The sequence below is a fragment of the Epinephelus moara genome, chromosome 8 (assembly GCF_006386435.1).
Source record: "Epinephelus moara isolate mb chromosome 8, YSFRI_EMoa_1.0, whole genome shotgun sequence".
NCBI lineage: Eukaryota > Metazoa > Chordata > Actinopteri > Perciformes > Serranidae > Epinephelus > Epinephelus moara.
The window spans coordinates 24,625,579-24,769,757 of record NC_065513.1 but is presented as its reverse complement, the minus strand read 5'-3'; the positions used below and the strand labels follow the sequence as shown (position 1 = coordinate 24,769,757).

At 41.2% G+C, this 144,179-nt stretch overlaps 3 protein-coding genes across 8 annotated transcripts in view; all 3 read left to right on the top strand.

The window, feature by feature from the left end:
- Window positions 1-4,322: 4,322 nt before the first annotated feature.
- LOC126394032 (melanopsin-A-like) lies at window positions 4,323-20,457 on the top strand. Of its 3 annotated transcripts, XM_050050573.1 has the most exons (10): window positions 4,323-4,728; window positions 4,845-5,320; window positions 7,197-7,330; window positions 8,034-8,237; window positions 10,838-11,009; window positions 11,180-11,341; window positions 13,928-14,035; window positions 14,198-14,360; window positions 16,057-16,203; window positions 16,295-20,457. In XM_050050573.1, the coding sequence occupies exons 2-10, from the start codon at window positions 5,154-5,156 to the stop codon at window positions 16,691-16,693; spliced, it is 1,656 nt and encodes a 551-aa protein (XP_049906530.1). In that variant the 5' UTR covers window positions 4,323-4,728; window positions 4,845-5,153; the 3' UTR covers window positions 16,694-20,457. The 3 variants fall into 3 exon arrangements, with proteins under 3 accessions (XP_049906530.1, XP_049906529.1, XP_049906531.1); XM_050050572.1 differs by having other exon boundaries at window positions 4,323-5,320; XM_050050574.1 differs by lacking the exon at window positions 8,034-8,237 and having other exon boundaries at window positions 4,323-5,320.
- Window positions 20,458-35,524: 15,067 nt separating this feature from the next.
- Window positions 35,525-118,471, top strand: pdlim5a (PDZ and LIM domain 5a). Of its 4 annotated transcripts, XM_050050560.1 has the most exons (21): window positions 35,525-35,637; window positions 36,118-36,377; window positions 57,034-57,185; window positions 84,152-84,194; window positions 85,560-85,984; window positions 91,286-91,306; window positions 91,880-92,052; window positions 92,284-92,320; window positions 97,345-97,407; window positions 97,731-98,408; window positions 98,509-98,655; window positions 98,763-98,837; window positions 98,993-99,118; window positions 99,331-99,489; window positions 104,439-104,516; window positions 107,735-107,817; window positions 111,769-111,964; window positions 113,295-113,475; window positions 115,816-115,936; window positions 116,191-116,306; window positions 116,593-118,471. In XM_050050560.1, the coding sequence occupies exons 2-21, from the start codon at window positions 36,279-36,281 to the stop codon at window positions 116,680-116,682; spliced, it is 3,063 nt and encodes a 1,020-aa protein (XP_049906517.1). In that variant the 5' UTR covers window positions 35,525-35,637; window positions 36,118-36,278; the 3' UTR covers window positions 116,683-118,471. The 4 variants fall into 4 exon arrangements, with proteins under 4 accessions (XP_049906517.1, XP_049906521.1, XP_049906518.1 ...); XM_050050564.1 differs by lacking the exons at window positions 85,560-85,984; window positions 97,345-97,407; window positions 97,731-98,408; ... (3 more) ...; window positions 99,331-99,489; window positions 104,439-104,516 and adding an exon at window positions 90,064-90,089; XM_050050561.1 differs by lacking the exons at window positions 97,345-97,407; window positions 97,731-98,408; window positions 98,509-98,655; ... (2 more) ...; window positions 99,331-99,489; window positions 104,439-104,516.
- Window positions 118,472-122,400: 3,929 nt separating this feature from the next.
- Window positions 122,401-144,179, top strand: part of bmpr1ba (bone morphogenetic protein receptor, type IBa) — a 103,037-nt gene continuing 81,258 nt past the window's right edge. Inside the window, exon 1 of the mRNA XM_050050575.1 lies at window positions 122,401-122,507. The gene's annotated coding sequence lies outside the window, so the exon portion shown is untranslated. The remainder of the gene's footprint in view (window positions 122,508-144,179) is intronic.

The following is a 144,179-nucleotide window of genomic DNA, read 5'->3' as shown; positions in this document are numbered from 1 at the left end:
CACTCCGAAGTCATTGAAGTCTTGTGGCGTCACACGCGGACGAAAAAAGACGTCCTTTAACATCGGCATGATACGCAGCCAGTCGCTGTTACAGTTTAATGGCGCTCAGCAACATCAGGGGGAAATGTGATGGGACATTAAAGAAAGTTAAGGTAGTGAAAGTCCGAGTAGGGTGGACAGGAGGGGTGGTGGATGGGTGAGAGTGGTGTTGTTCATGTCCCGTAAGATTATAAAGCAAACCCTGCTCTAAACCCAACCACATGCATCAGTTGTTAGAGGAAAAAAAACATCAATTTGCACTGTTGTACTGACGTAGTGCATTTATTTCGAAAGAGACTGTGTTCAAACGCTAAATTTCCTGTGAAAACAGAAGTGTATTTTGAAAGAAGACAATGTATGAAACAGGCAGAACTTGACAATGCTTCCCAGAATGTCAACAACCATCTATATGGTCGTATCCGGACATGGAATTTTGTGACCAAATGTCGATTTGTGACGAAGTCGGAGTGAGAATGTGTTGACTTAGTTGTAGGTTTAGATTAGTTTATGTAAAGTAAGCCAAATCCTCCTGTAATTTTAAAGGAAAATTAGACTTGTGCTAGAATACAAGGACGTTACATTTAATACTGTAGTACTGCTTTTAACTCATTCAGCTGTATCACATAGTATGTTACATTACCATAATTCAAATGTTAATTAATGTAAATTTCCTCTTTAAATTTTAATGCAAAGCATTTTTCTACCACAACCTGCTTACATCTGAGAGAGCTGTCGTCTTGTCCAGAGCAGAAGAGTTGGATGAGAAGGATGACTTGCCTCTTTCATCTTTCTCTAATCCCTCTCTAATTCATGCTTGTTGCACAGACTATATTAACATGACAAGTGGCCTCACAGTCACAGTCAGTGTTGGGCACATCAGCATCAAATTTGTCCTAATTTTATAAAATTAAAAGGTTACTTCCTTCATTAAAATGTGCATCTCCACTTCTGTATTATGTAGAGTTTTGTTTTAACCAAAAAAACATTTGTTTATTAGCTCACGCTGCATCTTTTCAGCTTTATAAGATTATATAATAGAGCATACTTGGTCTCTTTTTATCAGAAATGTTTGCAGATGGCTAAGGTCATACTGGGGGAATTACTTACAAAGTAAATCTTGCTCTTAATGTAGCACAAAATGTTCTGTTGTATTTTTCCTCCCTGTGCTGACATAAACATAAAGACAACAACCGTGATTAGGTCATCAAGGCCGCCGGAGCCCTACATCATGTAATCCCTGAAAACATCTGCCCGTGCATGCTGTGTCATATACTGGACAAATACATATACACAAGTACACATGTGTGCGTATGTGGACAGACATGCGTGCAGGCACACACACGCACACATGTGACACGCACATACATGCAAAGTATCATGTAAGTTCTTATTCCAGGCAGATCAAACACTGATCCACATGCATGCACAGTGCGCAGATTAAGGCTATCCCTTGCTGCAGGGGCTTAGTTGGCATCTCTGTCTAAGCTCTGCATTCTTCACCTCCCTCTGTTCCCTTCATCTCCTTTACAACATGTACAAGCACCATAAAAAGCAATGACCAGCAGATGATGCATGCTTCCGACCCATATCCTGTCAGCAGTCATGGGAATATCATTCAGAACAAGGCTTTACAATGCCCTCATTTGCTCTCTCGAAATGGATCATGATGTGCTTTATTTACTACGAGTTGGCGGTTTCACAGATTTCAGTTGTTAAAGTGTTAATTGTTTTGCTTCGAAATTCTTCACCTTATGTCCGTATATGTGAGTACATTTTAAATAGTCCTCATTAGGGCTGGCATGATATCAGATTTTCACTACACAAATATTGTGGCCAAAAGAGTTCAATAACGATAACCATATTATCATGATATACATAAAAATTTTGAGAAAAATGCAAATAATATTAACGCTTTCCGTCAAATTCATTTTTAAATTTTTTTTTTGCACATTTCGTCACTTTTACATTTTTTCTTTAAAGGAGTCTCAAATGATGCTTGCTTGTTCACAGGAAATGCAACATTGCCTGCATACAGTCGTTTTCAAAATAAACTTACAACATCGGTAAATCACTTGGCTTTAAGGTTTATTTCCTTTGGTTTAGGCAACAAATGCCCCTGGTCAGGTTTAGGAAAAAACATCATGGTTTGGCCTAAAATAAGTATGATACAATACAATACGATACAATACGGTACGATACGATACACTTTACTGTCCTCATAGGAAAATTTGTCTTGGACTCACGAGCTGAGTATTGCTTCCTTACAAAATCAGTACGAAAAAAGCCCTGGAAAAAAAAAGACATACAAAACACATACTACACATAACAGTATTGCACATCAGCCAATCACGTATTGCACATAACACCAGCACACAACAGAGCACCATTATCAAAACACAAACAAAACACAACACAACCCCTAAGCATCAAGTGACATTATTTAAAATGTTGATTGAGATTGGCACAAATGAATTTTTAAAACTTTTTTATTTTTAATATAACACCAAAGACTTTGGGTTTTACATTAGAAACAAACAATGAGCTCCTGGGTGAAAGTCTATTGTTTGTTTGACCCATCTACCTCGCTTTCCCCTACCATACCCATACGCACTTTCTAGCTCTTTACACTACGGTACTTACCAGTAGCATCAGAAATAGCTGCCGCCTGGTGTGTATCATCCTGCTGTAAAGAGTGCCTCTGTGCGTGGGTGTCTGACGCAGAGATTACTGAAAAAGTGGCAGTATTTGACCAATAAGCTCTAGCAAAAGTTCATTTAGGAAGACAATACTTTTCATGCTCGGGCTGTCAGTTTCTATCTCACCCTGCCATTCACTCCTTGCTTACATGCTCACTCATTATCTCCAGGTGTCATTGTCTGGGTCTGTTGATTGAGTCATCAGCTGATTCACCATCAACCAATAGCACAGTGACACACCTTCCCTGTCAGCCTATCATCTTACTGCTCCTCATTTTAAGTGTGGTTCATCAGTCTCATACCCCTCATCAGCCATCAGCCTCAGGGTCAGCAGCCACCACCACCACCAGTGTGGTTCATCATCCTCATACGCCTCATCAGCCATCAGCCTCAGAGTCAGCAGCCACCACCACCACCACCACCAGTGTGGTTCATCAGCCTCATACACCTCATCAGCCATCAGCCTCAGAGTCAGCAGCCACCACCACCACCACCACCAGTGTGGTTCTTCAGCCTCATACACCTCATCAGCCATCATCCTCAGAGTCAGCAGCTACCACCACCACCACCACCACCACCACCAATGTGGTTCATCAGTCTCATACACCTCATCAGCCATCATCCTCAGAGTCAGCAGCCACCATCACCACCAGTGTCTGGAATCAATGGGGGAATTTATCTTGCTGCTGCTCAGATGTCCCTCGATCCCAAAATATCTCCCTCTGATGTCCAAGCAATAAAGACTTCTGATGATGATTTGTACACTCATATTCTGTATTAATTATTACCTTTACTTAATTCTGCTGTCTCTCCTGGTTGAAGTCCAGTTGTTTCCTGAGAGTGAACTATTCTCAGATATCACTAATAATCTTGATTTGTCAGAATTATACTGTTATCCTATTAACAGATTTCTATGAAGCATTTGAATGTATAGAATGCTCATTTGCAATAACTTCACAACAGTATTTTGGCCTTGGGGTTTATATTTTAGTGATATTTAAGATGTTCTCAAAGCTGGCCCTCCTGCAGATGAATAACCTTTATCTACAGCTGAAGGGAAGGCATGAAATGTTGGAGAAGTGTGTATGTGTGTTCTGAATCATGACGTGTGTCTGTGCGAGTCAGAGCTGTGGTGAGTCGGCTGTATACGTTGAGAGTGGGAAGACCAATTAGTTTGGTTTTGACGAGTGATCTTAAAAAGTCTGTGCGTGTCAGTGACTGGGCACAATGAGGGCAGAGCGTGCACAGTTTGGACAAGGCAACATGCATGAGCGCTCGCATGCATGCAAGAGGTTTCACAGACCGGTCAGCTCGTGAATTGACCGCTGTAATGAGTTGCAGGCTGGCTGGGTTCAATGGACATGAAAGGTGACGCACATACATGATCGTGTGCATGTCCAGCTTACAAAGTCTAGAATGGCTGTTAATGCTGGTAGTATTAGTGAACATTATGTCCGTTATGTAAGAATGTGGGAGTTTAAGGGTAAGAGCTCAGGGCTGGGCCGTATTACATGAAGGGTGAGCAGGGGAGAGACAGAGAGATCAGAGAGAGAGAGAGAGAGAGAGAGAGGGGAGGAAGTCAGTGTGTTTGAGGAAAAGAGAGAGACAGTGTGACAAGAGGGCAGGGCTGTGAGAGACACACACATAGAGAGAGAGAGATGAGAGGTTAGGAGTCGCTAGTTGGCAAGATAATCAGAGACAGGCCACTGATTCAGGGCTTGTTGCACACAGCTGGTGTGACGGCTGAAGAGGCTGTAGGCTAACACTGATTGGACGGACAGTGACAATGTGCAACGAGTGGGGGACTTAATATACTGGATGTACATTATCAACTCCATAACCCAAATATCACACTGGAGATATGAAGTGGAGGACAAGTTGTTGAACTGCAGCAGAGTGGAATATCAGCATGGATGTTGCTTCTGAGGGACATTTGGAGATAACTAATGACTGAGCGGCTGTGGACTGTGGATGTAGCATCTAATACTACTGGGTGAACAGTAATTTTTTCACATTCTACATTTGTCTACAGATGTTTTCTGAATGACATAACATTTTGCATCATAAGAAACACTTCATTTTGTATGGATCGCTCCTTTTTTCTTTCAGCTTTTGCTCCAGAAGTGAAGATATGGACATCTCACATCTTCATAAAGTGAACCTCCTCCCTTATATTTAGCACATAGTACTAAATGGATGGTTTATGACAAGAAGAACAAGAGCTCCAGTCAGTAAAGTGAATTTTGATCCATCTAGACCCCAGTGTAGCATGATCTAAAGAACATAACACAAATCTCCCCTGCATCTCTTGTGCAAATGATACTACTATGGAGGCAAGACTGAAGCAAAGCAAAGTTTACAGACTGGTAAACCCAGTGCATCCTGCAAGGCTGGCAGTCCTGATGAGGTGTTTGAACCATGTGGTCCACTGAGAGCATGGAGCCAGAGAAAGCACACACCCAGAGCAGCTTCTTCAGCAAGGTGGATGTGCCTGACCATGCTCACTACATCGTCGCCTTATTCGTCTTTGTCATCGGGACGCTGGGCATCACTGGCAATGCGCTAGTTATGTTCGCCTTCTATAGGTGGGTCTGTGTGAGTGGTTTATTGTTGTTTCTTTACGTTGAGTCACAGTGTCTGTCTGTTCTTTTCAGTGGATATAATCCGAGCATTCCCTGAGGGGATACTGTAATCACTCAGAGATGTTATATTCTCACAGAGCTGGAGACAGACAGAAAGACTGAGTTGTGTGGATGTGTAAGGGGACGCCTGTGGCTGTTTTAAATGCATTCATGTGTCTGATTTAGGAGGCAACAACCTTTCAATCAAAGTGGAGAGGCTTTTTGCTGTCTTTAATTCACTGCAGAGTGAGGGTCAGTATCTGTCACGTCTTTATATCCCCAGAGGATCAAAGGGGTTTTCAAAAAGCTGGTGATTATCAGTTAAATAATCTTTGCATCTTAGTGCCCTGCATGAAACATCATCTTAGTTGCATGGCAACAAAGTAGAAAGGTGTGGTGTTCATCGCTGGAGTAAATCTGTCCTGTATCATTGAGAAATGTACTGTACTGAAAAAGTGTCACATTCTGTCTTGAATATTGTGAAACTATAACAGCATTTTTGATGAAAATATGTTTCTGCATTGCAGCTAGAAGGTCATAAATGATATAAGATCACAACTTAGGCTTTTTGCTGTGCTTTTACACAAATGTAATTATTTTCAAGCAGTGTAAAAATTGATTTTATATTGTTGTACTTTTTGAATTAGTAAAATATGCCTTTTTTATTTTTTTTATTTTTTTTTACTGTCAAATTCACACAACAATCAGATGTGAAGTTCACACAGTTCATTTATATTCACATGAATGCCATTCTGCAATATGAGTGACTCTTAAATGTAAACTTGTACTTTGAGAAGTCAAAGAGGCATCATTTTTTTATTGTGTAATTTGGACCACCACTGACCTGTTGTTGTGCCACTGACGTTAAGAAACTGGGTCAGAGACAGACACAGTTTTGTGTATGTGTGTGCGTGTGTGTGCGCGTGCTGGGGATTGTCAGGAGCTTTTATATTCCATCTGTCCATCACTGAAGATAGATTAGATGGGTTCCATTGTGTTGTGCTGATAATTTGTGTTTACTGAATCAGAAATGCACATGATGTTATGGGTTCCAAGAAAATTCACACACACACACACACACACACACACACACACACACACACACACACACAGCGAGAGAGAGAGATCAATGTCTTTCAAGTGAGATGCCACCCGATATGATGATTTTCCAGGAATGAAGCGAAACATACAGATCCACCAGCAGTGATATAAAAACAGGCAAGCACTACAACACACATACAAATGCTCAAAAGCAGACACAAACATGTTAACTGGATGACCTCACACACCAAACCTGATTGTTTGGCGTTCAATTAGAGAACAGCCACTTTTAATTCGACGGACACAGAAACAGAGTTTAATCAATTAAGAGCTGTGGAGGCAGACAGCAGGTCAATACGCTGCTTAATCAAGCTGTCCCGAATGCAGTTTCACACAGAGTTGATCAGTTAAACAAATTATTACTGATTCATGCTGACAATTAAACCGTTCTTGAGTTATGCAGTCAAAGATACTGACAGATACAGCAGAAGTGTAACCAAAGTCATACCCTTTTTCCCTTAAAAGACATGACTGACAGACATTTGGTAAACCACACAGCCAAAGGAGAAGCTAACAGATGCCTGAGTAATTCCGTTAGCTCTTTAACATCTCAATCAAAATCTCTAGAACATTATGTATAGGCTGTACACCTAGTCATACAGTGACTAAGAGGAAGTCAGAAGCTCAGATTTTGACTAAAAGAAAATAAAGGGCAAAAAAAGTGTATATTTTTCACACTGATCACAAAACTTCCCTTATTTTTCTTCCTCTGTGTGTGTGTGTGTGTGTGTGTGTGTAGTAACAAGAAGCTCCGTAACCTGCCTAACTACTTCATCATGAACCTGGCGGTCAGTGACTTCCTCATGGCTTTCACACAGTCCCCCATCTTCTTCATCAACTGTCTCTACAAGGAATGGGTGTTTGGAGAAATGGGTAACATTCTTCTTTGTTTTCTAATAGAGCCTGAATCTTTACATCAAAACCACATGAGATAAAACCAACCCAGTCTCACTCCAAAGTCGTCGAAATCCAACGCTTTGGCAGTGACTTGTGGCGTCAGACACTGACGAAAAAAGCCATCCTTTAACGTCTGCATGATATTTTGCCGGTTGCTGTTATGATTTAACAGTGCTGGGTGGCATCAGGGGGAAATGCAGTGGGACAAGAACGAAGGTTAAGGCAGTGAAAGTCCAAGTAGGGTGGGTGGCAGGGGTGGTGGATGGGTCCAACAAACATTAAACTTCACCCATGAGAGCGATGTAAGATTCTAAAGCCAAACCCTGTTCTTTTTCCCTAAACCCAACCACGTGCGTTAGTTGCTGGAGGAAAAAAAACGTCAATTTGCATTGTTGTACCGACGTAGTGCATTCATTTTGAAAGCGTCTGTATGTAAATAGTAAATTTCCTGTGGAAACGGAAGTGTATTTTGAAAGAAGACAATGCATGTAACAGACATAACTTGATGCGGCGTACCAGAGCATCAACAACCAGTGCACCCGTGGTACCTTCCACGTGGTATCTGGACATGGAAAGTCCACGACCAACCGTTGGTATGTGACGAGATCGGATGTGTTGGATAAAACAGGATTCTGCTCTTGTTGTGGTTGTCATTCATATGTGTGTTCCTTCTCTTTAGGCTGTAAGATGTACGCATTTTGTGGTGCCTTGTTTGGCATCACTTCCATGATCAACCTACTGGCCATCTCTATCGACCGTTACATGGTTATCACCAAGCCTCTGCAGGCCATGCACTGGGGCTCCAAGCGAAGAACCGCCCTGGCCATCGTCATGGTCTGGCTTTACTCTTTGGCTTGGAGTCTGGCTCCTCTTGTTGGCTGGAGTGAGTTTCCTCTACCTGGATGTGTTTTCTTATCATGCTGTACATGTACATGTACATGTACATGTGAGAGTCTAAGACAAACAAGCCAATGACCTGTGCTGTAAAAAAACCCCTGATGTTCGGATAAATGTAACTGATCTCCGTTTACATACACATCAAAGCAAGAAGTCAATCCAGTCGGCAGAAAAAAATGTTCTTATTGTATGTTTTTGCAAACCAGAGATACATTACATCTGTACATTATTTTGTACGTTGAAACTTTGTTTCTCTACTTCATGGCACATTTAAAAACAACCACAGCTGACCAAAGTACTGTACAAATTTTAAGAATGACACACAAATACATATCAATATAACAATATAACACACACAAATATAAAACAGAATAACTCGTAACGTAAAAAAAGATTATAAAATACTAAAATATTTAAACCACTATAAACAACCAAAGGCCATTGACAACATGTAGGTTTTAAGATTTGTCTTGAAAGTGTCAATAGAGGGTGGACATTTGATTTAGAGTGGAAGGTTATTCCAGAGCTTTGGAGCAGCTACCGCAAAGGCACGATCTCCCTTACCCACCAGCCTCCATCACGGGACAGTTAAAAGGCATTGTTCTGAGAATCGAAGAGGTTGAGAGTTGGAGTAGGGGCAGAGAGGTTAAGCAATATACTGGGCGGCAAGCCCATGTTAAGAGGTTGAGAGTTGGAGTAGGGGCAGAGAGGTTAAGCAATATACTGGGCGGCAAGCCCATGTATGGCTTTAAAAACAAATAAAAGAACCTTAAAATCAATCCAGTATTTGACAGGTAGCCAGTGCAGGTATGCTAGCGCTGGTGTAATGCTGTCTCTTTTTCTGGCACCAGTGAGGAGTCTCACTGCAGTATTCTGCACCAGCTGCAGGTGAGACAAAGATGACTGGCTGACACCCAGGTACAGAGAGTTGCATTCGCCAAGCCTTTAGAAGCAGTGGTTACAGTCATGTCATTGTGAGAGATGATGGACTTTGGAAGATGGAGTTTTGTAATGTTTCGTAGTTGAAAATAACATGGTGTGGTGTGATGGTGTGGTTAGGTTTAGTCACAAAGTCACTTGGTTATGGTTAGGAAAAGATCACATTTTGGCGTGAAACATCTACGTTTGGTAGCACAAAAGCAACTGGGAAACAGCGGCCAAGAACACTCAGGTTCTGTGGCTCAAAGGCTGCAGGAAACTCTCCAATGTGTTGGTGGAAAAAAAGTCAGGTAATGTGCCACAAATGCTACTAAGAAATGCTGTGATGTGCAGTTCAATGCCACAAATACCCGTGGAAAAACACTCAAAGGATTAACAACCAGTGTTGTAGGTTTCAAATAGTGGTCTGCACTTTGACAGGCATCTCACTTAGGTATTATGCCATCCACCACCCCCACCACATCCTGCTGCAAAAATCAGCTTATTGTTAAGACCCCGGTCTAGGGGCACGTAGACATAACATGCTGTGACTCCCCACTCTTCCCACTCCCAAAGAATGCCAGCTACGGGCTATTTTAGACAACAAAGTCAGCAGTTTATTTGACTCCTGAGTTGAGTGGTGCCCAAAACAACAAACAAAAGTATATTCATGGACCCTAAACTTACCTAACGAAAACAAACGTGAAACAAAAGCAAGTTTCTAATGTAAACTTCAACAATACAAAACAAGAGATAAGAACATGGCAGTGCCAAACAAAAAGGGTTTCTTACTCCTACTATTACCCTTTGTCCATTGTCACTAGAAAGCTCAACATTTCCTTATTTGGTGCTTCAAAATAAAAGTTTATACATACCAAAATAAGGGGGGGGGGATTTTATTGTGAAGAATCTATAGGAAATGAAATGTGGTGTTACTGAATTAGCAGAATTAGGAAATGAAATGTGGTGTTACTGAATTAGCAGAATTTTCTTAGCAGCTTCTCTTCAATTAAGACAAGTCTAATAATATGGCAGGGGGGGGGGGNAACAAGAGATAAGAACATGGCAGTGCCAAACAAAAAGGGTTTCTTACTCCTACTATTACCCTTTGTCCATTGTCACTAGAAAGCTCAACATTTCCTTATTTGGTGCTTCAAAATAAAAGTTTATACATACCAAAATAAGGGGGGGGGATTTTATTGTGAAGAATCTATAGGAAATGAAATGTGGTGTTACTGAATTAGCAGAACTTTCTTAGCAGCTTCTCTTCAATTAAGACAAGTCTAATAATATGGCAGGGGGGGGGAGTGAGAGCACAAGCAGCCACAGTGAGATGTTGATGAAGAACTGCAGACAACAGGCTCTTACTGCACCTCTGCAAACAGCTCACCTCCAACAGGTAAACCTATTTTACCTGCCCTGCTGTAGAAAAACTCATGCAGCAAAAATAACAGGGGACTTCAGCTGTGGATCAGCCCGCTACTTTTAAACGTCATCACTCAAGACAAGATTTCTATAAAATGTGCAAATGTAGCCTGTTCATGGTTTGCGTAGACGTGCAACGTGAATATTTCCTTTTGGCGACTGGGCTGCTTATGTCAAACAAAATGCAGAACCATTGATGTTTCACCCGATATTTTACTTCCTGATGTTCTCTCACCATTTTAGGCTCCTATATCCCGGAGGGCCTGATGACATCTTGCACATGGGATTACGTCACGTACACATTGGCCAATAGGAGCTACACTATGATGCTGTGCTGTTTTGTTTTCTTCATTCCACTGGGAATCATCTTTTACTGCTATCTCTTTATGTTTCTGGCCATACGCAAGACTGGCAGGTACTCTAACTCTTACATATGTGTATGTAGTATGTGTATGTTAAGCCCCAAACTGCTGTCACACTGTATGAATAGTATATCTGAAGAAGTGAATATTCAGACTCTTAAAGAATTCGCTTTGGGGTCCAGCTCTCTCTTTAACTACCTCCTCCATGCTGCTCCACCTACAGGGAGGTCGAGCGTCTGGGCACTCAGGTGAGGAAATCCACCCTGATCCAGCAGAAGTCTCTGAGGAGCGAGTGGAAGTTGGCGAAGATCGCATTTGTCGTCATTGTGGTTTATGTCCTCTCCTGGTCACCGTATGCCTGTGTCACACTGATTTCCTGGGCAGGGTAAGACTTCTTTCATTGATTAAAATGTTTTCACTGTAATGGTTTTTAGTGTGTTTCTATTCTGTGTCTTTTGCATGTACCTTTATCAACAACTCTGCTATGTTGATCAGTGCTCTGTGAAGACTCCAACCAGTCACTTTTCAATATACATATAATGGCCCATTGTCAGTGAAGTAATGGTTAGGACGGTGTAATCAGTGTGTGCTCAGTGTATGTACAAGGGACATTGTTAGACACATGATGAAAAATTAATGAATATGACAAAATCCCAAAGTATTTACAGTCCATGCAACTAACTAGTAAACACACAACACACAGACACCGTGGCTGAGGGGGAGACACATTTCACTTGACTGTTGGAGTGTTGTGTGATATTTAAAAAATGAAATATTGATATCATGTTAATACACTTCTAATAATATCATGTAAATAATCTGGTGCCCCTTAAATCCTCTTAAATCTCGTTCTTTCCATAGCTTCCATGGCTAGTAAACAAAGTAAAACATGAATTTAAAACTTTTTTTTTTTCAAAAATGTCTTCAAAAATTGCAATAATATTGTTATCGTGAAATTCTCTCAGACAAGATACCCGTGTGGTGAAAATCTGATATAATGCCTTCCCTATTTTGAGGTAACACTGTCCATTGCTTCTCACGCCATTTGAGCACACACTCTCTGTACCTGCTGAAAGAGTTTTCAGTGATACCAGAGATATTCTTTATGTGCAGTGTAGCGTGCTCCTCATGTTAACATGCTAAACATGTTGCTCAATAAATTTTAAATGGAAAAGCTGTGGTGGAGGAGGTACAACAGCAGCACTTGTAGTTGGGTTTACAACCTCCATGATGTGGTTTAAACAGAAGAAGGTTTCTGCTGTCCTGCATGCACTAAACCAGTGGTTCCAAACTGGTGCAGCCACAGGGTCCAGATTTCTCCTTAGTCATTAGTCCAAAGTCCACAAAATTCAATACATTCAGCCTCACGCTTGTGTTTGGCCATGTCATTGAGCTAGTTTACTGTCTCTGTCAAGTAGCTGTTGGTTAGTCTCTCACTCTACAGCGGGAAACGGCACTTCAGATTAAAAGCTCTGTGCTGGAAATTCACTGTACTTCAAAAATTAAGACTGTTTTTAGCAAATTTGACAAGTTCCCGAGTCACTTGCGGTCCATTCAGAATGCACCTGTGACTCACTTTTGGACCGTGACCCACCAATTGGGAACCACTGCACTAAATACATGTCTATAGAGAATCCATTCAAAGTTTTAAATTAATTTCCATTTTTCCACTAGAGTCCTGAAAATGCTCTCTTTGCCTAGATCTTAAAGTGTGAATTACTGTGTATATCTTAAGAAACATACACACTGGGCATTAGTTTATTTTATGATAGATGACGTGCAGTAATGCATTGTCAGTGAGCAGCAAACTGTTGCATTAGAGCTGACAGATTTTTTGCAAAAAGTATGGGAACAGTGTCTTTCTCTTCTGTCTTTCCATTGCTTCTTGATCTTATCATATTCTATGTGCCTGCTTCTTTAAAGGTTCTGTAGGTGGCCATTACGAACATTAATATGGCAGTAAGCAACTATTTGCTATGTAAAGATATAGTGGAGTAATGGTGTCCCAAGTAGAAATGAAGGCACACTACCCCTGCGTGTGTTGTAAAGTGTGTTAAGTTGGTCCGTCCATACATGCATTAATATGCGTGTATATCCCACTGGCTAGCTCATTGCTGCGACTTTGCACTGCACTTACAAAGCAGTTACTTCTGATATTGGGGTGGCATCGTCGTCATGGAGGTGCAACGCCCACACCCCGGTTCCCCTATGGGTTACTCACTGTTAGCTCTGACAGCACTGTTGCCATGTGTTAAGCACTGTTTATAGAGTTAGCACAATTAGCTTCTAGCCACTAGCTCACCCACCTCCATGTTGACAACTGTGTCCAGAGAAATCATTTGCTTTTAATTTTGCATAGAGCCCCTTTTTTAAGAATTAAATGAGGTTCAGCTTGAAACATTGAGGAAACCCACGTGCAGCAGACATGTCGTATTAACGTCCAATAACCGCCATGGTCCACTCTGACTTGGAGTATGGACGGCGTGCTGGTTATTTGGATAAAAATCTCCCCAAAATGGCGTAGAATATGTCATTACATAATGTTGTGTCAGCCAAAGGCCAAGTATGAGTGACATACAACAGACGGTGAGGTTGCTCATATGTCCTTATCTAACCTATCACAACATTCACCAAACCACATGTCTCTCCTGGGACATACAGAAGGATGAGGTGTAGTTATGTAACTCTAAAATCACATCTTTTCCTTGCTCATTCACAGAGGAAAGTTATCCTCACACACACACAAACACACACAGACACACACGATCAGATGGACTGAACCACCACTCTGTGGCAGCTGGTACTTTTTAGTTAATCCCTGATCCAATATGCCCCTTCATTATGTTACAAAATATTGAAAGATAAAGGGAACTTTGGGTTGCGGTGGGCATGTGGTGTTGTCACGCTACCAACAAAGGACTACAAGATAAACATATTTTGTTCAAACTGCTGTTGTTCTTTGTTTATTCAGGCATGCAAACATCCTGTCACCATACTCCAAGGCTGTCCCTGCAATCATAGCAAAAGCCTCCACCATCTACAACCCTTTCATCTATGCTATCATACACAACAAATACAGGTAAATGATGAATCAGTGTCATTGTGTTTCTGTCTTACCTTCACTCTCTTTATCATCCCATATTATATCTTGTATTGGAAGTCACAGTTCATATCTGATTTTACAAGACTTCAAAATAAAGTGAGGGTATCCATGTTTTCCTGTTGTTGTGTGTTTTATCAGGATGACTCTGGCAGAGAAGTTTCCCTGCTTGTGGTTTCTGTCTCCCACTCCTCGGAAGGAGTGCATCTCCTCCTCCATCAGCGAGTCCTCGTACAGGGACTCCATCATTAGCAGACAGTCCACAGCATCAAGGACTCACTTCATTTCAGCTTCCTCTGACATGGTAATCTTTTCTTTAAAACCTGTATTTTGTTGTCCTATAAGATGGCTTTTATTGACTATCAATGAGTTAATCATAAGAATTCTGATGTCACTGGCGTTATTTCGTGGAGCCAGGACACAGGGGACATGTCCACCCTCAATACTTAACATGTGCATTCATGGGGCGCCCCGTAGCTCAGTAGGTAGAGTGGGCATCCCATATACAAAGGCGATGTCCTTGCCGCAGCCTCCCTGGATTCAATTCCAGCCTGTGGCCCTTCACTGCATGTCATCATCTGTCTCTCTTCTCCCTCCACACTCACCCTGTCTCATCAATTTAAGGCAAAAAGCCCAAAAATATATACCCTTATAAAAAACAAACCAAAAAAAAGAACATGTGCTTTTGTTATTTAATATATTCTGACAAAAATAGATACATTTCCACTTTAAATTAATGCAGAAAAGGCACAAATTGGTGTAAAAAAAAATACACCAGAATGCAGGAAAATCAGTGTTTCATGCTCAAAATTTTATGGGATAGGACCTCATACCATTGCATATGTGCAAAAACATTTTCCTCCAGAAATATGCTTGGCACAGGTGGCCTAATATATTGCAAAGAGCGACTGCATGAGCAAAATATTTTTAAAGGAATTGATGTTTTAATAAAAAACACTGGACATTTTCTGAGTGTTCAAAACAGCTGATTTAGGTCCTGTTTATACGACAACAATTTCAACTGAGAACAGTAAACTTAAATTGCGTTTTGGCTAATCGTTTACATGACAGCAGTGTTTTGGGTGCCTGAAAACACAACGTTCATTTTTTTGGAAACAGCACCATCGCTGTTGTCATGTAAACTTGCAATATGCAGTCCCTCTGAAAACAGAGACTTTTCGCACATCTGCATTACGCTTCCAGTCACTAGGCATGCGCAAAAAAGTCAACCATCCCAACAACAACAATGGCGGACTCCGGAGCTCTGTTTGTGCTGCTCACCCTACTGAATTTATCAACGCTTCTCCAGCAAAGTGTTTTAAGATTTACTGTATCAACTCCACCTCGTCGTCCGTCCAGACAAACGTTTGTGCGGTTGCCATTTTGTTTGTTTATACATCACCGCTCTGTAGAAGGAAGTGCATGTGCACAGGCGTGTGTTGTTTCATTGCAAAGTCACACCGCCAACTACTGGCCTGGCATGTATACTGCAGCATTTTTGGTCATTTTTGCGTATCAATGTCACGTTGTCGTCTGAATGCAGAACTTATTTCAACACGAAAATGAGAAACAATTCCGTTTTCAGCGGATCATTTTTATGTAAACATGGCCTTACTGTTTGGGACAGAATCAGAAAAGAAGTTTTTCATAACAGGCTAAAAGCTAAATACAATCCAAGATAAAGCCCAGAATCTTCACTTGCTTTTATTATTCATGAGATCATCTACAACTGAAACCTTGTTGCATGGTATAATTATTTTAACATCTTCTATGAGCCGTGTCCAGTGCCATTACAAGACGTACAGTAAATGTGAACCTTACCGAGCTTGACCATCACCATATTATGTAAAGGTTATCATTCTGTTGCTTTAGTTTCTTGAGTTTCGCTCTCAGAGAAACTTGTTCATGTTTAACCTTTTACCTGAAATTAAACTACGTGTTGAGGTAAGGTCATCTTATTATTTTAGCTCAGCACACATCAATTCTGTTCTTTCTTAAAGGTATTAAGGGATGTAGAGATGGAGCCTTTGGGAAGGAAGTCAGGTGCTTCCTTCAGAAGCCTGCCATCATACAGACAGTCTTCGAGAGGCAGGTCCTATAAGAAACAATTAGAGTGGAGGACCACCAAGACTCAGCTAGCAGAGAAGGTGAGGAAACACAATACAAGAAAAGTATGACATCAAATCAGATATGTTTGGAGTTATTAAGGAAACTGTTTGTTTTTTTTCACATTGCCAGCACCCGTCCACCATGAATGAATCATTGAACAACCGTGACCATGAACTGGTTTCCACCTCCCTCACAGTCGCCACTCTCCCCCTACTGGTCCTCACCAGGAAGCGCAGCCAGAGTCTGACCAATGAGATTTCAGATGCACGGGAGAAGAAAGGCAGCATCAGCGACTGCCACAAGAGCGACTCTTTTGACTCTCTGAATTTTGGAAAAATCAAGTGCACTGACCCCAGGTCGCCTCAGGGTGTCCCTCGCATTATCGTCATCAGCCCCACGTCTGAGAGCAGCCTCATCAAGCATGACAGCGTCTGCTTAGAAGACAGTGTCGAGGCGATGGAGAACAATGTTTTTGTCAGCCTGAACTTCTCATCTGAAGTCTTTGAGGCGGTGGAGCTTCTCTCTTGACCAACTGCTCGCTGAACAATAATAACCCTCGTATTTTTTTTCCACTGAAGCTATATTATTAACTATATTTGTCACCACAGACCACACAATGCTCTTCTCTCCAGGCTGTGGACAAAATAATCATCCACTGAACTGAACCATTTACAATCTGTTTCTGCTTGTTGACTCATCCTGTAGATCCATGCCACTCTGTTGCTTAGATAACTGGAGTGCAGAAGAAACGTTGGTATGTAAAATGAAACAGCATGACCTGGTTGTGGTATGCAGTGTGCAGTATTTGTCAGATTTTGGCAGGGGCAGGTGCACCCTGAGGAGCAGCATGGACTGCAGCATATTTTTGTTAGATCCCTCAAAAATGACAGTGTAACAACGTATTCTCATGATTTGGGGGCCAAGCTTGACATGCTGGATCCTTAGTTTAGCTACTCAAGCCAAAGATTTTGAAACTGTGATGTGAAGTTTTGAACTGAAATGTTTATATTGTAATTCATTTAGGCACTTCATGGATTTTCTGCAGGAGACTTGAAGAGAAGACATTTGCATCTGAAACCAGACCAGTTCAAAGAAAGAACAATGGTTTATTATCCACCTTAATGGGGAAAAATGTGACCCAAAAAAAGCAAGATTTCTGCTCATTCTTAGTCCTAAAACAACTGTAAGCAAGGACAGCCATTGTAGGTTGCGAGGATGTTTTTATAAAGTATATATATTCAGTTCTCGTCTCGTGGTAGCAGCCTAGTTCCTCTGGACAGTGTGGGCCTCTCCAGCTTTTTATTAGCAGTGAGACAGCGGTGTAATGAAAGCGTGGGGCTGTTCATACTGGTCAGGAGGCTGAGGCGGAGTTAAATGTGTCTCATAAAACAATGAACTTTTAAAATTTTCTTTGTGGTGACTTTATTATGTCTCATGTATTGTGTGGACACTGTGATTTGTTCCACTGTTCCCCTGGACTATTCCTACTCATATAAACAAAAACAAACTTTATTGTACTGCTTTTGTTGCTTGTGAATGCTGCAGTGTTGTTTCCAGTGATCAGAGTGAGTGTGATTTAAATGTATTCAGTTTATATTCAGTACACGCATGACCAAAGATGTTTGGTGAAAACTGTGTTCATTTTATTATTATTATTTTTGGATGGTTAATTTATGGCGCTTTCTGAATTACTCCAGTCGATGAATGTTGTCTCCTCTTGCTCTTAAAGTGGAGATGAAACACTGAACAGTATAACTGTGGTTTGTTTGATTTTTATTTAAGGGAAGATATGACACTAAAATGAACTTGACATCCACCTAGATTTTCCAGAAAAGTAGATAGTATTTCACTTTTTCACCAGCAAGGCATTTTTCAACAAGCCATAATTGGTGATGTCACGAGAATGGTTGTTTAATGGGAGCACATGATTTCTGCGGGCTGTTTTCATTATTGCTGTGACCTGACGTGCCTGATTTCACAGCAGCTTTTCTTATAAAATTGCAAGGCATGTTTTTGAAATTTTTTTTTTTTTTTTTAATTGCAAAAATTGTTTTGCTGCTGTCTCACATTCAGAGCATATTGTTATGAGCATTCAGTGTTTCCCACAGAATTAGAATCTGTTTATAATAGTTTGGGGGGTTTGGGATGTTGTTGCCGCTGTTCGACGCTGCTGTTCAACACAGTGCTGAAGGACTTTGCCCACGAAAGGCTCTCCTCCTGCACTCTCTGCATTGTTAGCACAAGTTGGCGCAGCACACTGTGATCTCATTACTACTCGTCATATTTTCCTGCTTGGGCCAAGACTCTGCAGCAGCTAACAGCTGACACTGAGCTGTTAGCAGCAACTCAACCAACCAACCGCAAAACAGCTGTCAACCTCTTAATAACCATTTGGTAACGTTAGCTGTGTGATGCTAACAGTTAGCCCTGCCACTGTGTGACTGTGACTTAAGTCACAAAGCTCTGGTCTCGCAGTAGTAGCAAAATGATATTTTACCGCTTTTAAATAGTCAAATTTGCGGTAAAGTTGCGGTGACTGCGAAATTGCAAGGTTGCGCATAATTCAGGGGGATTGGCTGAATTTGCATTACTTGTTGCGTTCACAACATTGCAAAATCCTTGAGTACAACACTGTACTTCAGACTAGTTAAGTGTTGATACAGTGGAGTTTAATGAAGAGTTGCTTGAACTTTGAAAAAAAAAGATTGTATTACGTACTGTAAGAAGAACTGTTGGGCTTGAGGGCCACTTGAACCTATCCACTTGTGCGTGTTAGGCTAGATAGCCGGTGATGCTTGTTTGGTTTTGCGTTCGTGTGCCCATCCTCTTCTCAGTGTACATGATAAACCTTGACGTGGAGGCACCAACAAAATCTTTGCACTGGCCATGAAAAATGTAAAATCCGAGAGCAAAACAGCCATCAAGATCCAAAACATATTTTACAGTGCCAAGTTTACCAAGCCGAGCTCAACATCTCTCACGGGCAAATAAGCGGACAACAACCTTTTTTTTTGTTGTTGTTAATATTATTTTTGAGGCTTTTTTTGCCTTGACTGACAGGACAGTTTCAAGCATGAAGAAGGGAAAGACAGCATGGGCTGGAATCAAGCCCTACAGCTGCTGTGGCAGGGACATTCCCTTTGTGAATGGGACACCCACTCTGCCCACTGAGCTACTGGACGCCCTGAACCATTCTTGTGACATAATTTACTAACTTGTTGAAAGACAGCTGTGTCCTGGTGCAAAACACGAAATATTGTCCAGTTTTACCCTCTTTAACTAGCTAATATTTTTCTATTCCTAACAAGTGTAATCATTCCAGACTAATTTGCAGTAGCCTACACAGCAGCAAATACTGCAAGTTAAAAGAAAAAGTAGCTCTTAATTCACAGTTATGTTCAACCTTTGGTGTGATGTCGGTGTCATCTGTGTTTTAACATTTGATACTCGTGCATCTCTTGGTTTTATAACAATATGAGGCAACGATGTTGAGGAAAAGTTGGAGGAGCAGTTTTCATGTTAGTTCATGTGCTGATTAAACTTTCTGAATCAACCTTTTGTCACATTTTCATCAATCTGAGGAGAGTAGACACGATTACACAGATATTTCACTGATTACAAAACCCCAGATTACATTTAATAACAAAAGACTTTAGCACATTTGATGCCAACGTTTACTCAATTCTTTATTTCTTCCACATGGTGTATGGTGAAACAAAGAGATTCTGGTTATGCCCAATTGACTGTGGTTGAGGTGAAGTACACTTCCACATTAAACAATTCAGAGACAGTCCTTGTGAGATAAATATTTGTACTAGGTGATTACTTAGTGATTATTTCTCTTCTCTTCATGCAGAAAACAGATCAGCCAAAACCACTGGCCTGATATTTTGTGTACCTGCTTAATGACATTTAGTAATACAGTGTTCTATATTTAGTTTAAGTCTGCAGCACATGAGCGGTGAGAGGACAAGATGATTCATACTGATGAAACTGAGTGTTTGATTTTGATCTATCTACCTATTTATCTTCATGTTGTCATCTAGCAAAACTGTAAATCAGTGTATGTGGAAATAAAGGAGAGTATGAAGGTAAGAGAGCATGTTACAAAATTTTGGGGCTGAAGTTGAACGCACAGTGATCCATCATCAGTGAATGACAGTTGGTGCAGCTGTAAGTGCCATATGGACAGGCAGGGACGAGAAAAAACTCCTCACATGGCCCACTGAAGGTCACTTGCATAATAATTTTAATCTCATACCACATTAAAGTCCAGTGTGAAAGAGTCAGGGGGATATATTACCAGAAATCAGAGAATATGTATGTTTTCTTTAGTGTATACTCACCTGAAAATAAGAACTGTAGTGTTTTTGTTACCTTACAGTGAGCTGTTTATATGGACCAGGTCCTCGTCCGCAGAGATCACTACATTGCACCATCATGTTTCCACATGTTTCTCTAGGCCAAAGCAGAGACACCAAACACTGGTTCTAGATAGGGACATTCACATTTCTTTCTTTCTTTCTTTTTTTTTTTGGAGAGGAAGATACCTCTGCAGATAATTCAGCACTGAAGGAATTCTAATCGGGAGACGTTTCAGCTGGATGCAATCTGCAGTCCTCACTGCTTGATGCCCTAAATTCCCTTAAATAAGTCTTACACACTGTTCCTTTAAGTGCTCTGTGTTATTTGGGGTTATGTTAGTATTTATTATGTTAAATTAAACAGATAAGAGTGAGAGGCAGCTGTTAGTGTTATTGTAGGGGCAACAGTGTGACCTTTAACCTGATGAATCACTCTTCCTCCTTCCACAGTTTCTCAGTTTCACTAACACTGGACTGGATGGCCCTTCTCAGATTTGTGGGCAAGTAGCCTAAGTTTTTACCAGCAGACTGTGGTTGAGCATTCTGAACATTCTCCCAGAGATTTTCTCCAGTGCTGAAACAAAAAACTTCTCCCATTAGTTTGACAGCCAACCTGCACTGCTGCGGTAAAAGCTCAGCCTTTGCACACACTCCAGCAGATGAGCTACGAGGCTCCCTGTCCATGTTTTTCATGCCACACTGATGATTACATGATTCGATTTTTTTATTGAGATGCTGTTTGCTGCTGCTTTTCTTTTTTTGTGCTACTGTGACCATGCCTCAGACATACTGTACTTTCTGCAGATACAATAAAGTTTATACATTCATTTTCAGCATATTTGCAGCCAGCTGAAGAGAAATACTGAGTATGAAGTCATGATACTTTAATAATGTTTAGACTGGGATTTGTTTTCATCAAAATCATGTGCTCAATATTAAGAAACCTGTGCAAAACTCCAAACTGGAAGACTGCTTTGCTGCAAAAAACTGCTGGCTCTACAAGTACTGTATGTACATTTCCCTACATGTGCAGATCAACTATGATCAAATACGGTAATTGTTGTTTTTGTGAGAAAGTAATGTCAGATGGTTTTACCAGCCATATACCACATTCATTAAAGTCGTGATTTTAAAGTCATTTTGCCCATTTTCTGGTAAATAAACTGATTTTACTGAACACTTACGTGTCCAAATAAACCACATGTATAACCCTATGCTGCTACGTCACGTGAGTGTGTTCCTTCAAGAAACTTAATGTAATCCAGTCTCAGTAGAAGTTTGAATTGATCTGGCTGTCTCAGCTTTTGCAGGAGAAAGAAATTGATAGTCTATAACTGGGGCATCATTTACATGCTTTTGTCACAGCAGACTTTTCTACATTTTGGATGCAGAACAATGGTCCCCATCAGTGTTTTACTATTACTTGTGATATGTTTGATTTCATATCACTGGTGCATTAAAGTGTATGCTGCATTTGATCTCTTGAGTTCTCTTAAGCTCTGTCACGTCTTCCCCAGCTGTGTTTATTTTTGTCCATTCTGGCTCTCCGTCCCTCCTTTTAGTCACTTCTCCCTTCACCCAGGTCCATGCATTACCCAAACTCTCCAGACTTGCTATTGTCCATCCATCCACCAGATGTCCTTGAACTTTCCCACCAGTCTCAGTCACCTGACTTTGTCACCTGACTGCATCCACCTGCTCACCTGTTCCTCATTCCTTAATTAGCCTCACAGTATTTATACCAGCCCAGCTCCACCTTGCTCTTCGTTTGACTGTCAGTGTTGCTCCATCCCTTTGCTTTCAAGCCTGTGAACTGTGAGCTCTCTACCTGTCTTGCCTCTCCTGACCTGTTCCTGTTTACTTGTGGATACTGTTACTACTGTTTGGACTTGGTAGCGTAGCCATGGAGTGAGCTTTGTATCTTCACTTTTTCAGTCACTCAACTGTTCTTGTTTGCCTGGATTGTCTGCAGTGGGGTCATTTTCCTGCAACCTCGCACCAACCTGCCTGACAAAGATCATCACATGTTTGTGGTGTCACTGACCTGTGAGAACAGAGTTTTTCTAAAAAGTCAACTTATCTAAAGCTTAGAATAACTGCACTTTGTGACAATGCATTTCCCGGCTAAATGTGTTTTAAATAGTTTATTTATCTGAAGAAGTAGGAACACACATACGGGAACACTTCATCCTTCAGTTGGTAAGGTAAAAAAAAAAATCACTGCATTTGGAGATAAATGATTTTCATTTGATGGCAAAAGTATGAAAAAAGTAACGAGTAAAAGCTGTCCGACAAATGTAGCGGGGCAGAAAGTACAATATCCTCCTGAGACCCTGTGTCCTCATGTGTGGACATCACATTTTGGGTTTACTTGACCTTACACTTCATTCTACTTAACTCAGACCTGTTGTCCTCGTTCGCGGACACTTTTTTGTGCCATCTAGTGGTAGTAAGAGCACAATAGACTAATCCATGTAAAAACAAGATGGCAGCCATCTCTGCCAAGTCAGTCATCCAAAACTTGATCACATTTTGTGGTTGAAACTTGGAGCTTCATTTATGATTGATAATGTCTGTAGTTTGATATGGCAACAAATTTGACCAATTTTAGCAACAGTAACAAGTTAAGACGCTGTTAATTAGGAAGTCCTCATTTGAAGACATTGGGACTTTATTATCATTGACAATATTTAGTTTTTTTATACTTATCAGGTCCTACTGATCCAAAATAGCTGGGAGAAATTGAAAGTGCACACCAAACAAAAGTTCGGGTCTCAGGAGGATATTTGCTTGTGAGATGTACAGTAGTGCAGTAAGTATATAGTTTCATCACATGGGTGTACGTGAGTACCTCAAATTTGCACTTCAGATGAGCACTTCAATAAATATTATACTCCACCACTGCATATTTACAATGAATGAGCAGCATGAATTATGGAATACAGGTATTTTATATGTAATGACAGTAAATGACCACTAGAGGGGTGTAGTCAATCATATTTTTAAAGGCCATCCTGAGTTCACTCAGTGTAGAAGATGGTGCATTTCTTTCTTTCTTTCTTTTTCTTTCTTTCTTTCTTTCTTTCTTTCAGTAACATGTCCAACACTGGAGTCATTTTAGAAAGAACAGCAGAGGAAAAAAGCACCATGTCACATTAACTCACACTAATGTAGTGACTCACCTGTCACCTAACTGAATTTAAAGCAGTTAGAAGATAACATATTCCCATGTCATCATACAGTATCATCACACTGATATTGTTCTGGGGTTTGACAGGGTATGAAAATTGTAGCTGATTCTAAATCACAGCTGCTGTTTATGAGACTGACACTAAACTATACGACAATGATCCTCTCAGCACTTGTTTTTTTTTTTTTGTCCATGCACTCACCAACTTTATGACAGACAGATGTGCATGAGTGACTGTGTATGCGTCTAACAGAGAGATGACATCACCGTGCAGGGAAGCATAAGCGCGTGCAGTGAAACCAAGGCTGCTCCCAACTGAAACTGGAGCAACATAATAACCAGTTAACAAGCAGGACTGGCCTCTGATGTCAGTCATACCTGGCAGGAGCTTCCTCTGCTTTTATGTGGACGGATGCGGCACTTTTATTACAACAAGCCCATCATGCCATCATGCCAGTGCGGAGTGATGCTGTGTGTGACCGACTCCGATCACGCATGCGTGGGAGCACACTCTCCGGTCTAGTTATTTGTAAATTAAAGTAGATTTTGCATGATATTTGATTAAATTCTTCCCTAAAATTATCTAGTTTCTGTTGTCTCGCGATATGTCCCTTGACTAGCCTTGAAATATTTTCTGTCTCAATAAGTCCCTTAATATACAAAAACCCGTTGTTATCAGGAGAAATTAATTTACTCGACGTTAAACCCACTCTCCATCTGAGTGCGTGATGGCGTCACACCATTACTGACGGACCTATCGCACAAAGGGCTCAATAAGTGACGTAGGATAAACTGTAAATTGTCCCGGGACACCGGAGAGGACACGGAGAGCAGGAGGAGACACGGCACAGCGACACACGGTGAGTCCTGAACCCAGAGCTTCTTCTGCTCTTGATTTCTGTCACAGTCAGTGTTTATCAGCTCTTTCCTTGGGTGTTTCTCCACTTTTATTACAAAATTAAACAAGTTCAACGCTGAGTCACTGCAGGGCTGTATCACTGCTTTGCTGGTATGCTAACTGGTTTAATTATGTCAATTAAAAAAAAAAGAAAATTCAGTTGCAACTGCAAGAGATGTGATTTTTCTACCAAAAAAAAAAAAAAAAAAAAATGCAGTCCCTGATGGTCTTAGTGTTTCTTCTGGTACATTTGTTAAAACTGTAATTACACACATTAGGTTTGTCCTGTGGTAGCAATATCAAAAAGTAAATCCTAGGCTCTCAATACTGGTCATCAATGCAAGAAATTAAAGATACATGACATTAAGGCCAGTGGAGAGAAGATAATATTAAACTGAGGTTATATTGAGTGGAATAAAGTGTAAAAAGAATAGTGTTAGATATATATGTACATATCCACATAGAGAGAAAGAGGCAGAGAGAGGTGTAGGAAGAGTGTGTGGGGGGCGGGGTGGTATTGACGTTTGGTCATGCTGTAGTCTGTGCTGAATGGAGCAGATGCTTTGATCTCCCCTTGAGACCCTGCTAATACTAAAGCTCTGCCTCTGGTCACTGATATATGGGCAGCAATGGCAAGTGTACACACACACACACATACACACACACACACACACACACACACACACACACACACACACCATATAGCAGTCAGTGAAACATAGGCTGAGGTTCGGTTAATTGTCTTTCGCCAGTTCTGTAGCATCACTGTATCTTCCCTCCATCACTCTGTTATTTTAGCTGCCCTGCTTCACCTTTTCTCTGTATATCCTGTGTTCACTCAGTGTCTGCAGTCTACACACAACAGCTGCTGTCTTAGTGAAAGGAAGAAAAGCACTGGAAAGGCACAGAAGTCAGTGCATCAAAAATGTTGTGTGTGTGCATTTGTGTTTCTTTGTATTATTTATGCTTCTGGATTCATAGTGATAGGAAGCACACCTCCCATGCATAATTTGTTTTCCACTAAAGCCCCTGTGTCATGACACTGAGGCTGATATAATGCATGTAATCTATCATTATGAGTTGTGACAAATTGTAATAACAGGAGACTGTCGGCAATATGACAAACACAAGTGAGTCTTTGATGTAATAAGTATCCCAAACAAGACTAATTATACACTAGGCTATATACGACTGCACTAACACAATAAAGTTTGTTGTAATCACCATGTTTTGGCAGTAAGTATACACAAAAAAATGTGTACCTTGCATTTTTGTATGCAGGAAATGACATTACGTGTGGCCCAATAGACGTCAGTCATACCACAGTTTTGGCAAGCGAACGCCAGTACTGCCAAAATATGAAAGCTTTTCCAAAGATTTAATAATTCACTTTTTTGTTTTCCAAGATGTTCCTGGAACTGTCTCACCAATACCCTCAATTTGTTTGAATTTTTCCAGCTACAAGTAGCAGCTCCATTTCTGTCATACATTGCACCATGGGAAAAAGTGTCCGTCAACACTACACTGAAAACCTCAGCAGCAGCCATAATATATGAATATTGCCATCTCTGAGTAACTATAAATAGGTTTGTCACTTTTTCGGTGTCAGCTAGTGGCTGAAGTGCCCCTCCTGCTGGGCTGCTGACAGCACCCGACAGTCACACTGGACGGCAGTAGAGGAAGTTGTACCAGCAGTTTGGCCAAATTCATCAACAGTGTCACTGGAGCTGAGAGCATCAGAACAGAAATGAGGTTCCCTAGTATCAATGCTACAATGTCAAAACGCAGACATAGATAGATAGATAGATAGATAGATAGATAGATAGATAGATAGATAGATAGATAGATGCGCTTACATTGAAAGCCCTAATGTAGAGAGAGCACACCTCTCTGCCCTTCCACGTGCAAACGAGGAAAGCCTAATGTAGAGAGAGCACACCTCTCTGCCCTTCCACGTGCAAACGAGGAAAGCCTAAGGCAGGGAGAGCAGCAAAGACTCTGCCCTTCCACGTGCAAACGAGGAAAGCCTAAGGCAGGGAGAGCAGCAAAGACCCCACGGGAACAGAACAGAGTGTCAGTTATCTAAACTGCTGACGTCAGTTGAACAGGTGACATGAAGATGACATCGGTACTGGTTACAAACAGGATCGGTAGGGAATGCTAACGTGATGATAGAATTCAGTGTCTTTGTGTTTTCAGCTGAACTAGACCAGAGAATAGACCAGATCAGTGGTGTTGTTTTGCCCTCATTGTTCTCTGTTAAATTTACAGGAAGTGATGTAAGGTCGCCCTGGTGTATTTTATGTGGAGTAAGGAAGTTTGTCCTCAGTCTGGAAAGGAAACACAAAGTTAATCCTCTGGGGAGCATGAATGTGCTCATTAAAGTTCATGACAGCCTGCTTATTAAGTGTGGAAAAATGTACTCATGCCTGAGGGTGGTGCTGCAAAAAGCAGAGGTCAATGACGTGAATGTTTATCACTCTGCTTTCAGATCGAAGGTGGAGGGAACGATTAAGAGCAGCTGATCTTAAGTGGCGGATGATCTCTGTGAAAATTGTCTCAGAGGAAACATTACACTTGGCTTTTAAAATGCCTCTCTGTGATTGACCTCGACTTGACTCAAACATTAACCAATTGTGTGTACATTTGTGGCGTGTGAGTGTGTGAGTGCACCTGTGTGTGACTGTCTCTGTGCGGCTAAAGCCAGATTTATCTCTGTTAGGATGGACAATCGTTTGGGCTGAGCTGTCTGTCTCCTGGTGTGTTTGTCTGTCCGTCTGGTTGGCCGGTGGGCAGGGAGGAATATTTTCCACTGTGAAAGCGAGCTGTTATAAACAGTGCCTGAGCTCAGACAGGAGATAGAGAATTCTGATTGTAGGCTCATCTCTGGATCCCAGGAAAGCTCCCAGCATTATTATTATATAGTACACAATGTTTTGGAGAGAGAGACCATATCGTGGGTGTATCGAATCAAGACAAAATCACTTTTTTTTTTATATATATAAATTACATTCCACATTTCTGGGTAACCTGTGGCATGATGGTTTTGGTTTCCTTGACCAGAACAATGAAAAAGTAATCTTTGCACATACTGAAGGCTAACTCTGTTTTTGTATGGGGCAGCTGATTGGAGGAACAGTCTAGAAATGGTGAGAAACTTCCAAGTGTTGGCGGTTTGGTGCCTCTGTTTGCTTGGAATTAGAATGCATAACAAACAAGCAGCACCTCTAAATCTGAGACCATGGTTCTCCGCCGGTGGATTGCCCCCTCTGGGTTGGACGGGAGTTAGTGCCTCAAGCCAGGGAGTTCATGTATCTTGGGTCTTGTTCATGAGTGAGGGTAGAATGCAGCGTGAGATGGATTGGCGGTTTGGTGCGGCTTCTGCAGTGATGTGGGCACTGCGCTGCACCATCATAGTGAAGAAGGAGCTGAGCCGGAAGGCAGAGCTTTCAATTTACTGGTCCATCTACATCCCAACCCTCACCTATGGTCCTGAGCTCTGGGTGGTGATCGAAAGCATAAGATTGCGGATACAAGCCGCCGAAATGAGTTTCCTCTGTGGGGTGGCTGGGCTCAGCCTTAGAGATAGGGTTAGGAGCTTGGACATCCAGAGGGAGCTTGGAGTAGAGCTGCTGCTCCTTCGTATCGAAAGGGGTCAGTTGAGGTGGTTCGGGCATCTGATCAGGATGCCTCCTGGGCACCTCCTGTTCAAGGTGTTCTGGACACGTCCCACTGGTAGGAGGCCTCAGAGCAAACCCGGAACATGCTGGCTTGGGAACACCTTGGGGTCCAACTTTGCTTGGCCTGCTGCCCCAGTGACCCGGCTCCGGATAAGCCGATGAAAATGGATGGATGGATGGAATGAATAAGCATTAATATTCTCATATGGGTAATATTACCATTACCAGGCTGTTCTCATGCAATGTTCGTATGTTTTTGTGCTAAAAGTAATGCACCAAAATTCATACATATCCCATGTAAATTATGCATAAACATGGGCAAATATTTTGCGCGTAACACATATTTTTGACGGGAGTGAAGTATGAAGTAGTCCTATGATGTGGCAGGTGGTGGTTGGTCACAAAACACCTCACTTCCCCTCATAAATTCCTCAGGAGACCAGTGTTTGGAACTGTGTGAACACTGAGTTATTTTAACCCTTTAATTATTGCAATTTGTTTTTCTTGTGCTGCTTTCAGGCACCTTTTGCTTTGAGTATTTTAACCTTTGAACCTGAGCAAATTGGTGAGATTTCTTTCAAAGAGCAAGTTGGTAAGAAATGTTCAACAGAAAAAAAGATTTAGAAATTTCAATTTAAAAAAAAAAAAACTAGGGAAAAAAGAAAAAAGCTAGGAAAAAACTACATTTATTATTATTATTACATTTTAAAATGATGTTACAGACTTATTATATTTTTTGTTTATTTGTTTTTAACTTTCTTTCTTTATTTAAAACTAATTTTCTTGTTTTTATTTTTCTCTTTTTACTCATTTCTTGTACATTTTTTCAGGTCATTTCCTCTTATGTTGCTCATTGCCTTCTTCCCATGTTTTTCAAAGAAATCAAGCCTATTGCCTCAGGTTCCACAGGATTAAGGTACGTCGTCATAAACCAAACCACAGTAACGTTATGTCAAGTACATAACGTCATTTGTTGGGGAGCTAATTTATTAGGATTTCATACGAACTCTTGTGTGTGTGCATTTTTGTAGGGTATCATACGAACCCCTGTGCGAGGATATATTACAGCATTACTGGTTTGGCAGCAAATTAAACTCAATCCTTGGACAGGAACCATTTGTACTGACTGCACTGGCAGAAACCTTGGAAAAGAAAAGGCTACTGCCCTAACCCTACCCCTAACTGCGCAGTATTTACAGAGATGGGTCGGGGGATTAGTTGGGCTTATATCAGTCTGGAGGGGTCAGACTGATTAGATGGCTGGCAGACAAATACTCTCCCCAACATAAACAACCTTACACATGTTTTTCTGTCGACCTGTGGACGAGTGTGTGTGTGTGTGTGTGTGTACATCTGTGAGTGAAAGTTATGCTTGTATACAGAATCATTTGTGTGATAATGGAGTGGTTTTTGTTTTCTGTGATTTGTATGTGCCCTCCGACTGTGGGTTATTTAGGTCTGGCATGCTGCCCGTTTCCTCCAGGTTCATCAGTCTAAGTGAAGGAGACAAGAAAATGCCTACAATTTCCATTCTTTTACTTTCCACTAAACAAAACTGCCTTCTCAAGGTCTTTTGAAATCTGTTATTCATGTCAGTGTACCTTTGCTTTGTTATGATCTTGCACGCGCTGGTAGAATAAAATAACTTTTTTAGTACATTTTAAACTTTAGTATACAAGAATGTTTACAGAATAATCAAACCCTTTTTACATCATACATTCAGGCACGTTCACACCAGGGACTTGCTCATCATATTTGTGGTGTATTTATACTTTCAATAATATAAATCAGACTGAAAGGACTAATTTAGAATTAATCGTATTCAGACCACAGCTGCTGTCTTCAGTTTTGACCTGAAACACATGATTTATACACGAGAGAGACTGCTCGTATGCTGCGTCCCTCCAGGTTGTGTGTGTGTGGATGTGGGCAGCTGGTAGAATAGGAGGCGGGTGTCCCCCTTTTATTCACGTGGATGATGCATTAAATGTCATTTAGATGGGCAGATTATCATACCATCAAGGGGTGGGGCTCGTCTGTGTGTGTGTGTGTGTATGTTTGGCTGGGGGCTAAGCTGTGATCATTAAGCATGTGGAGAGGTGAGCATATGGGGACTGGAATAGACCATTTGACAGAACAAAGGACTGGCAGGGTGTCTGAGGTTTCGTGCTACAGCACACTCTCTATTGTTAGTGTTTGATATCATTATCCTGTGGCCCGCAAATCTCCTTTGTTCTCTCTGTTGCAGTTTTCTGACCATTGGCCATTTTTGACAATACAAGCAATTGATCAAATGTTTTATAACAGTGAAATAGACTGGTGGGCCCATGGGAGAGCCCATATTTTAGAAATTATATCTTCATGGGACTCAGAACCAGTGGTCTTGTCACGTGGACTTGAGACATTAAACAAGTGCAGTTTCCAGTTATTTATCTGTTCATTATTCCACACTTTTACTGAATCAACTTCTTGGTCGTTAATTGGAAGGTTGTGTAATTTGTATTTTTAATCATAGGGACAACTTTCCAAACTCTGTCTTTACAGGGTCTTTTTATCCTTTATTCCCTCTTAAAATACACCTTAAAGATAAAAGAGCAGTTGTCTTTAAATATATGTGACCATGTGAGAGAGCATCGTCTATAGTGCACAGGGTTCGCAACCATGAGACATTTTGTTTAAAGTGGATTTAAACAGGTCAAATTAGCTCTAAATCCTCAGTATTAGTCCTTATAGTGACTGTAAAGCAGCTGAATGTTATTACTAGGGCTGTTCACGAGCAAGAATTTTCCTATTCGACCAATAGTCGTCATTTAGGGCCATTAGTCGATTAGTCGTTTAAGATACTAATTTAATTATTGAATGATATATTTTGGGCGGGGCAACACAGTTATTTGAGTTCAAGGTGTGAGAAAAAATAGTATCAGTAGTGCACGTCACACACTGAGCGAGCCGCCTGTTAATAACGCTGTCAGCAAAGCAGTAATGATTGTGCTAAGTGGCTAATGGGCATGTAGCTACTGACATGTTTCAGATGATACGTCATGTTTGTAGTCGATCAATGAAGATGAGTTTACATATCACCTTGGGTTCATCCTTCACCTTCTCAAAATGATCCCACACTTTGGATTTCCTGCCCGACATGTTAATAACTAGCCTGTGGAATAACCGCAGGTACCAGCCCTGTAAATTAGGGGCTGCTTTTTTAACTGCCTGGTAAAAGTGAGGTTGGGCTCTGAACGCTGCTTTTGTGCCTTATCTGTGCCAGCTTTCAAGGGCATGGCGGCAGGTTGCATCTGATGTTGCTAAGCAGCCTTAACAAGCCTTGTGTAGCCTATTTATCTGAGAGGCGCAGCTCCAAATAGAGTCAAGTTTGTTTGTTTTTTCTGCGACTAAGCGACCAATGAAATCTTGCCGACTAATGACCTTTTCGGTTGACTATCATTTGGTCGAGTATTGGGGGCAGCCCTAGTAATTACCATAGTGGATATTTTACATAATCAAGCCCTCAAAAGAATAACAACGGTTAGGGGTATAGGGGTGTGTCTGTGGAGACAATCTGCTCACATGGTGCACTTTTGTTTATCTAGCTCGCTGTCACCCCTTGAAACTTTGTAAAAGTTTAAATTCATTGCCAAAGTAGGGGGCAGAGAAATGTTCTTATTGCACAGCCAAAAGTAAAAGCATGTGAAGGTCAGTGTGTTTGAGCAGCCCATGTCGGGTTTCTTTAACTTCAGTTGTTTCCTAACAAAGCCTTTTAGTTGCAAAAAAAACTTTCTATCTCTCTACTCTGCGCCTCCACACCTGACTTCCTGTTGTTCTCTGTTTACCTTGGATACCCCTGTCCGTAGGCGTGTAGTGTTAAATGTGGGATCTTATCTAGAAAGGAAAGAAAAGGATGTTATGGTAACTGTTGTTGTGGTTAATCAGCGGTGTGTTTTTAATTAATTTAACAGCAGAGATTGCTGGCATTAGCCTGCCTTCTGCAGTGGCGGGCAGGTCTGAGAAAGCTTCGATCCCACGGTGTTCGCCATAGCATCAAAGAAGGCTGACCAGGACCTGCTTATTATCCATGTTGGCCAGTCCTTTTTACAACGGGCATGAGCAACCATCTGTGTTAAAGCTCTGAATAAACACTGTGCCTTTTGTAATTACATTTGCTGTAAAATTTGAGTTAACCCCATCAAGACCCCCTCAGCTCTGCAGCGGAAACAGGGTTAATGACTACCGTGTCTGTTCCACCCAGGACTTGCTGTGCTATTGTTAAACCTGGTTGTGCTGGAGAAGAGTGCATTGCCTGTGTTAGACTCACTGTGGGAACATACATGAGCAGGTTAATGAAGAGCATCCTGTGTTTATGTGTGTATGACTGTGTATTTAATCTTCTCATGTTGTGCATCCGTCATGATGTTCGGCAGGTTAAATGTGAGCCTGCAATGTTAGCCTGCTTCCTTCCCCCTCTTATCTCTTAGTTCTACGTGTGTGCACTTTCTTTATCGCTCTCGTCTCTTGAAGATCATCCAGTTGCTGTCTAGCCATCTCCTCTAAGCTCATATCCAACTTCTTTCTCGAGCTGTTCATTCCCTCTTTGATATTTTTTAAGAACTTATTTTGACTGTGAACTCATCAGATCAGGCTGCTTTAACTAGCAGTTGTGTGAACAGAGTGCAGAGCTGTGACTTGGCAAGATGTACTGTCTGTCTGTGTGGCCGTGTGTTTGTGGTCAGGGCCAAGAAAGGAATGGGATGAGAGTTTAATTGAGCCACTACTATATCAGTCTAAATACAAAGTCAATATTGATCTGTCTGGGCTAGGAAAGGGAGAATGGACTGAAGCCAGGGCAAAAGTGCAGAAGGAGAAGAACTGCCAGCTGTCTGGACATAAATAATGAGAAAACCTAATGAGATGGACACGATGGTGCTGGACTTAGGCACTGGATTGTTTACATATCTGTACCAAAATGTCGAGAGGTGAGGCAGAGATTAGCTAATTGCTTGATTGGTTATGCTTTGGAATTTGATTTTTAAAGAGACCGTTCAACCCCCATATCAAAAATACATATTTTTCCTCTTTTCTGTCGTGCTTTTATCAATCCGGACTGTTTTGGTGTGAGCTGCCGAGTGTAAGAGATATCAGCCGTAGAGATGTCTGCCTTCTCTCAAATAAAATGCAATAAGATGTCACTTGGCTTGTGGTGCTCAAAGTACCAAAAAAACATTTGAAAAACTCACTAGCAATGTCTCTTTCCAGGAATCATGACCCAGTTACCCTGTTTTGAGTAGTTTCATTTAGAAATTTTTCTTTTTCTTCTGAACTACACCCATCAGCTGCTGTATCACTGCACAGAAGGAAGCATACTAGTGCTAGTGCATCTAGTGCTTGCTCACCTAGCACCGCTCAGCTAGCTAACAGTACAGCTCTGCCGATGAGGACGCCATTATTGTTTAGGTCTGGCACTGTCAGGACAACACATTATCACTCCGACCTTGTCATATTTCGACATTTGGTCAAGGACCTTCCGCGTCCAGATATGACTTGAAAGGTACCACAAGTGTGTTGGTTGTTGACGTTCTGGGACGCCGTGTCAAGTTCTGTCTTTTACATGCATTGTATTCTTTCAAAATACACTTCTGTTTTCACAGGAAATTTACTGTTTACATACAGTCTCTTTCAAAATAAAAGCACTACGTCAGTACAACAAGAATTTAAGTTTTTTCCTTCAACAACTAACGCACATGTTTAGGTTTAGGGGAAAAGAACAGGGTTTGGCTTTATAATCTTGCGGGACGCAAACAAAGCTCTCCTAGGTGAAGGTCGGTGTTTGTTGGACCCACCCACCCTTCTCGGACTTTCGCCACCTTAATTTTCGTCCTTGTCCCGCTGCGTTTCCCCCTGACGCCACCGAGTGCCTTTATAGTTTAGCGGAGACCGGCCATGTGTCATGCTGACATTAAAGGACAGCTTTTTTGTCAGTGTCTGATGCTGCAAGTCATTGCCCAAGTGCTGGATTTCGACAACTTTGGATTGAGACTGTGTTGGTCAGGAGCATGAGTGTTTCATCGATGAGTAGATGCATGCTTCCTCCTGCATGACACGGTTGGTGAGTGCTGTTTGGTAAATAGGAAATAGTTCCTACCGAATATGAAACTGCTCACAACAAGGTCTGTGGATTATCTTGAGTAACTGGGTCATGATTTCTGGAAAGAGACATAACTGTTGAGTTTATCAAATATATTTTTGGTGCTTTGAGCACCACAAGCCGAGTGCCATCTAGTTCCATTATTTTGGAGAGAAGGCTGACATCTCTACGGCCGATATCTGTCAAACTTGGCAACTCACACCAAAACAATTTTAGATTGATAAGTAGCACTACAGATGAAAGGAAAAATCTGGATTTTTGATTTGAGGGTGAACTGTCCCGTATCCAGTAGCTAAAGCTGATTAGTTTAGGACAAAGGAACTATGGGATAGAAAGCAGCATTTAAAAAATAGGTGACAGAGTCAACTTAATGGTAAATTGAAATAGTTGTGAAAGTCAGTTGACATCAGCTGAAGAAAAATCTCAACCTGTCTCTGATTTTCCAAAATGCTTCTCTTGAAGAGTCTGTTTTATAGTTGGGGCATTGTGAAACAACTGTGTTACAAGAGTTTAACATGTTGATCCTGAGGTTGTATCCAATCACCATCACCCCAGCGTATCATATAAAGGTAACCTTTCAAAGGCATTTTAATCAAAGCCTTTGGGATGTGCTCTCGGGTCATGATCTGGTTACGGCTGGTTCCACCTTAAACGAAGCAGCCTGCAGCACTGAGTCAATGTTCCCAAAATATCCGAATGAAAGATAAACTGTCCCCTCTCCTCTGCCCCTCTCTCCCTCCCCATGTCATTTTCTCTGTGTGCAGTGCTCCCACACTCTTCTCCTTAATCCCCCCCACGACCCCCCTTTTCCTATCTCCCCTTCCTCATTTTTTTTTTACTGAGTGTTGTCTCCTCCCATCCCCTAATCTCCCCCCCCTTATCATCTCCTCTCATTTCTCCTCCTCTTCTGTGTCCCACTCACTCCACCCATGGGTGATACCCCTCCTCTTTCCCCTCCCTCTTTCCTCCCAACCTAACCTCTACCCGTTCTCCCTCTCGCCTCCCTCCTCTCCTCTCCCCTCCTCCACCTTTTCCCTCCCCTCTGTCATTAGCTGGTATATAAGAGCATTGCATCCCTCTCCACCTCTCTCACACACATACAGTGTGTTTGCTGGGAAGGGGATAGTCCAGGGGAAACTAGGGATTACATTGTCTACCTGCTTGTGAAGGAATTATTTCCCTCTCTGGAATTTCCATTAAGGAGGTACAGCCTTTCCATTAACAATATTATGCTACTAAATAGTAGGATGCAGTTATATTAATGTTAGCTGTGTAATTGACCCCTGGTGAGGGTTTCCTGGGGGTATTGTAAGTCTTTAATGCTACTGAACTGCTGCAGCATACTTTAGTATCATTTGCATTTGTATGTGTTTATATTTTATCTGCTTCTGAGTGTGCGGCCAGTTGCATAATTCAATTTTAATATTTTTCTTTAATTTGTAACCATGAAAATTCATATTGAAAACCTGTTTTTTTGTGTACTGAAAGTGTGTAACTACCTTTTTTTGGGGATAATATATGTTTTCAATTTCCTTTCCATTTTTGCTTCTCGCCTCCTCCCACTGCACCATCCTCTTGACCTCTCCTGTCATCCATCACCAAGTGTTTCTTCTCGCCTCCTTTGTCTTATATAACCATACAATAACAAATCTAATGTGTGCTTTACGTTCATATCTTCCCTCAGATCTTGGAACAACATCCTAAAGGAGCCACAGCCACATTCTTATCATCAAAACCCAGTGACATCACTACTATCACCCGATCTGCAACCTATTTGCCAGCCGTCAGCATCATCGCTCGACTGCAACATTAGCGCCGAACACGTTTGACATCATCAAGGAGACCATGAGCAGCAACTACAGCGCCACTCTGTTAGGCCCTGCCCCATGGGGCTTCAGGCTGCAGGGAGGGAAGGACTTCAATATGCCCCTCACCATCTCCAGGGTAAGACCAGAACACACACACTTTAAAACACGTGATGATAAGTCTACTCCAACACACGTTCAAGTATCATCTATTATGTGATAAGAGCACATACCCTTTTTTATCTGCACACACATTCATCACAGTGCAGCTGCAGAATGGCATCCCAGCGATGCCACATGGCCGATAAGTGATTAAAAAGATGAAAACTGATTCCCTTCCTTCCTTCCTTCCTTTCTTCCTTCCTCACTCTCTCTCTCATCCTCCTGTCCATCTTTTCACCACCTCGCCACCACCACAGTGATGATAGCCCAACTGAATCACATGCCATCTGTCATGCATCGACCACACAGGAAACCTTTTCTCACTCTCTGCATTCCGCTTCACTTTTGAGTGTCTGTAGTGAAAGTGCCGCAATCAAAGTTTCTGGCGCACGCGAATCTTGGCTTCAGTCCCTCTGCGTGAACAAGTAACTTGATGGTCCCTTGGTTTCTTTGCCTTTCAGCGTCTACTCCTAATATTACCTCTTGTTGCCCTCCCAGTCTGCTCTTCATTCACACATTAATGTTCACACAAATATGTTTCCCTCATCACTTTAACTAAAGTAGGATCCTGAAACTGATAATCCCTAGCTCAAGCTTCTGTTCCGTTCTGCTTGGGGAGTGCAGCCTCACTGGCACACACGAAATACAGCAAAGCGTACACGCACCACACCCGCATACACACATTCAGTACATTCACACGCACAAATACAAATCACTAGACCTGGCAGTGTACAGACTCCTGGCAACATGAGACTGATGATGAATGGCTTGCCAGGTCCTGTGCCAATCCCCCTTGGGGCCGCTTTGGGTTGCCATGTTTGTGTTATTACTTTGGATGTGATACTTTTCCCACTAACTGAAGCCATGTGAATTCTTACCACAGTTGTGTGTGTGTGTGTGTGTGTGTGTGTGTGTGTGTGTGTGTGTGTTTGTGTCTGGGAGTGCGTGCACGGACTCAAAATTATGGAAGACGCTATCTGGGTAACTGAGAGACAAAATAAATGACAGACAGAGGACAGAAATAGAAAATGAAAGCGAGAAAAAAGAAAAAGACGAGCAGAAATTATACAAAATCAGCTCTGTATATGCAATCTTGAATTCTGATACATGGACGCTGTCACATCTGAAATAACAAATTAGAACAAAAATATTCTGCAGCACAAAAAAATTATGTGCAATGAAATCGTGCTGAAAAAGGGATGATAGATGGAAATAAATGTTGATGTTGGTCAGTGAAAGTTTTCTTATTCCCTGAGAAGTTGGCAGTACCTAAACTATAATTGTCTCAGCAGCTCACTCTGACCTTTACTGCAGTATCACAATGACAGTTATATGGTTTGAGGTTTCAAGACGTTGGCAGGAGTGTGAGTAAGTGCTGGTGCAGTTGTGGGTGCTGATAAAATAAATGTTTGTTCGGTCTGCTTAAGACCATGAAGTGTAAGTGGATAATATGACTTAGTATGCTTTTATATTTATAGGTAATTCCACATTAGGGTCCAGTTATGCCTAAAAATTCCACCTCCAGTTAGTGATTTTCGGTTAAAAGTGAAATAATAATTAAAGTCCTTCTCCAGACATATTTAAAAGTATGGAAAAATACGAATACCAATATTTTGCTTGACATGGTTTTCCGACATAATAGTTATAATTAATAATTTGCTTTCCAGTTTCTCCAGCGCTGCTCGTGATTTGTTGACCGGTGAAAAAAGCAGTGCTTATTAAGATGGCTAGCGCTAGAGTCAGAGGAAACATCGGAGAGATTCAGGCATACGTGTTTGAGCCTCAGTCAGACCCGGACTCATGAGTTCTGTTGTGCACCAAAATTGGTAACTAGCAGATGTGTAGTCTTTTATGTATGGTGTTTGTTAGCTTGTAACTGGAGATGGCTGACACCGTGTTACTGTTTTTGAAATGTACAAAAATATCTGCTATGATAGGATTTTTGGCTGATAAAGGAAGGAAGCTTCAGGGTCCAGTTTACATCCAAAAACTGCACATTCTACCATGTTTGCTGTCAAAACTTTCACTGTGCTAATGCTAACTCATGCTCTCTACTAAAAAGTCAGCACTTCGCTGGAGATTTCAGGTGTCTTTTAGAGTGTTGTCCAAAGTCTGTTCCCCCATCACGATGTGCTTTTCATATTAGACAGTGATTGATTTTCGTATTAGTTACGTACTTAATCTAGCTTGCCTAGTGTAGGCTACGTTTAAATCTCAGGTTTAAGGAAAGTGCACAGACATTGCCCCCTTTAGCAGAGAAATGTGAAGCACCTCTAGTGACAAACTCTGCATAGATACAAGTCACTATAGGCAAGGTCAGACATTTTAGGGGGCACCAATGTAAGAAAAACACATTTCAGTCAGGAACACTTTAGTCAAAGAAAACTTTATTTCAATTTGCAGTATTGTATTTGGCAGTATGGCTCTGTTCTGGGGCCACTCTGCCTTTCCTAGGCCTACGCAGAAAGCCTCTTCCACATGCCTTTGTGTAAAGCCCAAGGCGGAAAGAGAAAACCTGTCTGCCCTTCCATGTGCAGGCGAGGAAAGCCTGAGGCAGGGAGAGCAACCTTCCCTGCCCTTCCATGTGTCTACATGGAAACCCTAAGGCAGGGAGAGCAGCAGCAAAGACCCCCAGGAACAGAACAGAGCAGCATCAATGACAAACAGAAATGACAATGATTAGTCAGACACAACATGAAAAGGAGGAGCTGGGGTGGAGGCGGGTTGCAAAGCAGCTTGCAGAGGAAGCAGCAACAGTAGGCAGGCCAGAGCAGCTTAAATAGGGCGCCCTGAATGAGATTCGCCAATTGGTTGCATAGAAAGGAATCATGTGATCTATCAGCTGACTCCCTTCCATCAATCAGCTGATCAGTAATTTGATTGGGCTGTTAAAGATCAGCTGATGTAGCTGGGATGTGAGCTGAGCTTGACGTCGTGTCGTGCCTGAACGTTATGCTCAGTTTTTTGAGTGGAGGAGGACTTTAAAGTTATGATGTTATATTTCTATTTTTGAGCTGTTACTTCATTGTGCATAAAAAGGTGTAAACAAAAACATGAGCCAATAAACCAAAACAAAAACTCAGCCCTTGTCATTTGCACAGTGAATATCCCATTTGTTCACAGTTTTGAATACCTTGTTGAGGTGCCAACACACCATTTTGCTCCGACTATAAAGTCAGTGCGTCTTTGTGACATAAAGGTCGATTGTTTTATGTAGCAGTTTTTTAAAATTGTGAAAAACCTGTAAAACTGAACAGCAGTGCATCTGGTTTTGGAAAAGTCAAACTGAGTTAAGGGTGGCCATTATTTAGGTTTGGGTCCTGAGAGGAGAGAAATGTATATTAGCATAGAGGAGAGGAAGAGAGTGGGAGCATGAGACTGAATGTACAGTGATACTGATATGCAGTCTGTGGAAATGAATGTACACAGTGTATACAGAGACTAAGGGTGACTTGAGGGCTGATGACAGACAGTCTCGGGCTGTATGTCCCTCAACAGATCATTTATCTAGATCTCCCTTTCTGCCCCCCTCATTCTTATCATGCCTTGTACCCTCATACCATCCTATTTGTTTCTCTCTCTCTCTGTATCTATGTGTCCCTTTATTTCATTAGATCTTAGTTTCAGCCTACATACAAAAATCAAACCAAACCCTAACCTTATCCGACCTATTAAATCCAATTTACGTAGATGAAGGGCAACTCTTCTGACCGCTGATCACTGACACATACACACATATGCCCATACCCACAGTGTGTTTCTGCTGTGTGTCCCAGACACATCGCTCTCTGCCAGCCCAGCCATAGAGTTGGTTCTAAGAAGGGGTTATTAGGGAACGCAGCACTACTGCCAAACCACACTTACCCTAACAGCTGCTGTTGCTAAGCTCCATACATATGTGGATATACTGTGTGCTTCGTTTACAGCACAAGTCGTAGCCACGGTATTATCACATTGTGCCAGTATTGCATCATGGGGTCGAGTAGGTGTAACTGCAGCTGTATGTCCTGAGTTATCTTCCCACTAAGTGCTGTCTTTCTCACTGCCTCTTTTATTTCTTTTTTCTTATAGTGTAGAAAAACAGTTTTACAACTGGCCAAGATTGACGGTGCTGCTTCTCAAAGTGCCAATGAAACTTTTTACCACAGTAACCCAGTTTGACGTAGTCCATAAAAGGAGATATGTGGAGAAGAAAGGAAAAGATTGTAGGCAGTGTGATAGAGCAAGGTTGCAAAGTTCTCCTCAAGTATATTTATTAAAGGTCTGCAGCACCTTGATAATTCCTGCAAATAATCATATATACAATCATACATTGTAATGCCCAGCAAAGCAGCTGGATATTCACGCTGGTGCTCTTATTCAGAGTATATTTCAGTCACAACACAGGTGAAGGTCTTGCTCGGGGACAAGTGGCTGATGATAGGCTTAAAGAGAATAACAGCTCTAATAGTTTGTCAGTGTAAGCACCAGTCTACCATAATACCTTGACGTGTAGTGAAGCAGCTATTAAATGGATGTGCTGCTGAAAAGATTTTGCAGAAAACAGCCTGCAGAAGCACTCTGGTTACCGTTAATCCTCATTAAAACCATTTATTGTGAAATCCATTTACTTGTTTCACGGATCAAATGGTTTTCAAGAACAAGGTCCCTCATGTGTAGAGACAGGAAATAGCTGCCCTCTATTCTCAGTTAAATTTACAACACTGTGAATCAATATTTAAACGCTTCTGAGGGCAACCCACTTACAGGATCCACTGCTAAAATAATTTAAGGGAAGGCAGCCCAGGGGGAGCCTGTGCATTAAGGTTCTGAAAATAGATGCATCATTTTACAGGTCAGTTCCCCGTGACCACCACGCCCACTCATGAGGGAGACTGGTCTCAGATCTGTATCCTTGTTTTAAGAGCTCCTGGGTCTAGGCTGAATATTTACCTGAGTGCATCCTAGATGTTTCAGGGACTCTGAATAAAAACTGCAGAATTATGTCAGGATAGGTCATTTTTGAGGGTGTGTTTGATTAAATGTTGTTTTAATCAAATACAGGTAGATGGCAGCAGCACATTTTATGCTAACCACCTCCACATCAGCGCCATCTGTGGCTCGAGGCATTACTTTTTTGGGTTGTCTGTCTGTCCCATTCTCACAGACGCAATATGTCAAGAACACCTTTGGGGAATTTCTTCAAATTGGGCACAAACCTCCACTTGGACTTCTCGATGGACTGCGTAGATTTTGGTGATCAAAGGTCACTGTGACCTCATGTCCATCTCATTCTTGTGAAAGCAATATTTCAAGAGGACCTTGAGGGAATTCCTTGAATTTCTACTTGGACTGAGCGAAGAACTGGTTAGAATTTGGGGGTCAAAGGTCACTGTGACCTCACAAAACAGGTTTTTGGCCACAACTCAGGAATTCATACGCTAATTATGACACAACTTCAGACCGATGTCTAATAGAATCAAATGATGATGTGATGACATTTTATAGCCAAAGGGTCGAAGGTCAACTCTGACATAATTTTCTGCTAAAACACTTATCTGGCCATTATTTAACGCAACGGTTTCCAACTGGTGGGTCGCGGTCCAAAAGTGGGTCACGGGCCCAATCTGAATGGACCGCAATTGACTCGCAAATGTGTCAAGTTTGTAAAAACAACATACTTCATTTTTGAGTGCAGTAAATTTCCGGCACAGAGCTTTTATTTTGAAGTGCTGTTTTCTGCTGTAGCTACTTGACAGGGACAGCAAACTAGCTCAACGACATGGCTAAACGTAAGTATGACGCTGAATATATTAAACAGTGTGGACCTTAAACTAATGACTAAGGAGAAATCTGGACCCCATGGCCGGACCAGTTGGGAACCACTGCTTTAACACCATAACTCAGGAACAGAAGAAGAGGCATTTGGATACTGAATTTGTGACGCTAATCTTGGCTGTCGACCTTGAAACTGTGGTGGTTGTATAGCTCTTCTGTGCTGTTTGGTTGAAGATGTATGTGAAGCATCCATATTTTAGAATGTGTAGCTTCTCTGTAGCAACATCCATAATTGAAGCATTGTCAGCAGTCATGGCTTCATGTGAGTCTGGACATGGACGTAAACGTTTACTGCAACTTGACTGTTTTGTGGAGGCATACAACCACGAGACAGTAATTCCAGTTATTTATGCATCTCATGAGAATTTGAATTTCTTTGCATCGTGTCCATAATCAGGCATCTGAATGTCATCACTGGATGAATCCTTCCTCCAGAGCTCCATATAGAATTGTCTGGTTTTGAAGAATTGTTAATCACACACAATAAAGTTTGTGCTGTGACTACAGCAAGATGACTGGACAGCTAATCTATATTAAAACCTTTTCATGGAAGAATGCAGTTCCTGGAACAGCATCGGCTGCCTCCCGCCGCCCTAGAGACGCTTCAACAGGCGATGATAACAACTGACCACAGTGATGGGTCTATTTCAAAGACTCTATACATAGTCTCTGTCTCTTCTCTCCGCCTTCCTGCCTCCCTGCCTCCCTTTCCTCCTCTTACAGTATTTACACTCACATTGCATCACTGTCCGATCTCAAACGTGCTGCGATGCTGAAAACTTTGCACCTTAACTTTTCATACCAGACAAGCAGAGCCAGTTGACAGCTCCTCCGTATGACTTAATAACTCTTAAATCCATCTTAATCAAACAAGTCCCATGCTCCCCTCCAATGTCTATCTTAGTGAAATATTCCCAGAGCCAGAATCAACAACTTATCATTTCCTCTCCCACAAATCAATCTGTCAGTGCTGATGTGTGTGTGCCTGTTGGCGCAGACTTGTTGTATTTGGACTGTGCAAAAGACTGGACTTTCTCTGAGTTCACAGCAGCGCAAGGAATAATCTTACACCCCGTAAAATGTGTGAGATTTAATGTTTAAGATTTGCAGTTGTGACTTTTTTGTGATGTCACAAATCTTCTGTTATTAATAGCTATTAGTAAACATTTGTGAGGTTGGTTTGTAGCATTATAGGAGTGATGAGTAAAGAGAGAAGGGAGGGATTACTCTTTGAAAACATCACTACATCACTGTTCCTTCATATTGCATGTTGACAGTTATCTAGTCCTACTGGTGAACTCGCTCAGGCACTTCTGTCTTCACCGGTAATGGACTGACTAATCCTTCGTATAAAACCCTATCAGTGTCACACATGCCAGTACAGCAACCATTCTGAAATGAGAATAACACTGTAATATTTTCAGCCATAAAAAAGAAACCTTTTATAGTTTTTCATACAGAGTCACACTTGAAATATCTCACACTAGGCTGCTTCCATAATTCATGCTGCATAGTGGACAAACCTTTCGAGGGACTTCAAAAAGCAATTTATCTGCATGTCTAAAGACATCATAATACAATATGAGACATACTGAAAGAATTCAAATAACAGTTTGTGAAGGACGCTGCTTTAGTGTAACTGGAAGGAACAGAAGTATTTGAGGCCACAAAAACTTTTATAACCCTGGCAAACAAGCACAGCCAGGTCATAACATGCTCTGCAGTGAATTCACAATGAAGAGGCTTGAATACCCTATTGTTTAATGCGCCTATAATGTATTTTCCACAGTAGCTGCTTATCCGGCCATGTCTCCTCTGTCTTCCTCTTAGGTTACTGGCCTCATGGCTGGTATCATGTATATTCATAATAATATTGGTTGACTGCAAAGACTGATAGAAATAAAACTTAAACGGCTGTGGGTGAGGAGTTCAATAGAAGGAAAACAGCTGCAGCTATTCTCTTTCCTCCTCGGCTTTTTAGGTATTTGCTCTTGGTGCTTAGTTTGGATGTTGTTCAGAGGAATCTAGACCCTGAAGTCTCATGCCTACTGGCGTAACAGAAGGCAAAACTAGTGATGGTTCCTCTCATGTTCCAGTGATTTGGTTCACAGCTGGATGACCTTTTTTTAACCCCCCTATTGTGTTGGGATCAAATTTGACTTTTCTGAAGTTAAAACATTTTATAAATATTGTGCTTTTTTTATTGCAACTTAGCTTAAAAAAAGCTATAATCACAATAAAACCAATGATTGTCATTTTATTTGTTTTTAAGGGTCTTTGAAATTGTTACATATGTGATGATCTGGGTCAAATTAAAGAGTTTGTGTGGTTCTGTGGGTAAAATGTTATTCAAACTTGACTCAAACTATTGTTTGGATTTGGTTTGATTCATAACACTACCCAAAATGTTTTATTGCTGCATCACATACTACTGACTGAATCAACATGACATTACACAAACACTTCTGGGTAGCAAACTGGCAATTGATTTCTATAGCGAAGATAAATAAATCAATAAACTGCTTTATTACTTTTGTCATTTTCAGCCATAACTGTAACGTTGAAAGATTTATGGTTTAACAAGTGATCCGACCTATTTGATGTTGCTGCTGTGCTGATTTTATGTACTGTGTTGCTTTGCAAGTATCTTTGAAAAACCAAAACTACCGACACGGAAGCTAAGCAATGTACTGCTGTTGATGGAGCTTCAGCAAAGCGTATTTTAGCCACCTCACAAAAATCTAATCAGTTTAAATGTATGCTATGTGTGGAATATTTTCCCCACTTGACCTCACGCACCAACCAGTAGAGGCAGTCGTAGACCAGCAACTCCCATGTTCTGCAAAGTAAAATTTTGTTTTTATTAAAGGAGTCTTGCAACTTTCAGAGTGCTGTCAGACCTAGAGTTGTCTTGCTTTGGTCCGAATCAGGGACTCATTTTGTTGCTGCATAATTGCCTAGTTGTGTGTTCTCACGACAGCATTTACAAGCGGACCAGATAAAATGTCTTGTGCAAGAAAGCTGCTCTTGATTGGTCAGAATTTCCAAGCAGGAAAAATCCAGGAAGTAAACCAAACGTTGAAGAAGAGTACACTTGCAAGATAAATGTGACACTTTCTAATGTCACAATGGAGGGACAACTACGCAGGTTGATTTTAGCGCTGGTCATCGTGGACTATATTGCTGTCAATGTTCCATTTAGTCAAACCATACAGTTTGATAACGAGGTGCGGCTCCAACTAGACAACAATGACTAACATGCTCATGCTTGTTTAACCCAAACAATGTGTCATGTGACTGCAGTTGGTTCAGACTGAGGTCTGAACACGTTCTCACCACAAATGAACCACACGAGAGTTCATTTGTAACCGGACCAAGACCACCTCTTCAAGAAGGTCTTGGTCCATTTGTTTTGGTGTGCACCCAACTGTGATTGCTGTGTTCACACCTGCCCAAATGAACCTCACTTCGGGGGCAAACGAACTTGAGTTCGATTGAACCGAACCAAACAGGGCAGGTGTGAAACAGCTCCAGTTACCTGTTGGAAAAGTCTGTCGGATGGCAAGGTGAAGCGCTTAGAATATTCTAAATATAGCGTGCATGTAAACAGATATTGGTTTTTTTTGGTGGATTTTTGGGGGAGGGGAGTGCTGTTTGATTTTTTATACATACGCAGGGTTTTCTGCCCAGAAGTTACTGTGAACAAACTTATTAAAAAACAATGTTCTCTGTGGGTCAGATTTTACGTAATTTTTGATCATTTAGTTTGATGAGATTTCAGTGGCAAGGTAAATGTGGCCTTTGAACCACAAAATAAAGAAAAAGTAAATGTAGATTTTGAGGTTACGAAAGGACAACAAGTTAGTTAAGAGGTAAAACACTATACTGAGTAAAAAGAATTGCTTTTTGAGTGTTTTGTGGTGAACCGAATAAAAAAATGTCAAATTTGAGCCGCCGATGCAAAAGGTACATGCACCTTTTCAGCACAAGAAACCCCTTGATACTAATGCCTTATTAGACATTCAAGCAGTTTTTATTTTCAGTGTTTGGATGAATTTCTCACTGTCAAGCATACTGAGTAATGACACTCATATTATTTTTTCAGAGTATAAACTCCAAGTCGTTTTAATGCTCCTTGGCTGGGTTTCTCCTCTGAGTTGTTGACCATATCATTCCAATTAGAACATCCTACTATAAACAAGTTACACATGATATCACCTGAAACTTGAACCCACCATTTTGGATTAATTACAGCCTCAGTAAGTGTGTGCCACCGATGACGCACACTGTGTGCGTTCATATGGAATAAGAACAATCCAGTCTTGTGTTAATATGGCTGTATTCCTGAATGTGCGTTCACCAGCCCTGCCAATGCTCAGTCCCCCAGCACCATGACAATCACATCATTGAGTCTGGCTGTGAAAGCTGGCTTGTTCGCTTCTAGTTTACCAAAGTGCAGTTAGTTTTTACAACGCAAAATAATGTCATGTGGATTTGTTGATGCTGGTTGTGTGTGTAGTTTTACAATATAGCCCTCTGTTACATCTATAACCTCTCACTTCATTTCCATGTACACGCCATGTAAAGGAAACTTGTAAATATGACATGTTTAATGGTTTCCAGCAGGTATATTGTGACAAGAGTGTCGGAGTTTATTTAGGTGGTGTGGACACTTTTCCTTGACCTGCCTTGTCGACTACTGCTTACACAGTTAGTGGTATCTTGTTTTTCCCAAATTGAGTTAAAGGCATCCCACAGAGATCTTGATCCTTGGTAGGAAGATGGAGCAATGTTGCTGGGAGTGAGTCCCCGTTGTTTTACACAGACATTCCTGCCAATAGTGTCACATAATTCCGCTACAGGTGGCAGTAAAACGCCAAGAAAAGCCGCAACATCTTCGCTAAAGCAGCGAAGAAAAAGACTGTTAACAAGTAAACATGGACGTAAACAATGCAGGCTTCAAACTTTTCCCAAAATCGACTCACCACATGTTTTAAGATAAGTGAAATGCATTTGACACGTTAGTGAGGCTTCACTGGTACACACACTGTATTTTGGTGAGTAACAATGAATGTAAGAAAACTTTGTTTACGAGAAAACGCCACAGGGCACCTCTTAAACATTTACTGCACACTCTGTTGGACATTATCTTCATCACTGTTAGAAAAACAATTAGTTTCAAAACCCATATCAGAGAAACACTTGAGGTTTTTGTGGATATTAATATCAGGAGCAGCATGATCTTCATAATGCTCTCCATCAGCTTGTATCGCAGTTTAAGATTATGCTCGAATGGGGAGGCTTCTTGTAAGACTGGCAGATCTTTTGGCCTGATTCTCAATCTTGTGTGCAAAGCCTTATGGTTAATGTGTACAATGTGTTTTTGTGGGTTTGGCAGCTGCAGCTGCAGTAAGCCATCTATGGGAACTCAAAGCGATATAGCCTTTCCTTATAAAGTCTATAGCATTAACATACAAGTCAGGCTGTGATTATTAGACACCGGTGCGCACACAGCTTTAGGGGAAGAGACAAGTTATTTTCAGATTCTTTTATGAGATTGAAATTATGTATGTGTATGTGTGTGTTAGTGTGCCAGCATAGGGTTGTGCATGTGTGGGTACACATGTGCAAACACACACCATGCATATACTGTTACAGGAATGTTCAATCATTTAGAGGAGTGATACCCAGCTTACGGCCTGTGGGATAGGGTGCTGGGTGGCCCGCCGACTAGTGTATAATTCACAATGAAAAAAAAACAAAGGATTCACACTGGTAATTTATTTATTTTTTTCTATTAGTGCTTTAAATGAGCATTTAAAGTGTAGAGTGTAAAAAAAAAAAAAAAAAAAAAAAAAAAGAGGAAGTCCTAGAAACACCCTTGCGTTCACCTGACCAGCACAGGGCTACTGTGATTGGCCTCTGGCCTCCTGTCATTTTGCAAAAGTGGCCCCCTGGCAAAGCAGGTTGAGTATCCCTGATTTAGAGAGACCCACTAGTGGGCTGAGGGCCTTTAAAAACTTGCTGTATAAGGGTACTTTCACACCTGCCCTGTTTGGTTCGGTTCAGTCGAACCCAAGTTCATTTGCCCCCAAAGTACGGTTCGTTTGGGCAGGTGTGAACACAGCAATCGCACTTGGGTGAGCACCAAAACAACCGGACTGAGACCATCTTGAAGAGGTGTTCTCTGTGCGGTTATCAACGAACTCTGGTGCGGTTCGTTTGTGGTGAGAACATGTTCCAACCTTGATCCAAACCAACTGCAGTCGCAATAGGCATTGGTTTATTAATGTGCGCCTCCTCCTGTACTGCCTTAATATGCACATTCAGCGCATTCAATGCATCAACACATTGTTTTCTAGTTGGAACCGCGCCTTGTTTTCAAACTGTATGGTTTGACTAAAATGAACAGTGACAGCAATATAGTCCACGATGACCAGCGCTAAAATCAACCTGCGTAGTTGTCCCTCCATTGTGACATTAGAAAGTGTCACATTTATCTTGCAAGTGTACTCTTCTTCAATGTTTTGTTTACTTCCTGGATTTTTCCTGCATGGAAATTCTGACCAATCAAGAGCAGCTTTCTCACACAAGACATTTTATCTTCTCAGCTTGTAAATGCTGCTGTGAGAACACAAACCTACTCCGGACAATTATGCAACTTTGTAGCAAAATTAGTCGCTGATTCAGACCAAAGCAAGACAACTCTAGGTCTGAAAGCTTCCTAACATCATGTTGATTCTAACTCCCTGCTGGAGGGCTGCATTTTCTATAAAGTACATGATCTCCAGATTCTCCATTGCATTCTATTCTCCATTCTTCACTTTATATTGTTGTCTCAGGTATGCCATACATGTACTGTAGATCCTTTTCAGGTTTTTGTGTTTATATATGACTAGCTTAGTGTGCAGTAAGGTGTGTGTTACCTTTCTGTACATAATGCACTTGGCTTTAGATTCTTCTATCTGATCATCATTTTCATGAACTTGACTTTTAACCTTGGAGCAGTCAGCCTGCCAGCATCAGACTCTTAATAACAGCTGAAAAAGAGAAGTGGATTTTGTCAGATGAACAGTAAATCCCGTTTCAGGTATTTCCATGATGCAGCTGATGTAACTGCACGATCTACCTCCTCCAGGAGCATAAATTTTGAGTGAAATGTTGCACAACACAGTTTAATGTGTGTTAACTGATGCTCATACAAGTGGGTTGAGGTGATGTCTGCCCCGGCTTCTGTCTACTGCACTTTCTTAATCTTCCCTTCTCTCCTTGCTAACTTTTTTCCTTCCTCTGTCTCTGTACCTCCCTCATAAATCTCACCTCGATATTTCTTCCACTCTATCTCATACCCTCCAAACTCCGTCTGTGCTGCCTCATACGACTTTTTTTGTCGCGATTTTGCTGTTTGCTTAGTTGCTAAGAGATCGGAACACTGAAACTGTCAGGCTATTATCCTGCACACATTTTAATTTTAGTACCCATACTACTGTTATAAACGAGGAGCTGGCCAATAAACAGTAAGGTTTTTAATGAAATAAAAATAGTGATAGAAAAATATTACGCCATTGTGTCTGAGTGGAACTTTCTGTTCCCCCACGGGACTAAAATAAACTATTAAAGACTATTTCTTGTCGTGGAGGATCACACTAAAAGATAACTGCATGTCTGGCCTGAGTGAGGTAAATATTTCTGAAGGCTGGCATATGGAAGCTGCTTTTGTGGATGTTTCAGTTACAAGGAACAATCTGGATGTTCGTGTCTCCTGCTCTTAGCGTTTCACTCTCAGCATGATGTGAACCATCTGCCTGTCATCTCTGTCACTCCTCGCGCTGAAAGCAGGCATTGTTCAAAGCACTCAAACTGGTCAGTGTATGTTCAAACCAGACAATGTTTCAGCACTCCAGCTCGCCTTTATTGCCGTATGTTGGAACCAGTTGACTTTTTCAGAGCACTTAAATCAGACAGCGCATGTGTTGAAAAGTGACGTTGCTGGAAGCGTAATGGTAAGTTCATCTGTGAAGGCTTTAACACACTGCATGTGTTTTTCTCATTCTTTTGAATAAGTGTTGACACGAATATTGACCCTTTCACTTTTGCATGAATATATAATGAGGCGGGGGACTTTTACACAAAGGTAGCTGGAAATACAGAGTATCAGGTACGTTGTAAAGACAGTGTGTAAAGGCAGATTACAGCTTTTATAAATTGTGACACTTAGTTAAAGCTCCATAAAGAGTTGAATTTTCATTGCGGCCACCTGAAGGCCAGGAGAATTCCACTGGACAAACATAAACTTTAACATGATATAAAGTTAACCCTCAAGCGGCCATAGGAGTTATCACCGGGAGCAGAGGGAAGTAGTGTGACATTGTAGAGCCACAAGGTCCGCAGAGGCAGGACGCTGGGGTGGATGGTTGGGTCAACTAAGGGCTTGACTTGGTCACAGGAGATTGCTGTTCATTTCCACCCACCCATCCATCCATTTTCAACCGCTTATCCGGAGCAGGGTCATGGGGGCAGCAGCCCTCAGATGTCCCTTAACCCAGCAACACTTTCAAGCTCCTCCTGGGGGACACTGAGGCATTCCCAGGCATTGTGACCAGAGAGATGAAGGTCACCTAACCTTAACAAAGTAATCATTTTAAACCAAACCAAGATGTTTTTCCAACTGTAATCCATTCTTGTTCTTTCTCTTCACTTAACCAATTTGTTTTTCAGCTTAAGATTTCTTTTTCAACAGTGATTTTTTTTTCATCTTTTTTTTACGGAGAGGGGTGTCAGATCAGAAGACACTGCTATGTGTCATTCTAAGGGGCACAAACAATATTTATGTTATTTAATTAAGAGGACTTGTTGGTTACTGACCAACTGGTTTATCAGCACTGGTCTGTGACTTTGTTATTATGAGCAACACCTTGTACATTGAACACAGGCATTTTCATCCTTTGTTGTAGAAAATCTTTATCAGAGTTTAAAGAGTAACTGTTTTATTTTTCAACCTGGACCCTATTTTCCCATATTTTTGTGTCCAAGTAACTAATAGGAACAACAAATTTTGAAGTTGGTCCAAAATAGAGCAAGACTGCTGCATCTGGCAGCAGCAACACAGGCCGCAGTGCAACCACTCCGAGCATGTACGTACCGTAAGGTGCTTGTTTTTGCCACTGACAAGCTCAGATAGTTCCTATAAGTGTCTAACGACATTATGGAAAGGATCCCTACAGAGATAGGCCTTTCTGTTACAGAGTACGATCCTTTTTAACCAGAAACAGCCCCGAAATTGGAATTGGCAACGCCACTAGACTTTTTCTAACTGGATGAATTAAGGGTTTATTTTAACCAAACCAGAGTTAGTGGCTTCACAAAATGTCTGTAGAGGAGCGCTTCCAGGACTGAAATTGTTTGCTTGAGGTGCTCTTTGGATGGGACAATCATAGCAAAACTCAGGAAACTCCAAGGCACTCTCTTTGGAAAAATTAAAAAGCCTTTATTGTTATGGCTTGGTCATCTTAAACCTTTAAAAACTCTGATGCGTTTCGGCATACAAGCCTTCGTCAGGCTTTGGTTTTTGACTCCCTGACGAAGGCTTGTATGCCGAACGCGAAACGAGTTTTGCAGAGTTAGGTAGCTGTTGGAACAGTGGCAAGACAAGCCAAGATGGTTTTATTTTGTTCCTCTCAACTCNCTGACGAAGGCTTGTATGCCGAAACGCGTCAGAGTTTTTAAAGGTTTAAGATGACCAAGCCATAACGATAAAGGCTTTTTAATTTTTCCAAAGAGTGCCTTGGAGTTTCCTGAGTTTTGCAGAGTTAGGTAGCTGTTGGAACAGTGGCAAGACAAGCCAAGATGGTTTTATTTTGTTCCTCTCAACTCTGAATGAACTGTGAGTAAGATGATAAAATTATTGTTTATCTTTTATGGAGTCTAGTGGGTTTGGCGATGGTGGCTGTTTATGGATCTTTCTATTTAACAAAATGGTCTGTCTGTGTAGGGAACATTTTCTTTATGTTTTCCGACACTCATACACCTGTCAGTGGCAAAAACAAGCACTTTCAGTGGACATACATTAACGGTGTATGATTCGGCCCAGGTGGTTTCATTGCAGCCTGTTTCGCAGCTGCTGGCTGCAGCACTCTCGCTCAATACTGGACCAATTTTGGAAATATTTGTTCCCATTAGTCACTTAGACACCCAAACATGGAGAATTTCAGCGCAGGATGCTATGACCACATTAGCCACTCTTCTCCGTCTGACAGGGCTGAGGTGATGGAAAGTCACTGATCTTATTCCCAGTTAAAAATTTCTAAACTGTTAATTCACTTTTGTCATGTGTTTTGTCTCCCTGTTGGGATGTTTGCATTGGTTGCTCATCGAAGGGTTGTTAATATCAGTCATCGTCGGATGTCCTGAGCTCAGCTGCTGTCAGAGGGTGTGCTTGATAAACCAGCATGAACCTACATACATGTACTGTATTACCGTCTCCGGTGGATATGTGCATAGTGTTAAAGCTGCTGTTTTCTGTCATGGCCAAAGCAACAGAGCCATAAATCAAATACCCTGGGAAACTTGAAGGGCTTGGCTTGTTGCATAGACAGATTATTTAGATATCTGTTTCTGATTTTCTCAATGATTTGTTGCTCTCTCTTTGATATGAAAGTGAAACTACTTTGAGCGCTGAAATCTTTTTAATCATTGTGATTGAAAACAAATGTTTGCTTTTGGAAACAGATTTCCTGCCAGCGCGAACAATTTCTTTAGACTTGTTTGGAATGACAACCTACAGATTAAATACTTCACACACAAATTAAAACCCCCTTTTTCATTCTCTGTCTGCTGTATGGCCTCTTGTTCAAAATGCGTTGAACTTTCCGATATGGATGTGGGTAGCTTTAATGCAGAGAGAAGCCAAGTGTTTCTGTATGTGTTTGGAGAGAAAGAGGTACTGGTTGTGTGTGTGTAGGGGGCAGAAACAGAGCACTAATTGGGGGGGAAACATATAATTGAACATTTTGTGGTGAGCATTTGGGCCGTAACAGTGCCAGAGTGGTTAGCATGAACACACCCCTTGAATTGGGTCAAAATGCACACAGAGGAAAAAGCCCAAAGATTCAGCAGTGGCAATTTTTGAGACTGTTCTCCAAAATACGATCAAATAGGGTATTTGTACAAGTGAGAATTACAACCTATCTTTACTTGTATTGTTAGACGGAACTTCTCGTGGCTGTAGAGGGAAGTCAGGCATTGTAGAGCGACAAAGTCCGGAGGTGGATTTGTCAAACAATCACAAGGCTTTCATCCAGGAAACCTGTGTTTGTGTCCTGCGTGAAACCTGAAGTCAGTGTTTAGGTGTTTTAACTTCCGTAAGCATATTACGTAATACATCATGTACGCCACATGAGATAAGTCACATTACGTTGATAATTACTTATTTTAAGCCAAACCATGATCAATTTTTTTCCTAATCTAACCAAGGAGTTTGTTGCCTAAACCTAACCACATGTTTGGTGCAACTGTGATGGTCTCACAATGTTAACTACTTGTTTAAAGCTGTGACCAGTCACAGTCACATACAGTACAAGTTATTATGTCCACCAGTGGGGGCTCTGATTTCAGAAACGCTCCTGCAGGTCATATTAGAGCGGTGGCTCCCAACTGGTCCAGCCATGGGGTCCAGATTTCTTCTCAGTTTGTACTCAAAGGTCCACACAGCTTCATCTATTCAGCATCATACTCGAGTTTGGCCATGCTGCCGAGCTAGTTTGCTGTCTCTGTCAAGTAGCTGTCCATAAGTCACTCACTCTACAGCAGGAAACAGCACTCTGAAATGAAAGCTCTGTGCCGGAAATTCACTGTACTCTGAAATAAAGTGTGTTTTTTAGAAACTTGACACATTCGCGAGTCACTTGCGATCCATTCAAATAGACCCGCATCCCACCAGATGGGAACCACTGTATTAGAGGGTAGGAACAAACGACTTATGTGGGCTTATGTTTTCTCCTTCCCCTCTGTTTCTCCCTTCCTTCCCATCCACGCACTTCTAATCAGTGTCAAGTCGATCCCTCATTACTCTCTTCTTCCTGCCCTCTGTGGTTGTGAGGAGTGGTGAGTGATGTTGCGTGTGTTGGGCTAATATGACTATAAAAGGTTGGGGCCGCAGAGCCCTAACACTAATCCGGGTGCAGAGCCTCTTTTATTAGCCCTGCCTGTATCTGTCTGTCTTTGTGTGTGTGTGGGTGTGTGTGTGTGTGTGTGTGAGACAAAGATAGAGGCAACAGACACAGAGGGGGACGTAGCAGACCAAAGACGACTAAACCCACATTACCCTCTCTCATCCTCTGCTGCCATTTCTCATTCAGCAGAAACGGATTTTCTCGTAGGAGCTCCAAATTCAAATAGCCGCACTCGAAGTGATATATGGGGGGTACGAGAAAGGGCCACTTCATAGCTAGAACAACCACAAAAGTGGTCTGTGTGCATGTGTGTGTTCATTGAAGTGGTCTGTGTGGCCTCTTTTTTCACTGTGTCAAAAGAAACAAATGACCTCACTCCTCTTTGGACACACTTGGACCTTCTGTGTGACCAAGAATGGTCAGAATAACAGCTGCAAGGTGTTCTTGTTCTCTACGGACTTGTAATATATACTATACAGTTTATAATTTAAGTCCCACTTTATTAAAAATATAGCAAACAAATTGCTACAAAAATAATCTATCAATTTTTGTTATAACAGAAATGTGTTGTAATGATACCTTCACATTTGTCTTAGTTACAGCGCTGTTGCGTCATGGGAAAGAGACAAAAGTTACAGTGTGTAACATCCCACGCACATTTCCAGATTTGTCACAGTCCTCCTCAGCCTACTGATAAGAAAGGCTCTGGTTTTTATGACACATGCTGCCACAATGTATTGCCCTGTGTGTTGGTGACAGTAACTTTGTTGAGGACAATAATAATTTAAAATAAAGATACTTATACAGTATTTAAGGTTATCAAAAAATAAACCAGAAAATCTCCTTACATGATGTTTATGCAGGAATTCAACATAAAAATTCCTGAAAGAACTGAAAGAACAGTACATTTGTGTCACCATTACTTCAATCATTTAAAATATTCTGTCTCACCTGTCTAATTGTACTTCAATAGCACATACAAATTTAACTTTCCAAGAAGAAAACAGGGTGAGTTTCAACACACAAAGATAGAACACATAATTGCACATTTAATCTAATTTGATTTTATTTCAGCGGGTGGACTCGGGCCCGCTTGTGTGCCTGTTAAATGCTTAGTTGCCTCGCAACTGTTCTACAACACTTGTTTACATAATCTGTTGCTCACAAATAGATGGACTACATCAGCAGTGATGGGTGCGGAAAATGTTGCAGTTGTTCCCCCAGCGTGATTATAATTATATATTTAACATTACTGTCATGGACAGCATTGATACAGTACAGTATTTGTGCATGTTGAAGCCATGTTGAGCTGCGGGGTTGGTATTAAATACGAGCCCTGCTGTTCATCACGAGTTCTTTTGTGTGGCTTGAATCTGGTTCAAATTAACCAGCTTCCCCCGAAGTGGAAGTGCAGCAATTAAACTTTGTTTAGATGCAGATATTTGAAGCATACCTCAAAAAGCATGGCAGACACTGAACACCAGAGACAAGTGAAGGGCACGCATAGTTTCCTCAAAGCCAATAAAGCGGGTATGTGTCTCCAATGTGTAGCGTTGTCCTTTTAGCTATTTGTCACCTTTTTAATTGCATTTGGTACGGAGAATAATGACATAACCGCTTTTTACTGGAACTAGAGTCACTTTGGTTGACCTTAAGTCTGTGTCACGTTAAGCTTAAGTAGGTGCCACTACAAAGCCCAAACCTCTTCCTGTGTGTGAGATTTAGTGGCATCTAGTGGTGAGGTTGCAGATTGCAATCAACTGAAACTTCTACCCTATGCCAAGCGTGTAGGAAAACTACAATGGCCAGCATAAAAACACAAATAGCCCTATCTAGAGCAAATGTGTGGTTTGTCTGTTCTGGGCTACTGTAGAGACAAGATGGCAAACACCACTGACGAGGACCTGTTCCTATGTATATATAAACGACTCATTCTAAGGTAATGAAAACACCACAGTTCTTAATTTTAGGTGATTTTTTGCCAGCGTACTCTCCTAAATCCACACACTTAAACTTTAAAATTTGGCTCTAAAGTGGAAATAATGTCTTGTATCAGTTTGCTCCATGTCAACGTCCATATGCGATGGTCTTGACAATGCTGAGAAAAAAAAATCTAGACTCCACTTTTTATTGCTACGGTCTTTTTCGATTTTCATTCAACAAAACATTTTGCACATTTAGCCTCCTGGTACATTTTCAATGTATGCATGTTGATAAGTCTTAATTTTCACTTAAACAACCTACCGATAAGAAATGGCTACATATGGTAGTGGAGAGTTTGGACTCAAGGATTGCATCAAGGCTGTGATCTTTTTTTCTGACATGCTGTGGTTAAGGAACTTTTTTCCCGTAACAAGCTGTAAGCCCAGTATGACAGCAGGTCATAAAGAAGAAACAAAGGCAACTCAGAGATGAAAGCTCCTGCTATTAGTCACGCTTGAGTGGATGTACAGTAGACCCTCCATGATGTGGTAGAGGACCAGGTCTTTCATTAGCTTTGCCCAAGTACCTCTGTAATGGAATGGATCCATAAATCCTGTGATAAATACAGAGTGAACGTGTTCTTCCCGCCCTCATGCTTAATAATCCTGACTGTGATGCTGTTGCTGATAATTTGAGATGTTTGTGGTTTTTGTGTCTCTGCAGCTGACAGATGGTGGGAAGGCGGCTAAAGGTGGCATTGGCATTGGAGACTTGGTTCTGTCTATTGACGGCATCGCCACGGAGGGCATGAACCACCTGGAGGCCCAGAACAAGATCAAGAGCTGCACTGGCAACCTCAGCCTCACCCTGCAGAAGTAAGCTCACACTCAAAGTGTATGCGTGTGTGTAGTAGTAGTTACGAAACTGAAACCAAGCTGCTTCACTATACAGTGATTTAATGTGTGAACGTGACTGGGAAGCCATTTGTCTCCATGACAACACAGGATCCGTACATTCCCTTTCAAAGTCTCCCAAACAACCCATCTCTGCATCGGATTTACAGTCCATGCTTCCCCTTTGAACCCCAGACATCCCGCATATAAAGGCAGATGTTCACTGTTGTTGTAGGAGTTAATCTTAGCTCTAACACACAGCAACACCATTAGTTCTGCCCGATCTCCTGTTCCCTGAAGGAAAGAGGAATAACTGAAATCACAGCGAGAGCATCACACATGTGGACCACCTCCTCCTCCCCAAGGCCTACTCCTCACTGTTTGGAGGAATCCTGTTGTACAGTGGAGCTGATTTATCACAAGCAGTTGTGTTGCAGTGTGTGTGTGTGTGTGTGTGTGTGTGTGTGAGGCTCTATATTGGTTCTCATGTGGTTTGAATTGTCCAGTTCCTTGGCAGCACCTGTAGGCATACGTGTGTTTTCATTTAAACACTGTGAGATGTTCAAGGCCCCTACACTTGTCTTTTTTGGATTCGAGCTCATGAAAGAGGGAGCAGATTTACAGCATACAGTCCATGCACAGGTCAAATGAATTAATTTGGCTATACATTCATTCAGAATTGACTTAATTGGAGTAATAAAATGCTCAGTTTCCTTTTCTCTTTGTGCATTTTGCCTCGTCTCCTCATCTGTGTTTGCATGTCTGGATTTCACATTCTGCTCTCCCTCGATGACTTTTCATCTTCCCCCCCTCCTCTCATTTGAGGCTAACTGGGCATGTCCTCTAATTTGTATCCAGTGGCAGAGAACACATACTGTAATACCACAGGGCTTATGGTAGCTCAAGGTCACTGTGCGGGTTCCTGTAAAAGGGAAACCCATGATCAAACTCTTTTTTAGGATGAGTAAAGCAGGTCTTAGAATAACACTTGGCTCAAAGGACGTCAGTGGATGATTTACTTCTTAAAGTTGAGTTCATATTCTGATGGATGGTGAAGGTTTGCTCGCTGAAGAGGGTCAGCAGGTTCTACTGACAACGATGTGGAAGATATACAACCAATCGGTCGCACAGTCATTGAATTCACACTAACAAGATGTTTCAATTAGAGCACAGCCTTTCTCAACACATTGATAAAACATCACAAACGGTGATGATTGAGTTTTACAGTAATTAGTTTTGAAGAGATTAGGGCATGTGTAGTTTGGCTCATGGTTTATATAGTGAAACGGTACTACCACACATGCATCTGCTTATATAGTTTGTCTCCCTGAGGCTGCAATAAAACATGTGGATGAGACGACTAATAGATTCAACATTTCTGTGCTTCATCTAAGATTTGGCAGATAGTGAAAGATCGTGGTGCTTTGCAAGACTCCTCACAGAACTCAAACCTGCCAAACATGTGATTTATTATTATGACTGGCACACCATATATCTTTTAGTTTGACAGTTTGGGAAATATGCATATTCGCTTTCTTGGCGAGAATTACATCATTGGATTGCAACCAGTTGTCTGTCTGTCTAAGATGAGGCTTCAGACAGGAGATGGTTAGCTTAGCATAGCATAAAGACGGGAACAAGGGGAATCAGCTAGCCCAGCTCTGTCCAGGGTTTCGCACACATTCATTTGTTAATGGCGACCCTCCACGATATCAACATCTGGTGCCTCATATTGCTTTTCTGTTTTTGGATCTGTTGGAATATACTGTATGTACCATTTGGTTTTTCATTGCGCCATACTCTCAGGGCGAAGAGCGTACTCTGGAGATGGACAGAGCTGCAGAACACCAGGTGCACTGAAAGTGAAATTTAACCGTTCATCACGCTGGTTCCAAAAATTTATTTTGACTCGCCTCAGCAGCTGCACCTCTTGTCCATTAATCTGATCTGATCAGCTCAGATTGGATCGACTGATAAATCAACCTCACGACTCAAACTCCACAAACTGCTGCTGAGGGAAAAAAAAACATTTGTAGGGTTTCGACTGCGCTGCGTTCTCGGACCCGCACAAAGATTTGTATCTTCGACTTTTGTTTCCAATTATTTCATTAAAGCTACAATTATTAACTTATGAAAATAACTTGTCATTTTTGCGGAAACTGTCCCCATATTTCAAAAGAAGTACATGAGACAGATGATCTGTGAAAAAAAATCAGGTTTCTCCTCCTACTGCTTCTAATGGCATTTGCCAGAACCTACTGCGGCTCACCAGAAACAACCAATCAGGAGTCAAGGAGAGTCAGCGCGATCAATATCAAACAAGATTCTGTCACTGCATTACTTGTTTTGTGCCTTAAATGTTTTCAGAAACACATTTTAGTGTACTGTTTAGCTGTAAAACGTTAAAGTTTGTGACCTGGCAGTCATGTTGGATATAGCTAGTCGAGCTGAGAACCTAAGTAAGTAATTAAGTAAGTAATATTTATTTATATAGTGCTTTTTGCAGACATAGGTCACAAAGTGCTTCAGACAAATGGTCTCATGTTACAGCTAAACAGTACACTAAAATATGTTTCTGAAAACATTTTAGACAAAAAATAGGCAATGTAGTTACAGAATTTTGATTCCTACTTAATCAGTGCTGCCTAGTTTGACAGTTTGACTGCAGTTCATGAGCAGCGACTGACATGACTGACAGCTGCGTTAGAGACTCCTCGTCTCTAATTGGTTGTTTCTGTTCATGTGCGGTAAGGTTATCAGAAATATTACAAGGCAACACAGTAGGCCAAGGAATATAATTTTTTCAATGATTGTCTGTCCCATTTAGTGCAGTGTGAATACAGTGACTGTTTTAGCAAATAATACAAAACATTTTTTTAATAAAAGTTACCAACTACAGCTTTAAGCTGCCTAAAGAGCTGCCAAGTGCCAGTGTAACCAAACAAATCTCATGTAAGGCTGCACTTGTTTGGCCGACCAGTTAAAGGATTACTTCTTCTGCATCGCTCGGTGTCTGCGGCAGACATCAGCCCTTCAAGGGTTGATTCATGCCCTATTGGAAACACATGGATCGGCTTGTTTCATTAAGTGGCAGTCTTATATTATTAAGACTGTGTGACCACGCAGCCACTTTGGGGACAGCTGGCTCCAGTTTCTGCTTTACTGGGCTGCTTTACGGTCCAGAGGATTGACAGTAATCCCTGCGCCTACTCCAGACTCCATTTACAATAAGAAATAAGATCAGAGTTTCAAGGTTTCTTTCTGTTTGTTGCTTGGCACTCGTTGGCACTGTGAGTTAGACATACTGTATATCCAAAGAGTGTCATGCCTGGGTCAACATCTGGACTTTAATGGGTTTACATGCGTAATGGAAAGAACCAATCTATTCTCTTGTTTTTATAGGCGTCGCTCGCCTCTCTTTTCATTTTTCCCTTTTGCCTGCACATTGTGATTGGGTTTGTCACTGGGTCAGATAGCAACAGGAATGATAACATTGAGAAGATACAGAGAGACGTTAACAATGCATGTGGTGTCTGTATGTGTGTATTTTAAAAGGAGACAGGTTGTTATTCCTTTTCCAAATAAACGAGTGATGAGGGGAAGAGATGGACAGCAGATGTGTGAAGGACAAGACAAGGAAAAGCTGTAACGTCAAGCTGCTTCACCAAGAAAAATTTAAACTGACATAAAGCTGAATTTGTCCAAGTTATAATTACTTTTAAGGATGACAGGGAAGATGTGAGGAGGGCCAAATTATCTTGGCACTGACTAGACCAGAACCGGGATTTATTACCTGAAAAGTAAATCCAGATAAATGCATGAATGCAAATGCCATGGTTACCAGAGTAATCATCACACACCAACATTCATTTAACTGTCGCTGAGACTTCCTTTATGTTTCTACAGTGGAAACAAGCAGGTATCAGGTGCCAGAGCAACATCAGTTTAAGTTTGTTGTTGTTTTTCCATTCACTCCAGCTCAATTTGAAATGATCAGTGTAATGGCAGGTTTCAGAGTTCAAATACGCAACAAGAGATCTGTGCATTGTTAAAAACGAATCACTTTGATGAGCAGCAGATTGAAGATATCTTTGATTTTCGTGTGACTCATTTTACGGACTCTTGATGTAGGTTTTGGCAGTCGCCCTATCAACTGGTTCTCCTGTTAAAACAGCAGGTTTTTTACATCACACAAGTTTCGTATTTGAAAATCAGGTCTCACGTACTTTAAAGGCTGTTTGATCAGAGTCTTTCATCCAGGAATGATCCCTGTTTTAATCTTTTATTAAATTTTTTGTATTTGCAAAGATTCCATCTCACTTGCTTCACTGTTTGTTCCAGGATGACTGTCGCACACGCAGAGTGCACAGACATATCATTCATGATTTGCATGAGTTTCACTGCTAAATCTCAGCATATAGAGCTGAACTATTTTTGGCCCCAGCAGCAAGTGTCTGGCAATGTAGTGTGTAAATTGAATTACATGGCCATAAGTCTGTCGCTTTATCACAGCGTGACTGAGTGAGATTCTGTGGGCTTTCAAGATCACTATCCCATACAATGATTCAGTCAAATGTGAAATACTATAAGCTTTGTTTTATTTACCGGCTGCTTCTCTCGGTTTAATTTAGATACATTTCCTGCACAGCTGGAATAGCAGTAAGAATAGTGATGGTGACATGACTGACCTGATCTGAGGTGTTTGTTGTTTTACTTGACATCTCAATCTTTGCCTGAGTTTTTCTAATGTCTAGGAATGCACTCTGTATTGTTATGTTCGGTTCATGACCTTTGGAGTCCTCACAACTTTCTGTCAGACGGTGACAATGTGTGTCTGTGCAGCTCTCCTGCTAAGAGGGTGACGTTTATCCTAAAAGAAGCAGAAACAGGAAAGAAGGAAAGTCATGAGAGGCAAATGGAAGTAACAGCGTAGCAAAGAGATGAAAGAGAGACACATAAACAATGATGGAGATGGATTCTCCAAGGCCGACAGTTTCTGATCGACTTGGTTGACATCTGCAGTTTCTGTGCACCGTGGATCACTCTGCTCGATGGCATCACGTGTCAGTGCTCCGTGTTTAGATTCACAGATATCCATAAAGTTGAACTGTGATTACTTACGCACAGCTGTGAAAGAAATGCAGGCGGGTTTCTGGGAATTTCTTTTGTCCATGAATCATTTTTCCGTTTTTATCTTCAGCGTCAAATTGAATTCCATTTGATGAGACCTATAAAAACAACTAATATCTTGTTAGCTCTACGGACTGTTTTACTATGAGGGTGATATTGACACGTGGAGCACATATGTTCATCACACACACAAATAGACAAAAGAATGGTTGGTAAGGGTTTAGTACATTCCATTGAAGCTCTTCTTCTGGCAAGTAAGAACAGATGGATGACAATGGACAGCCCTGTCTCCTTGAAATTCTGATTATATACCTCCAACAGGCAGCAGAAAATACATCTTTTAAGAAATGTAATGCTCCCCACACTACGTTTTTTTTTATTAACAAAATGAATAAACGTTATTAATTAACATAACCTGAATATTCTGAACATACATAATATAAAAATATGCATATTTTCTACAATACCTGCTCGTTGCAACTAAAGCATGATTGATTTTTTTATGGTTATGTTTAGGCACTCACTTTATTAACATTTAGCTTAATGTGACCATCTTCTTTCTAACCTTAACCAAAGTCCTTTTGTTGCATAAACCCAAACACATTAAGTGTCCGACCTGCTCTCAATTTCAGGTCGTCAAATACCGACGCTTTGTCATACCCCTCAGCATGAGATATCAATGCCAAAGGCACCCTTTAGCATCTAGACACACTGGCCTTTCAGCTAACTCCAATATGAACCTATCTGTGGCAAGACTTGATGCATAGAGCAACTCATATTATAAGAGCGAGAAGATCTGTATATAGGGCAGGAGGTAAGGGAGGTGGAGGGGTCAAACAAAACTGGACTTTCACCCAGGGGACTGCGGTTCATGTCCTGTTTGAAACCAAAAGTTAATGTTGCTTTATCTTTAAGTCACACAAGTGACATACCTACGTCCCATGCAAAACCAAAAGTCCCCCTTGTTTTCATGTATGTAACACCCTCTGTATTGCTACCAGACGCCAAGGGGACATGACAAATCATCAGTATTTAACAAACTGGGGGTGAGAACGGGTTGGAGGGTCCTACTTCCAAAATTTACCCCAACCAACTCCCACTTAGTGGCATGCAGTATTGTAGCATCTTTCACAAAAACAGAACGTAATTCAGGCACAAATTACATTTCCTGTGAAAACAGAATTGGAAAAACAAACAGGAGATTGCAATGAAGAGGAGTCAACAAAGCAGGATGAGGTTAGAGAGGTTATGGGTAGATAAGCTGATAAGGTCGAGCGAGAGAGAGGGAGTTGTAGTTGAAAAGATGATGAAAGACTGACAGGAAGAATGAGTACAAGGAAGAAGGAAATAGAGAGAAAAGGCAGGAAAGGGGAAAGGGAGAGTTAGAAGTGGACATTGGAGATGACATGGAAGAACTGAAGTTAAGTTTAAGAGATTGAAGTGAAAGCTAAAGGAACGGAGTGGGGCTTAACATTTGGAAGCTGCTGAGGAGTTACAAATGTTGAAGGAGGTTTCCTCCATGCTGATGTCTTTGTACTGAAGCAATCCCGCTGGTATAGTGCAATCACAAAGTTTCAACACTAAATTAGCCTCTTCAGTGATGTAATTATTCTCTTTAGAGCTACACCAAAGAATTAAGCTGTTCATTTCAGCCAATCATCCCTTGCCTCAACAAAACCACCTTTGTATTTCACCGTTACTCACTGTAGCTGCCAGTGTCTGGTTAAATGCTTTATTCCCAACAGTGAAGTCTTTTCGAAGCCCATTTGACTACTTAATGGGCCTGTGTGCATGTGTGCGTTTGAGTGTTTTCAACAGTGCAGTCTGAAGATCTTGGTGTGTTTGATGGAGTTAAAAGGTACAGAAATGATATTGCAGTTGACCTTATGCACTCACTCAAACATGCGTAGGACACATCACAGAACGCTGCAAATGAATGCACGATTTGAATAAGCAAGCGGTCACGGCAAAGAGAAGGGTTCTGAAGCAGTTTTTGTGTTGTGCTCAGTTAATTGGTTCCACTTCTCTTTTTTTTATCAGAGCAGAGATCTCACCCTGTTGAAAGAACCTCAAACAGGATAATTATAGTGTTTGACAAGCCTGGTCTTTGTGACTGAGAGTCTCAGTGGTGGAGGCATTGCATTTGTTGTAGTGGAGCCGTATGTGCTCATGTAGAAAGCCACAAGGACAGGCCATAATATGTCACGGATAAGACAATCGGGTTTTAGATCTCTTGTGCATGTGCGGGAACGCTGAATTGCACTGTGGTGTTGTTGTTTTGCTGCAGTGGCGCTGATTTACAGACCCTGACTTCCCCACCCTCCACATGCATGAACACACACATCAGTCAGAGAGGAAGTTTAGCTCACCTCAGCAATCTGGATCTTGCACACATTAATTTACACTCTCTAGTCATATGCCACATACATGCAAAATGAATCTGAGGAACTGAATATTTTTCACAAGCAGTATGGTCTATTTTAACCCTTTGAAATCTTTTGAATCCCTTGAAAAACAAGGGAAAAAAGGCAATGAGCAGCCCTGTAAGAAATGTAGATAGTTATTTTTAAAAAAAATAGGGGAAAGGGAACAAAGTTAGGGGGAATTTAAAAAATAAAATAAAAAAAATAAAAAAATAAAAACATTAATTGAATATATTTATAACTATTATTATTACATATTTAAAATTGTGGTACAGAATTAGTAAAATTTTTATGCATTTTTTTATGCCATTTCCATTTGTTTATTTGCTTTTAATTTACTTTTTTTAAAACTAATTTTCTTGTTTTTTATTTCCTCTGTCTACTAATTTCTTGCAAATTCTTTGGTACTTTCTTCTTTAGTTTCTCATTGTCTTATTCCTATATTTTTTAATGAAATCAAGCCAATTTGCTCAGGTTTCGAAGGGTTAACATGCCCAACAGAGACATGCACACAACCCCTTAGACATTCACAAATACACACACACACACACACACACACACACACACACACACACACACACACACACACACACACAGATCTCATGGCAGCTGCTTGACTTATTTTGAGTTTGGAAGTTAGCTCTGGGTGCTTGGGCAAGGGGTTGGGGTGAGGGAAGTTTATGTAGTGTTGGGGTATACGTTTTCATTTTGTTTACATTGTGTTCTCCAAATAGAGACAACAAGATCCGGGTTGTACGTGCACGATGCTTGTGCACAGACTCGTGCCCAGCAAACAGCCCGGCTGATATATCAGCCTGGATACTTCTAGAACGGAGGGTTATGTCATTTTCTATTTAAAATGTTTAGTTGTAAATTCACAGACTGACACACATCTGTCCCCTTGTTGATTTACTGTTTCCAATGTAATTTTCCTCACAATGAAATCTGAAATCATCTGTTCGCACATACATGACTAATGACCTCTCGTTGTGTCAGAAATATGAGAAAGTATGCGTTACATAATTGGTCATTTGATGTATGTGTCATGTTGTATGTTTGTAGGCAAGGCCGAAACTTTAACCCAAATGATCTATCACCTGTTTTTAGCTTAGACTGAGAAATGAAACCCAGAATAGATGGCATGCTTACTTGGAACTGACCCGCGTGTAACAAGAACAGCATGTTTAAACGAGCTTGGCTTTGAAGGAAAGAGATAATTGGATTCCCTATTTACAAAAGACTGGAGAGACCACGCTTTTACAAAAATACCGGGGTTAATGCAACTACACTTCAAATATTTGGCCTGCTGAAGTGTTTCACAGCAAAGAAAGGCACATTTCTAAGAAGGGGTGCATGACGGTGTGAAGCAGAGAAAATATTTCACTGCAGTGAAAAAGAAAATGTGATAATTATACATTAGAGAAGCCATGCTCTGACTTGATAGCCCCTGGTTTGATGGCACTAAACTAGACTCAGTTGAAGAGCACCAACCAGCTTTAAAAGTCCAGTGTATAGGATTTAGAGGTATATATTGGTAGATATTTAATATAATATGATATGTACCTTTTCTTAAAATCACCTGAAAATAAAGAATGTTTTGTTTTTGCTGCCTTAGAATGAGCCATTTATATATACATAGGGAGTGGGTCCTTGTCTACAGAGTCCGCCATGTTGCACCGTCACAAACCAAACACTGCCTCTAGATAGGGCCATTTGCGTTTTCATGGTGGCCAGTGGGGTTAGCAACCCCTTCACGATGAGCAACATTGGAAGAACACTAACTTTTCTGATGTGGAATTGCTTGAAGTGATTTTACTGGTTTAAATTCAGGTCCATTTCTTTTTGAGAGGAATCCCTTTTTTCCACCAAAATTGTTGCACGTATGGAGGTTTTTTTAAACGCAGGAAAACCTACGGAAAATAGGCAATAGACTGCTTTCCCATATCCAGTAGACTAGAGCAGTAAACACAGCTCAACAGTAGACAAGTATACTGTGACATGGTCAATGTCATGGACGGGCTGAAAAACAGGTTCGTAAACAGCAGAGAGCAGAATGGAGGCCTGTGAAACTGTTACTTCTTTTTTACATCCCTTACCTATTCAGTTTCTCTCTCTCTCAGCCTCGGTGCTGACTACATTTAAGACGATCATCGAGCGCTGCTTGGATGGATGGAGACGGATTGATACTGATGATATGATAGCCTGTCTTTGCATCACGCTGGCAAAGGGGCTTAAATTAGTGTGTCCACCCAGGTGTTGTGTTTCCATCACAGCTGACTGAAGCCAATCGGAGCTGGAGCCGATAAATACTCTTGATTGCAACCTTTCCCTTTAAATACAAATGCCAGATGTTAGCTGGTTTGAGGTTTTTTCTGTGCAATGGGAAAGGGGCTGAGGAGACCTCTGTGAACAATTTGTCTCCCATTGAAAAAAAAGTCCTCAACTTCTGGATTTTAAGTTATCACACATTAGCAGGTGCTGGGCTGGCATCTGCGCTCGAGCCGAACAGCATTGGGGAAACATTGATTTGTAACATTAAACTGGTTTATTCAGCGTTTTTACCAGTTTTGATTACCTGGTCTGAGAGAAAAAAAACCTCTGTGGATAATCTGGCAAAAGTAGATAAAAACCTTCTGATCAATGAACACTGAAGGAATCCAAAGCAGGAGTTCACGCTTGACACATGGGAGAAATTTCAGCTGGTTGCAATCTGCAGTACTCACCACTAGGTGTCACTAAATCCTACACACTGTTCCTTTAAGTTGGGTGATAGTTGAATCTGCTGTTAGTGCTATACAATACATTACTTGTGTGTGGAAAGGTGTAAACATATTCTGTTGTTTTTGACATTTTATGCCTTTATCAGAAAGATTCATGGCCTTATTCGCTACGCCACCAGGGCACTCTGTGTGATCAGGTTAATATGATTTGTTTACACTGCAGATAATATCTAGATGCCGAGGAGGATACATATCTAAACTCAAGCATTTATCTATATGGGGTTTTCTTTGCAGGTCAGACCAAAGAAAGCCTAATAAAACTGGTCAAAATGTGGCATATAGCAGTACAACACGTACAACATTTGATCACTTAGAACTTGTGAGACTTGTACTGTAGCTGCAGAAATTCACAGCCCTTTGCAAATCCTCTGTACTCATAGACACCCTCCGCAGCTGCCATTGTCACTTACTCAGCTCTGATATTTGCCAAAGATGTTCCAAAGCCAAGAGTGCTAAACTGGGCTCACCTGTCTCTGTCTTTCACTGCTCTGTAGTATTTGCCAAAGATCATCTAAAACTGACTGCCATCATCTCTGGTTAGGCTTTTAGTATCCACCAGTAATATCCTAATACCAGGAGAATGCAGCTACAGCGAGACACACCTGTCTCTGTCCGTCTCTTGCCAGTCTGTTGTTTTGGCCAAAGAAAATACAAATCCCAAGAACATTAGGGGTCTGTGAAGGTAGCATGCAGATACTCCGAGGCCAAGAACACTGTGTTAAGCTCATCTGTCACTGCTTTTTTAATTTCTTCCCACTATTTGCCAAACATATCTCTGTGTAAGCCAAGAGCACTCTTCTTTAGGCCGCGGGAACAGTGCGAAGAATCATCAGGTCTGATTAGACGAGAAAAACAAGAAGCTACATTTCACGAGGGCTACATAATTGCTATAAATGGGTCTCAGGGTGTAAGGCACATTCAGAACATAAACTGTACACTCAGCAGTTTTGTTCCAGATAAAATAAACTTCTAATTATAGTAACAAATGACTCGATAATAAATTGTAATCAACATGTTTTGAAACCAAATACACTAATGTCCCAGACGCAATTTACCCTCTACTCTTGTAGTTCTCACATTAAGCTTAAAGTCTACTGAGTTATCAGCTCAGATTGGCTGCGATATGTTTAATTTCAGCCAGAGGACTATTTGTTTTTGTCCCTGTTGATTTACATCGTCAAATTACACCATGTTCAACTCAGGCTCTGAGAATAATCCTAAGGAGAAATGTTTGTCTTTTTTGGGGAATCTGTGCTACTTTTCAGCACAAAATACTCCAAGGGGCCGTACACATGCCACATTTTTTGTGCCCTCAAATTCATAGCTCTCAGTGTAGATGCTCAAATGACAGAATGACACCAGAGCGACATGTTCGCAGCACGCATGTGTTTCCAAGGACTTCTTTTTCAGGGCGCGATGGCTGTGCCCCGACATAAACAGAGCTCAACTTTTGGAACACAGCAGGGTGTACGGCATGTCATATGACAAGGGACAGCCAATCACAGCCGACAGATATCTTTTCCTTCTTCCATAAATATCAGTATGTGATAAACATGGAAACGTTGCTCATTTAGGTGCAGGGCAGCCAGAGCTTAAAGTCTGTCCCACAGATCATAGGCCTACAGTACACACTTATAAACTGCACCAGGAAGACAATCAGCTCCGTACTCAGGGCCAAATTCACAAAGAATGAACTGCGGCCGCTGATAGCACCTTGAATTGCACTTCACTTGCACCCGCAGTTTGCTCTGTCTTAACGTCCTATTCACAAAGGATATTGCGCTAATGATATATCAGCGCAAACACGCCCACAAAGTTTGGCAGCTGAGTGCAGTTTGCCCCTGATTTGCCCCTGATTGCAATTAGCCACATGGCAAAGTATAAATGCTGGCTTTGCGCCAAGAACACTGTGGCAGAACAATGGCAGCTAGGAAGAGAAAGATGAAATTTTCAGAACGCGAGCTTGAGGTCCTGACCGAGGAGGTGCGAACCCATTCCTTAAAACTCCAGGCAAGAAATACAACGGCTGGAGAAAGAAACCGTATTTGGGATTTGATATCCCAGTCTATGAGTTCCATAGGAGTTTTCAAACGCACGCCATCGGAATGTAAAAGAAGATGGCATGATTTGAAGCGGAGGACCAAAGAAAAATTATCATATAATGCCTCACAAGCTGCACAAGCGTGTGGCTATTAGCGCTGTGGCTAACTAGACTTTGTTTGGCAAAGTACTGAATACTGTATACCCTCGTGTAGTGATGTCTGCTGGTGAGTCAGTCTAACAGTGTCGGATGGGTTGAGGCAGTGGATTTGACCAAGTTTGACCACTTTATCACTATTCCCTCTCACTTGTAGCTGTTTTTTCGTTATCTTTTCAATTTAATATGAATTATGGCACTGTTTTTGAAGTGCGTGACAGATGTGCGTTTTGAGAACAACCGTAGACTGTCACCTGTTCAACGCATCAGTATCTTCGGATGCCATTAAAGTAATAATGATTATAATAATAATGTCAAAATATTATTTACAGACTGATTTAACAGACGATCACTGCTGCCACGATCACTGCAAAGTCTGGGCCCGAGGCTTCCACAGAGGAGCGCCCAGTTTGCACCAGCTTTCTAAAGACGTTATTTACTTCACTCAAACTAGCGCTGGTGTTAGTGAATTAGACGGTATCTGTTTGCTCCATTTTTACCGGTTTAGCGGCCGCAAAAGCCACGCAATCCTTTTGTGAATTTGGCCCTCAGCTTGTTAAGGTTGCTTAGCAACCTCAGACATAACCTGTCGCCACACTCTTGAAAGCTGGCACAAAAAAGGCACAGAAGTAGCACTCAGTGCCCAACCTTATGTTTTTTTGGCGGTTAAATATGCAGCATGTGTATGGGCCCCCAAGTCAGGCATAGTCAACTTGTAGAAGCATCCATATTATTTAAGGACACTTGGGGCTACCTTCCAGACCACGTCTTTTGATTAACAAGCTCTAATTTTGCACTTTTATATCCTTTTTACACCGTATTTATATTAAGTATTACTGCTCTGTGTTAATAACCAATAAATCCTTATACAACAAGTCGTATACAATATAACGAATTAGCATCCCATAATGACGTAGCGTATTAAACGTGAAGGAACATACTTAATATAAAGTTATGATGTTTCATTATAGGCAAGCAAAATTATGTAGGATAGGTTTCTTGACCAATCCACCACCCTAACCTGCCCCTTTACGCAGACTTTCAGTCTTTATACAACTTCCATCTTTGCTCCCCGTCAGGACATTTGTCCTGTGATTGCAGCCTTCCTGATTACGCGGGTTATACACAAATTACTGACTCATGATTATGTTGTGAAGGTTACTTTTAAAATGTGATAGGCTACAGATTACTAGTTACCCTGTTAGAACGTTACAAGTAATGTAACTGTTTTAATTACTTCATCTAAGAAATGTAATGAGTTACATTTGATTACTTTTTGATTTCTTTTCTAACAAATGTTTCAGACGGGCAATAAAGCTAAAAAATAATAGGCTAGAAAATAGATTACGCTAAAAGAAGGTGCTCCTGTACGACAAAAAGGTGCAAAGCAACAGAATAAATGTTTTATCTATGTATAAACTTTTCACCAGTAAGAATATATTCAGATTTGACCCCTTTGTAACCACTCACATTTTGATTAGTAACTGTAATTTAATTATATATTTTTTCTTCAGTAACCGCAACTGATAACAATTACACTTATTTTGTAATTTAAATACATGTAACTAGTTTCGCTCCCTAACACTGTGATTGCATGGGTTATATAAGGATTGTGGTGCATTACTTTCACAAGGTATATGTACAGACAGTGCATGAGAACAGCCTGTAATAATATATATGCATAAGGTGGATATATAAAATGCACAAAAGTACATAATGATGCAAATGGTGTAATGTGCACCTCATGCACTCTCATACCTCCCGCACCTTTTTCCACCATTATCCTCTTCAAGCTCATCTGTTAAAGATGCTCTGATTTTATAGTGGAAAAATAGGAATGGAAGAAATTCCATAACTTCAGGTATTTGTTCAATGTCAGAGCCAGGATCTTTTTATGATCACTGTCGTATCACTGTTGCCTCCGTTTATAAGGCAAGTGACTCACTCAGAGAGAAGCTTAGTGAAAGAGCCAAAGAGGGAGAGAGTGAGTAAGTAAAGGGCCAAAAATGGGGCCAGGTAAACAGAAACAGAAAGTTGGACACTGAAGCGAGAATCAAAAACAAGATGAAAAGACATTAAGGAAAATAAAAATAAGCCAGTCAATCTTGCATCTCTGTTGGTGAATCCTCGGAGTGATACTGATGCACACTGATATCCATAAGCCTCTCAGCAGACCTCAGGCCAGATGTTGAATGTGGAAAACACTTCCTTGTCCAGCTGTGGATCACTTTGAATGGCAGGCTGTCTCAGAGCTGAGTGCTGGACCCAGCTGGAGTGCTGTGTCTTTAGTCCGTCCGTCTCTCTCCTGTTTGATGGACTGTGTTGTTTCTGTTTCTGCCGCCTTTAGAAAAAATAACAGAGCTGCCAGGAAGAAAAAAAGAAACTGTGAAGCAGAGAGCAGATAATTAAACTCACTTTCTTGCTCTCTCGCTCACATTAAATGTACATTTTATGTGCACCCTGTTTACTCTTCTGCTGAACACACACATTGTTGATGTAGTAAGTACATAAGTACATAATTTGAGACTGTAGTTCATTTCCGGATAGATCTTACAAAACCACAGTGCTAAAGGCTCATTAATCCTAAATCTCTTCTTTAATTCATTCCATTCGGGGTCCCCTAGAATCTTGTGGATGTCCTCACCCAGTTTGGGCCCCCCTGCACCACTGGTTTCCCTTACAGAGGCCCAGAATGTAGTGAGTTTTCCTTCGAGGCAGAGATTCCTAAACTCCCTCTGTCCGGGACCCACACTTGAAACAATGCAGTCTTCATCTGAGTCTCGTGAAATCACACCGGGGCTTTAACCTGAAGCACAGTTCAGGATATACTTTAAATAATTTTGACGGCACTGACATGGCTTTGATAAACTCAGATTTGCTCTGGGGATCTGTCCCGTGTTTCTCCATTCCTCTGGTTGTATGGTTCTGGTCAAGATTGTCACAGTGTGTTTGTCAGTCAGCTGCAGTGAGACAGAAAGCTAGGTTTTGTGATGTGTGGTTGCATTGTGGGAATGTCTTTTGCAAACAGACTGGCCCTGCTCCAACTACAATACATGGAGTCATTAGTTTATTCAATTACACTTTAAATCTTTTAAATGATGATGGCAAGGGTCGGTGTGGGAGTCGCCATGAAGTGTTCGCAGAGGTATGGCAGGGCATTATCGGGTCAAGAGTCATTAACAATGAGTGAACGCTGCTTTAAACATGCCAGGTTGTGTTGCAAGAAAAATATCGTGGGAATACATGGGTATTTGTGTTTCTTATTTGGGTGTGGGACTGCATGCCAATGCGGGTTAATGCCTCCATGTGAGCTCCTCTGTTTACATGTACAGGCTTTACTTATTGTTTTAAAGTATTTTTATTAGGTTTTCAAAAAGGAAAAAACCATCAGGGTTGGGCGGACACATTCCACAACACCACACGCTGTACATCAGTGTGCAGAACAAACAAATGGCAGTTACAGTAATACCTTATATGATAAAACAGCCTTCCTCCCACCCTCACCCATCCTCCTGTCCCCAGATTTTTCCTTCCTTTAAATATTTCTAAGGCACACTGTCTAGATTAAGTATGCACAGTAGCAACAACCATGGAGTCAGAGTTGAGTGTGTGAAGGGCTTAATTAGAACGCACTGAGAGCTGATGTTGTTTGGGTGTTTTGAAAATGAGAAAAAAACGACCCCCAGGTCTTTGCAAAAATTAGTTTGCAGCTCAGTTTGTTTGTTGTGTTGTTCTGGAGTTTTGGTGAACGCAAATTGTTGATCAATTTGTTGAATTCTAGATAGTAAATCCAATTGGTCCTTGTAAGTGTCTTTTTTTTTTGCAGTAAAAGCTATTTGCCCTCTTAAGTAGGCCTTAAGTGCATCCCAGACCACAAGCGTAGAGAAATGTATATTATTAGTTCCAAGAAAAGAGGTAATTTGGTGTCCTATGTATGTCACAAACTTGTCATCCGGAAGTCGTAGCAGTGACGTCACAGCGGTGGCATGGTCAGATATAACGATGCTGTGATGTACAGGGACGAACCACTTCTTGGTCAGTCTGCTGTGAAACAAAGCTGTAAAAGTTTAATTTAGATTTCAAAGGACAACACGAGCCTCCAGTCCTCCCATCTACTTCTTTTACTGCCCCGTGACTCCAGAGACAGTGCAGGCAGTGAAACTAACGTACTGCCATACACACTACCCTCAACCCAAACGTTACTGTTTCACATAAAAAGAAAACATCTGTCCCCTGCCTTTAAAAGATATATATTTGCACGAATGTAATGTTACATAAAATTACTTTTATGATCTTTGGAAAACATCTCAGAAGAAATTCCATGCTGTGAAAGACTCTTCATCTTTTTTAGTACATTAAATTATGTGAAATTTGTTGCACCACTGGACGCATGTGTTACAGCAGTAAGTCTTCTTCTTTGGTGTCGTAAAAATTTCCATACATTTCAGAAGACTTTACAGCTTTTTGTCTCAAACATATGTCATCTCCACGCCTGCTATTCACCGTTTAATGGACTTCACGTCTTTCATTGTCCAAACCCAGTAAAATGTATGGCAGCAGTGTATTCCAGTTTTTCTGCCTCATATTTCAGTTTTACACTGTTTTTCTCACACTTTCATCCAATTATTTTTGTTTTATACCCTTAGTCAAGACAGAGGTGCAGTTGGTGTGTGGAGCAGCGAGCTTTAGTCAGAGAAGTGCTACTCCCCCTGCTCCTGTGCTCTGTTGGCATTTTGATGCGGTACTGTTGACCTTCAGGCTGTTGGAGACATTGCCTCCTTTCTCCTGCCCTGGTGGGGTTTAACTTAATGTGCCTGTTTCCTCTCATGGTCTGCTTTTAAGACTCCTTAGGGTACCAGTCCACTGCTGTGTGTTTTAGTTAGAAAGTGAGCTACTATAAAATGTGCTTGTTTGTTGCTATGTTACCACAGGAAACAGAGTTGCATGTTTAGGCGTTTTCTGTCCGTTCATTTTCTTCTGTGGTAATGTAGAGTTTAGAAAAGGACATTCTGTGTGATTGTTATCAAATCTCCTGCTGATAGATTTTCACAGATTAAGCAAACAGAAAATTATTTTATGTCTTTATGTAGACATAGTAGGGCACCAATATATATATATATATATATATATATATATATATCAAAACCCACACTACAGTTAAAGGTTCAGTGTGTAGGGTTTAGAGGGCTGTATTAACAGAAATGGAATATGATATGAAAGGTATGTTTTCATTAGTGTATAATTACCTGTGTTTGTGTTACCCTAGAATGGGCCAATTATACCTACATATGGTGCAGGTCCTCATCCATGAAGTCCGTCACTTTGCACTGCCATGTTTCCACAGTAGCCCCTAAATGGACAAACCAAACACTAGCCCCTTTTACACTGCCAGATTTTCCGCGAATGTTGGGCCGTTTTGCCGGCCAGCTGCGAGCGTTTAGACACAGAGCCGGATTGCCGAGTTGATCCGAGGTGCCCAATTTTCCGCCTTGTAGGGTAGTCATATTGACGGAACCCTTTTAGTTTAAAAAGACCGAGGCGGCCTTCCGCAACGGGAGGAGCTGTTGATGACACCGCACATGCGAGCCACTGGTGGTGGATAAACAGGAAACAGCTGATAGCAGGAATTAGCGAGCAGCTAGTAGCAAGAGGGAAACGCAAACCTGACAGACACTGTAACTGGGGAGACAAGGAATTGCGCGCCCTCCTTGCCCTCGCAAACTAAGAGGCCATTAACCGTCAGATGACGGGGAAGGTGAAGAACAGGCCGACTTACGAGAGAATTGCAGAAGGACTGACCAGCCGCCCACCAGCCTCCTACGTCACTTTTTACATCACACGCTGAGCTACACGTTTTGTTACTTGCTCACGCCCCCCATTGCCCCGAAAAAGGCAGTTGCCGCACTCCCCGATTTTGTTTTTATACTGCCAATGCTGAAAAAAGAGTCCTTTTTTAGCATTGGCCACCGTAGTTGGTAGCCCGTTTGCAAAGAGCCAAACAACATTGGAAAAACACTGATTTTTAATGTGAAACTGTTGTGTGTTTACCAGTTTAAATAACAGGTTCTGTTTGTATTGGAGAGGAAGAGACCTTTGCAGATAATTCGGCTCCCGGTAAAAACCTCCTGAATGTCTGGATCTTAAGTTATCAGAGAAAAAAGGTGAGCAAACATAAGAAGGTGTTGGTTGAGTGGCCTGTCTGCGATGAGTCGAACATCTTTAGAGGAAAATTGATTTGTAATGCCAAACTGCTTTTTTTTTAGTGTTATTACCAGATCGAATCACCTGGTCCATTTGTTTTAGGTACAAAGAGATCTCTGCAGATAATTAAGCTCCCTGTAAAAAATATAAATGTCAGTGTGTATAAACAATAAACTCTGACAGTATCCTAACCGTCAGTTCGCGCTTGGCACGCTGGAGAAGTCTCAGCTGGTTGCAGTCTGCAGTCCTCACTGCTTGACGCCACTAAGTTGTACACACTGCTCCTTTAAAAGATATTGACCTGAATATAAGGCTCAGGTCAAGTCTGTATCGAGTACAAACTGTTGTTTTCCATCAGATAAACAGGCAGGCAGGCTAGGGAGAGCTTCTTTTATGAAATCCACAGTGGATCTGTACCCTCAGGCTTTTTGTCTAGCCATATTGATCTATGGCAGAGGATAAAGAAGCAAGAGCAGTTCAGCAGATATATAAAACATAAAGCCTCTATCCTGCAGGGTTGCACAATATGAGGAAAATGTTGTTGAACATTGCAGTAACTACGTTATTTGTAAGACACAAGCAGATTAAAGGAGAACTTCACTCAGAAAAGGACCATTTGTAAATCAGTTAGTCATGCCATGTGAGGAAAGAAATAAGTTTTCAGACATGTTGGTTTCCTGATTGATTGGGGACCATGTTTAACAAGAGCAAAACCAAATCAAATTTTACAACTTTACAAACTCTCACAACTTGTGCACTATAAATCAGGTCTCATTTATCCAGTTAAATGCTCAGTACTTCCCAAACACATGCATATTCAATAAAACACCCAACATATTGGAGTCAGGCTTTGAAAAGAGCACAGATAAGTTTCACCTTCTGTTCAGCCATGCTGAAATTCAACAATGGAATGTTTTCCTTCTTTCCGTGACTGCGATTGTTTAAACATACTTGAAATTTCGCTCCAAGTTGATTTAATACTAAAGTTTTGGTAGTGAAACCACTGTAGTTTTACCATATCTTGTTCCTATGGTCTGGTCTGCATCAAAGCTTCTTTTAGGGTCTTGTGTGACGTCATACTCAGCTGAAAGGCCTGTCGAGGCCTCTGTGGAGATAGTGGTGGGAGGTAGTGGATAAGGAATGGGGTGGATCACACACAGATACATAGTCATGGGCATGGTGCTCACACACACATACACTAAACAGACGTACAGTACGTGTGATCTGTGGGTGACCCCCGTCTCTCCGATGGTCTTGCCCAGTGTAAGGACTGATAAAGACAGGCAGACTCAGCCTCCAGATCTATTTAAAGGCCAGTTCTTGATAAACTCACACAGTGGTCTTTAAATAGCAGTGAAATAACACTGTTGTTTTTGGATTTAATCACACCAGCAAAGGAATGTTACACCAGCTTGTGAAATCAGTAATTGTAGTCTTTGTTTGCTCATCATCTTTCTTTCTGTCTGAGTATATATATATACATATGTATAGCCCCCCAACCACCACCGCTATACATACACACTGTTGACACTCACATGCTGAACCACACATGGCAATAATTGTGCCAGTCACTCTGCTCTTACTTGGTGCCCTGGCATCCTCCCCTGGTCACGTTGGCCGGCCTGCTTCAGTTTAAGGTAAAATTACAAAAAAAAAACTGAATCCAAACCACTTTTTCCCCTCTTTCCTAATAAGGCACAGAAAAAGAAATAAATAGACAAGAGTTCGGAGAGTGTGTCCCACCTTCAGGAATGACGACTGCATACATTTCAGAGGGCTTTGTTTCAATAATCATTATCACTTTTGTTTAAAGAACAGTGACCTCACTCCCAGGAAAAAAAGCAGAAAATGGCATGAGAGGCAGGAGGGAGTCAGTGAGAGGGGGAGAGAGAGATAACTAGAAAGAGACAGAGAGGGATGAAAAGGTGTAGAGATGGACAAAAGGAGAGGTGAAAAGTGGAAACAGCTAGGGTAAAGATTTTCATTTAGTTAAGACTGAATTTAAAGCTATGTTTTAAGTTAATGACCCCGGGGCACAGTTGTGCCTGTACATATATTACCAAGCTGCTAAAGTCCCTGATTTACACAGTGAAGGGGGAGAGTCTCTCCTGTCTCCCCCCTCTGTGAATCATGTGTTTCATACTTGAATCTTTTGCTGGGTTCCATGGGAAAGACAAGACAAGTTTGTTCTTCTAGCACACATGGATGTTCAGACACACAAACCATTGTAATAAAAATTTTGCCAAGGCACGGTATCATTTTTTCTCATCTGCACTGTGTTTTACATCCCCCTGCTATTTTATGCAGCCCAGTTAAAGAGAAGGGAGAAAATTGGAAAAAGGGTGAATCTGAATTATTTCAGAAAATGACAAATATCAGGAACACGTGATATTTCAAATGTTGGATAGATTTATTCAAGTGTTTGGACGTCAGTTGGATAAAATCATTCCTCTCTGTCCTTGGCAGAGACGCAAAAGTTACCACAAAAACATGCGGGACCTGCCAAAAAATGTCTCAGCAAGACAAATTGGGCGCAAATCGAAGATAAGATCACGACTCAGAGAGAACCAGTCTGGATTTGAAGAAAACGAGACCACAGTACAGCTGTGTGAAAGAAAAACGAACCATTAATAACTGTGCCGATCAAGTCCAAGTTTTTCACACATTTCATATTTGGAAATGTCCAAGGTGCAGTTAATCTAAAAATAGACTTGGACACACTTCTCTGTCTATGTGTGTGTGTTTGTCTGTGCATTCATTTAACCTATTTGCAAGTGCAGATGCTGCAGTGTGTACAAGCTGGGCCTTGTAGTCTGTGTTATTGCACTACCCCGGTAACTTTTCCCGGGCCAGCCCGTCATGCCTGAAATCACTGTCACCACACTCTGCATAATACATCACTGTGTGTGTGTGTGTGTGTATATGTGTGGGTGTGTGTCAGCTGAGCCTTTGTCCCTTCACTACTTTTAATAATGGTATTCACTTTCACTTGTAAAATTCCTTCAGACATTTACTGCTTTATTTGTGTAAAGAGTAAAGAGTAAAGAGAGTGTGTTCAGATTCTACTGGTGCTACTAACAGATTCCAGCCGTGTCACCTCCACCTACATCACTCCTGCCTCTTGACCAGCCCCTCTTTTTAGACATGAAATCACACATACGCACACATGCACACAGACACATACACATGTGCAACAATCTCTTATTGATTCAGCATGGTTGGTTGCTCGCTGGTGAGGCTGATGGCATGTCAGGGCACAGCCCTGGAAACATCGGTCAGTGATCTCACTCCAGTAAGAATAGACCGGAGAGATTAAACACAAATGCACAACTGAGAACACTGAACAGCCGCGAGGGCATGGGTGATTTGACAGGAGGTGAAGAAGAGACGGCATCTTCCTCTTCATGACAGATCAATTTACTGTAATGCATAAATGTTAGAGAAACTGTAAAGAGACTCAGAGGAGTGTTAATGTTATAAATGGGGGGACATAAAAACAGAATATACCATTTGAAAGATTTGACAAGAAGATCATACATTTAATAACCCTTTAGCTCTAGTTGTCTTTATCAGGGGAGGAAATGTAGATCAAGATGTCCTGACACTCACAGAATATGTGAATATGATAGATTCAACATCACGCAGAATGTGCTCACATATTAAAATACAGTTGTATCAAAAGCTCTGCAACACATGTTTACAATATTTCCTGCAGAGCTGGATGGCATTTTTGAAAGACGTCTCACTGTTTTCCCTTTAAATTAAAAAGTAATGGTTGGAGAGAGTGGAAACAGAACAGAGATAATAACAGCCCATGAAAGCAGGTTGTCAGTGTTTCTGCATTTCCCAAAAATCCATCAAAAATCAGACTAACACAACAATATATTTTTGCGCACGCAAACCCTGATGATCAAATATAAAAGACAAATAAACTGATTTTTAAATAACTTAAAAAAAAATATGGAAACATGTTTTAGCTCCATCATCGCAGCCACAGCCTGCACTCGGATGTGGTGAGGTATCAAAGCAAAACCAAAATGGCTGTCACCACAAAGGGTGGCTGGAAAAACACAAACTCACAGTTACATGAACAGACCAAGAACTCTGTTATATGATATAAAACCTCCATGAACATGAAACGGTGTAAAAGAAACACAGACACGTACAGCCTGACAGTTAACATGGAACATGCAGGGATACAAATGCAAACGCAGAGAGCAGAGCACATGTTTTATAGCAGCTGCTCTTAAAGTATGAATCAAATTGAAGTGTTGGTCAGAAGAACACACACACACACACACATACATGTACAGGCCAGTAAATGTTTCCATTCGGTGTGCAGGGAGGTAGACGTAATGTCATGTTTGTCACCGTGACACTGTCAGTGTCTTTATTGCATCCACTTACTCTCTGACCCTCACACATTTGAGCTATGGAGAAACATTCCTCTGGCAAAGTGTTTGAAACGGCGTAAAGTCCTGTTGTTCCTCCGCTGTCATCAGCCCCCAACAAAAGCCCCATATTCTAGTGACATATTTTTATCCTTCCCTAATTTCAAAATGAAAATCAAATTTGGTTACTGCTGTTTTAATACCTACAGTACCACGAATGCAGCATTTATTCAAAACACGTTTTCTGAGCCACAGTTGACACAAACGGCTACTTAGGCTTCAGGAAGATCAACCTGGATAGTTAGAACCCTCGTACGTTCTCCCAGAGTCAGGCCAAGTCCCAGCAACATAAAAGGCATTTTAATAAACCAGTAGGTTGCTTGTTTGAAAGCCTAAAATTACCTTTCCCTGGAGAAAAAGCTCTGAAAGCCTCTGAGTTAAAATAAACTCTGGTTCTCATTCACGTTCTAGCGGGCATCTTTTTTTTTCCCTCCCTCTTACCATATGACCCCGACACATTTCCATGTTGGTGTTTCCAGTTTTAGCTGCAGTGTAATCGAGGCTACAGCACACAGGGATGATGGTGACGTATTTGAAATACCTACTTGATACCCTGGCGTTCCTCTTCCTACTCGATGTGCCTCACACTTGTCCGTGTCATTGGTTACGCAAGGGAGATCATTGCTGTCCTCAGATCAGCTTTGATGTCAGTAAATATTTTGTTGTCACCCTGATTGGATACTTGTTGAACTATTTACAGTATAGTGTGTCCATGGAAACCCACAAGCTAGGTGTACTGCTGATATAGTGCTACTGAGACAAAAAACAGATGAGATGTATTGTTTAAAATGATAACAGGAATGTCCTTAACGCCTTAGTAGTTGCTCAGGAGGGATTCCTTTGCTTGTTGAGCGGGGGAGTCTCTGCCTTAGTCTCCCCCATCTGGCAGTAAAGTAAAGTAATTTGATGCATGCTTGTCACCTTTTCTTTTGCCTTTCTTTCTTTTCACTTAAATCCTTACTTTGAACACTGAGATTCTTTTTTTTTTTTTTTTTTTGCTGGGGCATCCACTCCAGAAACTTCTCTTTGATGCTTCACAGGATTTTACACCATAACTTACACCTAACTGCGGCTCTGTCACCAGGGTTCCTCTCCCCTTCCCTTTTATACCACCATGCTGTGGCATCCTCTCACTAACACGATATCTCAGGAATGCCTGGAAGGCATTTCTTTTTGGCACAAATGACCACCTGGACTCAAGGATGAACTGATTAGATTTTGGTGGATAAAGGTCAAGGCCATTGTGACCTCACAAAACAAGTTTCTGGCCATAACTCAAGAAGTCATATACTAATTCTAATTTCACTATATAGGATTCTATATTGAATATAATGATAAAGTGTTGATATTTTATATCCATATGGTCAAAGGTCTTCACTGTGACATCATACTGTTCTGCAAGAACATTTTTCTGAACATTATTTGATGTCATAACATTTGGTCGGATACTAATTTACTAGTTTCCTATTTTAGATGCTAGCGTCTTTGCAGCAACATCCATATTTGTAGTACTGTCTAATGTCATGGCTAAATATGAGTCTGGACAAACATGGATGCAAATTGAAACTTGACTGGTTGGCGAAGGCTTACAATAGTGAGGTGGTAATTCTGGTTCAGTCAGGAACACTTTAGTCAAAGAAAACTTTATTTCCATTTGCAGTGTTATATTTGGCGGCATGGCTCTGTTCTGGGGCCTCTCTGCTTTTCCTCGGGCCTATGCAGAAAGCATCTTCCACGAGCTTACGTGGAAAACCAAAGGCAGAGAGAGCACAAATCTCTGCCCTTCCATGTGCAAACGACAAAAGTCTAAGGCAGAGAGGGCAAACCTCCCTGCCCTTCCATGCACCTACATGGAAAGCTTGAGGCAAGGAGAGCGCCTGGGAACAGAACAGAGCAGCATCAATGACAAACAGAAATGACATTGATAAGTCAGACAGCATGAAAAGGAGGAGCTAGGGTGGAGGCAGGTTGCAAATCAGCTTGCTGAGGAAACAGCAACAGTAGGCAGGCCAGAGCAGTTTAAATAGGGTAACCTGAATGAGATTAACCAATTGGTTGCATAGACAGGAATCATGTGATCTATCAGCTGACTCCCTTCATCAGTCAGCTGCTCCATCAGTTGATTGAGCTGTTTGAGATCAGCTGATATAGCTGGGATGTGAGCTGCGCTTGACATCGTGTCCTGCCTGAACTAACGCTATGCTCAATTTTTAATTCTTTATTTCAAACTGTCAACATAGTATCAGAAGAAACATCAGAATCATGCACATACAAATGAAAAGCAGTGCAAAACAGAAAAAGACAACAAAACCGAAACAAATGTAATGTCAAAGAATAAATGAATAAAACTGGTTGGTTCACATAAAATGTATCATTTCTAGCACACCTGCATAGAAATGTGACACCAAACTGCAGTATATTGAGAAATACAGAAAGTTTCTCTAGAGGCTTAATCAGTGTGTGAACTGCTTTGGCAAGAGCTACAATGTGACATAAGTTTACTCCTAATCCCCTCTTCTTTACTCTGAGTGTGAAACCCTAACCACAATCAGGGCTCTTTAAACATTCCCATCTCAGAGGATTTTATCAGTAAACATTTTTGTCGGCAGATCACAGCCTGGAAGATGTTAAGCTCAGACCTGCTCATCATTCTCCTCCAAAGTTCATCAAACTTTGCTTGAGAGTTACATCTGACTGTGGTACAATAGTTTAATGGCAAGATGCCTATTTTGCTTCAGGTGTTGAAATCATCTCAGATCCTCATGTGTCGACGGAGCAGAACGGCATTATCAGAACACTGTTGGCAAACGACTGAGGAACAAGAGGCAGTGAAGACGAAGCCATGTGCACAAGTAGCTCTCTCTGACTGATGTGTTTTCAGCTACTACAAGGCTGTCGGTTCAAATTTGCAGAGGTGAAGGACATGAACCTCCCTCTGGAAGTTTCAAGAAGGGCTGCTCTGAGAGGAATGCGGGGCGGCTGAGATTCACGCGTCTTCGGTTACTGCACAGCTTACTTAACCTTTACTTTACGTTAACTCTTGTATTTTCCCCTTTATATCACGCTATCATCACGCACTGCTGCAACCATTCATTTGTTCCATGTGTGTATCTCTTTCCTTTATATGAATGACTTAAGAGAAAAGAAGGAAGATTGATCCATAACTGCTGTAAATGATTGTTTTAGTTAATGTTGTATTGAGTAGCGTGCTATTCCATCAATATCCTTTTAAACCAGCCAAATAAAAACACTGTAAACAGCTGAAAAATGATCTGTTATCACCTCTGGCTCACTTCAACAGTGTGGGTAGCTACAGGCATGTTCCTCAGATGACCTTTAGGTGAGCTCATGGCATCAAGAGTATCAAAGACCAAGAGTATCAGATTGATACAAGACTTTATAAGCTAAAAACAGCTGCCTTAAAAAACACACAGGCCACACTTTTTTAACCCTTGCAAGTTAAGTTTCATAGACACACAGATGCAAGGTGACTGTCCTCATGGGCCTCTATGCTGAGAGGTCAAGTGTAGTCATACTTCACCATAACCACAGTTTCTCTGAACCTCAGTAAGATCTTAATATTTTACAGTAAAGCCTGAGCTATTTTACCCACATGGTGTTAGCTAACAGTCATTTAAATCTACTATGAGAATGCATTTTCAGATATCAGAAATTTTAAAGAAAATGTTGGAATGAAAAAGTATTGTGCAGTCATAACTCATGCACTGTCTCTTTCTGCTCTCTCTCTCTCTCTCTCTCTCTCCAGGGCCCCCAGTGTTACAAAATCTCCTCCTCCTGTGGCACCAAAGGTACTGTTACACAGCATGTCACTGAAACGACAGAACATTTTATACACTTCACTGCACAGCCTGTCTATTTGTAGAAACAAAGCAATCATAAAATGTTACTATGTGATGAACACAAGGCATGCCAGGTGACAGATAGATACATTTTTAGATAATGTAATTTGTAATTTCAGAATAATGTAATTGTTTTGTAATCTGTGGAGTTACTTTTGAAGAGGAAAAAGAAACTTGTGACATGAAAAGTTATTAAATCAGTGACTGATTGCATATAATAAAAGAGAAAGGGAAAACTAAATCACCTGGGGTACCAAGTGCTTTAACTACATTTCTGTAGTTACTACACCCTTCTGAAACGATGCCATGCACACAAATTTTGCTGCATGAAAACCACCACTGTCTTGACTTTTAGTAATCATGTTTTTTTATGTTGCTACATGTTTTTTATTTTAAATGACAATTCAATATACTGATGCTTCTCTATTCCCAAAAAGATCATAGATCACATTTACAGGAACTAAACTGATTGATTTTTTCCAGCCATTCTTAAATTGAATCAAACTGTATTGTATGGACAGATTATAAGCTTTGACTCTTAGACTCTGATCACACAGAAAGTGTTTTAGCAGCTGGAGGAGTTTTTGTGTTGCGACGTGCCTCGCGTTTTTGCCGGAGCGCTCTGAGCTCCTTAAGTTAAAAAAACTTCAATTGAGAGCTCAAAAGCGCCTCACATCCTCTCAGCTTTTTTCCCATTGTCCAATCGGATGATTTGAGAGGCGGCCCTCTGTGGTGGTCATAACAACAAGTTAGCAGTTGGTAAACAATGGAGGAGAAGCTGGTGGTAGCGGTTGCTTCATACCCAGAGCTATACAGCCTAATGATAGACAGCAGGTTGTCAGATTGCTCCCAAGTCATCCTAAAATATGCCTGGAAATGGCCGTCATGGATGCGAAGCTCCTGGACCAACTGGTGGTACTCCTGTGATCCACCATCATATTAGGGTCTCATGTACCCACACAGATCTCTGTTTCCCTGTGCCCAACAAACTATTTGCTGACAGCTTCTCATCCTCAACCAGAGCTACAGCAAGTACCCTCTGCCTGTCCATTTTTGTAACAAGCAACTAATGACAATAAAAAAAATGAAGGAAGCGTTTTTTTTTCACTAGTGGCATTTCATTTTAAAAAAAGGTGGTGCGGTGCGTCTCGTGTTTTGCAACCTGTAAAACGCTTTCTGTGTGATCGGAGCTTTATACAGCATAAAGCCTGTGGTACAAACACAAAATACGACCTGAGAGGCATCAGTATAGCGTGTGCTGTGCTGTGATTTGTTTTTCGTTTGTATTTGCATGCTCTTCTCTCATGCCGATAGGACAACAGATCAGACATCATAAAACCAGTGGCCCTCACCCATCCCCCTCCACCATCTCACCCCCACCCTCACTCCTCCAGCCCCTCCACCATCCACTACAACAAGGCCCCCCGACCTTTCGGGTGCTGTGCAGAGAGCGGGTACCCTCCCTCACAGTCACCTTCCACTCCCTTCATCCCATCCCCATCCTCTGCCTTCACTCCTGCCTCCTCCCAAACCAGCTCTCCTCCTCCCCCTCCACCTCCTGTCTCTTACCCATCCTCTTCCTCCTCCTCCTCCCCGCCTGTCCTCGTTGCGCCCCAGCCATCAGTGTATAACACACCGATCAACCTCTACTCCACTGAGAACGCATGTGAGGTGGCCATGGGGCAGAGGCGGGGCCTGTTGGAGAGTCAGGGCGGAGCCTTGCCTTTGCAGTTTAATGGGTGAGTGGCGTTCTCTCCAGCCAATCAAACAAATGAATCACTTTTCTGCATTTTTATCTCCCTACAACTTTCTCCGTCTTGGCTCTGTTCAAGCTGTCGAAAGGACGAGATGCTCCATGACCTCTCAAATGTCTGCTATAAAATTTTTAGTGTTATGTCACAGTTTATGTTTCTGATTGAAAATTGTTTATTCCATGCAGCTCGCCAGACTTGGAATGTTGAAATCTTTTCAAAGTTCTTCCACATCATTAAATCAGACTTACATGTCTGTTTGGTGTTTAGACGAGAAAAACATACTGCTGCACACTGTATCGAGATCTGCGGTTTGACTCAGCAAGACGAGCCTAATTATGATGCCTCCGTTTGTGAGTGTTGTTTATTAGTGTTGAAAAGTGACAGTCACAACTTGGCAACGTGCTGCTGGTTCAGTATAACATACAAACGTCAACAAACGAAAATATATTGCCAGTTCCTTGTGTACTGTGTCATGTTCGAGAACTTTAATTACCAGTCTGGAAACATGGATATGTAAGCAAACTAAAATGGGTTAATGTTTGTTGACTGTAGGAACTTGAGAAGGGAAAGTCTTCATGATAGATATTTAATAGTTGGGTTCTTGTGAGGAGCTCTTGCAGTCTTGTCAAAATAATGGAACATAGGCCTAATGAAACATAACTCATACAAACTGAATGAGAGTAGAACAGACATTGAACTGTTTTCTGAGGTTATTTGACCAGTACAAAACAAAATGGTGATTGTTGTTAGTTTTTTATGGTGACAACACACCTCAGTAGGACCGAAAAATGTGTCACACTTACTAGTTTGAGCACCAATCCTGGTTTCTGTCTTTCACCAAAATAAGACTATTGTCTGCCTTGTTAACACACTTCATTCAAACTCGAGAGAAACTAAATGAAACTTACCAAAACCATTGTGGTCAGTCTTGTTAGTTGTCTAGTTAGCAGGGCTGCCCCGGCTAAGAATTTTCCTAGTCAACCAATAGTCTTCATTTGGGGCCATTAGTCAACTAGTCGCCTGCATGTTTACGATATTTAAAATTCTATGTTTACAATGGTTTGAGTTGAAGGTGTGAGACAGAATAGTACCAGTAACATTGTTAACACTGTGCTACATTACAGAGAAATGCAAAACCGTACTAATGAACCTTCATTAATATAGGCCTATATTTTATCTACAAGTGCACGTCACACACTGAGCGAGCCGCCTGTTAATGACGCTGTGGGCTAATGGGCATGTAGCTACTTCCATGTTTCAGATGATACGTCATGTTTGTAGTCGACCAATGAAGATGAGTTTACATATCACCTTGGGTTCGTCCTTCACCTTCTCAAAATGATCCCACACTTTGGATTTCCTGCCCGACATGTTATTAACTAGCCTGTGGAATACCCGCAGGTACCAGCCCTGTAGATTAGAGGCCATACACATGCCGCGTCTTTACATTACATCATGTTTCAATAAACATGTAATTAATGGCAACAAGAGACAAACAGAGAAAAAACAGTTACAGTAATATTTTTAAAAGTAACCGTGAAAGCAAATTTCCTCTGTAGAAAACATTAAAGAATAGGCCTACATCTGAATCTGACAGATTGCTTATTTGAAATCTACTCCACTGCTCATTTGGTCATTAGGGCAAAATCTCATCTCAGTGAATTCAAGAATTTATACGGAAGTTTACACTGACATTAGCTTGCTACACTGGTTGGCAAAGCTACCCATAGTAATGGCCACTGCTCTGACCATGCTGCTACACTGATTTGAATGGGAATGTCCTTCTACTCTTAATCTGTTCCTATGTCATAAGCTTTTGAAAGGCTGGAAGTTCGGCTTTTTTAACATGAAATTTACATTAAATTTTGTAAAAGATTAGACATAAAATAATTACAAATGTGTATGGACAAAGTAAAACATCCCTAGCATGATGGCTTTTCACTGATATTAACACATATCAACTTACTGCCATGAGATAAATCAAGCAGTTCTCACTCTCCTACTCTTTGTGAGTGCATTTTTGTTGTTTTCTGTTTCCAGTTTTCATGAATCATTCATGATATTCTATTAAAACACGTCTTTGCTTACACCCCTCCTGCTGTATTTTGTATCGAGGTCAGGTGTTTGAAGGCAGCGCAGCATCTAAAACATATTAGCGGTTCCTAGCACTTTAAGATAATAATAACTACTTAGTGCTCACTCAGCGGCTCTCTTTACATAACTCCCACCATCATCTTTTCCCCCCGTCTGTTTCTGTCCCCATCCCCGTCTCTCCTCTCTCCAAAGGCATAGTGAGTATAACTATGCTGTGATGCTATGACTAAGCTGTGTATATATAGCCTGCATCGGTAACCGGATCGGTGTGGCATTCTCTTGTAGCAAATCAGTCAGTCAATGAAGGTTTCAGTCTTGAATCCATGTAGATTTACACATGCGCTGTGTCTCTTCACAGACTAACACACCTTCGTCATGCCACATTTTTCATTCATTCCTTCATTTATTCTCTTAGTGATCCATCTCAAAACAAAACAAGAGGGTGGATGTTTTTGATTTAATGACCTCAAGACACCAACTGGACTGAATATTCTCTTTTTCTGACTCATAATTTCTACATTTCATGTTTACACTCTCTGTGTGCTCTTTTCTGTGGGCAAAACTCTGACTAAAGGATACGTGGTTTCTCTCTCAGTGACACTCAGCAGACACCAGCGATCTGCACAATATAATCTTACAGCCACGCACAGACACACAAGCTGCCTTTCAGTTGGGTACATAGCCTTCCCCAAGTATCTCATATGTCATTTAATATCATGGGATACTTTAATAAAGCAAGATCTGGATCTGCCTTTAGTAGTTTAGGGCTTTGACTTGCTTTCTTCACATGAACTTTTCTGTCTCAATGTTCTTTTCACCTTTTTGAATCCTATTTGCTTTTATTTCCAGTGATGAACTGTTCTGAAACTACAAACAGGGTTCGGTATTGAAAAGTATGGAATTCGATTTGACTAATTTCCAAGACTGGATAAGTAAGGAAAACAGAAAGAGTATGTAAAAATGTTTGTGTTTCCAGGCTATTGCCCATATTCTCATTTTTATTTGAATTATAAAGGCAGCCAGCACAAGTAAACACATTATCTTTTCTGCGTAAGTAAACCTTTATGGCTGCGTTCATCGTCATTTTCATGGACACAGTGAATAAACAGGGCTACACAGATAAGTGAAACCTAAACTGTTTAACTTTTTAAGATTATTTTTTTGGCTTTTTGCCTTTATTTGAAAGGACAGATTAGTTGGGAAAAGAGATGACATGCAGCAGAGGGCTGCAGGTTGGAATCAAACCTGCAACTGCTGCAGCAAGGACATTGCCTTTGCCACAGGATGCCTTCTCTTACCCACTGAGCTACTGGGTGCCCCATTTAACGTTTTTTCAACTCACTTTCGGTTCTTATTTATACTGTAAAAGAGACTAAAATATGTGGGGGCAACAATGATATAGTGTTATTAATTCAATATGTTGAGGGGGGGAAAGAGAGCATATGTAGCAGTGGTTCATTTCCTTGCTCTTTGTGCAGAGATGTTTGACAGTGAAACATCGTCCAACTTCCTGTGTAGGAGTATGGACTGAACAGCTACAGTGAATAAATGCTGTTTTCTGACAGCTGGCTTGACAATGCCAAAAAATTATATAAATAATACAATTTAAACTACTAGCTATTTGTACTTAGATGACACATATGGTCTGGAAAATCCACCAAGAAGTCTGGAAGTATGAGTCTGGAAAAGGGTCATCCACAATAGAGGTTAACATACAGGTTCAGGTTCATACAGTTAGTTTCTTCTGGTATCTGTTAATTCATTTTTTATTTCTTGCTGAAGGGACAAAGTGAGACAGCATGCATGTTTGTCCTTGCATTGTGCTTGCCTGTTTTGCATGCTGTAAATGTGTGCTTCGTTTCAGAGGGGATTTTTGAATGACGGCTTTCAATGGTTTTACCAGAATTTGGACATGTCAGTGTTCTCTGTCTTTCTCTCTTCCTTTCAACCCTTGTTCTTCTGCTTTGCAGACTGGAGCACCTCCTCAAGTCACAAAGTTAGTCTCTGAAGCATGTCAGGTTATGAGTGTTTGACTGCCTGCCTTCTGTTTTTTACTCATTCACCTCTGTCTGTACCTGTGTGTCTACTTTTTCATGGCAGCTGCATGCATATGCTTATGATTTTACTGCAGAGCATGATTCATGGTGGTTATGTTTTATGTTTAGTTAGCTTATTTGTCATGTTTGAATTATGCGAGAACTGCTGCACACATGCATTCAACTAATTAAAATGGAAAGATTTTTGTGAGACACAATGCGCTGAGGCTGGAGCCTGTCCCAGCTGACATTGGGTGAGAGGCAGGGTACACCCTGGACAGGTCGCCAGACTATCACAAGGCTGACACATAGAGACAGACAACCATTCACACTCACATTCACACCTACAGACAATTTAGAGTCACCAATTAACCTGCATGTCTTCGGACTGTGGGAGGAAGCTGGAGTACCCGGAGAACACCCACGCTGACACGGGGAGAACATGCACACACACTCAAACATGCAAACATTATCGGACACTTCCAGTATAACTGTAAGTGTGTTCTCACATAGAGCCGTCAACACTCCCACTCCCACATAGCTGCTGCTGTGACAAGAACGTGTTGAGAGACACTCATAAATCAGTCTATTCAATGTGCTAGGTGAGTGTGTTGGTGTGTGTGTGGGTGTGTGTGTGTGTGTGTGTGTGTGTGTATTTATAGGTGATTTATTGACAGCGGAGACTGAACGGTCTTCAATGCCCCTCTGTGTGTATGTGAGTGTGTTTGCCCTGAGAGTTGATTTAGTGACAGCCAATTAGTAACGAACCTGTCAGCACTCTGTTGCCAAGGCACGCTGTGGATTCGCACATATTTACTGTTCATGCACTCACAAAAACACACACCACAGTGTTAAATTATAATCATGCTGCAATCAAATTTTCCTTTACCATTTATAAAATTCTCCCTCTGTTTTTTTTTCTTTCCAAACTCCAAATTGTCCATGGCTTTACCTTTATAGAAACGCAGACAGTCCAGCAGCCCCACCGTGTGGCTGAAAACAGAACTGACTTGTCTCCATGGATATTTTGGCTCCATGTTTTGCATGCTTGGGTGTTGTGGCATATGGTTTTCCATCTATATTCTACTACCTTTAAACAAGAATTTCATTAATTCTTCAAACTTGTATCTCTTCCTCTACTTTACTCCCCTTTTAGTGGACCTCACAGTATTCTGAAGTAAGTCTTTGTCTCTTTATGTCTGTTATGAATGTTGTTGTTCTACTTTCCTCTGCCTTTATTCAGTCTGTTTCCTTTTTCCTCTGTCTTGCTTTTTCTGTCATTGGTTTTCAAGAAAACCTCAGCCACCAAGGTATCAGATTGGTTCAGATCTTTAACAAAGTGCCGTGGGATTTCCCCCATTTTTCATCTAATAAATCTAATAAACATCGTAGGTGATTTTTTTCAGCAGTGTGCCACATTTCCACCTCATGTAACCTGCAGTCTAAAAATATTGATAATGCCATTCCTCTAACTGCTTTATTGTGTGGTAAATAATGTGAATACATGTACATCAGTTTAAATCCTTAAAATGATCCTAAAATGACTAAACGGCTTTGTCTCACAGCCCACTCTGACGGACAGAGCTTACTTACAGTAGTCGAGTATAAAATGTTTCATTGGATCCCGCAACATTAAAAGTTTTACATTTCACTTTAATAACCTCTAAGGAAATTACATCAGTCTCCATCTTTATTACTTTCAAAGTATATTTGCTGATGTCATCCATCCTCTTCTACCCCGTCCTTCCAGAGTTCCCAGGAAGCACGTTGTGGACACAGACATCCATTTTTACCATGTGCCCACTCATGCTGATGCCAGCAGGAAGCGCATAATGGAGGATACAGAGGACTGGCGCCCTCGCACCGGCACCACCCAGTCCAGATCTTTCAGGATTCTGGCTCAGATCACCGGTACCGAGCGTGGTACGTTACTGACACAGTAATGATCTTTGCAAAGTCATCACAGTCGTGCACCTGAACACATCTGAGCACAGGGCTCCATAGAGCAAACAAACATTGCGAAACCACTGTAACATTTATTTCTGAATCAAAAGATCAATAAAGCGCTTTCAGATTAATTATAAATAAAAGCTAAAGACCACATTACTTTTATTGTATTGTTATGTAATGGGCTTTCTGTTCTTTCGCTTGCAGCTCAAGATGAGGAAGCTGACGCAGCCAAGAAGTCAAAGTAAGTGCTCCGAAACTGCTGACTGTGGTTTTAACAGTGCCAGGCTCCCTATCATCGGCTTTGTTTGTTGCTGTTTGTATAAGTGCATTGTGTGGAGTAACAATACATTTCATGCTGTTATATGATTGAACCAACACAGTCAGGTAACTCTAACATGTAAAGGAAGAGCACCAGTAAATGGAGCAGCAGTAAATCTGACTGCAGATCACTGTGGCACAGTTCTGGCAATTGTACTGATGCTGTGTTCTTCCTGTCTAGACGGCAGAGAAAGGATCACATTTGAGCCATTAAATCAAAAGCCAGACCTCTGTGCGCTGTGCAGTGTCCATATTTTTAGTCACTCCAAAAGTTCAGAAAGCACTTTTGATTAAATTCCCCTCTGAGATTGCTGGAAGTTGATTTTAAACGCTGTCATGTTGGTAGCTGGAAGTGTTCTCACCTGTGTTATGGTTTGTGCGTTTGGTTGTGAGTGTGACAGCCTTGCAGTGCTGCATGCTGTTATAACCTGTTGTGTCATTGACAAGTCATGGCTAGACCGCTGGTGTTGTTCTCAGTGTGGTGTGATCCATCGGCTGTCCATTGCTCTCGGTTGGTTTGTGGCAAAACATGTGATCACCATGTGTCTGTGATCACCTGTGTTAACATGTGTACACTCCCACTGTCTGTGGGTGTTGGTGTGTGGCTTCATGGTTGAAATAATTCATCATTGCAGTCCATACCGGCCGCGACTCATGGGCTGCATTTTGACCTCCTGACACAGGAGTTCACTGTTCTCCGGATGTCTGTATTGATCTCTGTCATTTCCTATTCTGATGATGACAGCGAAACTGCACGTCTCCACTCCATCAATCGTTCTGTGTGTATCATCAGCTTTGTGTTTGCTGCAACAGCTCTTACCGTATCATCAGGCTTTTCTTGTGGCATGGCTGACAGTGTATCTCATTGCATATTGCAGGGCGACTACTATGTTTTTCCTAAATTCTTCTTTTTCCTCTTGTGTGGTGTTTTTCTCTTCCTGTGATGGCAGAACGAACAAGACCACCACTCGGATGGTGATTGGTCCTAAGTACCACGAGCTGAGAGACTGGCACCATGGAGTGTCTGCTCGCACCCTCAATGTCCAGTAGACTGTGTGTGTGTGTCTATGTGTGAGTGTGTCTGTTGGTGTCTGTGGGTGTGATTGTCTACCTGTGTGTGTGTGTGTGTGTGTGTGTGTGTGTGTGTGTGTGTGTGTGTGTGCACAATGTGTTTGACGTCTGTAGGTGGAACTGGAATAAAAGGTTGTGGACTGGTGGAAATAAAGCAAAGAAAACTGGAGTGAAAGCTTTCAAAGGAACTGTCGGAGTTTCTGTGTGTGTGTGTGTGTGTGTGTGTGTGTGTGTGTGTGTGTGTGTGTGTGTGTGTGTGTGCGTGTGCGTGTGTGTGTGGGCTTGTCCTTCACTGTTACTTTATGTGGCTACGCTACGCTGGCCTCATTCAGACCTTTAACTAAGTGTTGCTTACATGCTCCGCGACTCCACTGACTCCAACCCAACACATTCTCACTTCGACCTCGTCACACATAAGCGTTTGGTCATGGACTTCCCACGTCCAGAAAGGTATCCTAGGTACGTTGTTGACGTTCTGGGACACTGTGTCAAGTTCTGCCTGTTACATGTATTGCCTTCTTTCAAAATATACTTCTGTTTTCACAGGAAATTTACCGTTTACATACAGTCTCTTTCAAAATAAAAGCACAATGTCGGTTTTTTTTTCCTTCAACAGCAAAAATACGTGGTTAGGTTTAGGAAAAATTAACAGGGTTTGGCTTTAGAATCTTATGGGAGGCAAACACCGCTCTCTCGGGTGAAAGTCAGTGTTTTTTGGACCCATTACCAGCCCCAGTCGGACTTTTGCCACCTTAACTTTCATCCTTGTTCTGCCGCGTTTACCCCTGACGCTGCAACTGGCCGCGTATCATGTGTTAAAAGACACCTTCTTTTTGTTGGTTTCTGACGCCACAAGTCACTGCCCAAGCGCCAAATTTCAACGACTTAGGAGTGAGACTGGGCTCTCCAACCCTAAAAGTATATTGCTGATGTGTAAATACTCACTTTTATTATTGCGTTCGCCTCATGATACCTCATGACTTTGGGTTTGGTTAAAGCATTTGGATGCTCCTTTTTCATGTGTCCCTAAGTCAGATACAGGTCTGATTTTCTTTCTGCAATGCGACCTCTGAGTCTGAACAGTCATATTGTTAGTAATGGGACTTTTATGCTACACTAGATCGGCGTTCGTCACAATTCTGTGCTAGCAGGAGTCACTTGGTAAATACAAACACATTATCAGCATTAGACATCCTGAAATTCTGGATGAAAGCTGTTTCAGTGAAGCCATTCACGTCATGATTTCTCCACTCCTACCTCCGACTCCACATCCACACACATCTCCGTTCAGAAGTGGCAGCCATTGCTCCTCAGAAAGCCATAATTAAATACTTAGCTCTCTTTCTCCTCATCCTTGTCCTTGTTATCATCTGCTTAGGCTGGCTCACGCTGCACATTTACTCACCCTAAACACTGACTTTAGTGGCCTCCATGTTTACTTCTAGCATGTTGTGTGTAACGTCTTTATAATTGTTCTTTTGCGCAAGCCGGTCAGTCCAGAACCGTGACCAGCTCACTAAAGTCTGATCTGAGTATTAAATCCAAATTGAGTACTAAGGCTTGCATCAAATAGTCCTAACAAATGAAAACATGCAGCTGTCAGTCTGTATCTCTGCCTATCTCAGACTTCACTACACTACATATAGTCTTCACGACAGCACACACAGTACAGATACTGACTTTACATACTGCATATTGTATGTGCTGGCAGTGATAGAGACAGCACACAGGACCAGTTCCTACGGTAATGAGAAAAGGCGAGCAGCTCAGGTGGCCTGCTGAGAGTTGTACCGACAACATTTTATGAATCATTCATTCTGTGTTCATTCTTAAACATAGAACAACATGATGACACTCGGAAATCACAGGAATTCAAATGTATAACCAGACGAACCCGAGAGCCTGTTCTGTAAGTCTGCATACAGCTAATGAGAAAGACATGACTGACAAAACTGTCCCACTCCTCAGAAAAACACGTCATTACTACACCGTTGTTGTCTCATTGTCTTCTGTGATGTGGCCAAAGGGGAAAGTGTTTGGTTTGGAGGAGGGAGTCTTTTTCTGAGATCACTGAAAATAGCAAATTTGGGCTTAATCTGCATGAGAGTGCACCCAGTGCCTTAGACAGCTATGTATGTTCCTTCCTGTTACTTGGACTGTTGTGTAACTAAATGTTACGGAAGACACTTCAAACCTATTTAAAGGCTTTAATGGCTTGTTTACATCTGTTGTATCCGCTAGCATTGGAACTCTTTTATAGAAACTGTCTTGAAATATGGTGGCATCTGAAAAGTGGGAATAGATTTCAACTTGTCGTGTGTGTATGTACAGTATATATAAACCAATAGCTTATATGCTCTGCTGCTTGGATGATACCAGACTGTGTAGATCGATGCTGGAAGACATTTGAATGGTAAAAGTAGGGCTGTACCGAATATTTCAAAGCTTTGAGGCCTCAAATTCTGAATTAACGTTTGAATGTGCTGCACAGTTTTTCTCTTTAAACCCAGGTATTTCTGCACAATTACAGATAAAGATTAGCTTCACTAATATTAGTAGTATTATTGTATTTGTAGAATTAGATTCCAGTGGTGGCTGCGTAGGATTGTTTCCAACTCGTGTGAGTGTTGTGAAGTCCAGAAGTCCAAATGTATTGAAAATAGATAGATGTAATCATATCCAAAATTCACAACATATTTGTATCTAATGAAATATTTCTCTTCATTCTACAGTAGGCTCCTTTGTGACATTGTTATTGTGGTTACAGGCCCCATCTTTGGCACAATGAGTGACTGCTAGTCACACTGTATTTCTGCACCGAGCTGTTCAAATGAGCAGAAAAAAATGCAAACACTTTAATTTAAATGCATTTCGGTAACCGCCTATCATGTTAGAGGTCATGGGGGGCGGGAGCCTATCCCAGCTGACATTGGGCAAGAGGCAGGGTACATCCTGGACAGGTCACCAGACTATCACAGGGCTGACACATAGAGACAGACAACCATTCACACTCACATTCACACCTACAGACAATTTAGAGTCACCAATTAACCTGCATGTCTTTGGACTGTGGGAGGAAGCTGGAGTACCTGGAGAATACCCACGCTGACACAGGGAGAACATGCAAACTCCACACAGAAGGGCTCCCACATCGTGGGGTTTGAGCCCCCCAGCCCCGGATTTGCACCAGGAACCCTCTTGCTGTGAGGCAACAATGCTAACCACTGCAGCACCGTGCCGCCTGTGCTTTTATTATTTCATCATAATTTTTTGCCCTTATTGGATTAGCCCACTGCCTACATGTATTTATACTGACATAACCGATGACTTATATTCATAAAGAAAGTTGATTTTAAAAAAAAGACTAATTCATTTAATTTGAAAATGATGACAGACATGTGCAGCTTCATTTGAAAACCTCACTAAAAGCTTTAAATGGAAAACAAATAGCATTCGGTACAGCCCTAGGTAAAAGGTATATGCAAGTACAGGAAGGCTCCTGTCAGTGAGGAGGTGGTTCAGCTTTGATGGTGTGCAAAGTGACTGTATAAATGCTATAATGGCTTGTAATGCGAAGGTATTATTTCGAGGGCCTTGCTATGTAAAATAATTCTCCAGTGCCTTTACATTTATTTCATCCCTAATGTTTACTTACTGCTGATTGTTCTCACTTTAATAAGAGTTTGTTCTCTGTAGATCGTAATGGTGTTGCAGTTTGAAAACAGTGGCTGAAATTTATTTTGTGTGTTTTGCGTTTGGAAAAAAAAATATCATTCTATATTGTAGCTAATAAAGTGATTACGTTTTTTTCTTGTTTCCTTTTTTCTCTGTCTCTGGTGTCCCTTTCCTTCTTTCCTATCTCCCCTTCTTCCTTAGTTCCTCCACTTTTTGCTCTTCTAGTTGTCTCACTAAATCTGAGACACTCAGTGGGAAGGTCAGGTATTTATTCAGCCGTCATGTATCCTCTTCACCTGTCACGTTAAATTGTCCCGCAACACAGTAGTCACTATGTATAAAATGGCAGTCGAATAAAAGCTCACAGGGACTAACTAACCACATCCAGTCTGTAGTGTACAAGTGTTTAATAATTTGATGTGTGACACAACAAACGTTAATAATGCACTGGGATTTTGCAAGCTACAACACTGATTTCACACACAAGCACATTTCCTGATCTTTTCCACATCTCCACTATAACAAACTTCATCATCAGCCCAAATTATATATTTGAAATGCATTGACTGCTATCTGTTATCTGCCAGTGACAGATCTGCAACGCATCAATCCTCTGACCAAGTATTGGCTTCACTCTCAGCCTTCAGTAGACTGAATGATGCAGGAGCCACATCTGATCACATTGACCAACCAAGGCCACAAGCATCAGGCTCATCAGCTAATCATAAATGGCCAGAAGAGGGCGCTACAGTCCCCGACTATGTCCTCATTCCCAAACCTGGCAGCCTCTTTGAACCTCAGCATGAAGAGAACAATACGTCATCTGCAGCACCCCTTCACTTGGTTGCCGTCCCAATGATGTATTCGAGTTCTGTCGACATGTTTTGTCAAATACACCCGACCCATTTGTCTAACATGAACTATCCATTAGCTCCAGTGCTGGTGCCATTAACATACACAAGTTCAGTCCCAAGCCAGATCCCATCATCTCATGCCCAGAGGCCAGATGACACTTCCCTTGATGCAGTGTTTATGCCAGCCAACATCCCACAGTTTCTTGGATCGAATCCTGTTTATACCCAAACTCCAGCATCTTGTTTATCTGTTTCTAGTATATTACCTGCTCAAGGGTTATACTTGTCACATGGTGGCGACCTCTCATTAGTCCAAAACCAAGCACCGGAGGCTTTGTCTGATCCTGTCCCAGCTGCTGCAGATAGTACAGCTACAGAGCCGGCGAGCTTTCAACTGCCCACAGCTGAGAGGTACATTTAGCTTTGGATGTTTTATAAAAGCTCACAGGATAAAATGCATAACAAGTCCAAAACTATAATCTTCTCCTTTACTTCTGGTACCTTGGCCTAGCAGTTTCCCTGTGGCACCACTAGAGGGCAGCAAAGGCCCAGAAAAGTTGGAGTCCAGCAGGCGTTTGACTGATGATGATGAGGATGACCACAGATTGTATAGACAAGCTACCGCACAAACTCCATCTGACCTTTCTCCTCAACACAGGTGCTGCACAACAATTCTAAACTTGATGCACATCAAAGAAACTTTTCAGTGACAGGTCATTAAATTGCTTCTACTATCTGTCCAATCTGTTATGTCTGTCCCCTCAGTTTCAAAGTCCAGGTCAATACTGATCGAGCACATATATCAGCACGTCATCATGCACTTTCTACCAAACCAGTAAGGTACAGTGTTAGAAAGTTTACTTACATGTTGCAGGAACAACAAATTAGTTCACTTTATTAATAGAAACAATCCGACACGCTCATTGAAACAAAGTAGTTGTGATTGTTTTCTTTGGAGACATTTAATATCACTGTGGTTGTTTATTTGTGACTAGGAGAGAGCTCCTGTCAAGTCCTCTAGACTTCCTTCCCAGAGCAGCTCCCTGTCCCCCTCCTCTCACCCCTAGTGCCCCCAAACAGCTCACACAAAATACACAGCACCGCAATCCAGAGCAAGCGAGGTAAACAGAGTGTACCAGTGTTGTGTGTGTGTGTGTATGCTTTACCATGAAAGTATCCGTCTGTATCCCCCTGCCAGTGACCTCTATCTTCAGGCTTTAAATTGACTACTTCTAAGACCTTTTTCTGTCTCACAATCGACATCATGGCTCTGTCACAACTTCCCTTTCATCATCTGCCTCCTCTCTTCCTCAATGTGCCATCACCTTGTCAGAAAAACTTATCAGAGCAGTCCGTGGCCTCCTGAGAAGGCAGTGTCACAGTCCTTATTGGATGCCCTGCTCATCACTCCAATAAGTCAAGCTCCGCCGCTACGCTTGAGGAAGAAGAAGCGTCGTAGCGTCAGTGAGCTGCACCTGCCCAAGAACAAGAGGTAGACGGGCAAACCTGGACAAAACTAGATTTTACTGTGTAACTACTGTGTCTGCTGCTTGAAAACTGAAAAGGACTGAGCACAGTCACTATTAATCTGCTTTCTTATGTTGTCATTGTTTTGGCTTCAACTTAAAGGGGAGCTACACCAATTTAAAATTCAAACATGTTATACCCGTAGGTAAAAGACGGCCAAAGCACATTACTAAACATGAACAACTCTCTCCCATATCCAAAACTAGATTGCTAAACCTCAAATTTGTGATATCATAAAGCGTAAAGTCTGCAGCTGCTCCATAGACAATGAATTGAAAGACATTATAGTTGACACTGAGAGCTGCCAGGGGAGCGTTCTGAGTATATGGGTACATTTTCAGTTTCAGAGCTGAGAACACTACAATAGAATAAAGCTCATTTGGGTATTAAAAAAGAAAACAAACATTCTGTGGATCCATAAAATCAGACTCCCACTCATTGCCTTGTGACAATACAAGTTTGAGACCTACTCCTCTGGAGTATGGCTTTGAAAGAGAGTGGGGGAGCGCGGGTATGACCTAACGGAGGGTACATTGTAACATGGATAGAAAGAAACGATCTTTTCGTGCTTCCAGCCAGTTGACCACAATATCACCAAACAGTGACCCACAAAAGACCCACAACAAAGAGTGTTTTTGGGCAGCATAAGTAAATTTCTTTGGCATACTTGTTTTTCGATTGCTGAGCTGTCTGTGTATGTCAGCGAATCCAACCATAGATCATCTTAACAACTGTTGCCTGAAACACAACACCATTTTGAGCCATGTAACCAACTTCTAGCAAGTGTTGGTTAGTTGGCCTGATAAAATGTCCACCCAGCGGGGTTAGTTGTAACGTGGTGTTTCACAGTCTTGTCAATAGTCAGAAATTCAACACTCATATTTTGACAAGTGGATCTAGGTTACCCAATCCATGTACATCTATTTGTCGAACCACTGAATATGGATGGTAGACTAACAGACGGATGGATACCTGTACGGATACCTATCCTTCCCTTAATGTAGATGGAGACCCATAGTATATAGATAAAATTGTATTGAATTAATTACAAAAAATAATTAATCTCAAACAGTTTTAGTGACATTCAGCCCAAACTAAAATATGTTAGGTTGTGCCTCGCTCTCCCCTAGTTTGTGTTTACGAATACTTTCCTAGGCCATGGAAATTATGGAAAGTTGTTAATTTAGGTGGTGCTCCCCTTTAAGTACAGTTTGTCCAGGTCTAAGTCCTGAAAAGAGTAGCATTAATATAGTTATCTTCCACTAAATAATGTGATATAACATGTGGAGACTCTCACTGTGTGTACCAATGTAACGTGATGCATGAAGCTAGCACTCAAACTTACTTTAACAAGGCAAGCAACTAGGATAGAAAATGTTATATGTTATATTTGTTGTACAGTTTGACTAATATACTTAATATATATTTTTAAATGTTAGACCTATAGCTATTTTTAACACATGGTGTAAACGGCCCTTGAGTCCACTGAACATGCCATTCATTGCCGTGAAAAAGCTATGTTTGGTCGGAGCATGCCAGCACCAGAAGACACAGTCCATATGTCTCTGTGGAGACAACTCATACCAACTATGACATTCTGTGGTCGCTGTGAAACAACTTGGCAGCTTCTCACACAGATCCGTCATTGGCTAGTGGACACAACTGTACACATATAAACCGTGAAGTATGAAAAGTGTGTGTGTGTGAGGGAGAGAGTTTGACTGGGTGTCTGTATGGATGGACGTCTTTGTCATTGTGTGTGTGAATGCACACGCGTGGATGGTATCGTGTGTGAGGATTGAATTTGATCCAAAGAATATCACAGGGCTGAATTATAGACCATCTGTTGTGTGGTGGAGAGAGCTGCTGGACAGCAGTCAGCTATGTTAATGGACCATTTGTTCAGTGTTCAAACCAAACCAACACATTTATGAGATGCATAATACAAGCTCTCGTCGGAGCTACAGTACACAAGGGGTTACTTAACATATGTAAACAGTTGGGGGACTGAAATGTACCTTTTTTCACCCTCATTATCGCTTAATACCAGCAAACAAAAAGTTGAATTATTAGGCAGCATGCAGCGCTGAAAATAGACTTCGGATTAGATAAACATGGAACAACAGAGACGCACAGCAAGGCCACTGACAGGGAAATGATACATGATTTTAAAATTCAAGCTTGCACTGTACTGATGTAAAAAAGAAATCTGAGACAGAGCAGAGAGGAGAGATGGAGAGAAGAAAATAAATGAATCCCTCCTTCCTCCCATCCCTCTTTAATTATCCCTTTAGTTAACAAGGTTCATATGTGGCCCAGTACGTCCAGATGGTCCTCACTCTAACTGGCTACTATTGAATCAAAACAGCGGGGCCTCCATAATTCAACCAATCACAGTCTTGCAGAATACAATTAGGTCCCTATGTAATTGGCCTGATTGGTGGAGAATATTAACGAGCTGTGCCGTAATTGGCTCTAATGAATGAAGGACTGGGGAGCATCTTATTTCCTGCTCTACTTGTCACCTGTTGTTAGCCAATTCCCAAAGCTAATGTGAATGAATGTGGTTAGCTTGTTCGCCGAGATAATTTGAATAGATGGCACTATGGCCTTTAATCTCACACAGCGTTATAGCTTAATGGCATAATGAAGATGAGGTCCTTCCTGTTCTTACAGGACCACTCAGCTTGATAACTTGACGTCAGCTGAGGCTCTTGTTTCTGTTTTAATATAGAGAAAACAGCAAATGTATTTTGGTTAATTAGCCATAGTGCTTACTACCTTCATGGTTACTTATGGTAGTGATTTGCCAAGTTGGGGGTCACTCACTGGCTGAACTGCTCACATTTAATGTCCACAGTGAGGTCATAAGGGACTGCAAGTAGATACTGATTTGTGTTAAGGGGTCACAAGCTGAAAACACTGAGAACTATCCACTTGTGAAGTTAATCCCACCTGTTCATTTTAAGATTAAGGGGAGACACTACAGGGAAAAACATTTTATTTTTTTATGCACTGGGCGATTTTGAGGGCGGCATGCAGTGGTTAGCATTGTCGCCTCACAGCAAGATGGTTCCCGGTTCAGACCTGGGGTGTGGGAACCCTCCTGTATGGAGTTTGCATGTTCTCCCCATTTCAGCGTGGGTTTTCTCCAGGTACTCCAGCTTCCTCCCACAGTCCAAAGACATGCAGGTTAACTGGTGACTCTAAACTGTCCGTGGGTGTGAATGTGAGTGTGAATGGTTGTCTGTCTCTATGTGTCAGCCCTGTGATAGTCTGAAGGGTGTAACCTGGCTCTCGCCCAATGTCAGCTGAGATAGGCTCCAGCACACCCATGACCCCTGACAGGATAAGCGATTACAGAAAAATGAATGAACGAAAAGGAAAATGAAAGGTCAGTTTTAAGATTTTTGGCTATTTTGCTAGTTGTGTCTTCTTTCAGACTAATGGACAGAAAATGTTCAAAATACACATTTAGGTATTTATTGTAGTTCACATTACCATTCTGGAAATGTATGAACAAAGTGCATATTAAATCAGATAATGCCATTTTAGCCTCATTTAAATTTCTCAAAACTTGTAATTCCAAAAATAATAGTCTTAATGTAAGCAATCAACTCGAAATTAGTTTTTTCTCAAACTCTGAGCCAAAAATCTCTACTTCAGCAGCACTTGCATACACCAAACATTTCAGTTTTATTCCTATCTATATTCAGAAGGTTTTTACTGAGAGGTTTGTTCATATATTATTCATAGCCTGATTTATATAACATGTTATCCCTAAAAATGTGGCAAAACTGATTTTTATAGCTGTTGACAGTAATTTTCATAGAGTGATAAAAAGAGATATCCAAGATTCCCTCTTTAAAAACCCTTGACTCTAGTACAGAGGTTCCCAGCTGTTTCAGCCATAGGGTCCAGCTTTCTCCTTCGTCATTAGTTCAAGTTCAATTTATTCAGTTTCATTCACTGTACTTAAAAATGACAGCAAAATTTGTTTTGTTTTTTTACAAACTTGGCATGTTTGCGATCCATTTAGAATAGATCCATAACCCCCTTTTGGACCACGACCCACCAGTTGGGAACCACTGCTCTAGTATGTCAACATAATGAAACAAGAATTTTGAATTTGGCTTTGTCCAATGTTCAGATTTATATCCAGGAAATGTATGTATATCTGTACATGTTTTAATAAAATAATGCATCTTTTGCATATTTAAATATAAATATTAATAGAAAATTTAAACTTGTAATACAAAACAATAATTGTCCCAGTGGAAATAATCAACTTGGGAAGTTTCATGATGATATCTAGGATATCTAGTTTTTACCCTGTTCGCCTGTAGTGTCTCCCCTACTTAAAGGAATAATCAGATTCTTTTGGATACTTATGAATATTACAGAATTGGAACAAATGAAAGTTCAATAAATAAAGTACAGAAATACAAGCAGAGGTGAAGGTGCCGTTGGCCTGTGCAAAATTATTCACAATAGTTAAAATGTAAATGCAGTCTAATGAAACAGGTAATGAAATTGCAGCTAGCTGGCACTGTCGGCCCACTGTCTGTGCTCTCTCTCTGGCTATAGATGTTGAGTGTGCACCGTATCCTCTGGCTCCTCCTGTCAGACACACGGTGTACAAAATGATAAGCAGATAATGAGAATGAAGAGAGATGTTCTGCAGTGTGACAGTCTCTTTCCTATAGAGAGTACTGGTATCATCTAAAGGCTGATTAGCTGGAATCAATGCTAACACAACAGTCCGCTGGGTGCATTAATCACAATGCTTGTCACTGCACTGTAGCTTGTGTGCTCATTTTTAACAATGTGTGTATTCATCAGATGCCTTTTCTAACAGTGTGTTCATTTAGTTTAGATCCTTCTCGCTGTGATATTTTTCTTCTCGCACCAAAGGGTGTCTTGGCATCAGTCTGCCACAGAAGAGGGGGACCCTCTCTTCTCTTCTCCCGTTGATGCTGTCTATGTCTTTAGGTAAATTTGAAGTCTCCTCTCCTTTCCCTGTGAGTTGACCGCACATCCCTCAACCGCTGCTCCACAGTTACATGATGAAGCACTCAGAACATTTGAATCAGTGATTTCAGAGGTAGTCCTGGGTGGTAAAGTGAACCCCCTGCTCTGTAGGGACCATTTAATGTTATAGATGTCCCAAATGTTCAGATGAAGTGTGTGTATGTGATGTCAGGGCAGAGGCAGGGAGCACAACTGAAACACAGAGCACACAAGTGTGACATTCTCCCTCTATCTTTCTCTCCTCAGTTCACCTCTCAAAGTTTCTATCACTCTCTCATTTCTTCTCTTTGTGTCTCACTCACACAAAACATACAGGCACAACTCGTCGTAACTATGACTGCAGTTGCCATAACACTTGTCTCCCATGAGTCCCCCCACAGCCAGGCACAAGTGATACAACTGTTGGTATCGGCTACAACTATGCATTATGGGTGTAATACGTCTGGGGAGAGATTGCTGGCCCACCCACGCTCCTCAAGTGACGCTAATGAACACACACATACTGGAAACACACACACACAATGTTTTTCATAGAGAGGTTATTCATTTTGAATCATATTAAAGGGCAGTGGAGAGTTTGAGGCCTTGGAGCCACATTTGATTGAAGAGCAGAGACATGTTGCACCCCTGCAGCACGTTAGCTGGACAGGCTCTGGCATCTGTCTGCAGGACAGGAAGTTAACCAGAGCAAGACTTTCAAAGACTGTCTCGGTGTTAGAGCAAACCTGCAAAAATATTTAGTATTCAGACAAAATAACTTCAAGAAAACTGCTCTGAAAATATGTAGTGCCTTATTTGATTTTGTATTTTTGTTTTTTATCTTCCATGTGATTAACAATGGCTTTTCATATGAAAGAATATTGTTGATTTCAGATGTTTATCGGTCACTTATAATTAACGGACAATCAGTCAATATAACCCTCCATTAGAAACCTAAAATTTCCCTGACAGAAAAGTGTCTCCAAGAGGTGCTGCCTTACATGTAGATCTGACACAATGAGCACTGAACTACAACTTAAACAAGCAGCGAAAGTTTGCATCATGAGGCTGTATTTTTTTTCAGAGACACATTTTGTCTTAGCCTGGGAACCAGACAAATCTGTGAGCTCAATTTTCTCTGGCAGATGCATCTGGTATCGGCATGGTCAGCTTGGGGCCAGTCACAACCATTTATCTATTATGGGGCAGGTTTGATATGATGACTGACAACCTGTGGAGCCTTTGTGTTTAATGCAAAACATGTGATGATGTCATTTTTGGCTCATGTACCATCACAGCGAGGATGCCACGGCGAGCATAAACCTAGCCTATGTTTGGAATCGGATTCTAACATACTGCTTACAACATTCTCGGCCTTTATGTACTGCACGCTGCCTGTTAAATGAATATGCTGTCACCATCAGACATAGTCATATTGAAGTATCCTCATGCAACATGACTGATTCACAGACATATTGATACACTAGCACAGCTCACCTCTGGGTGCTGCAGTCTGTTTACACTTGACCGTTGCTCGGCACAGGGTCACACGTTTGTTTTGTTGCTCTGATTGGTTGTAGGTCTGTCCATCTACGGCTGATGATAACGAGAACGAAAAAAAATGTGTTGCCTTAGCACTCAAACCAGTGCCATGGATGTATATGTTTACACCTCTATAGAGACAAAATGTGTCACCCTGTTAGACAGCACTGCTCACTGGATATAAACTCAACACCTATAATAGCACTGTGCGAAGCTCCATTTATCTATTTTGTGTAGAGATCAGGTCCTGTGAGGTCATTTTCCCTATTCCATCATTTTAATTAGTGCTTTGGCAACGTTTGATGTGATCATCACTAAATTTTACTGCAGAGTCTCTTAAAATTACTCAGCCTTTGACCCAAATGTGAAATTTAGTTTTATTTCTTGGGGCCCATGAAAATGGACTGCCAGTGTTGCCGTGGGGATTCATTCAGTTTGTCTCTTCATGACCTCAGTGATGCATTCAAACCTGTACGCTGTGCATACAGATGAGACATCAGAAATATAAAGAGAGGTTTCAACTATGTTTACCTGTATGGTACTTGTTGTGAAAATGTAGGAAAAATCCACTAAATAACTTGAACTCTACCATAAGAACTTTGTCTCCCCTCCATCATTAGTACTGGTGGTCTGGCATCTGTCTACAGCACATCTGGAGTGGTCACTTTTATTCATTACACCGTACGACATTTCACTCTACCATAGTCCATTACTCTCTGTGAATTGATATCCTGGCATGGGTGTGCTGTGCAGACCTACTTGTCTCCTATCCATCATTGGGCCAGTGGCCTGTTCTGCCGTGAAAGTGGCACATGGGCAACATTTCCGTGCATACTGTACTCCCAACTAGGAAGTGAGCACTGAAGTTGATCACTGTACTGTTTTGGCTGTAGCTGCATGCTGTGTTTTGGTTGGTACCATATTTGTCTGCGCTCTGTCAGCAGGTAGGTGATCTGGAATCTGTCTTACTGTATTTCGACAGGAACTTGAAAAATGATACAGTGCTGTTTCTTTTTTATTCCTGTCATTCTTGAGTGTTTTTTGTAATGGCTACGAGTAGCCTACACTGGGCCTCTTTGTAAACCTTTGTAAATAAAGAAACTAAGACACAGACTACACAGTATGTACTCATCACTTTCAGTGAGCGGGGTGCACATAGTAGCCATGAATGTTGCAGTTTAAGCCAGTGGTTCCCAACTGGTCCAGCCTCGGGGTCCAGATTCCTCTTCAGTCAGTAGTTGGAGGTCCCAGAGTTGAATACATTCAGTGTCATACTTGCATTTGGCCATGTTGTTGGGCTAGTTTGCTGTCTAAGTCAAGTAGCTGTCTGTCAGTCACTCACTCTACAGCAGGAAATGGTGCTTCAAAATAAAAGCTTTGTGCTGGAAATTTACTGTACTTAAAAATAAAGTGTGTTTTTTACAAACTTGACACATGTGCGAGTCACTTGAGGTCCATTCAGAATGGGACGGTGACCCAATTTTAGATCGCAACCCACTAGTTGGGAACCACTGATTTAAGCAGTGCAAATTGAGTTTTGTGTGCCGGGGCAATAGTTTCTGGTGTGTTTTAATTTAATGAATTTAATTATGATTTGAATATGAATTTAATTTAACTAACTGATTTACATTTAATTTCTATTTTGTTTATCTGCACAGTGAAGAGGGAGAGGAGCCGGAGCTCAGCAGCCATGAGTCTGCAGTTATCAAGACCATGACCAAAGGACCTGCAGCAATTCGGGGTAAACTCTATGTGTGTGTGTGTGTGTGTGTGTGTGTGTGTGTGTGTGTGTGCTCTCTCGTGTCCACTTGATAGCGGCACATCTTAAATGGTTTTTCATTTACTTTTTAACACGTTCACAATGAGCACTGGTTCTTGCCAGCTGTAATTTTTCCACGCTGTATAAAGTATGATTCATGGATCGGGGACCAAGCCACAATTGGCATGTGTCCTATTAACTGACTGAAATAACATTTCCGCGTTTGTGAACACATTAAAGAAAACAGAATATATAAATAATACATGGGGTTTGGTAACTAAAATACATTTTTTGTTCATCGAGCCAATTGCCGCATGAAATCTGTGGAATAGAACATTACTGCCTAAATCTGCTGCCAAACCCAACAAAGGTATATCTGTGTGCCTGTGTGAGTTCCTTTTACTGTAGGCATGTTGTGGTATTTTTTCACTTAATGAACTGGTAGAATATAATCAGACTAAGGTGCCTGAACTGTTTTCTTAGCATAAGTCACGGTGAATGCACGCATACCTAAAATGTAGAGCCCCCCAAAATACATTCCTAAAAATAAACTCTCATTTAGGAATTGAACTAAATCTTCTTTTAACTACATTTTTTTGATTGATTAATATATTCCCCCCCTGCAGTTAAAAAAATGTTATTTCTCTTCTCGTACAAAAAATGTTTGGTTCCAAATCCTGGCCTAGTGTAAAACTGATTTACTGCTGTTGGATTGAATGTTGTTGCAGCCAGTTAGCGAGGGGAAAGAGGCTTATTTTCCATGGTTGAAGCGTGACATATGTTGTGAAATAGGTCATTGCAGACTTGCTTTTTCTTTTCTCGTCTTTTTCCTCTGTGGAAGCCCATTAAGCAGGCGAGAAGGCCCCGCTCTGCCTGTGGCGCCTTGCTCAGTCACACGTGCAGCAGTTCGACTCCGTTAGAAAGATAATATTTACTGAGCGGACCTGTCGGGAGTTATGAATAAAGTTTTAAAGGCATGCCACAGAGCTGCGGTGTAATGCCCATACTCCATCTGCACTCAGCCCATAGATTCTGAAATTGAGCGTATTTTTTGGGTCATTATTCCGTTCATCATGCACATACAAAAAAAAGCCTATTTACCTGTTTAGTTGTGACTATTTATCCATGAAATAACTAGCCTATGCATTATACTTTACCCCACCCAGTCTGTGAGGACAACTCCTCTCCTCTCCCCTAATTTTCTCCCTGTTATAACTGCCACTCACCAAAAATCGTAAATGTAGTCACTTACCCAGGGTCTCAGGCTCATGAAAATATACTACTAGCCGAATAGCACCATAGCAGCAGTAAGCCACTGACCCATTTTGAATCCTGAGCTGCAGTTAAGGAACCCAGGCTTTCAGCCGCTCCCTTGTTGCAAATGCCCATTGTAAAATATATTGGCATGGTGTTAAAATTTAAACACACACACACACACACACACACACACACACACACACACACACACACACACACACACACACACCCCAATGCTGTCACCCATATCATTCACTTTCCTGCTCCCCCCTTATTCCTGGAGCAACTTCACCTCATGAAGTGCATACTGGTGTGATTAATGACAGCTTCACTAATAGGTTGAAACTGTGTAAAATTATTTGACCTAAAAATGCCTCTTACTTACATTTAAAAATGTTTACTACTTTTTTGGAGGAAACTTTGGTTGAGGTAGCCTCAGAGAAAGAAAACGTTTATATCTAAGGCATCCTAATGCTATGTTTTAGCCTCCATCTAGGCTGTCACGCTTTGACTTAAAGGTCCAGTATGTAGGATTTAGTGGCATCTATTAGCAGAAATTGTATGTTTTATTCATAACTATGTTTTCATTCGTTTATAATCACCTGAAAATAAGAACGGTTGGGTTTTTGTGAACTTACAGTGTCATTCTACAGTAGCCCAGATTGGACATAACAAACACTGGTTCTAGATAGGGCCATTTGCATTTTCACTTCGGCCATCATAGTTCTCCTACACACTTGGCACATGGAAGAAGTTTCAGTTCTGCAACCTCACCGTTAGATGCCACTTAATCCTACATACTAGACCTTTAAAGAGCCTATAGGAATACTTATATTTATAATGTGATACTGTGCTTCTTATGATGAACCTAGACTTTTTAGTGAGCTTCAGCTCATTTAGTTGTCTGGCTCGCAACATTACTGTTCTGGTTTGATTTCACTGTTGTTTTCGGCCACAGCAAGCTCTAAAAACCCACTGTAAACTCTACTTAGTAACAAAGTGCGGCATTTAGCAGCTAAAGAGTCAGAGATCTCCCTCAGAAGCTGAGACAAAAAGCAGAGTTTAAAGAGAGTGAATATGACTTACATTCATCAGGTGGCCAGAAAGAGGACCCCAAATAATGATGATGTTGCTCCACAACTGCTGAATGTCTAAATAAGCAACTGTTTGCTAACAAGTTCAACATAAAAGGTGTATATATTTCAGATTGTCTACTTTACTATTTTATTATTTATTTTATTTTATTTATTTTATTTTATTGTCTACTTTAATATTTTATTTTATTTTAATGCCTACTTTAATATTTTATTTTATTTATTTCATTGTCTATTTTAGTATCTTATTTATATCTTCATCTTTATCTCTTGTTTCCATTCATGTTGTATTTCTATTTCTACTTTGCACGGAGCATTGGAACAAAAACAATTTCCCCCCGGGGATTAATAAAGTATTCTGAATCTGAATCTGAATCTGAATATGTTGATCTTAGGACTTGTATCTGCTGCCCCCAAGTGGCCAAAAAATCAATTATTGCAAGTTTAAACTCACTCATTTTCTGTAACTGCTTAGTCCTGCTGAGGGTCGCAGTGGGGTTGGAGCCTATCCCAGCTGACATTGGGCAAGAGGCGGTCGCAGGGCTAACATATACCTACAGCTGATTTAGAGTCACCAATTAACCTAACCTGCATGTCTTTGGACTGTGGGAGGAAACCGGAGTACCTGGAGAAAACCCACGCTGACACGGGGAGAACATGCAAACTCCACACAGAAGGACTCTTCCACCCTGGGTTCGTACCAGGAACCCTCTTGCTGTGAGGCGACAGTGCTAACCACTGCTACACCGTGCCGTTTAAACTCTATTTTTTTCAATGATGAGTGTTTCAGTGAACACCGTAGTCACCCTAACGTTAAATGTAAAGCCAGCTCTGTTTCTTGCCCAGACGGAGACATTTAAACATGGCACGTAAAGGTAAAGCCAAGCTCCAAAAGTAGCCCTTGCCTGACTGTGTGCACACATACAAAAACAAATCTCTATCCACAGTATGGGATCAAAGGCCAGGCTACATGTTTAGCCAGGTGTCTGGGTTTTAAATGAGGGAATGTCTTGGTGGTCTGTGTGTGTTCGTGTGTGTGTGTGTGTGTGTGTGTGTGTGTGTGTGTGTGTGTTTGGTCATGTGTATGCATGCANTCAAAGGCCAGGCTACATGTTTAGCCAGGTGTCTGGGTTTTAAATGAGGGAATGTCTTGGTGGTCTATGTGTGTTCGTGTGTGTGTGTGTGTGTGTGTGTGTGTGTGTGTTTGGTCATGTGTATGCATGCACATATGCCATAGGAATGTGTCAAAGGTGGAGTGAAAGATTCGGGGAAGATTGATGTGGTGAATCCATGGTTGTGACAACAGTAGTCCGCCAGCTGCATGCACCACCAGGACACCTGCTGGGTGTATAAAAGAAGAGGGCAGAGGTCAAATAACTTACACACCTGGGAAGAAAACACACACACACACACACACACACACACACACACACACACACACACACACACACACACACACACACACACACACACACACACATCCTTTGTGATGCTATAATTGCTCACTTTTTTGTTTCTCTTTCCTTTTACCATCCCTGTGTCTTAACCAGTGTAGGCTTTATCTCTCTTCCATCTCCTTCAGGTCACAGACCACAGGCTGGTTTGATCACCCCATCTTTCGGGATGAAGGGTAATGGAAGTGCCAGCGTCCCGAGGGGTCCTGTCCCAGCCCGACCTTTACCTCAGCCCCACCCTGAGGACACCTTGGTCCAGATGGCAGAGCACATCCCTGCTGGGACTCGCACGCCCATGTGTGCCCACTGCAACATGGTCATCAGGTGACCACGAACTCATTTAACAAAGAATTCTTTACAAGTATTACTATTCGTAGCAATCCTCAGTGTGGAGACAGTATGACTGAAGAATCCATGGGTCCGTCATCAGCAGGGAAGGAGGCTGTCATGACCATTTATAGTTAGAACTGTGAAAGAAAACAGTGAACATGCATGGCACTTAGCTCCATCATATCATGCCCATATTCTGCTTGCACCAGGGTAATCAAAAAAGAGGCAATCTCTTCAACTTGGCTGCACAGACATACATTTATACTCAAGCAAATTAAGATTGGAAAGGAAAATAATGTCCACTTCTCAATTATTCAGCGTCTCAGTTTGGCACTCAACGTAATTAACTGGAAACCATCTCGAGTAAATAATCTGCGTATGAAACTGTAGAACAACAAAGATCTGACTGTAGTGGAGATAAGAGGAAGGGATATTAAGTTGCAGCAGCAGTAGATCAAACTGGAGACTGATGTTGTGCATCTTTAAAGACACGCACACATATGCGAATGGCCGATAACAATTCTTGATGATCCTGTTTTTAGTTTAAATACAGGGTCATCTCTTGATTCTCTCATGTGTAAGTCCAGTGAGAGTTGCATACAACGTTTCCTCTCACTATCCCTCCTGCCTACATCTCTTTCTGGCCGGTAGCTGACTGCCCTAGCCTCAGAGTTATCTCCCAACCTGTGTCACCTTGCATTACATATCACTAAGGATAGAGTAGCTCACATGTTAATGGATGCCAAGCTTGGACTACTATCTGAGAAAGCTCAGATAAGCACAGCTATTGTGTTGAGGAAATTAGTCTCTGTTGTTTTCCCACTTTACCTAATCATCAAAGTGGACAGTGCCAAGGTGCTGTCTGAGTGGACGCAGAGGATGATGGTCATGGTAGACCATCAGTGATGCCAGCACACTGCTCTCTAAAATGTGAATGGAGTAGTGGAGTGATTAATCAGTTATGTCCTTAAAGCACAAAGGTCAAACGTTAACTGCTTCCAACCTCTTTAATATGAAAATTTGAGATGTATATGATTGCAGACATAAACCCTTTGGACTGCATGGAGCTACAGTTAATACTGAATTATGTTAAGTGTTTGCCGAATGTGTTAGTATCTCTTAATAAGTCATCAGAAATCAGAAATCGTCTTTAGAAGGAGCAGATGTTTACCTTACGCTAGCTTGGGTAGTACAAGTAATTACAATTGTTAGCCAGTGTCTCTTGCACATGGGATCATTTTTGCCAATGCAGTTATTTTATAACTTTGGGTAAAGTCAAGAGTTTATTTCCACTTATGCTTATGGGTCTGTTTGTTTTTCCCAGGGGGCCATTTTTGGTAGCAATGGGGAAATCATGGCATAAGGAGGAATTTAACTGTGCCCACTGCCGTACATCCCTAGCGGATATAGGCTTTGTGGAAGAACGGGGATCTGTCTACTGTGAACACTGCTATGAAGAGTTCTTCGCTCCCACATGCAGCCGTTGCCAGGCCAAGATCCTTGGGGTGAGTTGGTGTGAAGCGAAATGGAGATTAGGGTGTGTGTGTGTGTGTGTGTGTGTGTGTGTGTGTGTGTGTGTATGTATAGCATGACACTTTTGAAGTTGTTGTCTGCTTTGTGCTGGTTATTTAACAGAAAATACTGTGTACTTGACATCTAGGATTAATTAATTTGGATGATTTTAATTATATGAAGATGCCAACTACACTTTTATATTTATATTATAGTGCAGGGACAGATAACATGGATAAAAGCCTAGATGTTAGCCATTTGTTCAAAGATTTTAAAGGTGCTTTCAGACCTAGAGTTGTCTTGCTTTGGTCTGAATCAGGGACTCATTTTGTTACAAAGTCGTATAATTGTCTAGAGTTGGTTCGTGTTCTCACGGCAGCATTTACAAGTGGAACAGATAAAATGCTTGCGTGAGAAAGCTGCTCTTGATTGGACAGAATTTCCATGCAGGAAAATCAAAACGTTGAAGAAGAGTACACTTGCAAGATAAATGTGACACTTTCTAATGTCACAATGGAGGGACAACTACGCAGGTTGATTTTAGCGCTGGTCTTCGTGGACTATATTGCTGTCATTGTTCATTTTAGTCAAACCATACAGTTTGAAAACAAGGAGCGGCTCCAACTAGAAAACAATGTTTTGATACATTGAATGTGCTGAATGTGCATATTAAGGCAGTACAGGAGGAGGTGCACATTAATAATCCTCCAGGACTGTAACATGCTCATGTTTAACCCAAACAATGTGTCATGAAACTGCAGTTGGTTCAGATTGAGGTCGCAACAGGTTCTCACCACAAATGAACCGCACCAGAGTTTGTAACCGGACCGAGACCACCTCTTCAAGAAGGTCTTGGTCCGGTTGTTTGGGTGCACATCCGAGTGCAATTGCTGTGTTCACACCTGCCCAAACAAACCGCACTTAGGAGGCAAATGAACTTGAATTCAAGTGAACAGAACCAAACAGGGCAGGTGCAAAAGCCCTCTATGTTAGTCCCATTCACTTACTACACAGCTGGTCTTGGCATTGTGTGTGGCTGTTTTCAAACACCACCACCTGTTGTTTGGAGACCAAAAGCGATAGTCCTCCTCTGTGGCACCCAGTGCAATTATTGTTTATATCTCACTCCTGTTCATGCTTAGGAGAGACAAAATAGTTTGCAACATTGTGTGCATGTTAGTTTCTATGACTGACTGTCGTACAGCAACAAGATTAACAGTGTGCTAGTGTAATTCTAAGTCTTGCTGCTCTGTACTTTTCCACTGAGAGCCAGCTGCAGGTTGACGGGTTTGAAGTGGGCAACTGGATGATATCAAAGCTACAGAAAAATGGCTCTTGGTGATTCAACTTCTCAATAAGAGTTAAAATAGAGGTTGACCCAGCATTTAAATGTATCATTTAACTGATGTATGTGCACACAAGGCTTTTTTTTTACTTTGGGATCTGTTTCTCTTCAAGCCTTCTTCTATCTTCTTTTTCTTACTTTTTAAGTTAAGAGTCAATGTTATTAATTCTAGACCAAATAATAATGGGGTATTAAATGTACAGGTGCAGACATCATCAAAGGGTTGCTATTTGGGTCACTTCAACCAAACCTGCAAGATAAATGCATAGAAGGCCAATGCAGGAAAGCTATAGGGAATTTAGTGACCATCACTGAAACTCAGGAATGTGGTATATGTTGGGGTTTTAGGAGAATTAGGCTTAGAGGCCTAGAGGCTGCAGGTGTACCATGAACCCAGTGTGTCAGGAAGCTGAGATCTCTGCTCGCATAACAGCTCTGACATTCATCCCTCACGTGTTCTAACCTCTTTAGCCTCAATCCCTTTCAACCCTCTATTTCTCACACATCTTCAACCAGCTTACGGCTTCTTATTAACCTGTTTTCTCACTCCCTCTCCTCTAATCCTTACTTTCACTCAGGCCCACCAACTTTCCATTGATTCCCTGTCCTGTCTTGTTCTCACAGTTTAAGGGTGGGAAAGAAAGTAATTTGTCTATTGTAAGCTGGGTCATGTGGCCCCACAAGAAAACTATATGTGTGATATTTAAATGTGGCATGAGAAAAGGGCAGACTGTAGGGAAGACTGTGCTTTCCTCACACATGTAAAACAGACACACTTTTGATCAATGAATAGAAATGGATGATTTTTGTTGACATGTAAAGCAGTGTTACACAGAATCATCCAAAAAGCAAGGTTACATGGCAGCATCCCTCCAAACGTCTGTATCCTAGATCTAATTTTCTAGCTCTCGTGACTGACACACACAAAGACCAGTGCTCCCAATTATAATGCCTTCAACCAGCCACTCTGTTTGCTTTTCTCACCCAGGAGGTGATAAACGCCCTCAAACAGACATGGCACGTCTACTGCTTTCTATGCGCCTGCTGTCAGCAGCCGATCCGAAACAACACCTTCCACCTGGAGGATGGAGAGCCGTATTGTGAACAAGGTGAGTGATGAAGACTCTGAACAATGTGCTGATGGGACACATTGACCATGCTAGTAGGGCTGATGAAGGATGTCTCGAGAAGATTAGACTAGAAGACAAAAGTCTGCAGATGGGAAGGCACTGTTATGAATAAACTTTTATTTTGCTGCCAGCAGTAAAGAATATAAATGATTTCAGTTTAAAAAAGGAAAACAAAGAAGGTGTTGATGTCCAGTCCTGTGTATGTCATGCCATGTTGTTTTGTCTGCTAAAAGACTTCTACAATATGTTTGGAACTGGCTGCCATGGCTGTGAGTTCCCCATCGAGGCTGGAGACAAGTTCTTGGAGGCCCTTGGTTACACCTGGCATGACACCTGCTTCGTCTGCACAGTAAGTGAACGTTTTACAGCATATTTACAGTTAATTGAAAGGCAACTATTCATCTGACCTGTATGTGTTAGAAATGTGAGGGTGAGATAGTGCTTCCAGATGAAACAGACATAAATGGCAAACTCAACAAAGACAGAGTCGGAGCACTGGGCCTAAACCTAGGCCATTATTGATGTGCAGTCACAATGGGAACCGCTGCCACCAACCAATCCAAAAGCTTTTAACAACAACTCTTTCTGTATGTGTGTGTGTGTGTGTGTGTGTGTGTCTCTCTCTCTTCTCTCAGGTGTGTTGCACCACTCTGGAAGGCCAGACCTTCTTCTCCAAGAAAGACAAACCTCTTTGCAAGAAACATGCTCACACACTGAAGATATGAGTCTTGGACTTTTCTCAGAATATTCTAGCTATACATTCTCCTTTGGTCGATGGGGTGGGAAGGCCTCTTAGTAGTTCATGCAACAGTAAAACCCAAGCAATACTTAGAAGCATAGAGGTAAAAATAAGGGAAACACTGCCATGAATGCAAAGTAAGCTTATTCTTGTCCAGAGACCTAGACCCAGTGTAAACATAATCTAAAGTACTCATCTCTTGTGATTTCTATTATAAACAGCAACAAAGCTTGTAGTAAAGGATCACTGTTTGACCAATTTTATTTGGATTTTATTTGCTTCTGCATACAAATGTAGAAGTTTTACTGACAAATGGTGCAGTGTATGTCTACTACCATGAGCAATTACCAAAGTCAGACATTTAATACTGTCTAAAATGTAGTGATCCAAGTCTTTATTTTTAAATCCAGAGTTTTAATCTTTAGTTTCTCAGATGCATCACAGTGAGATCATCACATTTACCACTGAAAGCCAGTGTAAGCAGAGGCTCAGGTTACCTGTTAAATCACGACACCTGCAATTAGATAGTACCAGAAATGTGTGAAAATGTATTTTCAAACCCAAACTAAAGGAATTCAGACAGAGGAGAATATCTGACAGTTAGTTTTCTAAGCAGGTGTTTATTTTTGTTTGTGTAGCTGTAATTAAATTTAATAATCTGATCCGCAGCCATTAAGACAGGTTCAATAGAATATCAGCGATCCAATTCCCTGTGTCAAATGTTGTAATATTTTGTTTTTGTGCTCTTTGCTTTATGAGAATCTACATAAAAAAATGTTGGACTGTGCTTACAAGTTGTTTCAATACTGTACAGGTGAGCTGGATGTCGGGGGGGTGATGGTGAAACCTTTATGTTTTTTATTTCCTATTTGTCGTGTGAAATTTGTAACAATGGCCAAAATGTTTGAATGAATAGGCCAGATTTAGTCACATACAACGGTGAAGCACTTCATGGACAGAGAGAAAGAGTAGTAGTCTTGATATTATGGAGGACAGAACCGGCCCTAAATATAAGCTAAATAAATAAGTATACAAACAAAATAAATAAATGTATAACAAAATATATAGAGACTACAGTATATTATGTATATCTTTGTTCTTCTCCTAACTTTGATAGAGTGACATATCTTGACAATTGCATTATATTGGCAGAAATATGTTTTCTATACTAAGTGCCATATAGTTTAATGAATTCTATTAATATTTTACTTATTTTACCTCATGTTATTGTATTTTATAATAATTGCATCCATTTCCGGTTAATTCAGTCCTCCATGCTTCATAAAAGTGAGCAGCTCTTTCTGTCCTGGCCTGCAAGAAAACATGGTTACTATAATCCTTGTGTAGTAAATTGTGTATTTTATTTTGTCTAGAGGTGAGAAATGTCTTATCTAACGATATGTATTTAACATTTTGGGTGACTGGGAGCAGTGCAGGGAGCAGACAGGGTGTTGTTATTTCTCTGTTTTAAGTATCTCCCTTCACTGTTCACTAACCGTCCCAACGTGCTGACTCTGAGATATTTACTTTTCATTATGGCTGAGGGGTACACATGGTCACAAATATTTTCTTTAGTTTGCAAACACCAGAACAAATGGCAGCAAAACACACTTTCACATAATTATCAGTCAAGAAAGCTGGGTTTTTACTCTTCAGGGATGAAAGGGGGTGAGTACAGTGTACAGCGGTAATCAAACAATTCTCACCTACAAAACTACAGTCGGAACGATTAAAACTGATCTGAGCTGTTAAATAAATGATGTGCTTTTTTAACCCCCATGAGAAATATCCTGTGTGTCTTTGTTTGCTTTTGCTCTCAGACAGTGTAACACTATCTCACCACACTAAACTTCCTGTATTATTGCTTGAGACAGCACATGGCAGAACAGACGGGTTGGACATAAGCAGTGTGAAATGCAGATTTAAACGCATGTCTCCACTATGGTGAGAAAGGTCAAAGGACACAGAGATAGAAAGAAACAGAGGGGTGATGTGATACTGTGAGAGGGGAACATGGTAAAATGAGGATGTTAGCGACACCATGGTCGTAAGAATCTGTTAATAGGATTATTATTCAAATATTGAACTACACTACACATTAATGGGCATTTGTCCAATTTGGAAAATTGAGCAAAAATGGTTGCAGATCTCTGGTTGATCCAAGAGTGAATACTTCAGCTGTTCGAGTAATGATGAAGCCATGATGAGTATCTGCTCATATGTCTCTGATAATGACATTTTCCTGCAGTTGAACAGCTCACACTGAAGTAGGCTGATGATAAGTAAATCATAGAATGGGCTTCATATAGTTTCAAGTATCCCAGCTGACATTGGGTGAGAGTCAGGGTACAACCTGGACAGGTCACCAGACTATCACAGGGCTGACGCATAGAGACAGACCATTCACACTTACATTCACATCTATGGCCAATTTAGAGTCACCAATTAACCTGCATGTCTTTGGACTGTGGGAGGAAGCCGGAGTACCTGGAGAAGATCCATGCTGACGTAAAGAACATGCGACCTCTGTACAGAAGGGCTCCCCCACCCTTGGTTCAAACCTCCATCTGCCTATGTTGAAGTTGACTATGTGTCGGTATCCTGGTGGCCACGGGCTGTGATCAGCTCCCGGTGCAGACGGCTCCCTGCGATAGTGTTTCCTCACCTGGTTGCTCTGCGCTCTGCCACATGTTTTATGTTTTTTATGTCTACATCATGACTGTGTATGTGGGTGTGTGCGTGGGTGTGGGTGGATGGCTGGGTGGCTGTGTGTATGTGGGGGTGTGGGCGGGAGGGACATCTTTTTAACCTTGTAAAGCACTTTGTGCTACATTTATGTATGAAAAGTGCTTTATAAATAAAGATTGATTGATTGATAGGAATCCTCTTGCTGTGGGGCAACAATGCTAACCACAGCACCACCGTAACGCTTGCATAGAAGTTTGTTATATCATTAAAACAAAACTATATGGATTAAAAATTCATATGATATATTGATTACTCAAAAAATACCCTCATAATATATCTTTACCAAATGATTTAAGTGTGAAGCTGATGTGACTCCGAGCCATTCCTATAATGGGTATATTTGTCTCTTTCCCTCTCTGCAGGCATTCGCTTTCCCACTCTTCAACTTCTTTTTTTACCACTTGCAAAAGTGAATGGACCACTGCTGGTGACACTGAGAAATAAATATGCCACACAAAACAATTTTAAAATGTCTCCTGGTCTTTTACGGGCAATCAGCCATGCATGGATTACCAAACAGTCCTGCAGGGCCCGAGGTGTCAAGTCATCATTTTGACTATTATATTACACTCTAACTCTTCACTGTGTTTTCAAATAGGCCTATTTGAATACATTTCTTTGCCATTAAAACTTGTGGCCTAGGTGCCGTGACACTAAATAAACCTTTCTTTCCTTGAAGCAACAGTTCACCCCCAAATCAAGAATATATATATTTTTACTCTTACCTATGCTATCTATCAATCTAGATTGTTTTGGTGTGGGTTAGAGAGTATTAGAGATATTAGCCGTAGAGACGTCTGCCTCCTCTCGAATATAATGGAGCTAGATGGCACTTGGGTTGTGGTGCCAACAGTACATGCAAATAATACATTCAAACACATTCAAACATTCAAAACACATTCAAACTCAACAGCAATGTCTCTTTCCAGAAATCATGACGTGCTACTGAAGATTATCCACAGACAGACCTTGTTGTGAGCAGTCTCATGTAGGGACTATTTTCTTTCTACCAAACTACACCTGCCAACCGCATCACAGCGCAAAAGGAAGCGTGTATCTACTAGTTCACCTAGCACCACTGAGCTAGCTAACCTTACAGCTCAGCTCAGGTGGACGCTTTTAAGGTTTATATCTTGCACTGTAACAAGCACCATCTCGTCCATAAGTTCATGCAAGTTTCCCCCAGTGTACTGAGATATACAGAGCACTTTCCCTGGCAGCAATAGGCTTCATCAGCATTGTGTTAACTTGTCTGGCAGGGGCTTGAATGTGATGTTTGTTTGTAAAAGTCCTCCATAGATTTAAAGGACTCATGGCAGTGGTGTAAGGTGACGGGCCCTAGTGCACCCTAGTTACTAGACTTATTTTACCAACAGCGTGTCTTACTGCTGCTTTTATGTTATATCTGCTTGCATATGTGCCCAGCTTGTCAGTCATGAGACTTTGCATCTAACTAGCAACTGTAAATCTTATCATCTTGTTACATGATTAAACAGAGACTTGATATTGGACATCAGCATACATACCTCGCTGTACAGGAACCAGTAAGGGGAAGCAGGGAAACTTTGTTGATATTCAACCAGCTCTGTGTCATCAAATTGTTCGCAGATGAACGTTGTTTGACTTCTCCTGGAGATCCCTGCCCGTCCGGCAGTGGAGGTCTGGGTGCTGGCAGCAGGTGAAGCCAAACACCGTTCATCTGCACACACTGTGATGCCACACAGCTGGTTCAATATCAGCAAAGTTTCCCTTTATATTCATTGTCTTATGTGGCGATCAGCAGTGATGTGGTGGTTCACTTTTACACTGTGATCTGTAGCCTATAGTTCGGCTTTAGCTTCTAACTATCTTTGTCTTTTTAACCTGTTGTTGCTGCTGGGTCAGTTTGACATCCTGGATATATCCTTCAAACACAGACTGTAGACCCCTCTGGCTGCTTCTCTCTGGAATCACTCTTTCACTTTTCCAAAAATATGATAACATTTCTTCAGGGAGTGCAGTTGGTTACAGTGTGGGCTCCATGCTTACTCTGACAGCTTGTCGGCCCATCACAAAGGGGAGGGGCTTAACGAAACGACTGCTTATTTAATAATGTATCATGATTTGTGAGACATTCTCAACATTTATTTAATTTTTGGCATTGTGTATATTTGCATTGCACTTTATGTGGACCTTACTGTTTTCTGTTTTTATATTTTGCACCCATGGTTATGTTACTTTAGTTTTTTATTTGCACTTATTTTATTTTCACTCTCCCAACTTTGTATCGCAACTGGTGCACAGCAAATTCCCNGGGCTCCATGCTTACTGTAACAGCTTGTCGGACCATCACAAAGGGGAGGGGCTTAGCGAAAGGTCAACTGCTTATTTAATAATGTATCATGATTTGTGAGACATTCTCAACATTTATTCAATTTTTGGCATTGTGTATATTTGCATTGCACTTTATGTGGACCTTACTGTTTTCTGTTTTTATATTTTACACCCATGGTTATGTTAATTTAGTTTTTTATTTGCACTTATTTTATTTTCACTCTTCCAACTTTGTATCGCAACTGGTGCACAGCAAATTCCCTCGAGTCTTATCATATAACATTTAGTGTAAAGTGTACCTTTCCATCAAATTAAAGTGGAAAGTTCACTTTCTGTGCATTATTATTTTCTTACTCTTCTAGGTTGCTTGTGAATTAATTATTATTGGTGAAGAGGCAGAGCAGTTAGGCTTTTTTAGTTGTTTAGTATTTATTAGACACCAAGAAGAGGAGTGCCTGAGGAAGCCAGCAGTCAAAGCACCACCTCACTAAATCATTTGTCTTTGCTAATGCACTTCTCCGTGGCATTAATCACCCCTCATACAGCTGACTAAAGAGCAGAGAGGTTTGTGAGACCAAAGTGTGACCTCGTGTGTGTGTGTGTGAGTGGGTGTGTGTGAGTATGGAGAGGGAGGGAGGAGGAAAAGCTACAACTCTGGCGTAGAAGCAGACCGACCCGCATCAGTACCCGGAGTACCGACAGTTTAAACTCCTCTCCATCCAGATAAGAAACCAAAGAAAGTAAACCGAGGTGAGTAAACTTCAAGTGAAGCCTGCTGACGTTAACAGACTCTATTTTTTGCGTGTAATGTTTCCAATGTGCTATTTGAATCGCGACAGTTTGCTGGTCTCACCTTGGACAGTGTGACAGGCGTTGCTCTTTTTGTTTGCTCGGTGTTGACAGTGTGCTGCACGTGCGCTTTAACTTATTTACTGCAGATTCAGCTCGCTGTGTAAATGCTGGAGCTCCCGGGTGTTAGTGAGGAGGGAAGAGTTACAGACGTGATGGGAGTTTGAGTAGTTTGACCACAGCTTTATATCAGCGGTGTTTACTTTATGCTCGGTGTGTTTGCCTTTAAATGTTTTACTTGACTTATAGTTTCCAACGAAGAAGAGTCCAGCTAATGTAGACCTATATCAAACAGTAGCAGACTAGCAGTACCAGTCTCAGCACACTCACTCTGAAACTGTAAAGATTCTGTGTCATAGGGTCACAGAATTTGTCTGAAGCCCAGGCCACTGATTTACTGAACCATATTGAAATTTTAAGACATTGTGAAACCTAATGCACTTTGGGCTGGCATTGATTTTAATGTACCAGCTGCAGTATGCTTTGTTTACATCCAGTGCTTACTTTCTGGGGGCCAATGTCTAATTGTATTTGTGTGAATGAGTGTGAAAGTGATTGCATGTGTGTAAGGTACCAGAAGAAAACAATCCATACTTGTCCATATCTGTATAGTAGTATTGGTTAGGGGTGGGGGGAAAAACTTGATACAGCATAGTATCGCAATATTTTTGTGTGGTGATATCATTAGTATTCAGTATTCATGTCTTTTTGTATTAGATAAATTATTAATATGACAAATACTAATTCAACTTTAGGCAGCCTGCTAGGACAATATAATCAGTTGCTTTTTCAGTACACAAGATACATTTTACTGCTGCTGCTGCTGCAAAAAAAAGATAAACCAGATGTAGGAGCAGAATATGTATGAATTATCGTTTTTTAATGGCGTATGTTGTTTTGCGTATCAGGTCTCACGGGGCAATAAGCGATCATCACTATATATAGGAGGAACCTTTCGTTGTTTGATCTGAGGGGTATTCCAGAAAGAGGGTTATGTGAAAACTCAGAGTAAGTTAACCTTGAGATGAGGGAAACTCTGAGTTATCCGTTACAGAAAGAGAGGTAACTGAAACTCTGAGTCAGTCACCATGGTAACAGACTCTGTGAACATAACTTGCTCGCTGACAGGTTTTCTTCAATAAACCCTGAGTTTTTCTCTGTCTCCTCCCTCTTACACGTGGTTTCATTTCCTCATTCATTCAGTTTGTGTCAAAGCTTGTATTGAAGCACATTAATTAGCGGAGATTTACAGTCTGTCACAGTCTAAATCCTGCTGGATATTAGTTTGTTACTCAGGACTGTCTTAAGTTACTGAATTTATCAATCATTTCTTTGGACATCGGTTTTTGTCTTTACATTCAAATATTACACAGCGAGAATTCACCCTCAGCTCAGAATCAAACCTTCTTCTTTTTTTATTTATTATTTTTTACAACACTGTGCACAAGGATCAGACTGTCAGTCTGTTAGAGCGGCTCCCAAATGTTTATTGCACATAATATGTAGGTCTAATTATTTAAATTTTAAAAATCGGTATGAAGCTTTAGACACGTAGTATCAATGACTAATGATCTCTATCACTGATGTCATTGGTCGCACTGATGGAACATAATTCCTATAGCCTAATATTGGGGATTATATGTTAATATTTCTGAGTGAGCAATGGTGCAGCATTTCAGTGTCTTTAAATTTACTACATTTGTAGCTGAAATAAAGTCACTGAATGCTGTTGAGTCAAGATACAAATAGATGTCCAACATTTTAAAATCTACTGTATTTTAACCTCAACGTCTTTTCAAGTGCAAATCACCAAACATATTATTACTGGGTCAGACTGTGAGTTTACAGTCATGTCTTTATGTCTTTGATCTATAGCCTAGCCTATATGTTTTAAATCTTCCTATTTTTCAGTTGCTGCCTCCTGTGTTTTTCCCCATCAGATTAAATCTGAACAAATATATTATTATATATTATTAATATAATGTAATGTATCTACAGCCTGATACACAGTCAGATTCCACCACTTTATCTTCATTAAGGAAATGTAAGTCTGATAAATGATGAATAAACGGACAACACTGAATAAAACTTTTTTATTAACTTTATGGTTAACTTATTTACACTTTCCTCGCTCTGACTCAGGCTCTTCTTTTAAAGATAAACGTGCACCGTCTGCTACACATGCATTAATATCTCTACATCCACTGGATTAAAATGGAGGCGCTGTCTTTTATTTACCTGTTGCCATGGTGAATCGTGGAGTCGGAGCTCCATTGATGATGGCTTTTTATTGTCGGCTTAACTCAGAGTGAACATACTCAGAGTTGACTGAACTAACTCAAATCAGCTGTTCTGGAACCGGTAACTCAGAGTTTCTCATCTCAGGGTAAATCGACTCAGAGTTCAGGGTTAGACTCAGAGTTTGTTGAACCGCCTACCTGGAATACCCCTCAGGTGTTCCACCTGGAAGGAAAAACAGTTTTGATGGGAAAATAAACAGACGGAGTGATCATCTGGCTAGTTTGACTCAGACTCTCGTTCATCAGACATGGTAACAATAAGCACATCAATTAAGTCGTCGATGGCTTAGCTTCTACAACAATTGTTGACACAGTTTACCTCTGGGGACACAAGTTACAGACGAAAAAAGGTAATAAATTGCAATATATCGCAGTATATTTTATCGCAATACTCAGCGTATTGTAGCATATTTAAAATCGCAATAATATTGTATCATGACTTAAGTATCGTGATAATATCGTATCGTGGATCCTCTCGTGATTCCCAGCCCTAGTAATGGTAATGAATCTTAAAACAAGCTATATTCAGAAAGATACTTGGACAAAATGGCAGCAGTACTGCAGACATAAAACTTAATACATCAACACTGATTGTCAGGAAGTTTTAAAGTGACACACTGAATGAAAACTAATTACAGCTGGCTGTTATACTCAGTTATGAGAGCACAGACATATAGGGTGGTGTTATGTCGACAACTTTAATTCCTACAACTTTCACTCAGTTTCGATGCAGCTTCTCTGCCCTAACAGTTCCTGGATTATGTTCTTTAAAACTTTCAAGTGAAAGTTGAGCTTATATGTTTAGTGCTTTTTACGTGAATTCTGTAGAAATATTAACATTGAGGATAACCTGTAAGGCTGTACCGAATAGTTTGAAGCTTCGAAGCTTCATTCATAACGTTGTCACTGAATTCTGGATCAAGTGTAATTGAATTGTTTTCTATTGGAATGTTCTAATTTCATCACTATTTATTACTGTCACTCACTTTGAAAGCATTAACATGTTGCGTTACCTACACAATACCTCTTCTTTTCACTACAGAGACCTAAATAAGGCGGCAGGAGGCTGGAGGAGATTTTCAAGAAGCTAGATTAGGTAAATTATTACCATGGCCAATAACAAACTAGTTGCTGTTAGCTATATGTCATTTCTGGTAAATATCACAATATAAAATGTGTGCTTTCTTAATACCAAAGGTACAGATGTAGGAAGATAGCAGCACTCACCCACCTTTTAAGTGGTTACGTCTCCAGTCTGATCTCGAGCCTGATCTCGAGCACACAGCTGATACTTTTATGTTTTGTGTATTTGTTAAATTCAGTGTGGACAAAGAGCGTCAGATGTTACGCTTAGTGCTCTTTCAATTTGCTCACATTTGAATCTTCTTTCCAAAAACCTCAATAAAAGCTTCAAATGTTAAAAAACTGACAAAAACATTCACAGAAAAGCCTATGACCCTCTCTGTCGTGATGTATGCGGGAGAATGGCTCTACATTGTATAGTAGCAGTGACCTACCTTTAATTTTTGAGACTCGCTGAAGTGAGCCCCTTTCTTCAAGGGCTCATGAACAGAAAAAAACCCCGAACCTCAACACAGCCTCCAGCGCTGAATAACCTACAACCCAGTATTCCCCATGCACCCCACTTATACACATACAGGCACGCACACAGTATTCGACTCTCCCTCCGAGTCCAGTAACCAGGTCCAGGTGTTTGTCAGTGTGGGTTATGACAAGAGTGTGTCTGTATGCGTGTGTGTGTATGGGTGCACATGAGCAAGCATGTGTGAATGTATATCCAGATGGCATAATACTGTGGCTCCAAATCTTACCTCACCTCATCTGAGGGGGTCCGGGGGCAGCAACACCGGGGAACCACGCAGGAAAACACTCAGCAAATATGAATGAGAAAAGTAGAGCTCCAGATGTGTATGCACGCGTGTGTGTGTGTGTGTGTGCGTGTACTGTTTTCCTTGTTTGTCAATCTAGTGAGTGTGTGCAGTTGTAGAGGAACAGCGATCTTATTTAGGTCAGGAACACATCACGCAAATCTGAGAAACAGCCACATTCTCAATTGGCTGTGTAATTGAGTTTCACGTAGCAGCTGTAAACACAACACAACACTTCCCTCATTTTCTTGCTGTGTGTGTGTGTGTGTATGTATGTATGTGTGTATGTGTGGGGGAGAGAGAGAGCAGTTGAGACACTTAGGAGTTTGAGACATCTCGTGATGTGAGACGAGGTGTCTGATTCTGACTGCTGGAAATGCAGATCACATTGCCGGTGCTTAATCTACACGCCAAGAATAACAAATTTGCCAAAAACAAACTAAATTTCTGTCTGATGAGCGCAACAAGACGAGGAGAAGACTGACAGAGAATATAGTCAAAGGGTACGTGTCTCATGTAAAGTCTGATTGATTCGGAGTGAGGTCAAGGTCAACAGATATCTACAAAATCTGTAAACATAGTCCCCGTATTTAAATGTGTAGCTGTCAGAAAGTTCCCAGAGGAAGTTAAATTGGATGAACAACAGGGTTAGCAGTGGTGGCAGCTCATGAAATGGATTTCCTAAAGTTTTCAGTGAGAACAAAGACCAAAAAATGTCACAAGTTCAGAGGATTTTAAGAAATGTGTCATGCTCTTAATGAATCTGTGCTGGCTGCATGACTCTCATGCCTCTCCACTTATAGAGGGGAGCGTTACTTAGGGAAATGTAAGTGCCTTAAGCGCTTGAATCCGATTACAGCCACCACATTATTTCTGCGGAGGTAACCGTATCTAAAGAAATGTATTGAGCAACAATAAGAGAGACATTAGAGCCAAGAAATCTGTTGTTCATGTGAACCTGAGGCCAGTTTGCCAGTGTTGTGCTTCTCTAATATCCAATTTCCTCAACTTTGAGATGGAGCTGATAACAATTAAAAAGGAATATCAGCCATGTGCCTGAGGCCTTTCCCTCAAAGATCTATCTATCTTTCTTAAGTACAGTGTCACTGTGATTTATAGAGATGTTCCAGCATTTATCTTTATGTGAATTCCATAACAGAGTGTTTTTGGAAGGTTTTAGAAGCCTTGAAAATTCTTAAAAGTTTATAGAGTTGAGACAATTAAAAAATGACCACTGGTAGAAATTAAACTGCTTCACATTCATCAGCATGCATCACATCTCTGTGATCTTGAAGAAATGGAGCAGCAAGCCATACTGAATATGTGTGTTGCAGGTTTGAGGTTCACCCAGACTGCTGTAATCTCCTGCGGCTCTTTACCTAACCCTGACCCCCTTCGTTAAAAAATGATCCAGCTGCAAGAAAGTGATGAAACATGCACAATTGTAGACCACCTTCTTACCTCAATTTAAACCTACTCTATGCTACAGTAAGCTATGGACAATTACTGTCCGTTAAGACTTCTTGCTGCTATTTAACATTCAAACTGCGCTGAACTCTGGGTGTCTACAGGTCCTTAAAAAGTCTTAGAATGTCTTCAATTAAATTAAGGCCTTATATGGATTTGATGGGTCTTAAATATTTTCGGTCGCATTACCGTGAACATTTCTCCAGCCTGACAGACCCAATGACTGTTTACAATCATTGGACAGACTGTAGAAAAAGATTTTTTCCCACGGTATTTCTCTGTATTTTGCAATAATAAATAGGTTTATGACAGCGATGAGATTTTATTTTGTTTTTACATCAAACACATTAAACTTAAGCTCACCCATTTTTCCTTACTGTTCATTTTGAACTGACATCAGTGTGTTTCCATGGGAAGAGTACCTTGGAAAGTGTGTCTCTCTCTCACACACACACACACACACACACACACACACACACACACACACACACACATACATTGCATGTTTGGTCTTAAATTTCATATAAGGTGGTATTAAAAAGGTCTTTAAAGTCTTAAATTTAACTTAGATATATCTGTAGAGGGGGGCGGCAGGGTGGTGTGGTGGTTAGTACTGTCGCCTCACAGCAAGAGGGTTCCTGGTTCGATCCTAGGTGGAGGAACCCTTCTTTGCATGTTCTCCCTGTGTCAGTGTGGGTTTTCTCTGGGTACTCCAGCTTCCTCCCACAGTCCAAAGACATGCAGGTTAATTGGTGACTCCAAATTGTCCATGAGTGTGAATGGTTGTCTGTCTCTACATGTCAGCCCTGTGATAGTCTGGTGACCTGTCCAGGGTGTACCCCGCCTCTCGCCCAATGTCAGCTGGGATAGGCTCCAGCCCCCTCGCGATGCCCAACAGGATAAGCGGTTAGACCCTGTGAACTGAGCTTGAACTTCTTTTAACAGCATGATATCTGTGTTTTCTTTCCCTCTGCAGTGCTGTCATGCCATTATGGGTGTGGTCAGGTGTTTTCTTTATTATGCAACTTTTTAGGAAGAAGACACTTTGTTGTGGGTTATTAATGGTGGTTCTTTATTTTAGAATATACAGTACAACACTTTAGAGCACTTGTTTTGCCACCTTTACACCCATGGCTGTAAGTTGAGTGTTATGGGATGCGATCTGTAACAGCAGTGTCAGGAGAAGACCTTAGCAGTAGCACAATCACACTGCAGTTACGCTTATCTTGAAGTAACTACAATAGAGCAATTATTAAGTGTTTACTTTGCCGGTTGCCAGATCTCTGCCAGCTCAGGCTGTACAGGAAGAAGTGGAAGAACAGGATTATTTTACTTTAACTTAGAAACTTCCCTGACATATTTTACTGGCTCATCTGACATAATTTGCATTCATGAATTTAAAATCAGCTGCAAAGGTCTTTTGCATTTTGGGTATGAATTGTTCAACAGCACACCAGGGTAACGGAGGGGTGAGTTAGCTTTATTGTAATGCAGGTAATGGGATTTTGGAGACTCAGTGTTAATCACAGGCAAATGTAGCCCGGGTTAAAAAGCCTTAAGCAACACTTGAGGTCAGCATCAGAATGGTAAAGACCTGAATGTCTCTGTCTGTCAGACAAGCTTTCTGGCTGCTTCGTGTCAAACAGCAGTAGTTCTGTTGGTTTTGTTCAGATTTATCGAGGGTAGATGTGACAGGTGAATTATTATTTTCCCTAAGGCATTTCTCCGTATCTCTCAGTGCTGCGGGGTATACAAGGCTCACTCAGCTGTCTGAAGCTCAAGAAACTCAAGCAGGTACATTCTCCTTTTATAATATGGCCACTATCACTATATGCTTTACATGGACATGAAAACATGTTCTGCTCTAAAAGTTTATCCTCACATTTTATGGAGAAATGACTTGTAGTGTATGCATCGTGCAGGTCTGTACATTTACAAAAAAGATTGAGTAAGCATAATAAAAAGCGTGCATGTATGTGTGCGTGAGATCTGTCTTCACACACATGGATCCCATCCAGGCTTCCTCTGTTGTCCTCTGAAGCTGGGATGAGTTACACATTTGACCCTTGGTTTTTTAGATGGAAACTGTGATCTATTGCCTGTGCTGCTTTTGACGCGTTTGAACAAGTATGCAGCGACACATGTATGCACACAGAGACTAAAAAACAAATTTTCAATGCACATCACAGGCAGTACTCTGCTAATATTTACATTACACATGGAATTTACAAAAAAATTATAGACTCATACTCCAAAAATTTAAAAAATAGCAGCCATCGAGGTATAGCCTGAAAATATCGTGATATAATTTTCAGGAGATATTGTCCAGCCCTACTGTCATTACCATTGTCATACCACTTGGCATGATGAATCAGGACTCGGATCATGATTGTCAGGTAAAACATTAACTGTGCCGTATCTCTAAAATTGATGTTACTCAGCCATTGTAAATTGTAAAGCCGTTGCTATTAATCGGCGCGACCAGTCTGTAGTACATTTGTCTGTACACTCCTCTGGTTAAATAGAGACTTGTTAGTGCAGGCTGTCAGCTGCAGAGACAAGATAGGATCTGACGGGAAATTTGCCTACTGGGTTGATGTAGCTGTAGATTAATGATGAGGAAGACGCTGATATAGCCAGTGTGGAACGAAATCTATCCTGACATGTGAGCATGTAATAGAGAGCTGAACAAAAGAGTGCTCACAGTAGCTGTTGTGTGCGTGTGTGTATTCTTGTGTACTCTAAGATAACAAAGTTGAAGTGTCAGTGTTTTGTACGCAGGTATGATGCATTTATATTCACATCTGTGCTTATCAGTCTTATCTTTTTAGAAGCAGATCATGCAGCCGCACACTCTCATTACCCTAATCTTCATCTCCATTACTCCCCTGTTCCCCCTCAGGCTGGACATTTAAACACACAGCCTCTCCTGATCTCATGATGGAGTTATTCTGTCCCAGTGCTCTATAATTCACACAGGGCACACAGTTCAGCCACTCCTCCCCCGGTGTTCCCCTCTTTCTTTACTCATGAATGACGTGACAGAGAATTGGCATCAGCACCTTTAGAAACAATACTTGAAGCGTCCCAGCCCTCTGTTTATTGAGGACAGCTCCAGGACCAAAAGGGAGATCATAGTAATCAGCAAATTGCTGTGACGAACTTGGCTGCACCGAGAGCAGCATAGGTTGATGGTATAAAACAAGTTTGAATTATAATTTATTAGCCCGACTAATAGCCCACAGAATCAGTTTAGGCTTGTGTCCCACAGGGCGGATGTTAAAACATACTACCAGCCAGCTTCTGATCTCATGATTTGGCTATTTTTTGTCATTGCTCTCTAATTCACACAGCTCAGACACTCCTATTCAGTTTCTATCCTCATTGTTTTTTTGACATCTGGACCCTTTATGCATGAGCAAAGTCATTTTCTCTAATCTTTTACCATCATTTTGTGGTTAATCATTTCTTTTATACAAAACAATGCACGTTTTAATGACTAAATAAAAAAACTGTTGTTTTTGCAGTGAACTGCTGATAAGAGCATCCCTGATCACAAACATTAACAGGTTGAGCCCTGAGGATGCTTTAACTCGCTGCAGTCTTGCTTTGAACCGTGAGGCTGTTCTGTATTTTGGCAGACCACAGCTCTGTCTTCTTGTGTTTGGTTTGGCTCATTCCTAACTAAAGTAATCACAGGGCCTTTGGTTCACTCAAAGGAGAGAGAAAAAAAGAGAAATGATGGAGTGATGAGTGGGGGACTTGAGGAAAAAAGAGGAGATATCCATCTGGATCCACTTTGGGACAATTTCATCCCTCCTGCCCTCCAAACCTTAGACCCCCAATTTTCATGGTGCCTCCTTTTGAGGTGCCATTCCATCAATGAGGGGAGAAATATTTGCCTACGAGCAAGTGTCATTCTTAAGTTTCAGGAAGTGCCCGAACCTCTTGGTCTAGACATCCCCTCAGTGCTCAAAAGTTTTATTAGGGCGACTATATACAGAGTTGGAGTCCTGGGTATCAATATTTTAGGTCGTTTTGATAAAATATGGAAAGCCTGGGTAGCTCAGGCTGACTCATTCTTGATGGGCAGGGGCAACGAGTATCAGCTTTCAGCTTTCTTTTTCAAATTATTTCAAGTCGTGTTCTTAATTTTCAAAGAATGTCTAGGGGGTTGAACTTCTGTCTGTGTGATTGAAAACCTTGACTTCCTGTTTTTGAAAGATGGGCTGTGTACAACACATGAGGAGTTTCGCTGCATATTTCAACATGTCTGAAGTCACAGCAAAACTGAATATCTGACCACCTATGTGAACACAGGTGCTTTTAGTTTGACCAAGCTTTTCAATTGAGGCATCTAGATGAGATAAGCAGACTAAGGCCCCGATCACACAGTAAGCATTTCGTAGGTTGCGGAGATCTGTGTGAGTACATGAGACCCTAAAAAAGAGGGTGGGTCAAGGGGGTACCACCAGTTGGTCCAGGAGCTTCTCCTCGATGACGACCCTTTCCAGGTATATTTTAGGATGACTGGGGCAATTTGACAACCTGCTGTCTATCGTCGGGCCGTATAGCTCTGGGTATTAAGCAGCCACTACCACCAGTTTCTCCTCCATTGTTTACCAACTGTAAACTTGCTGTTGTTACTACCACAGAAGGCCCACTTCTCAAATCATCCGATTGGACAATTGGCGGAAAGATGAAAAAAGAGATGACGTGGGGTGCTTCTCCGCTCTGAGTTGAAATTTTTTCAACTCGAGGAGTTCAGAATGCTCCGGCTTAGAGCGCAGAAATGCCAGGCACGTCGCAACACAAAAAACGCTAGCAAAAAGCTTCAGTCTCATCAAAAACAATTACAAAAAGCCGCCTCCTTCTGCTAAAACACTTTCTGTTTGATCAGGGCCCAAGAAGTTAGTGAGTCATTGGTACTTGATCACCCTGACGGAGGCAGACAGAGCAGATTTTATTTAGTGGAAAAAGAAACTAACTATTGAAGGAGTTCAAGGATTATCTGTGCCTCTCTGTGGTATGTAGTGTCTTCTTTGTCTAGTGCTCTGTTTCACTCTCTGTCTCCCTCATAGTCTTTCTCCTAATAGTCCTCCACACGCCTGCATTTAGGTCTGGAATGATAAATGGCTTTCTTTGATTTGTGCAGATGTGACTTTGGCAAAGAATGGGGTATAATGTATATAATCAAACTCAGAAGCCACTAGTTACTCTCTGTCTTTCCCTGTCTGTCTCTCTCTGTCTAAAAGCCCTCCATCTGCCGCTGCAGATGTAGTGTTTTGTGTCACATTGCGCCCACATTGCCTTTGCAGACACCACCTCCCCACGAGACATAAATTCATGATGGGCTCATCAATGTGTTTTCCACAGTCATTATTCCGGTGTAATTAAATCTGATTGATACCAAATCAGATTTTGGCCATATGATAGTGAATCTGATGTACGTGAAATCAAATCTCGAGGGGGCCTGTTTCTTCACTTACATGTCCGGTGGACATCCATCTCACAAGCAAATTACAATCTGAAGCAGGCCTCTGGGAGTCTTTGCGTTGTGTCCTGTGCAACACTGTCATGCTTATTGAATAAATTTATTGATAGACACGCCATGATGGGACCTCATTGATCATCTCCTGGTGAGATGAACACGTATGTGATATTTATGATCCAGCCTGATGCATAGATTATTTAGAGACTAGCAACAAGTTTAACTGGACATTGGTAACAGGATGTAGGAGAAATGTGAGGTTTATAAAACATGTAGATCACATCACACCGGATACAGGAGGAGGAGGAGGAGGGCTGTTATTCGCAGATTTAATTAGGTGATATAAAAAATTAAAAAAAAACAAAAACGGAAATGACCTGATGCCAAACACCAAATCAGCTTTGCCAGATCAGAGAGACAGTGAGATCCAAAATGAGAAAGACATTTAGAGTACTAGGGTCCAACAGAGACCAGATGTCCCTAACAGGCCCCTGTAGGTTCCCAGCCAAACACCATCAGGCAGATGATTTCATATTAGGTCAGCATTACACACACAGCAGTTGGAAACATTGCAACCACATTATAACATCCTGCATGAAGCATCACTCATCAAGAAGAATTTCTTCCTTAAAACTGTGGTCTTTTTATGTGTGCTCACTAAAACTGAAACTACTTTTCCCCCTCTCTTTTTAAAACTGTTCATCTTTCTTTAGACGCACTGTCTGCTCACACACACTTGTGTATAGCACCTACTGGCACGTGTGCTACAAGCATCTCCAGGCTCACATTCATAACCAAACAGGTGTGCGTGCATACACACAAATTTGCACCACATGCTCACCAGTTTTATATTCAATGCGATATGCTGGGAGCAGTGTTTTTACAAGGCAAAACCCTTGAACCATGTCCACTCAGCTTCCTGTATAAAAAAAAAAAAAAAGAAAGAAAACATCCCTGCACCTACCCTGCACTCCTACCTGGCTGCAATATGTTATGTTCTAAGGCTTATAGTCGGCTTTCCTACTCAGCATACAGTAGCAGATGACTCAAGACATAGTAGAACGGGACTGACAGGAAGGTTGAGGCCACAATTCAGGTTTGAAATATAGTATGCCTGGACCAGGTTTAATGCTTCTGCCAGATGAGCCACCAGGAAACCTTTAACCTTCTCTGGGGCAGCTGTAGGTGCACCAACATGTAAGACAGGTAAACATGCATATTGCCATCATTTCTGTAATTGCTTAAAGTTACCTTTTGTGGGCTTTACAAGTTGAATAACATTACATCTTGTTTCCCAAGTACTGCAAAATGGGATGCAGTCACTTGGAGGAAATGTGTGCAAGAGCTTATGTTCAAACCTTTTCAAATACCTACATTGTCTAGTTGTGCCACATTCTACAGTAATTGATTGTGTCCTAACAATCTTAAGCTAACTTAAAGGGGATCCATTATGCTCATTTTCAGGTTCATACTTGTAAAGGTTTCTATAAGAACATGTTAACATGCTTGTAGTAGTCAAACAATTTTCTTCATACTGTCTGTGCTGCAACATTTGTATTCATCTTTGGTCTGAGACTCTCTGCCTGTCTCTTTAAGCCCCAGGCTGCTCTGATTGTTCAGCATTTCCAGGGTTTGCGCATTTCAGAATCTCTGCACAGTGGCACTTTCTACCATAAAAATTCTAGGGCTGCCCCCTAATAGTTGACCAAACGTTAGTCAACCAGAAAGGTCATAGTCGGCAAGATTTTTCCCTTCTTCTGTAAATATTCAGTCTGATAAATGCAAAAAAATTGATAATTTTAGTGCAGGGCTACCCAGAGCTTTACATCTGTCCCACGGACGATAGGCCTACACACTTGAAGATCAGCTCTGCTCTCAAGATTTTAGGTAAATAAGCTATGCAATGCTTTTTGAGGTTGATTAGCAACTTCTGACGCAACCTGACGTTACATCTCTTGAAAGCAAGAGTAGCGCCCAGTGCCCGACCTCACGTTTTCCAGACGGTTAAAGATGCTGCATGTGTACGGCCCCTAATGTACAGGGCTGGTACCTGCGGTTATTCCACAGGCTAGTTAATAACATGTCGGGCAGGAAATCCAAAGTGTGGGATCATTTTGAGAGGCGAAGGACGAACCCAAGGTGATATGTAAACTCATCTTCATTGGTCGACTACAAACATGACGTATCATCTGAAACACGTCAGTAGCTACATGCCCATTAGCCACTTAGCACAATCATTACTGCTTTGCCGACAGCGTCATTAACAGGCGGCTCGCTCAGTGTGTGACGTGCACTTGTAGATAAAATATAGGCCTATATTAATGAAGGTTCATTAGTACGGTTTTGTATTTCTCTGTAATGTAGCACAGTGTTAACAATGTTACTGATACTATTCTTTCTCACACCTTCAACTCAAACCATTGTGTTGCCCCATCCAAAATAAATAATTCAATGATTAAATTAATATCCTAAACATGTGGACGACTAGTCAACTAATGGCCCTAAATGACGACTAAAGGTTGACTAGTAAGTTCTTCGTCGGGGGCAGCCCAAGAAAATTCACCAGTAAAAAGCTACTCAACACATTCAGACATTTCTCAGCAGAAATCTCATTTGAAATTGGGGAGAAATCAACAAAATTGGCAACTACGACTACGTGTTTCCCTGATGTTAGCATGTAGCTTCATGCAGCAGATGACCATAAAAAGAAATCTGCCATCATCTGATGTCAGCTTGTAGCCAAAGAAGAAAAAAACAGTTGGAAACAAGAGTATTCAGGATGGTCTGAAGTCTGTTTTTGTTCACAGGAATTACTTTTACATATGTTTGCTCACTATTGGATGCTTTGGTTACGTGTAATATAAACATCTTTCATTGTAACATTATATGTATGACAGAAACAAAGGAAAAGCATAATTGGTCCCCTTTAGTTATTTTTAACAGTTGTTTTGATAGGTGCTAGTGTTGTGTTGCGTTTTGTATTTCATATCTATTCCACATCATTAAAAAGAAGCACTGTTGTTGTTGCTTAGTCGTAGTAGTTGTAGTGGCTACTCAGGGAAAATGGATGGCACAAGGTATCTGTTTTTGCTACGACTATGAATCACTGTAAAGCTGCCAGCTGTGTAGATTAGTTATATCAGCAGCAGACAGAGAAGCAGACAGAGATCAGGGGGTTGCCAGACATCAGCAAGTTTGTTTGTTAATTTGCTGTGTGAATTCTGTGAGTCTGCTGTCCTTAAGACTCAAGTAAGCCAAATCAAAATGACAAGATTTGTCACGAACATTGTAAAGCACACCGCAGTTTTTTTCTGAGAGCTTACGAACCGACAAGGGCAAATAATTCTGCGTTTGTTCTCTAAACCCAGTTCCTATAGCTCTCATGTTGCAGCAGGCACAGTGAACGGGGATTAATAGTAATGATAGCAGTGCAGTGTGTGTGTGTGTATGTGTGTGTGCAAATTCTCCTATGAGGCATCTGTTGCAGGTTTCGGGCACATGTTGTGGGATTAAGGAATTAGCTGCAACAAATAACCTCATGCACACACACACACACCACACACTCAATAACACTCCACAGTTACAACCCCAGACCTGCACACATTCACACATGTTCCTCCAGTGTTTCAATAATGTAAGCTTCGTCTAAATTCTAAATTCATCTCTGCTCTCACTCTATTGACTCTTAGTGACGGTTGTGTTAAAGTAAAGGTATCTCAGTAGCAATAAAAGTTACCTTAATGTTGGACTTACATTAGTAAAAGATAAGGTAATAGGACGGGGAAGGCCAAGTTGTCAGAGACTCCCGTTCTCTGAAAAGGATACACAATAAAGAGCGCTGAGCTTTCCAGTGTTGCCACTGGGTTCAGGTTCTAGCTAATCAACGGTGCACACAGCCGTGACTGTTCTGTTCCAGGGGACTGGAGATGGAGGGAGGGAGGGGGTGGACAGGATGAGGGTCCTGCCTGAAATGGGGGTATAAGGGTAGAAGGAGGGAGAGAGCGCATGTGGTTGCGGGATTGAGGTGTGTGTGTGTTCACAAGCCTCAACGACTGTCTTCTTGCTTGCGCAAACCTCCGGGGGCCCTAGGTGTGTTTGTGTGTGTGTCAGTTAATTCTACGTGCAGATGAACAAATTATGTCAGTGGTACCAAGTCAGCTAATAGTAGAGAATTAAGTCAGTTGTGTTTTTGAGGCAGGGCTATAATCACTATCAGATGTCTGGGTGGAGGAGAGGGACAGGCGGAAAGAGAGAGACCAAGGGTGTGTGTGTGTGTGTGTGTGTGTGTGTGTGAGAATGAGAATTAACAAAGAAGGAAAGAATGGAAGGAAGACAGATATGGCTGCTGTTTGTGCATGACAAAGAATGCTAATATACCTACATGCTCATGCTTATATAATGCCAAAAACTGCACTCATTCACAACACTCCAACTTTCTACAACATGTATTTGTGTCAGTCAACATAAACCTGATTCTTTTGGTTCACCTCCGCATTTCTACACTGTAAAAAATCGATTTCGCAACCGCTACGGTAGCACATTTCAGGTGTGACGTGATGTGATTTGTACTGTCGGTGCTGAAACAAGTACAAAAAATTGTCTAACATCTTCCTAAGTTTCACTGGACACAGTCTGTCAGCCGTGTATCACAACATTGAAATGAGGCACATCTGATCATTGTACAACGGCGAGTTACAGTTGACTACCGCTCTGATTGGTGTCGCCAGCCCGAATCTAGAAACTTGTGGGTGGCATGTTTAGTTTTGCCGCATATAAAGGTGTGTTGCAGCAATTGAGTGCGCAGGCTCTACTTGTATTCAGCGGGGCCACGTCCTAATCATTGTCAGATGGTGGACAGAGTCCCTGCGTCTGGAGCCATTTACGAGGCCTGCGGCCGCCTGGAGGGAGAGAGGTTGGAGGGGGGGGGGTTGGAAATCCACCCAACGAGGCTGTCCTTTGTTGTCTGAGAACTTGTGAGATGGAAAGTAGGGAGCAAATGATGGAGAATTAGTGGTCAGCTAACAGATTTTATATGACAAACTAATGTTCTGTTAAGTTCTGGCAATGTTAAAATGTTTGAGTTGGATTAATATTTCAGTTTGAAACGGCTCATATTTTGATTGTTAAGAGGGAAAAGCTCCTATTATCGCCTTTTACTCCAACATTTGGGCAGAATCAGAAGTGGATTTTGGTTTAAAAGGTTTGTTTAGGGAAGATGGTTCAATTAATAATGTCTTATTGAGTTTATGTCATTTACAGCATGAACTTGTGTCCAATATTTCATTTACAAAGTGGTTAATGTGATACAGTTCCTTGTGCATAACAATGAAAGGGAAATTCCTTGTTAAAATCTTAAAGCTGAAATACAAAATATCCCTCTAAAAGACAAAGTGTCACAGTTTGGGACATAGATTAGACACTGGCTACCCATTTGTGTGACCCACTTCTTCCCTTATGTGAATAGCCTGACTCGTGAATATCATTAGTCATGAGGTTTGGTGTAAATGACCTTTACAAAAAGGCCGCTCAGTGTCCCGAAATGCGGTTTGATCAGCAGCCTTCGGTATGAAAGGACGATCACTCTGTTGGCTTCCTCGATCACTAACTCCTGTTCAAACTTGGCTCATATAGTGGGAATATTTTCTCTCGCCAGTGATGTTATTGCTCTAAAATTGTAAATGTCCTGTTGCCAGGAACTTGACTCAGCTACATATGTTGTTTGACATCTTGTCATCTCACAAACTGGCAAAAAATTGCTTAGAAATGAGGCACACGCTCATAAAATAGTAAAACAATCCATTTGGCCAAAGTTCCCATTCTGTTTTAAGATTTAATAAGCTCAGACTGGCACAGACAAATGTGAGGGGCTCTGTGGGGTGAACTTAAACTCAACAGAGATAGGTGAAGGATGTCAAATAAAATATAAATGGAATATTCAGCATGCAGCTGGTAAAACAATGACTGCTTTAAAAGACTAAAATAGCCTGTGTTAGAATACAACACAGTGTGGGGAGTTTTTGAGACATTTCCATATTGTACTTCCAAGAAGTGTGAAGCCTTACATATGTTTGTGTAGGTTTCTGTATCACTGTTAGCACTATGCTATTCTTCTTCTGCTGCTTTTTCTGTGTGTGACTGGTGACTGGTACATTCTCTGTGAGTTCTGTCTTCGCAGCTTGGTTGGCAGGGATGCGACTGTGCCATGCAGATCTTAACAGCAGATTCCAAACCTTTTCCTGACCCTTTGCAAATGTATGTAATTAAGCAATGAAAACTAGTTTGAGCTGAGCCACAGCCAGGCCTTCTGCTGCAGGAAATTAAGGATAATCTGGAGACTGTGGATGCTATTTGTTGCCACAAGGCGTTCTCAAGGTGAAGTGGCTCTCCTTCAAGATTGGTTTTCATCCCATATGAATTAGTTTTGCGTGTTCGTGCCCTGACCGTGCCCTCCTTGTTACCTCTCCGTGTTGTTTTCTTGTCTGCTTGTGTGTCTGCTGTCTGCCTTTTATTCATCCAACTAAGCATAACCTTGACAGGCCGACCATCTATCCAACACAAAAAAAACAACAAACATGCTGTTCTGTAACAATCTCTGTAATCTCAAAGTCTGAATCATCAAGGATGAACAGAATGGACTGTATATTCTAATCACAAACATAAATTGTAGAAATAAATTAAGATCGTACAACATTTTTTAGTGTCTGGTCAGTGAGTAAACTCTGTTAAACAATGGATATGGTTTAAAGTAGTGCGCCAGAAAATGCTATTAGTGACATCTGATTCTGTGGCTTTGTTTATCATGCAGTTTTTGCTTTGGTTGAAAGAAAGTTGTCTGCAGGGCACAAAAGAGGTCTGCACCCAATACTGTGGTGACATAGAATTACCATGGTGATGTCAGCACTGCATTTTTTTTTTCTTGACATAATAGATTATTTAAAAAAATGCTCTACTTTGGCTCAAATCTACCACAAAATACACATTTAAACAGCTCCTAAATACAAAAAAAATGTACCCTGGGATCTATCAGGTGATTTCCTTCTTTTAGCAAAAACAGGCTGTTATGCTACCATAACTATTGCACATTCACATATATGTAGTTTTTTGTGGAGCCATGAGCAGCAAGTAGGTTTTCATTACCAAAGGTTTATGACAAAATGACTTGTTAAAACCGACTTCCATGTGCGCACGGAGAGAGAGGAGAGGGAGAGACGCTGTGCTGCTGCCAGAGGAGCCGCTGACTGAGTTCCCTCTGAGCGGTAACTCGCTAAAAGAGTCTGAGAAGTCCGGGGCTGTTCATATTATTATTATTATTTATTTAGTTATTCAGAATTTTTTGGGCTTTTTGCCTTTATGTGATAGGACAGTCTAAGCATGAAAGGGGGAGAGAACCCATGGCCACTGCGGCAAGGACCTTGTCTTTGTATAGGGACACCTGCTCTATCTATCTAGCCACTGGGTGCCCAGTACTCACAGTATTTCTGCTTTTCTCTCTTCGAACCAAGAAATGAAAAGTTGTTTTCATGTTGTACATGAAGTAAGTGTGTGCTCTCAGTGTCAATTTTCCCAGTGCTATTGAAAATGCTTTTGAATATCTTTGCTTTTGAATAAGAAGTATTTCTAAACCAAGGTAGTGTTTCCACAACACAAAATGCAGCTATATAGAAATATCAATAACGTCTGTAGTAATTCAGAAAATGGCAAAAAGGCAAATTAATTCTATATATATATATATATANTCATAAACACATTAGCCTAGACAAAACACTACTTTCTGTAACGGCAGCATGAGCATGCCGTGGACAGCCTGCTGACTCACTGATTAATGTTCTGGTACTGGCACAATTTAAAGTCTAAATTAAGTGAAGTGAAAGGAACACTGTTATACTGTTCGTTTTCTGGCCATAAACACATTATTATGTCGTTGTAAACATAGCTGCTGTTCAGCTGCTAAGTGATCTCTATGATAATGTTAACCAAAACATAGTTTTCCTCAGTTGTGCTTTTATGCTGTGATTTATTACAACACTAATTTAGGAGTATCAGATATTTATATTGTCCTCGTGTCTCTCTTCTCTTTTTTCTCCACATTCTTGTGGATTTAGTCAGACTGGGTTGCAGGTAGGGAGGGTCTCATACTGGATGTTATAAAAGAGCAGTGAGTGGGTCTACTGTATGGAAGTGAGCACGGGGCTCTGTAGCAGCACGTGGCGTATCTGTGTTTTGAAACCAAAGAAGCAAACCTTACAATGTTTACAGTTGGTCATTGTAAAGGTCAGTGTCAAATTTAATGTTTTTAATGTTTAAAAAGACTCTTGCACCCAAAAGGATAACATTTTCACATACTTTGAGTCAAACGTCTGACGTAATGTCGGCTGTTGAAATGAGCCCAGATTCAGAGAGGACTGCTTGAACTTTCTGGACTGGAGTTGAACAGTAGATGCAATTTTGAGTCGGTAAACATTTCACTTTCTCACTGATTTGAGACACGAGAGTTTGATTTCCCAGATTTACTCAGGAGAAGCATGTGATTTCGTGCTGAGTCCGCTTTGCTGTGGTGTCGAGTCCCTGTGTGTTTGTTGTTTTTGTGTAATCAAAGAAGGAACGAGAGGACAGAGTGGAGATTTATGGACTGGTAGGGTAATTGTTGGGGTGCTTCAGGTTTCAACTGTTTTGATCTTCCAAACCTGTAAGTCCATCCATCAACCTGTTCTTTTGCAAGTAAAGGCCCTGTGACACAGCTCATTTAACCTAGCAGGACGCCCATTTAAATCAAGGAGTTTTATAGTATTGAGAAGCAAACACGTCCCGCAGGACCTCGAAATTCCTGAAAGTTTTCTGAATTTAAGTAAATGTTGAATGTTCTTGAAAATAGACATACACATGGGTCACTTACTTGAATTGATGTATTTTGTGCAATAATAGAAATTTATATATATTTTTTTAATTTAGTTCAGCACTCATTTCATTTCAAAGAAAATTTGAAATGATAAGTTCACAGATGCAGGAAAACGTGAACATGTAAACAAGACAAAACATGAGTTTATTCAATGTGCATAGAGTAAATAAAGGGATAAAAAAGAATTAGAATAAAATAAAATGTCTAGATACAGGACTTCCTTAACCCCTTCTGTTCCCTTATCCGTTACCCTTGTCTCACTCATACTCAGAATAGGATATTGTAGAAGAGTGGGTTACAACTCAAGAACTGTACTTTGTGTGATTATATAAATTTCTGTTTTAGTTTAACTTAAGTACAGGCTACACTCAGCTGTCTACATGTATGTTTCACATGCCGCCTTGAAAACGAGTGACGGTCACATATGTGCGTGAGTGATAAAAGTTGAATGATGCAGGTTTAAAAGCGACAAGCAAGCATGAAAGCTAACGTTGAGCAAGCCTTTAGCTTTGCCTGAAAAATCAAAGTTTCAGGACTTGTGGCTCAATAAAGACATTTATAAAGACTGGCTTGTTAAAGATCCGTGGGACATCTACATGGCCCGATGCAAAGCCTGCAGCAAATCAATTAAAGTCCACACCATGAGCGAAGGACCTTTGACAAGCCATGCTACGGGAGCATCACACAGGACAGCATGCCGCAAGTTAACATTGATTAACCTTGATCTGTGAGTCAAACTCAGCTGCGTTGGGTTTTGAATTTGAGGGATTTAAGTCTGGAAAGTCATTGAAAAGTCCTCGAATTTGATGATGAGAAAGTGTGGGAAACCCTGTTGGAAGAAACAAAATGAGAAAATAACTACTGGCCTCAAAGTGTCTTTTCTGCATCACGTTTAACCCCTCAAAGTGTTGAGGTGAGAAAAGGCTCCAGAGCAAACGGACGGAAAAGATTTGGTAACCAGGCAGGTAAATACATTTGTTCCTTGTTTTGGGTCTCCAGGTAGAGCCAGGTGCATATACTGAGGGGTCTATAGAGCCAGTAATGAGTCATATCCTTCAGACTGCTGTTCTCTATCTCAGACACCTCCTTAAAATTCACACAGCAACGACCATCGCTCACGTATACGTACACATACAGACCCACACACACAGACGCAGCTCTAACCTGTTCATGACTCCATACTGTACTTCACACCTCTAGGGGTGTTTTCTTGGGAAACACATCACGTCAGTCACCAGCGTCAGCGCGTCAATCAAACTTCTGCAAACACAGTCGATGTTTTCTGGCAGGTGTAGCCAGCAGGGGTGGTCTGTGGACGCTGACTGACAGGATGCACTTTGGGTGAGTCCCTCTGAGGACTGTCATCAGGTCGAAGAATAAATAGGGATATTTTCAGTAACAACATCTTATAGAGAACTAAGAGCAACATTCAGACAGGATAACTGTAGGGATTGGACCTGTTACCACATGTAAAGCAAGACATTCAGTGGTAAACAAAATAGTTTGCCTTTCAGAGATTACATCTACTAC

Bases quoted from the DNA above. Each gene is read 5' to 3' on its own strand.
- LOC126394032 (XM_050050573.1), top strand. From the start codon at position 5,154: ATGTGGTCCACTGAGAGCATGGAGCCAGAGAAAGCACACACCCAGAGC. The intron at 14,361-16,056 runs GTAATCTTTTCT...TCTTTCTTAAAG, and splicing joins TTTCAGCTTCCTCTGACATG to GTATTAAGGGATGTAGAGAT. The intron at 16,204-16,294 runs GTGAGGAAACAC...TCACATTGCCAG, and splicing joins AGACTCAGCTAGCAGAGAAG to CACCCGTCCACCATGAATGA.
- pdlim5a (XM_050050560.1), top strand. From the start codon at position 36,279: ATGAGCAGCAACTACAGCGCCACTCTGTTAGGCCCTGCCCCATGGGGC. The intron at 97,408-97,730 runs GTATTTATTCAG...GTTATCTGCCAG, and splicing joins ACACTCAGTGGGAAGGTCAG to TGACAGATCTGCAACGCATC. The intron at 111,965-113,294 runs GTGACCACGAAC...TGTTTTTCCCAG, and splicing joins CACTGCAACATGGTCATCAG to GGGGCCATTTTTGGTAGCAA.